Raw genomic sequence first — 144,179 nt, 5'->3', positions numbered from 1 at the left:
AAAACCACACATACACACACACACACACACACACACAAATGTTACCAGAAATAAAAGAGAATAGTTTATAATGTTAAAAGGGCTAATCCATCAGGATACAATTGTAAGCTTATATGCACCTCACAACTGAACAAAAAAATCCAAAAAGCAAAAACTAACAAAATTGTGAGGAAAAATACACAATTTAACAACAAGAGCTGGAGATTTCAATATCCCCCTCACAATAATCGATGAAACAACTAGACAAAAGATCAACAGGGACACTGACAAATTGAACACAATAAAACAATGAGACCTAACGAACATGCATAGATTACTCTTCACTCACCAGTAGTAATATACGTAACATTCTCAAGAGCACATGGAACGTTCTCCAGGACGGACCATATGATAACCCATAAAACAAACCTCGATACATTTAAGAGGATTAACATCGATCGAGTATATTCTTTGACCACAATGGAATTAAATTAGGAGTGAAATGGAACTCAATTCAATTCAGAGTTTCTATAAGAGAGGACTGTATTGTATGGGGAATGGTACATGTCACAAAGGAAAAGCAATTCAGTCAAGGCTGGGGATGGAAGAAACTCAGTGGAAGAGGTATGGCATATACAGCAGGGTCTCCTAAACTGTGACCCGTTCATGGGCTTCAAGAGTGTTAACATGCTAAAGTTTCACATGGAACTACAGAGGGTCCACAAATTTAGGGAGATTTTTCAGAGGGACCTATTATCCCTAAAAAGGTTAAAAATCTCCAATGTGCTTCCATAGGTCATGATAAGTGCAAAGAACAGAAGGGCCCCTAGAGAGGGAGGGGGATGGAATACTAAGCTGGATAAGGAATCAGAACCAGAGTGGGGAGCAGAGGGAGTTTGTGCTGAACGGTGGGGTGTAAATCACGGGATTGGAGGCAGTCGGGAAGGGAGGATACAGCACAGGAAGATTTTGGAGTGAAAAAAGTCCTCAAGCCAGTGAACTGTATGACCACTGAACAAAGATTCATATGAGTCTTCACCGTGTGCTTTGGAAAACACTACCGTCTACAGTTTCCAGTGGCCATCACTCAGTATCAGCAGTGGGTCCCCAGTCAAGGAAAAGGCCCTGCCCAACAACCCAGCTATTATCTAAAATGTCCCTTTTTATCTTGACATATAGAAGGTGAAGAAAGGTTTAGAATATTTATAAAATGTCAGTAATAGTATCTGAAGCACACAAATGAAGACATGGAAATTATTTCCAGCCCTTTCATCTCTGAGCCAAATTTATTTTTTAAACATTCAAATATATAAAACTTGGAAGTCAGTTAACGTCTTGGAGTCATGAAATCTGTAGGACTGTGCAGGCCCTCCATGTAAACATGTGTCCAACAAATCACCGAGCCCAATTTTCCAACCGTTCGATCCAAGAAAAGGCTTACAGCAGCTTGCAGTCAGTGGTTCCCTGAAGGGTGCTGGGCTTCGGGGAGAGAGAGGCATTGCCAAGCCATCTCCCCAAACTATGCCACGACATTTTAATATCATTCATGATGTTCTGGATCTTGGGAAGCACTTAATTTTATTTATCGATCTTCGGCCTTATAGATTCTACCTTGGTATTTAGCTTGGTAAATAGGCAGGACCAGCTACATAATTTGCAGGACCCAGTACAAAGTGAAAATGCAGGACCCTTGTGAAACAATTACTAAGAATTTCAAGATGGTGGCCCTGGAGTGTTCATTCAAGTGTGGCGCCTATGTGACTGCCCACCCAGATCATATATGCCTACCAACTCTGGCAGTGTGTAAACGACAGGAAAGTAATTCCTCTAGGTCAGATTTTCTTATATTGTTACTTATATCTTTTGTGATTTCATTTTATACTAATACTTCCATTTGCCTGGAGTTTGGTATGTGGTCTGAAGTACAGACGACAGCTGATCCTTGAACGGTGTGGGGTTGGGGGCACTGATCCCCTACATGGTTGAAAATCCATGTATAACTTTTGACTTCCCCCAAAACTTAACTACTACTAGCTTACTGTTGACTGGAAGCCTTACTGATAACATAAAGTCAATCGACGAACACATGTTCTGTATGTTATTATATATCTAATAGGTAATATTCTTAAAATTAAAAAAAGAAAACGTTATTAATAAAATCATAAGGAAGAGAAAACACATTTACAGTACAGTACTGTATCTGTGGAAAGGAATCCAGGTGTAAGTGAACCCATGCAGTTCAAACCCATGTTGTTCAAGGACCAACTGTACATTGTATTTTCTGCAGTGGCTAGGCAAGTGTCCCGACATCTCTTCCTACAGACGTGAAATGCCACCATTACTATCTTCTAAATTCTGCTCTCACTATTCTTTTCGTCTCGTCTGTCCATTGTGGTACAGGCTCCGTGCGGGTTTTATTGTACTCCTGTAAATCATTTTGAAGTTTGGCAAGGTACGTATGTGCCCCGTCATTCACTGGCTCCCGAATTATCTGGTTTTCCGTTCTCCCTGCCAAACTTTAAAATCACTTTGTCAGGTTAAAAAAAAAAAAAAAAATCCTTCCTGTTTTAACAGGAATTTCATCGACTTGACCAATTAATCGAATAAGGGCCCGCATCTTTACGACTGCCTCAGGCTCATTTTCCTTTCAAAGAATAGCAATTCTGCAAAACTGCCTCAAGCGATAATCTATTTAGTGTTAAGTGTAAAAACAGAAATAAAGAAATAAAAAAAATTCACAGGAACCCAGACAGCTCATTAAGGCCAGTCTTCGTGGAGAGTGAAAGGTGATCTGAGCGTTGGAAGGGGCTTCCAAACCCAGAGAGATTTAGTGACTAGTTGTACATCAGATCTGTCCTGCCATGGGGTGGCTCCCTTCCTAGTTAATTACACGCCTCATCATGTACCATCCCATTCATTTTGGTTTCCACTTACGCATAGCTTCTGATTCCCCAGTTCCTGCTCAGTTTCCACTTCCTCTTACTCACAGCTGCTCATTGGCCTTTGCTACCCTGTGGCTCAGAATTTAATAGCACAGCTTCATATCAATACCTTTTAAAAAATTTTTTTAATGTGTATTTATTTTTTGAGAGGGAGAGAGACACAGAACGTGAGTGGGGGAAGAGGAGAGAGAGAGGGAAACGCAGAATCGGAAGCAGGCTCCGGGCTGTCGGCACAGGGCCCGGCACGGGGCTCGAACCCATGAACCGTGAGATCATGACCTGAGCCAAAGGTGGACGCTTAACCGACTGAGCCACACAGGAGCCCCGTATCAATGCCTTTTTTAAAGCGACCTTCTACTATGGCAAGTGATACCAATCTTCCATTATGACAGTGTGAAGTCAAGTGTCCTTTGAAATTCACATGTTTAAGTTATAAAAGCAACGGGCTTCTTTTTTCTTCTTCCAGAAACCCTGCAACGTAGGCATTATTATTATCATCCTAACGCCGAGAACGTAAGCAAAGGTGAAGGAGTAACGCTAACAGCTGGTATCTGCTCGAAGGTCTGTCTGGCTTCACAGCTGCAATCTTTCCCATGTACTCTGCCGCTCTAGAAGAAATCTAGGGTATTTCTTTAGATGTTGTGGTTTTTGACACGGTGATGATGAGCAGGACGCATAATGCTGCTTAATATTATGACGATGCATACCTCTGCTGTCACCAGCGCCGTGACTGGTCTCCTCCCTCCTGCTTCCCTTAATGCTGCTTGTATAACTCCCAGTATTCGAGCAGGGCGGAGAAGGGGTGGAGAGCGGGGAGAGGAGGGGTGGAGTTCTGCAGTTCTGATCGTTCTGAGAGGAGACAGGCATCATTAACTCTACCTGGTTTGATAGATTTTTCCCTGTGTTCCACTTATCCTGCTGAAGGCATCAGTAAAACAAAGTATCACACAGACACAGTTAAAGAAAAAGAAAAGAAAAAAGAAAACCACACAGAGAAAAACATAAATGACTGAAGCCTGGAAATCACTGGCTGGTCTAGGAGAGATCCATGGAACGAGAATTGAGAAATGTTTGGACCCTTCCCGGACGTTACCCCCAACAAGCTACGCAACTCCATACGCATCATTTACGCTTTTCTGTGGCCCTTTTTTTCCCCTCACCATCCAGCAAACTTGGGCTAATGCTACTGCCGGTTCCACCTCCCAGTGAAGACGATCTGACCAGGGAGCAATGACGGACCCGCTTCAGAAAGCCCAGCACGCGTGTGAGGGCCGGAGGGACGGGCTGGGGCGCGTTGGTGGCGGCACGAGAATGGTCGTCCTCCTGCTCCACACCTAAGGGGCTCCTAAGGATGCGGCTTGCAGCTGGTCTGACGGATGCCCGCCCTCTATAAGCAGGAAAGTTGTCCTCCCCAGAATATTTTTTGTAAGAACTGTGCAGGGCCGTATGACAGCCTTTACAAATTAATTAATGTAACTCTCCCTGGGGAAGCGGATGTGGGAGAAGGTCACGATGAAAACGCACCACTGGCCACTGCACCATGCTAGACACAGCATGTCCACAAGGTCAGCCATGTGGCCCCCGCCCTCAGGAAGGTCCTAACTCAGTAAAGAAGGTGAAGTGCATGGGGTGCCTCAGTAAAGAAGGTAAAGTCAGTCGGTTGGGCGACCGACTTCGGCTCAGGTCATGATCTCACAGTTTGTGAGTTCGAGCCCTGCGTGGGGCTCTGTGCTGACAGCGCAGAGCCTGGAGCCTGCTTCGGATTCTGTGTCTCCCCCCTCTCTCTAACCCTCCCCTGCTCACACTCGGTGTCTGTCTCTTAATAATAAATAAACATAAAAAAATTTTTTTAAACGTTTATTTATTTTTGAGACAGAGAGAGACAGAGCATGAATGGGGGAGGGTCAGAGAGAGAGGGAGACACAGAATCCGAAACAGGCTCCAGGCTCTGAGCGGTCAGCACAGAGCCCGACGCGGGGCTCGAACTCACGGACTGCGAGATCATGACCTGAGCCGAAGTCGGACGCTTAACCAACTGAGCCATCCAGGCGCCCCTAAAAAAAATTTTTTTTAAAAAGAAGGTAAAGTACATATTTTAGACTATCCTGTCAGAAAAACGGGACGGGACATGGTGAAGGAACGGGTTAAGTGTCATCAGAAGTCAGAAGAGGAAGACAATGGCTCTGGGTGAAGCACATCGTGGGTCAACTAGATCGCGGAGGCGGAACAGGAGGAAAAGTCCTTCTAAGAACAGGGATACCAGAAGCAAAGGTGCCGAAAAAAGGAACCCCTGAGCACCTACGGCAAAGAAGAAAAGTCCGGCGTCACAGGAGCAGAGTGCTGGAGCGACGGAGGAAGGCTGGATCCCGACCGTATGGACTTTGCACACGGGCTGCAAAGTTAACTGATCATCCAGGTGAAGGTGTCTGACTGGGGGGATATCACGTTCAGAGATCTGTTTCAGAGAGATCAGGGTGCCAATCACACGTGGGATGCATGGCGGAGTGAAGGTGTAGGAGTTAATACCAATGTCAGCAAGATGTTTCACGAGGGGATGATGACTAGGTGGAAAGCAAAAGCAATGGCAAGCAGCAAAGGGAAGAGGAAATTCAGGGTCTTGGGGTTTTTTCACTCTTCAAAGTTGATCTTCACGGGTGGATACTCCCCTCCCTATGTCCTGTATGAAGAGAACAGCAACTCTTTCCCAGAAGCCACAGCTTTATGTTGTTTATCCCAGAGAAGGCGTATCTGCATCCCCAGTATTGAATATGCGTCGTCAGAACCCTAAGGCCAAACCTCTATGGAACAAGTTTCATCGTCCAAAACCCCTACTCCTTCACTAATGTGGTCATGTGATTCGCACGACAGCCATTGGGTCTACCCAAGTTTACCAGCCACCACCCTGCAAACCTCCTGAAGGGTGCCTGGCTTTGATTATCTGGGGACAAAAATAACCTCAGCTTGAAGAGAGTTCCCAGTCGCAACTTTCTAAATAACAGACACCAGAATATCCAATACTCTAAATAGATGGCGTCCCCCCCTTCTTTCTCCAAGAGGCAATGGACAAACGTCACAGGGCACCACGGTGCCAAGAGTACATTACGCTTCCCAGATGCACGGACTGACATACTAAGCAAACTATTTATGGAATTTCTTTGGAAGAGTCAAGGAAAACAACAGCCTGGCCCCCCGCCCCCACCAGCACCACCACAGTTAACTGGAGTAGATCTGCTCACAGTGATAGGCTTGAGTGCTAGGGTGTGGTTTGGTCCAGTGCGATTTGGTATGTGTCATGAGCTGTGATTTTTCTTCCCTAGGCTCCAGATTTTTCCTTCTTCCCATGTATCTTAAATAAGTGGCTACGTTACTGTTGCCAAAATGGATACGAGATTCCCTCTGACCTCTTCCCCCTCCCAGTAGCCACAAGGAGCCGTTATTCTGTGCAGGATCCAGGACAAGTATATACAGGTCCTCACCTCCCCCAACATCCCAACACACACATGCGCGCACGCGGGCATGCACACACACGCCAGTGACAGACATTTAATAACTCATAGATGCTGTGGTCTCATGAGAAAAAGAAATACTGTTTAAGTTTAAGTATATAAGAGATACTGATTGCATAAGTAACTAACCACTATCTCCCTTGCCCCCAGCTTGACTCTTTGTAACCCTTTTCCCCCTTATGGCTGCTCTCGAATAAGGGAACGGGCACGAGGTTATGACTTGGTATGATTTTCTTTGGGAACGCATCCTCTAAAGAAAGGTTTGTCTGGATTCTGGGTATCCCAGGATCACTCTACCCTCCACCTGCCAGTCACCCCCTTGGGAAACCAAGCTGTCAGGTGAATGAGAGATAGGACAGGTATCTACTAACAAACAGGCAAAGGGATTTCCCCGGAGGAGTTACTCCCAAGGGCTGCCTCCTTTCCATCACCTGCACCTAACTCCCAAGGGAAGGGAGGCACCTGGAGCATTCTGTATGCCTGGTTGCTTAACTTCTACAGAAACTTTCCTGCAAAGGGCTTAAATTTAGTACACACACACACACACACACACACAAAAAAAAAAAAAAAACACCCCTATACAAACAAGATAATATGACAACAGTGAAAATGAATATAAGGAATGGAAAGAAGAGAAATTTATCATCTCTTCGGGGGCTGTCTTGTTCGACACTCCCCCTGCCAGCATCGTCACTAAACCTACGCTTTATTTTTTTAAGTATGTGAAGTTCCTTTGAACTTTGTTTCATCCAGGAGCCCTGCCCTGCCCTAGAACCCCACACTCCATACCCTTGACATGTAACTTACAAATCGTGTTAACCATAAACGTAGAGTCTATGAAACACTTCAAGAAACAGTGCTCTAATAATCTTTAACTATCTAAAGTTATTCACTATTGAGGGCACTAAACCCTAACCTTCATCCTGCACAAAAGCAGGCCTCCTTTAGACACCAGAATGCTAGAGAGCACAGACTTAGCTCTAAACCACCACTAGAGATGCTGTTGTCTTTAACTTCTTTTAGTTTTTAATGTTTTTTTTTTTTTTATTTGAGGGACAGAAAGAGAGAGAGAGAGTGTGTGTACGAGCAGGGGAGGGGTGGAGGGGGAGAGAGAGAGAGAGAGAGAGAGAGAGAGAGAGAGAGAGAGAGAGAGAATCCCAAGCAGGCTTCATGTTGTCAGTGCAGAGCCTGGTGTGGGACTTGAACTCAACAACCTGTGAGATCATGGCCTGAGCTGAAATCAAGAGTCGGATGCTTAACTGACTGAGCCACCCAGGTGCTCCTGTTGTCTTTGCTTCTAACCCATCCAACTAGTGATTATCATCCTGTACAAAGAGAATCCATTTTTATGCATAGAGACATGTAAAGAATGCAGTATCTGATATATTCGCACAAAGAAAGCCAGACTCAAAATCAAACCTAAATAGGACAATCAGAGTCAAAAGACCAGTTTCAGAAACACATTCTCTCTTTCCACAGTTCTACAAAAACATATGTGATGGACCTTTTCCATCAACCTGTTATTCCCTACCTCATGGAGTATTGTGAAAGTAGCCGCTTGTCTCTATTAATAAAACCCACAAGATGCACATGTATAATATAAAAACTTTTAACTACAGAGAAATTTGGTAAATATAAGAAGTTTAAAGTACAGGGAAATTTGGTAAATATAAATAATTCTTTCACCATCATGGAAGCTTGAAAATCACATCCCTTACAGACACAAAGTTGGGAAAATTTTCCAGTAGGAGTATTTTTTTTTTTAATTAAAAAAAATTTTTTAAGTTTATTTATTTATTTTAAGAAAGAGAGTGTAAGCAGGGAAGGGACAGAGAGAGGGAGAGAGAGAGAATCCCAAGCAGGCTCCATGCTGTCAGCACAGAGTCCGACAGGGGCCTCGAACTCATAAACCATGAGATCATGGCCTGAGCTGAAACCAAGAGTCAGACACTCAACCAACTGAGCCACCCAGGCATCCCGTCCAGCAGGAGTATTTTTAAAATTATGTCTGTGACCTCCTGAGAGACGGCCAATGAGCTGCACAACACAGGGGAATAAGTGTATTCTTCTAACCTTCATATGTAACCTCCAGGGTCTTCTAGCACAAGGAAGTGGGGCTAACTGCATGAGTGACTGTGTGAATTTATACTTCTATTTGTTCCAGTGCTGGTCTTCGAACTGTCAATACTGGGGTTCCCGGGTGGCTCAGTCGGTTGAGCACCCAACTCCCGGTTTTGGCTCAGGTCACGATCTCGCAGTTTTGCAGGTTCGAGCCCCACATCAGGCTCCGCGCTAACAGTGCGGAGCCTGCTTGGGAGTCTCTCTCTCTGCCCCTCCCCCACTTGCACGTCCTCTCTCAAAATGAATAAACTTAAAATTTAAAATAAAGTAAGATTTACAGATGATTTTCCAACAGAAAGAAAGAAGTCAGAAGACAACGCACTACTGTGGCACAGATTACCTTACGGCAGTTGACCAATCCCAGGAAACAAAATGCCATGTCCCAGTTACCAATCCCAGGGGAAAAATCCCAACATTTCTGCCCCCTGCATCTTGGTATCAGAGTCTCCAAGGAGCTCGATGCTGCCAAGCCCTGGACGGAACGGTGCTTTGTTTCCACAGAGTACACACAGTAGGATCAGCTTCAATAGGAGGCATCAGTGCCCCGAGGCCGGCAGGTCTCTCCCAGCAGGTGACACGGGACACTTTGCCAACACACGTCCCTCTCATGCCACAGTGGATGGAGCTCTGTCCCCTCCCGGAGGAGGAGAGATATACACACTGGGGCTGGCTGGGTGCCATGAGATATATGTGCCTTAGGCAGAGTGAACAAGCACCCCTCGAGCATAAAACAGGGAAAAATAGCCCCACACAAGGCACTAAGCCCAGCACAGGCTCTGTGGGCCATTTATCTCTTGGTAAGGGAGAGTTCCGAGCTCCAGGCCCACTCTTACAGTTGAGTGGGGACTGATGCATGCACGCACAAGACTGCCTTTCCCGACAAATATCAAGCTTTGAATGCTGAAAGAAAATAACTCTCAACCCAAATGACCACCCTCTGGAAATACTCTTCCCCCAAAATGCAAAGATGAGATAAAGAATATTGAAATAATCTGTCATCAATGGGACTATTTTAAAAGGAATACTGAAGGAAGTTCTTGGGGGGGGGGGGGGGCGTGTGGAAAGGAACTAATCCCAGAGGAAAGCCCAGAACACAGCAAGGAATGAAGGCCAACAGAGTGTGTATGTGGGTAAATCTAAATGAATATTTTCTGTACAGTGCAACAATAACAATGCCTTATGGAGTTTTAAATATGTGTAAATTAAAATACATGAAAATACCATAAAAGAGGAGGAACCTTGTGAAGAAAGCACATAAAGAACCAATTTCTTTACACACTTATAAATCAAGAAAAGACACTTTTGTCATTGAGAATAAACACTAAAGGAAGGATGAGTGTGCATTTGTGTGCATGTGTATATATAATTAACAATTAATAAAGGAGAAAAAATGGAGTACAAAATGCTGATATGACCACAAAAAGAAAACAAAGGAAAAACAACAAATCCACAATCAAAATGGGAGATTTAAATGCACGTCTCTCAGTAACTGATAGAACAGATTTAAAAAAAAATGTTAAAATATGGAGAATTTCAACAAACTTGACCGATTGATATATGTAAAACACTGAGTTCAACAACCACAGGATACATATTTTTCCAAGTTCTCCCAGAGCATTATAAAATTAACCTGCATGCTATCTGCTAACCCATAAAGGAAATTCTAATGAACTCCAAACATCTGAAGCCAAGCAAAATATGCTGAGTTCAATGGAATCACATTAGAAATCACTGTACAAGACACAGAATAACACCTCAAATGCTTGGAAACTAAGCAATACTCTTATAAATAACTAATGTTATTTAGTCAAGAAGAAATAGGAAAGGAAATTAGGAAATATGTGTAATACAAGATTGTGAGGGTATGGCACATCAAAAATTTAGGCTATTGCTAGAATGGTCCTTGCTGGGAATCATAGCTGTAAAGACATATATCAGAAGAGAAAAAGGCTAAAAACCACTGACTTATGTAACCATCTCAAAAACATAGGGATAGGGGCACCTAGCTGGCTCAGTCAATACAGCATGCAACTCTTGATCTTGGGGTCATGGATTCAAGTCTCATATTGGTCATGGAGCCTACCAAAAAAAAAAAAAAAAAAAAGGACAAAAAAAGCACATTAAAACCAAGAAAGGTAGAAAGAAAAAAATATATATATATATATGACTAGAAGAGGAAAACTGATGAAACATATAACAAATGTAATATAATCAAGAAAGTCTAATGTAATACTGGACCTCAAAAGGGAGGTATCACTATGGATCCTACATATAATCACAGAACAGTAAGAGAATATTTTCCAACAATTTTGTGCATATGCATTTGAAATATCAGACAAGTTACACTCTTATAAAAATGCAATTTACAAACTGGCATAAGAAGAAATAGAAAATCTAAGTAATCCTGTATCTATTAAAAAAAATTGAATCCATAATTTGAAACATCTCCACAAAGAAAACTCCAGTCTCAGAGAGCTTCACTGTCAAGATCCACTGAACATTTAAGGAAGAAATTAACTCTGTTAAACAAAACTTCTAGGGACTAGAACAAAAAAGGGAACACTTCCCAACTGATTTTATGAGGCCACTGTAATTGTATTACCAAAAAACTTGGCAGGGAAACTACAAGTAAGGAAATCATAGTCGGAGATCTCTCATGAGCAAAGTTGCAAAAGTTCTAAACAAAAGGGTAGCAAGTCAAAATCAGCAATACAAAAATAACACATCACAGCAAAGTTGGACTCATTCCAACTCCTAAATGAGCCAGTTTAACATTTCAAAGTTAATCCATGGAGTTTACAACAAAGCATTTGATCATCTGAAAAGATACAGAAAAACCATGTGATAAGTCTCAATATCCAATCATGTAAAATGCAATAAACTAGAAATAGAACCTAATTTTCTCAGTCTGCCTAAAGGTATCTATAAGACAATCTACATCAAACATAATACTGAGTAACAAAATACTAAAAGCTTTTCCCTTCATATTAGGAACAAAACAATGATGTCCCCTCTCACCATTTCTATTGAACATTGTACTAAAGGTCCTAGCCACCACAACAAAATAAAATAAATATTATTGACAGACAGCAAGACTATGTGTATAAGAAATTCAAAAGAACCTACAGATATATCATTAAAACCAGTAAGCAAACTGAGATTACTTAGATCATCAAAGTCACTAGTTACAAATTCAATATAACAAAACACACTGTATTTCTATTTATTAGCAATGAAAATGAGAAAATTAAATGGTATGGTACCATAACAGCACCAAAAAATATCAAATGCCTGTAAATGAACCAAATAGAAAATGTAAAAAGCTACTCAGAAAATTACAAAAAATTATTACAAATTATTACAAAAATTAAAGGCACTGTAAGTAGTAAAATAAAGGGATATACTATGCTCATGGATTTAAATGTTCAGTATTCTATACGGAATATGTATATTCTGTCCAGACTGAGCTAGAGATTCAATATTTGATATACCAGCAGGTGTGTGTGTATACTGAACAAGGTGATTCTAATGTTAAAGGCCAGGACAGCCTTTTTTTTTTTTTAAGTTTATTTATTTACTTTGAAAGAGAGAGGGTGTGAGCTGGGGAGGGGCAGAGAGAGAGAGATGAAGAGAGAGAGAGAATCCCAAGCAGGCTGCACGCCGCCAAATGTGGAGCCCGATGCAGGGCTCCAACTCACTAACCGCAAGATCAAGACCTGAGCTGAAATCTAGAGTCGGATGCTTAACCGACTGAGCCACCCAGACACCCCAAGGCCAGGACAGTCTTGAAGAACAGGAACAGGGTTAGAGGGTTCACACCAGATGTCAATGTGTGCAATACGTAGAAGAGTATGGTCCTGGTGCAAAGCTGAACAATATAATGGGTGAAAGAAACACATAAACATACATATCACACACACAAAGAGAAGGAGAGAAACACTCGAGTTACGACAACAGTAACACTCCACAGCAATGGAGAAAGGCTGACCTTCTCATTAAACAGGTGCTGGGTCAACTGGATATCAATATGAAAAAATGCACCATTAACCTCCATCTCATACCATGCATAAAAATATATTCAAGAGGGATCTTAGGTCTAAATAGGAAGAGTAAAAGAATAACTGCTTTAGATTCCTTAAACCAGATGCAAAAACACTAATTCCAAAGCAAAACAATGACAAGTGGGATTCCATGAAAGTTAAGAATTTCTGCTCATTGATAAATACGCACCTGGAGAATGGGAGAAGGTATCTGTAGGCAGATATCCCATGAAACATATGTCCAGAGCGCATATTTTTTTGAAAACCTTCAAGTCAATAAGAAACACCTAAACCACCTCCAAAAATGGCCAAAAGATTTAAATAGGTTCTTTGCAAAGCAGGGTATTTAAATGGCCAATGTTCACATGAAAAGGCCCTCCATTCACTCCCCTTCAGGGAAAATCAAATTGTGTCACAGTAAGCAATCACAACATACCACTGGAGTAGTGACATTTGAATTTTTTTGTATTAAGTTTGTTTATTTTGAGAGAGACAGAGACAGTGCTAGTGGGGAGGGGCAGAGAGAGGGGGAGAGAGAGAATCTCAAGCAGTTTCCGCACTGTTAACGCAGAGCCCGACGTGGGGCTTGAACCCGTGAAATCATGAGATCGTGACCTGAGCTGAAACCAAGAGTCGGATGTTCAACCGACTGAGCCACCCAGGTGCCCCAGTAGCGACATTTCAAAGACTGGCATTAGAACAAAACGGAAGTATAAATCCCCACAGTCACGTGGGAACACTCTTTTGCATTATCTTCTAGCGATGAAAACGTGCAACTCCTCTAATCTAGCAATTCTCCTCCTAGGATAAACATGTGTTTTTGTGCCCTCCCCCCCCCCCAAAAAAAATGTATAAAAAAGTTTCTGGCAATCACAGTTAAAAAACTGAAAGTGTTCGTCCACTGCAAAAGAGATGTGCCGTGAGTTGCAATCTATTCACACAAGAGGCAAACAGCATTAAAAACAAATGAACTACAACCACGTGTAACAAAAAGGAAGATTCCTACAAACAGAACGGAGGCAGGAGCAGCAGACATTCAACACTTGTGGTACGATTTTGTTCATATGAACTTCAAAGCTAGGCCAAGCCTATCAATGGTGACAGAAGTCGGGACAGTGGTTTGGTCGCCCCTGGAGAGGAGACGGTGGTAGTGACTGCAAATGAAGGTGACGAGGTTGGACGAGAGGAGAGCAGGGTCAACGGACGCAGAACAGCTCATCCCCGGTGACACCAGAGAGACCCTTCACGCAGGCACACCTCACTCTACTTCTCTGCACCACTGACTTTCTCAATCCCATGAGACTTCAGCTGCAAATGAGTTGTGGACCTTTGCACCAGTCTTTTTTTTTTTTTTTTTAATGTTTATTTATTTTTGAGAGAATGTTGAGCAGGGGAGGGGCAGAGAGAGGGAGACACAGAATCCGAAGCAGGCCCCAGGCTCTGAGCTGTCAGCACAGGGCCCGAGGCGGGGGTCCAACCCACGAACCGCGAGATCATGACCTAAGCTAAACGTCGGATGCCTAACTGACTGAGCCACCCAGGTGCCTGAGAGCGCAAGTCTCGACCTCTGACTGGAAGCCACCTCTTGCTAGAAATGGAAACCTGGAAAGATGGTTTCTCTCCATGCATGAAGGTGAGGACACAGTGAACCACAGACCACTGTTAGTAGACAGAAGATTTTCAATCCAGCTGCGTGAAGGTTCTATGCTTCTGTGGGCCTCAGTGTCCTTATCTTTGAAAGCAGAAGTCTGGATAGGGATGGGTCTAGTTTGGGATGTGGTCTGGATTCAGTGTGGCTGCAGTAAATTAACGTTTTCTTCACCGATATACCCCCAAACCTGTCCCGTATCTCACTTCCTTTCCCTTGAATAAGCAACTCAGGCGGAACCGGTAGTCTCTTCCAGGTTTTCCACAACAGGCTCATTTTTAGATATTTAAAGCCCAACCCAAACTAATATGACAACACCTATCATGCAGCTACATCAAAACATCTCCCCCTGTGTAATGGGGAGGATTATGCTTCCCCAAAGAGAGACGTGTTGAGAGCCTAACCCTCAATATTCCAGAATGCGGCATTATTTGGAAATGGGGTTGCTGTAGATGTAATCGGCTAAGATGCACTCATGCTGAGGGAGGGTGGGCCCCTGGTCCAGTGCGCCTGGTGTCCTAAGACACAGGGAGACAACGCCAGGTGGTGGTGGAGGCAGAGACGGAAGGGATGTGTCCACCAGCCAAGGAATGCACACAGTTGTTGGAGACGGCAGAAGCTGAGAGAAAGAATGGAACGGATTCCCCCTAGAGCCTTGGAGAGATCACTGCTCCGCCAACATCTCGACTTCCAACTTCCCGCCTCCAGAACAGCGGGAGAATGGATCTGTGTTGTCTTAAACCTCCCAGTGAGTGGCTCTTTTCAAAGCAGCTCTAGGAAACTAAGGCACCTCCCTGCGGCTCGGGCCTATTCTGCCATTCCTCAGACCAACGACCAACAGCAGGGAAAGGGAGTGAACATTCACCAATGAAAAGCGGTAGCCTTGTGGATGTCTGAGTTTTCATGGCACGCGTTTTCACAGAACACCGCGTTCGTTTCTTTCTTTTTATTTATTTATTTTTGAGAGAGAAAGCACGACTCAGGGAGGTGCAGAGAGAGACTAGGGGGGAGCAGAGGATCTCAAGGGGGCTCCTGCTGACAGCAGACAGCCTGATGCGGGGCCTGAACTCATAACCTGAGCCTAAGTCAGACTCTCAACCGACTGAGCCACCCTGGGGCTCCCAGTGCATTTGTTTCTAATGCATTCCTGCCCTCCTGCCCAGGCAGTCAGGCCCCTGGTTACTGGAAAGAGCACTGTCAGGGACCTGGACCAGAATCACACGGGAACTGATAGATCTTGGGCGGCGGGAGCCAGGAGCCTTCAGGTATTTGGTTCATTCTCCTGGTGGTTCTTTGGCTCCTGAATGAGAAAGTGAGTTTCAAACCACGGATGGGGTCAGAGGGTCCTGACCCTGGGGTATAACGCGCAGGGGGACATCTCATTAGATGACCCAGATGAGGGACTGGTTGGTGTTTTATTTTTTAATGGGATGGGATTCCTACTGGCAGCCTTGACTGGGGGACCCCAAGAAGCCCGGGGGAGAAGGGGAGAAGGCCTGTGAGCCACAGGCAGCTTTGGTGGTGAAAAGAGTTATTTTGCAAGAGGAATCTAGAGAATCAGAATCCTGGCAGGGATCTAACGGCAGATTAAGTTGGAGAACTTTACTTTTAGGTGAAAGAAAGGAGCAGGGAGGCCTGTTTTTTTTTTTTTTTTTTTTTTCTGGAACTTGCCAAATATGCTCAGGGTGGGGGTAAGGTGGCTTCAGTTTAACTCAAAACACATTTCCTGAGTGCCTATTAAGCTCAAGACTCTACACTGAGGCTTAGCTACCAAAGGATGATACCGAGGGATGAGCAGATACAGCCCCTGACCCTGAGATGACCCTTTCCATCCCACAGGGGAATGCGAATCGTATTTCTAACTCGGGATGAGAGGCACAGTGAGAGAACCACCATTGCCGAGGTAGGGACAACAGCTCCTGCTCATACTGAGTGCTAAGCCTGTGCCAGGCAGGAGGCTATGCAGTTTATGCCCATTAATTCCTTTTATGCTCACCACAACCCCCTTGTGCTACTGGGATCCTCATTTGACAACAGAGACCAGAGAGGTTAAGTTACCTGCCCAAGGAGCACAGCCCAGCAGGCAACCGGGCGGAGACGTGAGTATCTGTGGTCTGTCTCCTGAGACCGAGTGCTAAATACTGAACTAACTCTCTCAGCGTATTGCTTCCGGCTGGCAGGAGTAGAGGGGTTGGGGTGGTCCCAATGGCAGAGAATGTGCCCTGCGAGGCACTTGCAGGCAAGACTAAGTAATACGGGCCCTCCGAACCGTGCACGAGGGAGGGCCTCCCTCTCCACCTCCATGACCGGGACCCTAAGTGTCACACCCTAAGGCATTTAGACACAGTCTGCCTTAGAAGAAGAAAATAAATGATCAGTTGCCAAAGTCCCTTTTATCTCCGAGACCACGAATCCACGAGGCGTAGAAAGCAAAAGCCACGGGGCCATGAGGGAGTCTCTGGTCCCTCTCCTAAGACAGAGAAAGCTGAGAGGTCAAGAGGGACGTTGTGGAAGCTTCTGTAATGGATGCAGCTGAAGAACACATCATCAAAGCTGCCACTCTCACTCTGACTTCAAGCGACCCAGCCGGTATCAGAAAGTTGTGAGTTTCTGCTACCCCTGAGCATTCTACTTCGGGGCTCACCCTTCCAGGTGAAGCGTTACACTGACCAACTTTTTACGTCAGAGCATTCTGTCGGGTGTGTGGCAAGAACAAAGGTGACGTCACGTGGTTTTAGAAGCACGGGTCCAAGCCGGTGACAGAAATGCATCGGTGAGGGCATTCTGAAGCTAAACACCCAGAAGGAAAGACACAGAAAAAAACAAAACAAAACAAAACAAAAAGACACAGAAAAAGTAACACAGAAGATGTGACTCCCCTTCGGTGCCATTTGGTCTGAGACCGGAGCCCTGGTTTGAGGAGGGGAAGGGAACTGTTAGGTGCTTGTTTTTCCTAGTGGATCAAGGGTCCAGTACCACCATAGGGTTGACATGAGCTCCAACTCTTTATTTAGTAAAACGAAAGCTCCAGGAACATTCTGGCAGCGGGAGGCATGAGTTGGTTCCTCCAAACAGAGCCCTCTGCTATTTAGGGACTCTACAAAACAGAAAAATGTGTATTACCAAATAACTATTTAGAGAAAATATTGAGGAAAAAAAAAAAGATCTAGAGAGAACTGTTTGTTTTAATATGGTCTGTTTACAATGCATTATTACGGGACTGCAGAGAGTGTGTTAAGGGAACAAAAATGCATTTGCATATTTTCGGGGTCAAAATAGCCATGTTCAGACAGCACAGAGCAACCTCTCCTACAGTTATTTTCCTTCTCTCTCTTTTTCTGGCATTTGATAGATTCTAGAAGTTCATCTAACTTGACCTTTGGCTCAACTGCCATTATTGCTATGAAAATATACTCTCAGACGAGGCCTCTTTCTCAAGTTGGGAGACGGTTTCTCTAAGCCAAACGGTTCCCAAACTTTTATCCGCACCAGAAATTCCCAGAGGGTTGGAGAAAGGATATACAGGGTCCCCTCCCTAGATTTTCTGATTTAGGGGGCCTGGGGTGGGGACCCAAGAATTTCCTTCCTTACAGGTTCTCCGCTGATACAGCTGAGGATGGTTCTGGGACCACACCCTGAGACACGCCGGCCCACGTGCGGCCCAGGACTGTGCACCAATGGACACACTGAGATGATCCGGACAGGAGAGAAAGGCCATCTGACCGTCCTCGGGAGACAGGCCTCTTCCTTCCCCTCCCTGACATGGAGCTCAGTGTGATAACAGGATCTAAGACAACCCTCTTGTGCCCACGAAAGGGCAACGAAGACAGCAAGGAAAACAGAACCGAGTTAGAGATGAAGGCACTCTGATTTCTGCTCGTGACCCTGGCATCCCTGCTTCAAGCTGAACCCCGGCCTTACCAGGTACGTGAGTCGGCGAATTCGGTTTTTCGCTAAAGTAGGCTGCGTTATCCATCGTTGGCAAGAAAAGAATCCTGAATCGGCCACCTGTTTTCTGGACGTTTATAGCGCAGGGTCCTTCTGCCTCTTCTGTTCTCCCGTCCCTCACTGCTGCCACGGGAGGGCCTCTGGGACAAAGTCATGCTCCCGAGTCTAGTTTCTTTTCTCAGTAATTCACCCAACTCAGGAACTTCTCCCACACACACTCAGCGCTACCCAACTTTGAACTTCATTTTTCTGGCTGTAAGAATATACGCGTCTGTACACATGTCTGCTTCACTCCCTGGGTTGCCCACACTCTGAAGCACAACACCATGCAAATCTATGCCAAACACAGAACACTGAATATTACCTTATCCTGATGAAGTTGAAAGGCTCCAACCGTGACGCTTTGCATTCTTGAATCAATCTATTTGGTCAAAAACTAATAAAGTTAGCTTTTGAGTATCTCTGGGTTTTCTATAATCGCAGTTTTATGATTGATCCAGAGACCCTCTCATTTTATTATTATTTTTTTTTTATTTTAGGGAGAGAAAGAGCACGTGAGCAGGGGAGAAGGGCAGAGGCAGGGAGAGAGAGAGAGAACCTGAAGCAGGTTGCACCCCCTCTCACGACCCTAGGATCATGACCTGGGCCCAAATTGAGAGTCAGATGCTCAACTGACTGAGCTACCCAGGTGCCCCTGAGACCCTTTTAAGCCAAACTCTATTACTAACAACATCCTGGCACATCCTAGAATTTGGGATGATTACCCTAACAATCATGCCATATGAATAGGTATCCACGAAAGTGTAAGATCCCAAGCACAGTTATGTTATACCCTGGAGGGACTTAATTTAAATGCAGAACTCAACTGATGGCCAGTAAATCATTAAATAGGCATGTCCTTGGTGTCCACAAAATACGTGAAATTCTAAGGACGTGGTGGCATAAAAACTATCGTCCTTATCGTAAGGAAAAAGGCAATTTCATAAGAAAGACAAGACCAAAATACTAACTGGACAATTGGAAAGTAGGGAATAAAGGCGCTACTGTTATTTTTTAACAATGTGCCAAAGCACATATGACCAAAGCAGCACATTCTTCAAATATTCCAGAGGCTGCCATGGTTTACGTTGTAGCCAACCCACCACCATTCATATCTGTGGCAGACACAGTTGGTGGCCTACCCCATTCACACCTCACCCGTCACCAGAACCCCCCCGCTTGGTTTTGGAAGGCAATGTGTTGCTATCTAGGCTGTGGATCGCGACGGGTCTGATTCACATGTGACACGCCTACCCCTTGCTTTCCCAGAACTCTTACAGATGGGATGGCAGAATGACCAAGTTCCAACCAGTGACACTAGGGCCAGAGTTGGTTGTCCTGATAAATGAGGAACACGCCAGCACAGCTCCTGGCTCGTGTGTTTTCCTCCAGCCTTGAACATAGAAAAGATGCCTGAAGACACACACCAGCCATCCTGTGACCCTGGGGCAGCCGTCACTGAGAGAAGGACCGAGAGATTTGCAGCCAATGCCAGTCCTGACATCATGGAAAAGCTGAAGGCCTGAAACTTCTTAACATGTGAGAAAAAATGAATCTGTTTGCTTTAAACACCATTAAGTGGATTTTTAGATTACTTGAAGCTGAACACAATATTGTAAGTGATGTAACTGCAGAGTCTTATTTTTTTATTCGGGGGCACCTGGCTGGCTCAGTCGGTTAAGCATCCCACTTCAGCTCAGGTCATGATCTCAAGGTTTGTGGGTTTGAGCCCCGCATTGGGCTCTGTGCTCACAACTCGGGAGCCTGGATTCTGCTTCAGATTCTGTGCCTCCCTCTCTCTCTGCCCCTTCCCCTCTTTTTCTCTCTCTCTCGAAAATAAAATAAAAAAAACATTAAAAAAAATAATTGTCTATTCATCAGGCAGATCCAGGAAACATTCCCCAAACTTCAGTCCACATCTCTTCATGCTGTTGCCAGAATGTATATCCTCCCTCAACGTAAGGGCTGAGGGCACAGCCCTTAAAGCAATTTTACAAGAAAACTTTGAGAGATGTTTTAACCCCCGGCAATTTTATGACAATGAGCGGCAGGACTAAATGGAACACCACTCCTTAGGTTAAACTATCTGTTCATTTGAGTCTATCTCATATGTGTTATAACCAAAACCAAATGCGGCTTAAAGCCATAATAGGAAGATCTATGAGTGTAATTACTAATTACCTTCTTAGCTTTCCTTCAGTTTTCAAGAAAAATATTTAATTAGCTTAAAACCATCTGTAAGCGCTGCTGAGTTAAAATTCGGACTCTGGTTTATTTTCATTCTCTCTCACAGCAAACGTTGAAAATCATTTTGGGGTTAACGTCCAGGAGAACCTGTGTTTTAAGCTTTCGCCGGAGATTCTAAAATTTCACCAGACGAAGCCAGTTTGATGTTCTATAGAATTTGTCACACAGTTGTGTCCTAACCTCGTGCAGACACTGAACGTAGTTAGATATTTTGGAAAATGTGAAACGGATTTCACGGATATCACACCCCACACTCCCGTCAGAGCTATCATCAGGGAATCATGTTTCAAATAACAAAACACAGTAAAAAAAAAAAAAAAAATCAGGGTTCTAAAGACAAAGAATAACCTTCAATAATTTCTGGAAGCAGTAGGGTCATATGGAAGCCTTCAAACAACCAGAAAAAATAGCGGGGTGTTCATCTGATCACAAGGCACAGGATGACAGGGCGCAAAATTAAAAGAAGAAACTTTGGGGCGCCTGGGTGGCGCAGTCGGTTAAGCCGCCGACTTCAGCCAGGTCACGATCTCGCGGTCCGTGAGTTCGAGCCCCGCGTCAGGCTCTGGGCTGATGGCTCAGAGCCTGGAGCCTGTTTCCGATTCTGTGTCTCCCTCTCTCTCTGCCCCTCCCCCGTTCATGCTCTGTCTCTCTTTGTCCCAAAAATAAATAAACGTTGAAAAAAAATTTTTTTAAAAAATAAAAAAAATAAAATAAATAAAAGAAGAAACTTTGGAAGAAATTAATAAACATGACTGCATTATGAAAATATTTAAATTTCTGTGTAGCGAAAATTAAGAATGAATAAGAAACTAGGAAAACAGCATGTAACAAATCATTAGATGAAAACAACAACAACAACAACCCCACGATATGGTATTATAATCGAGGAAAGAACCAGGCAAGGCCACGAGTGTGAATTGTAGCCGAGAAGAAGAAATACAAGTTATCAACCAGCATCTGCTTCATAAATGCCAAACACCGGGGTAAAGGAGCCAACAAGGAGCTCCACCATGCACAGCAGATGGAAACGATTAAGGTATAAGAGGTTTAGATAACACCAGCTGATGCATGGAAGGGTTGAATCACTGTAGTGCACACCTGAAACGAATACAACCCTGAACCAATTGCAATTAAGATTAAAAACAAACAAACAAAAAATTTAAGGTATAAAAATCTTATTTAAATTACATAGTTAACTACTGGAAGAACTAAGAAAAATAATACAGCAGTCCCCACCGACCCATGGGGAATCTGTCCCCAAGTCCCCCCCCACCCCGGGGACGCCGGAAACCGCGGAGAGCATCGAACCCAACACGTACTACGTGTCTTCCCATCGGGACATACCTGTGATGAACTTGAACTTACACATCAGGCGCAGCAAGAGATTATCAACAGCGATAATGAAATACAACACTGGGGCGCTTGGGTGGCTCAGTCCTGTTAAGCAACTGACTCTGGGTCTCGGCTCAGGTCATGATCTCGCGGTTTGTGAGATCGAGCCCCCCTCCCCTCCCCCACCTCCAGCAGTGGGCTCCCTGCTGACAACGTGGAGCCTGCTTGGGATTCTCTTTCTCTCTCTCTCTCTCCTCTCTCTCTCCTCTCTCTCTCTCTCTCCCTGCCCCACCCCCCCCCCACATGTGCATGCACGCGGCTGCACTCTGCTCTCTCTCTCTCAAATAAATAAATAAGCTTAAAAAAACAAAACCCTTAGAACAATTGGCTGTTAAAAAAAAAAAGAAAAGAAAGAAAAAAGTTGTGTGAATGCGGCCTCTCTCTCAAAACACCTCATTGGCCTGTACTCACCTTCCTCTGGTGACGGTGCAGGATGACGTCCCCTCGTCTCCTCTCGGGGCCGAGATGACGTCAGGTAAACGACGAGGCGTCTCGACGGAACGTTAGGCCCCTATTGACCGTCTGCAGATTCGTCAGAAGGAGGATCCGCGGCTTCCGGTTGGCAGTGACCCGAACCCATGGAAGGGAAAGTGCGAACAGCGAATCTGCAGATAAGGGTGAATTCGTGTATAATACACTGTGCTTGGGGCGGGGGGCGTCGCAGGACAGGAGAGAAAGACAGGATGAGTGACAATGAATGATCGCTGTCCTCAACAGGAGCCAAAAGCTACTCTCTAAAGAAAGAAATATGTAATGTAAAAGTATGGTTCTAAAAACAAGCGGTGGAAAAACAACAGAGAAATGGATTCGAATGATCAGAAGGAAAACAAACACAAACCCATGCAAAAAAAAAAAAACCAAAAAAAAAAAAAAACCTTAAAAAGCAAGAATAGAAAACAAAACAAAAAGCAAGAAAAGATTTTAAAAGAGAAGCAAGCTCCCCCCCCCCCCCCCCCCCATAGGAGTTCTCTAAGAATAAGGAAAAATGCATTCAGTAAAAGATTTTAATTTACCTCCCTCGGTTAGGGACATATGAAGTGGACAAAAAAAAAAAGAAAAAAATTACTAAGGATATGGATCACATAACGGTAACAATAGACAGCTAAGACAGGCCTAATTGCCAAATGTCCAATTCCATCATGTGGAAACAGGAAATGGATATTTGGAAAGACTCGCAAAAACCGACCACAAAATAGCCCACATTGAAATCCTCATCGAATTCCAAAATGTATGGAAGAAGTACTTAGGCCCTCAGACCTCAGTGCAATGAGAGGAAAGTCAGCACAATTAAAATACTACCAAACCACGTGTTTTCGTCGGGGTTTCCCCAAAAGCAGAATCTGAGAGGAAGACTGACTGCACATAGTTTATTTGGGAGACAGGACAAAAGGAAGCAAGGGGGCAAAGGAAGACAAGATTAGCATGTGAAAAGAGGGAAATAGGAGATCTCAGATTTGCTGAGGACCCTCTAGGAAATCATGAAGAATGTACCTCCGAGTTTTCCCATCCAGGGAAGATAAGCTGGGTGTTTATCACTGACTCCTGTCCCTCATCTCTTGCAGGCAGCTCCAGAGAATATTCTCTCTGGCATTGCCAGCTGTCCTACATGCCCCGGGCCGCTAAAGAAGTTCCTTTAGGCAGAGAAGGGGAAAGCTGTGGCTGGCTTCCCAGATGGAAAGCTCCCGATATGCACACCTGTCCCCCAAGTAAACACAGAGGGAGGCAGAGGGGCGATCTACTGGACACAGCAGAAGGGGACTCCCCATGAGTCCTGCCTTTGTATAACTCCCTCCCCTCGAGTACTGGTGGAACCCGAGTAGACTCCAACCAACACAACACCACAAGGGGATGGGAAGCCACTCTCACGCTGAGGTTTGGTTAGGTTACGTTTTATGAAAAAAGAGGAAGGGGGTTGCAGGTATAATTAAAGTCCCAGGTTAGTTGGTTTTGATTTAGTCCAAAGGGACATTATCTTGGGTGGGTCTGACTTAGTAAGGTGAACATGTTTTTTAAGTTGCTTTCTTTATTTTGAGAGAGATAGATTGAGCACAAGCAAGGGGAGGGGCAGAGAGAGAGAGAGAGAGAGAGAGAGAGAGAGAGAGAATCCTAAGTAGGGTCCACACCAGCAGCACAAAGCCAGACCGCAGGAAACTGTGAGATCACTACCTGAGCCGAAATCAAGAGTCAAATGCTTAACTGACTGAGCCACCCAGGTGCCCCCAGGAAGGTGAAAAATCCTTAAAAGGGTAGCTGCCCCATCCCAAAGGCAGAGAGAAGTCCCTGGCTGACCTTGAAGAAGCAAAAGCAAAGTTGTAAAGTGTCTGGAAGGTGAGCTCTCTGCCAGCTGACACGGTGACTGTGGCCTTGTCAGACCTCAACAGGGATCAAGGTCTGAACTCCTGAGCCACAAAGGCTGTGATGTAACAGTACCTGTTGCTTTAGGTCACTAAGTTTGTGGCGATTTATCATACAGCACAGAAAACTAATATGGGATGTGTGGTATCTGCAGCATCTTTTTCATTAGAGAATAAGTCCTAACACCTGACCCTCAGGTCTAGGAGTCACCAAAAGTGGGAGTGCAGATCACAGATGTTAACAGCAGTGAAAACAGTGGGGCCCCTGGGTGGCTCAGTCGGTTGAGCGTCCGACTTCGGCTCAGGTTATGATCTCGTGGTTCATGAGTTCAAACCCCACATCAGGCGCTGTGCTCACAGCTCAGAGCCTGGAGCCTGCTTCAAATTCTGTGTCTTCTTCTCTCGCTCTCTGTCCCTCCCCCACTCGTGCTCGCTCTCTCGCTCTCTCTCAAAAATGAATAAACATTAAAGAATTAAAAAACAAAAAATCTGAATGGAAAAATACCATAAACAAACTCAGAAGACATACAATCTAGCAAGATTACGACACGTACCCCGTGTCCCAGCAATCCAACTCGCTTACATATGAAACGACGTATGAAATGATGCAGTCAATTCACACTGACATTCCATTCAATGAATGTTTGTTAACAGCCTACTATGTGTCAGTCCTGTTCTTATTGCCGAAGATAAAGCAGGTAACAAAATCCTTCCTCTACTCAAGGAAGGAAGTAATTTTGTCTTGAAGGAAGGAAATAACTCTGGGTAAAGGAAAACCATAAAAAAATTAAAAAGACCAAGGGGCGCCTGGGTGGCTCAGTTGGTTAAGCGGCCAACTTCAGCTCAGGTCATGATCTCACAGTCCGCAGGTTCAAGCCCTGCGTCAGGCTCTGTGCTGACAGCTCAGAGCCTGGAGCCTGCCTCGGAGCTTGCCTGTGTCTCCCTCTCTCTCTGCCCCTCCCCTGCTCACACTTTCTCTCTCACTCTCTCTCTCTCTCAAAAATGAATAAATGTTAAAAAAAATTAAATAAAAATAAGAGACCAATAAATTCTGGTTCATACATACCTTGGTATACTATAATGTTATTTTAGAAAGTTGGGGCACCTGGGTGTCTCAGTCAGTTAAGCAGCCAACTTCAGCTCAGGTCATGATCTCACAGTCCATGAGTTCGAGCCCCGCATCGGGCTCTGTGCTGACAGCTCAGAGCCTGGAGCCCGCTTCGGATTCTGTGTTTCCCTCTCTCTCTGCTTCTCTGCTGCTTGCACTCTGTCTCTGTCTCTCTCTCAAAAATGAATAAAAAACATTAAAAAAAATTTGAAAGTGAGGCAGCACTTTCTGTATTGATATAAAAGATAGAGCAAGGAAAACAAACAAGATGTAAAAGCATATGCCTAGTAATTGCTGTTTTTGTAAAAAAAAAAAAAAAAAAAAAACACACACACACACACACAGGACACACAGAAGCTAGTCTCTGGGTGTCCGGGAAATCAGGGTGGGAAGGAGACATATTCTGCTACATATCCTTTTATACCTTTGGAATTATTTTCCATGATATGTATTAAATATAAAATAATGCGTGAGACTTATTACCAAACACATAAACAAATAGAAATGGCTGGGTGTATATGCCCCAACTAGTGTTACATCCGAGTATACTATTATACTAAATAATAGCGAATTTTAAAACTATAAAGAAAAGGGAACGTAAGTCTACAAGTATAGAAAGTGCTCTGTGTTTCTTCTTAAATTTGTGCTTGCAAAATTCCCGTTCAACTCCTAGCCACGTGTTTGGGTTGATTCTCTGATCTTCCTTAGGTCAATGTATTTTCAGGATCCATGTGATGAAGTGCAGTCATAGCCCACACAAGGCCACTTCATCGTCACCATGGGGCTCCAGCAGAGCTCAGCGTCCTAGGCTCTTTATTTTTCCCCTGCGTCTCAAAATGACCAGAGTAGACTTGGGGGCCACCTGGGCTCCTCCACTATTTCCAAAACCTACTGGATTACCTTCTTCCCCGTAGACCAGCCCCTTCCCTAGCTCTCTAATAAGTTTTTAGCAACGTCATTAGGACTCTGTCTATTTCTAGTGAGTCCTTAATAATCATCAGGTAAATCGCTCTTATGGACTGAATGTGTCTCCCCCAAAATTCACACGGCGAAACCATACCCCAATGTCATCGTATCAGGAGATGGGGCTTTGGGGGAGGTAGTTAGGGTTAGATGAGGTCATGAGGGTGGGGCCCACACAACAGGAGTAGTGTCCTTATAAGAAGAGACCCCAGGGAGACCTGGGTGGCTCAGTCAGTTAAGCATCCCACTTGGGCTCAGGTCATGATCTTGTGGTCTGTGAGTTCGAGCCCCGCATCAGGCTCTGGGCTGACAGCTCGGAGCCTGGAGCCTGCTTGGGATTCTGTGTCTCCCTCTCTCTCTGCCCCTCCCCCACCCGCACTCTGTCTCTCTCTCTCTCTCTCTCTCTCTCTCTCTCTCTGAAAAATGAATAAACATTAAAAAAATGCTCCCTGTTTCCCCCACAAGAGGACCCAAGACAAAAGGTCATGTGACAAGAGGTCACGTGATCACATTGGAAGACGGCAGGTGCCTACCGGCCAAGAGCATTTTCAGAACGAAACCTACCTTGCCAGCACCTTCCTCTTCTCAGGCTCCAGAAGTATGAGAAACAGATTTCTGTTGTTCAATCCACCCTGTCTGTGGTATTGTGTTAAGGTACCCTGAGCTCACAGATACAAACATTTTCACTAATTTCACCACGTAACTGTCCAGAGGGGCCAGGCCATTTTGAAACACTGGAGAAAGAGTGTCGTGATGGTCACACAGCAGTGTAAGTGAATTTAATGCCACTGAACTATACCCTTAAAAGTGGTAAAAATGGTAACTTTTGTTATTTATTTTTGTGTCACAAAAAAGAAAAAAGGCATCAAACTCATTTTCTCATTTTAAACGCAGTTACCCCACCCCCGACTTGCCCAAAAGACAAATATGTCTACAGCCTCCCTGTGGAAAAGGATACTATAGGAAAGATGCTCATCACATAGTTATTTAATGTTTGAAAATAGAACTTTGACAAAAAAAAAATGTAGGCATGGGGGTTGCAGGGTAAATGAACCGTCACACTGTAAGTTAATAACCCCCAGGAATCCTGGAGGCTATTTTAAAACATGGTATTAAGAGCCCTGGAAGAATCTGTGATGAAGATGAAAAAATACTAGACCCTTGGAAAACAAAATTCCCAACTCGTCAGCTCCCAAAGGCAACGATGCTCCATCAGCCCCAGGCTTTGGAAACATAAGGAGAGAGAGAGAGAAAGGCAATGTCTGGACATGGAGAGTTTGCAGTAGAAATTGGAGGAGCAGGCAGGACATAAAGAGCGTCCGAGAGAAAATTCACCTCCTGGAGCCTTACGGCACCCTATGCCCCTAGCTTGCCAGGGTCCACTTGAAATGAACTAGCCAAAGGCTGGATACCTTGACCTTTCAAGTGACTTACTGAATCAGGTGTTTCTATGTTTAATATGGATGCTTTCCTGTTCTTTATGGCACACACGTGCCCTGGGATGTCAGAGACCCTAGCCCCTGATGAAAATATCTATCCCGCAATGCGTCCTTCTCTGTATCATTGCTTCCGAGAGGTAGATTGGAGGAGTATGCAGTTCAGAGGGCAGATGGAGGGCCACACTTGCCCTGCAGTCCCCCGAGGGCTGGGTGGCTACCGTGCAATCTGTACTGGGGACATTTGGAGTACAAGTCGCTGTTGGCGCTGTGATCTCTGGCAGGACATCGGCTTCTCTGGACCGCAGCGTCCCAGCTCTGAAATGTGGATGATACTGAATGGTGCCCCGCCCCTGTTGTGTGGTTAGGAGGATTCCGTGAGCCGATGTCCTTAGGAAGAGAATATCCTGAACTACCCATCTGTGTGCCTCCCTTTCTCCCACACTGCCCCCCTCCCCCTGCCCCGCCGTGGTCAGCCACCAAGGGAAACCGCACTGTTACAAAAATGAGGACCAGACACCGTCAATGTTTGCAATATTGGTTTCCAGGCCAGGTGGCTTCAGGAAGCCTTGCTTGGGGTAGGGGAGGTCGGTAGGAAAGAGGAGGGTTGTGTCAACAGGGAACAGCTTTGTACAACGCACACGTGGGCAAGGCATGGGAGATACTGGTAGACAAGACCATCCTAAGCTGGTCCGGCATCCAGGCGAAGTTGGATCCCTGTTATCGAGTCTGGCGGGTGAGGGCAGGTGCGATGAACTTCCCATTCCTTACCACCTCCCTACCAGTTCTGAGGCTGGGAATTCCAGAAGCATGCTCCCGACAGGTCCTGCAGACGGAGGAAGCAGGAAGCCCCACTCTGAAGCGGAGAGGCGGGGCTGGTGAGTGCAGGCTTTAAGTGACACCCAGTCGACACAAACTTCACGGCTGGTTGGTTCCTTCCTTCCACCTCGCTTGTGCAAGGTTCGCAGACTGTTACACCCCTTCTCATTAATCATAGAGCTGAAGTGCTACTAACTTCAGCAATCTGAAACGATGTCCGGGGGGCGCCTGGGTGGCTCAGTCCGTTAAGCACCTGACTCTGGATCTCCGCTCAGGTTATGGTCTCACGGTTTGTGAGTTCGAGCCCTGCATCAGGCTCTGTGCTGACAGTGCAAGCCCCTGCTTGGGATTCTCTCTCTCTCCCTCTCTCTCTCTCTGCCCCTCCCCCCATTTGTGCTGTCTCTGTCTCTCTCAAAATAAATAAAGTTTTGGGGCGCCTGGGTGGCTCAGTCGGTTAAGCGTCCGACTTCACCTCAGGTCATGATCTCACAGTTCATGGGTTCGAGCCCCATGTCAGGTTCTGTGCTGACAGCTCGGAGCCTGGAGCCTGCTTCAGATTCTGTGTCTCCCTCTCTCTCTGCCCCTCTGCTGCTCATGCTCTGTCTCTCTCTGTCTCAAAAATAAATAAAACCATTAAAAAAATTTTTTTAAATAAGTAAATAAATAATAAAAAATAATAAAAGACATCCAACGATGCTTTGTGTCATCCAGACAAACCTACTATTGATTCTGACTCAGAGCCTTCACCAGCTGATTAGCCACCTTGAGGGCAGTTGAATAGCAATAATTTGCTCTGACATGTCACAATACTCATGCTAAAGTATTTTAGTCCAATAATACTAATAATAAAGCCACTGCTTAGACGGAATGGCTGGATGAAAGGACAAAATAGTCATTAAAAAGCTATCATCCATTAAATGCTCCCCACATGGTAAGTATTACGCAACCCATCTACCGTATCTTATTTAATAACTGCAACAACCCTGAACTGTGAACTGTGTGGGTTTATCTCCATTTTACAACTGAAGAAACTGAGGCATGGAGAGGAAGTAACAACCCCCAAGGTCACCTAATCAACTGGAACTAGAGCCATGATTCAAATCTAGGCATGCTTGACATGATTCAAGGCAAGAAAGGCATTTTTGCATCTAAAACCGAGCAGCTTGGATTTAGATCCCCGACCGCCTCATCTACAGAGGAAACGCATTTTTCCACCCTAAGTAGAAAAATGTGCAGAAATCTCCAGTATCTCAGGTATGAGAGGTTGAGGACAATTGAAAGGGTGATTCAGAAATGCAGACTTTGGGGGACACCTGGATGGCTCAGTCAGTTAAGCGTCCGACTCTTGGTTCCGGCTCCGGTCAGGATCTCAGGGTTTCATGGGCTTGAGCCCCGCATCGGGCTCCGTGCTGGCGGCATAGAGCCTGCTTGGGATTCTCTCTCTCTCCTCTCTCTCTGCCCCCCCCCCCACCCTTGGCACTGTCTCTGTCTCTCTCAAGTAAAATTTTAAAGGGATTAAAAAAAAAAAGAAATGCAGACTTTGGGAGTTTAAAGGTCTCCCATTTTACAGGAAGCTGGAGAAATGGGAGGGAAATACCAACGATGCAGAAGAAACTGGCAAAGCTTCAGGACCAGCCAGGTAAATGAGTGTATTTTCAACATGTTTTGTTTCCAACTGCCTCTGGCAATTGAATGCCTGTCACGGCGTGATGACTGGGGGACACGCTTTTGTCCCCTGTCCACTGAGGATGGAGACGAAGACTAGTTGTTCATTATGTGCCCCATGGGACAACTACGAGAAAAGAAAACAAACCAAGAAATCCAGAAGAAATGATTGCATGCATTCAATCAAAAGGTAAGTGGCATCTACCACAGTCATGTGATGCCAGAATTTCCCACCTACACGGCAGTGTATTAAATGCATGGACAGGTCTAAACACCCAGCAAGTGGAAGGACATAGGACGGACACTCCCCCTGAGCCTGAGTGGGGCAAGGATCGTGGGAGAGATGATCCTTGAGTAATCCTTGAAGAATGCGCAGGGGTGAACAGGTGAGGGGGGAGGGCCCATGAATGAAACATACTACAGGATGCAGGAAGAAGATGACGGCCATAATATAGACTGGCCCAGAAACTGACACGCCCTGGGTTCAAATCTAGAAAGTGTAAGCTATGGGGCTGGAGAGGGTGGGTTGGGGACCTGGTCGTGGAAAGATCTCATACTTATGTGCCATTTCTGCAAGCCTACATTTCTTAGAAACAAAAAGAGCCTGCCCTAGGGGTTGAGGGAAATTAGGTGTTTATGATTAATACCCACTTGAGGCTCCCTCTCTCCATGGACTTAGAAGTCCACAGAAGGAGCATCAGGAAAGGACATACCTTTAGAGCTGTCTGCTGTGCTGATGCCCAGAGAAAACTCAGTGAGACCATAAGTTGTTCAGAGGGTATCTGTCAGGGTTCAATGACTTCCTGCCAAGAAAGCCCATGGCACTCTTTAACGCACTAGAGTGTTTCTGTGCAGGGATTATAAATCATGGAGGCCGGGGTGGGGGGGGGGGCATTTCTCTCCAACTCACCCACCATGGTGCCCAGCCCTGTGCAAGCCTGCAATTGGGCACAGCCATGCTGATGGTAATGACCAAGCTGAGTGGACAGTGAGTAAATCAATTCGCATTAAAATCTGAGGTTTCTTTCTTGTTTTTAATCCTCTGCTAACTGCCCTGCAGGAACAGATGTTGTTATTCTGAGCCTGGCATATTATAGGAATGACTTAACAGCGTCCTTGCCAGCTCATTGTGTTTGGGGTTTGAAGGCTTTGCACTGTTTCCTTTTCTTCTTTTGATTAAAACGTTGTGCCAAAAACCATATAGAAATCAGAGACCGCGAGCCCTCCAAGACACTGCCTTTGCAGGAGCACAGAAGTTTCTCTGAAGAGCAGTGCCTGCTCTCTCTCTGCCTTCCCCCTCTCCCCCTTCCTTAGAACTGGCTCCTACCTTGTTCTCCTCTGGTGCAACTTGGTGTTGCTGTGCCTAACTGGCAATGACAAGGGTCACATAAGTGGGGAGGGGGGGCTGGACTGCTACACCACAGCAGCCTGGAAGTATGGGGCCCAGGTACGCTTCTCAGCAGAGAGCTTCTGTTTATGTAGGAAACACCAAGGACTCTCAGGCTCTGTATAACCCCAGCCATTTTCTAGCAACATGCAGCCCTCTCAGGCCACCTTGGGCATTCCCAGTTTTAACACAGATGCAAGCAGTGTATTTCTGCACCGAAAGAAAAAAGGAAATCAACCACGCTGGCATAATATATAATTGGGCACGGACAGCTCGGCTGGGAGGGTGACATTAGGGAATGGTGGAGACTGGGCTGAACCATAGTGAGTTTCTCGTCTGAAGTGGGCAACCGCCATCCCGCATTAGCCAGGTTTTGCTTGGTGGGACTTGCATGTCGATGGTGCATTAACATACTTTCCCATTGTTTTTGGAGAGAAGCCAACATTTTGTATTTTTAGGGGAAATGTGCTGGATTTAAGTGCTGAGTTTTTTGTTTTTCTGTTTTTTGTTTTGTTTTGTTTTTTGTTTTTGTTTTACTGGGAAGAAACAGACAAGATGGCTATGGGTTGGAGTCGGCCTCCGGGTCTCTGATGTTTTTTGCAGATGAGAAAACTGGGGTCTGAAGAGATGGATGGACCTTGCAGTTCCAGAATGAGCAGGAAGCAAGCAAGAACAGAACAAGCACCCTGGTTAGGGTCCTGCCCCTCAGTCCTGTCTTTTCACAGCCACTACTGTTGAGTGACTATTCCTACACATATTATATATCCTACCCTATAGTATAGCCCCTTCACGTATATATCTTTTGTATTGTCTATTGTTCCTAAAATGGTGTTGGGTACATAGTACATGTTCACAGCTAATGCTTAGATGGCAGAGGGATGGAGGGATAAATGGGTGAGTGGATGGATAGATTGGTGAAAGAATAAAGGAAGAAAGGAAATAGCAGTTTCTTAATCATGAGTATCACTCAGCCAGGGGAAATGGATTGACACAGGAATGGGGAACCCTTGGGGCACCTGAGTGGCTCAGTCAGTTAAGTGTCCAACCCTTGATCTTGGCTCAGGTCATGATATCACAGTTCGTGGGTTCAAGCTCTGCCTTGGGCTCTGTGCTGATGGCACAGAGCCTGCTTGGGATTCTGTCTCTCCTTCTCTCTGCCCCTCACCTGCTTGTGTTCTCTCTCTCTCTCAAAATAAATAAACAAACTTTAATTTTTTTTAAAAAATGGAATTGGGATGGGGCGCCTGGGTGGCTCGGTCAGTTAAGCGTCCGACTTCGGCTCAGGTCATGATCTCACGGTCCGTGAGTTTGAGCCCCACGTCGGGCTCTTTGCTGACAGCTCAGAGCCTGGAGCCTGTTTCAGATTCTGGGTCTCCCCCTCTCTCTGCCCCTCCCCTGTTCATGCTCTGTCTCTCTCTGTCTCAAAAATAAATAAACATTAAAAAAATAAAAAAATTAAATTTAATTTAATTTAAAAAAGGAATTGGGAAACCTTAAATTCTGGGTTATTTTTATCAGCTTACTATCAGCTTCATTCAACCAAATTAAGTGATATTCATAGAGTTTCGTCAGAATCCGTATCTGTCCTGACCCCTTCCCCCACCCCAACCATGAAATGACTGTGATTCATTAGTGTATAAGATGATGTACACAGTATGTTTACTGTAACCATGTTCGAGGGAAAACACTAGAAACAAAGTGAATACAGCTCAATAGAAGAACGTATATACCGTATTACATCTACACAGTAGATAAAAATACACAACCAATGAAAATAAGATACTAGAGTGATCCCGTTGACTTGGAGGGAGTTCCATAAGGCATAACTGAGTGAAAGAAAATCAAGACACCTGGGGCTCCTGGGTGGCTCAGCCGGTTAAGCCTCTGACTTTGGCTCAGTCATGATCTCGTGGTTCATGAGTTCGAGCCCCACATCGGGCTCTGTGCTGACAGCTCAGAGCCTGGAGCCTGTTTCCGATTCTGTGTCTCCCTCTCTCTCTGCCCCTCCCCCGTTCATGCTCTGTCTCTCTCTGTCTCAAAAATAAATAAAGGTTAAAAAAAATATTATTTAAAGAAAGAAAGTCAAGATGCAGAAAAGTATGTATACTGGTATACCAATTTTTTATTTTATTTATTTATTTATTTACATTTATTTATTTTTGAGAGACAGAGTGAGACAAAGTGAGATTGGGGAAGGGACAGAGAGAGAGAGAGGGAGACACAGAATCTGAAGCAGGCTCCAGGCTCCGAGCTGTCAGCACAGAGCCCGACGTGGGGCTCAAACCCACAAACTGTGAGATCATGACCTGAGCTGGAGTCAGATGCTCAACCGACTGAGCCACCCAGGCACCCCACCAATTTTTAAAAATCCAACCCCCTAATATACGTATGTGTTTATTTGTGTGTGTGTGTGTGTGTGTGTATAATCTGTTTTGAATTATATGTGTACAGAGAAAATATGAAAGGTATGCATTAATTTGTTAAAATAGATTACTTTGTTGTGAGAGGCTAACAAAGGCAAGAGGGTGCAAAAAAGTAAAAGCAAAAAAAAAAAAAAATTCTTTTCCAGCCACTGAAGAAGAAAAGGGACCAGAAAAATGAGATCCGTTACAAAGTATAATGAAATTTAGATTGTTTTTGTCATACATCTGAACAGAGTCCTGTACACTCTGACCCAGCTTTGTATTTTCAGGTAATCAACCTAGTCATTCTTTTTATGTTAAAGATGCAGCGAGAGGGGCGCCTGGGTGGCTCAGTCGGTTAAGCGTCCTACTTCAGCTCAGGTCACGATCTCGCGGTCTGTGAGTTCGAGCCCCGCGTCGGGCTCTGGGCTGATGGCTCAGAGCCTGGAGCCTGCTTGCGATTCTGTGTCTCCCTCTCTCTCTGACCCTCCCTCGTTCATGCTCTGTCTCTCTCTGTCTCAAAAATAAATAAAAACGTTAAAAAAAAAAAAAAGATGCAGCGAGAAAGTCACATAGATAATGGGCCATGCTAATAGGACTTTATTTTATGGACGTGCCACTGTTTTCAAACATCAGTGCTCTACTGTGTCCCAGAGATGCAAAATATGCTAGTTGCTTGAAAAAGAAGATACTTCACTTAATGCTTGTTTATTCACTCTATAGGATTACGAGTTCCATCCATATTGTCATGTCAGTGCCCTTGGCTGGGCTTACACTCTGTTTTACCCTTAGCCATCCCCTCTTGCCCCTACCGGCCTGGTTCAGAGCCCCACCCCTATCCTGACTCATCTTCCTCCACCCTGCAGTGCCTTTACACCTTTACTCTGCCTGCTCATTTGTTCCCGTTTCCTGACTCAAAACCCTTGTGCCTCTGAAACATCCCTGACCTCATCAATTTGTGAGAACTGAGGTCTCATGTTATTTACTTGCCTAAATCACAGTGCTTGTGTCCCGCAGCTGTGTGGCTGGCAGGGAACCCCATCTTTGTGGTGAGGTAGCCTCCCTGAATATTGTCTGATTGGCTTAAATTGGAGGTTCCCACAGCTCACAGCTTCCTTCTTGGATTTGATTAATGTGCTAGAATGGCTCACAGAACTCAGGAAACCCATTAACTCACTAGATCACCAGTTTATGATGAAAGGAATACCCAGATGGAAGAGAGGCAGGGGAAAGGTGTAGGGAAAAGGTGAGGAACTTCCATGCTCTCTCGACTGTGCCAGTTTCCCCAGATCTCCATGTGTTCACCAGCCTGGAAATTTTCCATCCCCCATCCTTTTGGGTTTATTCAAGAGACTTCATTACATGGGCATGACTGATTAAATCATTGGCCAGGGGTTGAAAGTTCTGACTTTCTCATCACTGGTTCCCCTGACAACCAGCCCCCATCCTTAGGTGACCTGGGGACTGTCCAAAAGTCATCTCATTAACATAACAAAAGACACCTTTATCACTCATCACTTGGGAAATTCCAAGGATTTTAGGAGCTCTGTGGCAGGGATTGGGACAAAGACCCAATAGAGATGTGTTTTTCTAAATCCCAATAACACACCTTCATTTTCCATCTTTAACATAAAATAGAATGATACAGGATATTACATTAAAAGAAAAGTATGGCCTGGTCGAAGCGCGCACAGTACTAGTCATAGGTGCGAAACAAAAACAAAAACAAACGCAAACAAACAAAAAAAAACGATAAATAAAAAAACCTAAGTATGCTTTGTAATTGATTTCATTTTGCTAGTATCAGGATGGCCAAGGAGGGGAGTGTGTAGCATCAGTTGTAGATTTTTCCAGAACTGGCAATATCCTCTTGCTGCTAAGTCTCCACTTAGACCCCCATTGCCTTAGGGTTAGTTCCCTTTCAGAGGCTCAGGTGGATTGTTTTCCCCCCTGCAGTTTTGGCTTGTTCTGGGCCCTCTTCAGTCTGCCAAATGTCTTTCAGTGGGATTAGTGTCTTTCTAAATTCCTAGAGGGAATCCCCAAGCCTTCTGCAGATGAGTCAAGGTGGCCCCACTCCCAGCTTGGTTGGGATCAGAAGGATGATGGGGAGCCTGGAAGACGTATAAAAGGAGATGACTTCCCTCCCCAGGGATGTCTATATCCTAGTTCCCAGCCAGCTAAAATACCCATTTACCCATCTCCACCCAAATCAGAATCCTCAAGCATATGAAGAAGTCCTGCAAAGTAAATATTCCACTTAGAAGGCCCATATTTGGGGAAGATTCTCACATAATCTGTAGAGACCTAGTGAAGTGAGGTGGGCAAAATGAGGGAAAACAAGGCTCTAGCTGTGAAAATTCTCTGTATTATCAGTACAAAGAGCAAGCTTTCATGTGGTTTATACACCTTTGTGAGATCATAGATGTTGCCCCATGAAATTGCAGGCTCAAACACTTGGTCTATTGAGTAATTCACACACTTGTGCCTTTTACCCCAAATCTTATGATCCTATTGTTCACCGAAGGCCCTGAAATCATCTTAAATTACACTGGAACATAAACACTTAACAAAGTTAAAACTGGGCAATATTGGAGTCCCAAGAGTTATTAATATGTCTAAAGAAGAACACCATATAATGAAAATAAAGTAAGAAGAACATAAATAAGGAATATTTCTAGAGTATCAGGCACAGCTGAGCAGGGAGAGTCATACAAAACATCACACACCAGCCTGTAAAGATCACTTTCTCTGGATCTAACCTACTTTCTCTGGAAACTCTACTCTTTGGAGCATCTTTTGAACCTTATGGCCTAAAATTCTCAGAGTTTGAACAGTGTGTTAACGAATAACCAGCAAAGTCCCTGAGAAGTTGCCTGCATGATCATTCACTGATTAAATTGGGAAAAGCCAAAAATGTACCTAACCACAAAGATTCAAAATCCCAAACGCCATACTCCTCAACCACCAAGAGAAGGAAACAAGACCGAGAAGCAAATGTAATTCTTTGTTATGCAACCTTGGCCAAAGTATCTATTTTATAAACTGTTAACCTTCAGATAAGAGAATTATGAGCAATAAAGAAGCCTGGGGAATCCCCGAGGAAGTCATTTGCTAGGCACCTCTCCGAAAATTGTAAATGTAGCCAAGGCACAAGATGAGAGGGAGTTGTGTAGATGTAAGCAAAGCTTGCAATGTTGTTGTCTTTTTTAATGTTTATTGATTTATTTTGAGAGAAAGAGAGACAGAACACAAGCAGAGGAGGGGCAGAGAGAAAGAGAGAGAGCATCCCAAGCAGGTTCCTCACTGTCAGCACAGAGCCCGATGAAGGACTCAAACTCACAAACTGTGAGATCATAACCTGAGCCAAAACCAAGAGTCAGAGGCTTAACCGACTGAGCCATCCAGGCGCCCAAAGCTCGGGATGTTTTCCTGAGACTGGGATGCTTCTCTGACTGTGACCATGAGAATTCTTGGCCAAGATGGGGGTGCCCAGGGGAGTCCCTGGGCTAGGGGGTGGGGGAGGGCACTTGGACTTGGGGCTTTGATGGATTCGTTGTGCCAGACCTCCCAACTCCTGGAAACGTAGTACCGCCTTTACGGAAGCAGTAGGTTTCCCCATGCCTTTCTCCACCACCATCATGGGCAAATCATACAGGGGATGGACTTCACCATCTCTAATTGCTGCCCTACTCTGCAGCTAGAGACAATATGTGGCTTTGGCCTGCAGGCTATGGTCTGTGGATCCTTGAACTATAGATGGGATAAATGTCCAGGCACTTAGCTTGGCACTGAAGACCACCCACTCTCATATCCTAATCAGCTTTCATAGTCTGACAGACCACCATTCTTTTCAACAAATAGTGCTCAAGCCCCTGTTCCATTGCGGGCACTGTGCTAAGCAGTGGGGATGTGCCGAGAACAAGTCACAGTCCCTGTACTCGGTGGGGAAGCCCCTGTCCTCGGGGGCTTACTGTTTCTTGCTGGATCAAATATTAAACACACCTTGTATGATACTATAATGGTGGAAACGTTCGTCTAAACCCACAGAATGTACAAGGCCAAGAGTGAACCCTGATATAAACTATGGACTCCGGATGGTGATGTGTCAATGTAGTCCAGCGGGTGGAAGAAATATACCCATCTGATGGGGCATGATGTTGGTAATGGGGAGGGGACGCATGTGTGGGGCCTTGAGGGTATATGAGAAATCTCTGGACTTTCTGCTCAGTTTTGCTGTGAACCTGAAACTCCTCTAAACATTATTTAAAATTTATTTACTTATTTTTAAGTTTATTTATTTATTTTGAGAGAGAGAGAGAGAGAGCGCGCACGCACAATTGGGGTAGGGGCAGAGAGAGAGGGAGAGAGAGATTCCCAAGCAGGCTCTGCACTTTCAGTGTGCAGAGCCCAACATGGGGCTCAGTCCCACAAACCATGAGATCATGACCTGAGCCGAAATTGAGAGTTGAATGCTCAACCGACTGAGCCACCCAGGAGTCCTTAAAAATTATTTAAAAATTGAAAAATCAAGATTATCAACTGCTCACTCATTTCACTGATAATAAATGCTATGAAGAAGACTCACACCAGGCTATTTCTTATTATTATCGGTCTACCTGCTTGAAGTACAATCTCCTTTCCTATTTGTTTATTATTCAGTCCTTAACCCCTTTTTTGAAACTCAGCAAAGTTTCCATTTCCTACCCCAAAACTTCCTCAGTTAATTGAGGCTGGGGACAGCAGCAAACTGGAACACATCCCCATGGGCTCACTATCCCGACCTCGAGCATTCCCCCCTCTTGAACTTTAAGAGTACTTACTGGATGTACTGTCCACGAGGTCTATAGTATGAACTAACATCTTTGATGCCAAGACCCTCACGCTCTTTGCAAATGAATTGTAAGAGGTGGTTCCTTCCACACTGCATCTGTTCCTCAGCCCCTGATAGAAAAGGGGGAGAAATATAACAGGAACATCGAGCAGGAGTTTGACTGTTCAAAAGCAACAAATAAATAAATCGTCGACCAAAACTGACGTCATAAATACAGATGGAGTGTAAGTGAATTTTAAAAGTGGATCAAAGGAGACACAGCCATCTAGACCAGGAGCCAGCAGGCAGTCAAGAAAAAAGACTGTGTGGGCCACACGTGGGTCTCTGTCACATCTCCTTCCTCTTCTCCATTTTCTTAAAAAAAAAAAAAAGTAAAAACTGGGGCACCTGGGTGGCTCAGTTGGTTAAGCGTCCGACTTCAGCTCAGGTCATGATCTCGCAGTTCGTGGGTTCGGGCTCTGCTTTGGGCTCTGTGCTGACAGCTCGGAGGCTGGAGCCTGCTTCGGATTCTGTGTCTCCTCTCTCTCTACCCTTCTGCCTCTCGCGATTTGTCTCCCTCTTTCTCTCAAAAATAAATAAACATTAAAAAAAAATTTGTTCATGTAAAAACCATTCTGAGACTAGAGAAAGCAGGCCATGGGAGCCAGAAGAAAGCTGTCAGTTATCCCCATCTGTTTAACCCGAGAGGGCTCCGGGAAGGATGCGGTGGTATTTTGAGCTCTTGAGTGAGAGCCGAGACTTGGCCTGCCCGTGAGGTAGCAGGGGAGCAGAATGACCTCATGGAAAGGAGCCGGGCTGAGAATCACAGTCCTGGCTCTACCACTATCTGTGTGGCTTTGGCCAACTCGCCCCTGTGCCTCCAGTTAACTTCTGTGAGTTATCGCCATGAAAAATGAGCAGAAAAGCAACCCATGGCGAGAATAAGATGAGATCATATCAGAGCGCTTTGGAAACTGACAAGCATCCCAGTAAGACCTTGATAAAATGAGTAAAAGCCAGAAGTGTAAGCTAAACTTGAAAATTCCAAATTCGAAATGTCACATCACTTAGCTAGCGAGAGAGGAGGCAAAACCTGAGAGTCAAATATGATTCTTTATTTTACAGCTTTGGCGCAAACAGCTATTTTATAAGCTGTGAGCCTGCAGAAGATAATAGAGTTGTGAGCAACCAAGACAGCCAGGAATCCCTGCAGAGGATACACAGAGACCATCGGTATGACACCAGAGGTATGCGGAGAAGCTCTAACCCCACAGAAATCCTTCCCTTGGCAGTCTGCATAAAGGATGCCCTGCATCCTAGACTTGTTCTCTGCTCCTCCAGCCCCCAAGGCAGGGATGCTGTCACAGGTGTGGTCTGGGAGGGCAATCTGCCGTACTGCACACAGGGAAGAAGTAAAGAAAGAAAAATGGAGCCTAGACCCAGACCAACTTCTGGCTTACAATCCTTGGCTTCTAATTAGCAGGTCCTGAAATAGCCCCTCTCCTCTGTCACAGAAACAAAGAATTGCCAAAGCCCCCCTTATCCCCCCAAAACTTAATAATGGGAAGATTGGAACAGTCTGTCAGTAGAATCTGAAAAAGCTATCTACTAAGAAGGCTGATGGAGTGGATTCAGACAGACAGCTGGTGATGTACCCATTCACGTTTGCTTCATGACACACAATGAATGCCATCAGTCCAAAGGGCGGTGAGGAAGTCCTTCTGACCTTCCTTCTATTGGTAGTCTTACTTGGAGGATGGGTTGAATTGTGTCCCTCAACCCCAAAAAGAACACATTGAAGTCTCAACCTCCAGGTACCTCAGAATGTGACCTTACTTGGAAACAGAGTCTTTACAGAGGTAACCAAATTCACATGAAGTCATTAGGATGGGCTCTCATCCAATATGACTGGTGTCCATATAAAAGGAGAAATTTGGATACAGGCAGACACGCAGAACAAGGAAGACAAAGTGAAGAGACAGGGGAATGTCATGTGAAGACTAAGTAATGAAGTGATGTAGCTCCTAGCCAAAGGTTGCTGGCAAATCTACCAAAAGCTGAGAGAGAGGCCTGGAACAGAGCCTCCCCTGCAGCCCTTGGAAGAGGCCAACCCTACCCACACCTTGACTTCTGGTCTCCAGAGCCGCGAGACCATAAATATCTGTTGTTCAAGCCACCCAGTCTGTGGTACTTTGGAAGACAACCCAAGGAAACAAATACACTCAGGTACTCAAGGCTCGTGATAATGGTGGCTCTCTTTGTTGTGTGAGGAACACCTTTCTGAGGCAAAAAGTACCCCTCCTCCAATGTCATCCACATACAGCAAGAGGAATTCTGAGAGCATACAACCTGAGCCAATCTGGCTACTGTACAATTTCCAAGTTCTTCTTGGTGAATACCAGCAAGATGCAATGGCTAGGAGCCTGCGAGGCTCCAGGTCTGCCTCCCACCCCCAGTTCCTGATATATGTTACAGTGAAAGCAAAAGTCTCAACTCAAATCCTAGCACACATGAAAACATGTATGAAGGAGCAAAAGTACCAACAGATAGACCACTGAGTGAACTCCCCGCCCTCTGGGACTCAAGGCAAATATTATGATTCTAGAAGCAGAATTCAGCTAAAGACCTTGTCTGATCAGGTGATGGAATCTTCCATCAAGGATGGACTCAGATCCAAACCAAATCCGGGTCTTGGAGGAACCACTGAAAAACTGCCTCAAGGCATACAAAACCTGACGTGGAAAATAAACCCATCAAAGCAACTGAGGAAGTTACTAATGCATCACCTCCTGAAGAGATGTTCACCCAGACAGTTTTATTATCAAGTCAGTTGAAACTTTCAAGGACCAGATAATCCCCCTGCATATAAACTGTTCCTGAATAGTAAAAAAATAAATAAATAATAAAAATTTAAATGTTCACTGCAAGTAAGGGTCATCTTGATATGAAATGCTCACAAAGATAGCCCCCACCAAAAAAGAACTATAAACCAAACCCATTATGAACACAGATCTCAAGACACCAAATAAAGGAGCAGCCAATTGAATTGAATCATATATTAAAAGGTCATCCAACATAATCAACTAGGGTTATCAAGGAATGCAGGAGTGTTTTAATATTAGGAATCCAATGAGCAAAATACATCAAAGATAGATGTGTAATCATTTGAGCAGAAAGTAAAGAAACACCTATGAAAATGCAGCACATATTCGGAATAAAAACTCAGAGAAAAGCACAGACAAGAAATGATCTCCTCGACATGGCAAAGATAATTTCTCTTCAGTAAGTCGGAACTTAAGAGTCGAACACTGGACACTTTCCTATCAGAATCAGAAGAAAGGCAGGAATGTTTGCTCTCACCATTATTATTTATCTTATGGAAATCTGGCCAATTAGATGAGATACAAGATGGAAATTGATTATAACCATTGCAACGATGCAAAGTTCTTAGTAGAAATATGATTATAGGGGCGCCTGGGTGGCGCAGTCGGTTAAGCATCCGACTTCAGCCAGGTCACGATCTCGCGGTCCGGGAGTTCGAGCCCCGCGTCAGGCTCTGGGCTGATGGCTCGGAGCCTGGAGCCTGTTTCTGATTCTGTGTCTCCCTCTCTCTCTGCCCCTCCCCCGTTCATGCTCTGTCTCTCTCTGTCCCAAAAATAAATAAAAACGTTGAAAAAAAATTAAAAAAAAAAAAAAGAAATATGATTATATACTTAGGAAATACAACAAATAACTACTTAGCTGTTAAAATGTGAAAGCTTAATAAAGTGCCCAGATGATACACATTGATACAAAAATCTGTAGATTGCCCATATACTAGCCACATGTACTTACATAACATAATGAAAAGGTTTATATTCCCAATAACAAAAAAATGCAAAATATTTTGTAAAAGCCCAGAAAGATTCTATATGAAGAAAACTAGTAGATATTACCCAAATCTATGTAAACGGTGGCTTTACAACCCTTCCTACAGACACCTCCCACTTCCTGCAAGTGTCACAAGAGAAGGGGCCGTGTCTGTTTGGGGTCTTAATTAGACCCTTAATGGATAAAACAGCACATGTACATATTCATCAGCTGTTCCTAAGTTATGCATTCTGAACAAACAATGCCAAAATCTCAGAGGCCACAACAAAGGTTTGTTTCCCACGCATATGACATGTTCTTGACAGTTTGTGGTACACCACGCTGACTTTGTTCAGGGACTCGGACAAAGAAGTGGCCCCTATTTGGATGAGCTTTTCTTACAGTAGAGAAGGAAACAATGTGGATTAAGCAGCAACGTTCAAAGCATGGCACTCAGATATAGCATGTATCACTGGTGGTCACATGCCATTAGCCATAGCAAGTCAAGTGGCACTGATGGACCTCTTTGGGGTGGGAAAGAATAATCCTCTCGCAGGAAGGGGCACGCATAATTTTAAATGATTTTCAATAAATACATATTAGGTGTTCAATGGAGATCTATGGAAGGCATCTTCAGTGGATATACCCTGAGTAATTAAATAAAGGGGGGTGCCTGGGTGGCTCAGTCGGTTAAGCATCTGACTTCAGCTCAGGTCATGATCTCACACTCCGTGAGTTCGAGCCCTGCGTCGGGCTCTGTGCTGACAGCTCAGAGCCCGGAGCCTGCTTCAGATTCTGTGTCTCCCCCTCTCTCTGCCCCTCCCCTGCTCATGCTCTGTCTCTCTGTGTCACAAAAATAAATAAAAACATTAAAAATATTTTTAAAAAAATAAAGGAAGGAAGGAAGAAGAAAAATGTAAAAACTCACATAATAACAATCATCAAGATTGAACTAGTGTTAGAATATGGTCAGGGGCGCCTGGGAGGCTCAGTCCATTAAGTGTCTGACTCTTGATTTCAGCTCAGATCATGATCTTGTGGTTCACAAGATCAAGCCCCACGTTGGGCTCAGTGCTGACAGCATGGAGCCTGCTTGGGATTCTCTCTCCCCGTCTCTTTGCCTCTCCCTGCTCATGTGCTCGCTCTCTCTCTCTCTCTCTCTCTTACAAAATAAATAAATAAACATTAAAAAAAATATATGGTCTGAATTTTCCCTAACCTAACACCAATCAAAGCAGACTTAGTAAAATTAAGCCATGCTTTGCTCTGGAACATACCTGTCCCTTGCAGTATCTTAGAGAACACAGCGAAAGAAATGTTGAAAGATATTTCATTGATCCCACTGATGAAATAGAACAAAAGACGGTTGGAACCGCAAGGAGAAAGTGACAAAACCACAGTTACAAGGGGAGTCATTAATATAACATCTCCAGGCTTCATCCTCTAGGTAGACCCAACACACATAGACACACATATGAGGAAAAGCAAAGTAAAAAAGATGTTTTCTACACCTGAAACTAATATTGCACTGTATATTAACTAACTGAAATATAAATAAAAACTTTAAAAAAAGATGTTTTCATATGATTGATTTAATAGACGTACAGCAAGCTTCAGATAGATTCAGAAAATACATATTCCTTTCAAAAGCCTTGTAACATCAACAAAAATGGATTATGTATTAGGCCACACAGAAAATCCTGACAGTTTTCAATAAGCAGAAACAATGCTGACCGTGTTCTCATCTTCTGTAACCACAAGGTAATAAACTCAGAAATTCATAACAGAAGAACACTACAAATGTTCGACTCTTTTAAATAACTCTCAAGACAAAGTAGAGATCAAAACTGCAAGTATAGACTATTTTAAAAATTACAACAGGGGCGCCTGGGTGGCTCAGTAGGTTAAGCATCCGACTTTGGCTCAGGTTATGATCTCCCAGTTTGTGAGTTCAAGCCCCATGTCGGGCTCTGTGCTGACAGCTCAGAGCCTGCAGCCTGCTTCGGATTCTGTGTCTCCCTCTCTCTCTCTGGCCCTCCCCTGCTCACGTTCTCTCTCTCTCTCTCTCTCTCTCTCTCTCTCTCTCTCTCTCCTCTCTCTCAAAAATAAATAAAAACATTAAAAAATTTTCTTAAAACTTATAAGAATAGAATATGTAAAATATAGGAGCTGTGACCAAAGATATAGTAAGGAAAATTAGTAGCAATGAGATTTCATTATTAAGCAGGAAAGACTGAAAGTATGTGAACTAAGTATTCAATTCAATAAGGTGAAAAAGCCCAAGAAAGTAAATCTAAAAAAATGTAGGTGGAAGAGAGAGAAAAATATAAAGTTATTTTTAAAAATTTATTTAGAAAACTAAGAAGCATTTAAACTTATCAATAAAAAAACTTTGTTTCTTTTTTATTTTATTTTATTTTATTTTATTTTATTTTATTTATTTTTTAATTTCAATTCAAGTTAGTTAACATACAGTGTAGTCCTGACAAAAATGAATTCGAAATGGATGAAAGACCTAAACGTGAGACAGGAAACCATCAAAACCCTCCAGCAGAAAACAGGCAGCAACCCCTTTGACCTTGGCCACAACAACCTCTTACTTAAAAGGTCTCTGGAGGCAAGGAAAATAAAAGCAAAAATGAGCTATTGGGACCTCATCAAGATAAAAAGCTTCTGCACAGAGAAGGAAACAATCAACAAAACTAAAAGCAACCAGTGGAATGGGAGAAGATATTTGCAAATGACATTACAGATAAAGGGTTAGTATCCAAAATCTATAAAGAACTTACCAAACTCAACACCCCAAAAAACAAACCAAAAAAAAAAAAAAAAAAGAAACTTGTTTCTTTTTTTGAAATGGTAGAATAGAACCAATGCTGGACAAGCTTAACTGCACAAAAAGAAAATCATTAAAGCCCACTTATTAAATATGCGTATATTACTTCTGTATCAGGAATAATGAGTAGAAGTTTAATTTTTAAAAAAGCAAGAGCAAACACACAAATATGAAGCATGAGGAACATAAAAACCAATGTAACCACACTGTGAAAAAGATTATTTAGAAGTTATAAAGATACTAATATCTTTATGCTACTAAATTTGAAAAGTAATAATTTTCTCAGAAAAAAAATTACCATTAAAAATTTCCCAGCAAGAGGCCAAAAAACTTAAACATACCAATAATGATGGAAGAGGGTGTGCATGTGTTTAACAACTCATCCCCAAGAGGCATCAGGTGCAAATAGTTTTACGGATGAAGTGAACTTTCAAACTTTGTAAGTGTTCAAGGAACAAGTATTCCGTTCCAAAATATTAAAAAATAAAACATGGCGTGCGTCGACATTTACTTAATGGAGCTGGCATAACCATGTCACAAAATCCGCAATTAAAGAAGTTCATTGAATGACACACGCAAAGTGCTCTGCAGCAATGTGGGTGGGTCCTTAACCCAGAGGGCTTAGTTCAAAAAGTAAAAAAAAGAGCATGAGATCTATAACAAAATAAATTAACAATACATCCATCATGGAGGCAAGGCACATTTTCAAAGGACCCAGGCAAATAAAAGCACTTGTAAAATGTTACAATACTTGTTTGTGGGGGAGGGGGACAGTAGGCGCAGGAGAGTAGGGGGAGGGGGATAAACGGTAATAAATAAACAGGTAGACAAATAAATAAATACATGGTGACATCTGCCACAGACCAAAAGTAAGGCACCTGAATAATTCAACCCTCTATACCAGGGATGATCCAAAAGGACAAAGAAAGGAAAAAGGAAAAGGAAAAAACCGAGAAAACTATAGACTGAATCTCCCTTATGAATATGGCTGCAGAATGGGAAACACTGACAAATATAATACATACACAGAGTCAAAGTAGAGTTTGTATAGAAAGTATGGCTGGGGCGCCTGGGTGGCTGTCGGTTGGGTATCTGACTTCGGTTCAGGTCATCTCACAGTTCGTGAGTTCGAGCCCTGCGTTAGGTTCTGTGCTGACAGCTCAGAGCCTGGAGCCTCTTTCGGATTCTGTGTGTGTCTCTCTCTGCCCCTCCCCTGTTCACACTCTGTCTCTGTCTCAAGAATAAATAAACATTAAAAAAAAAAAAGAAAGTATGGCTAAATGTTTAAAATCCAGTAAGATAAAAAGAGAATATAGAGGGTGTCCTTGATAGACCTTGGACCGATAGACAATATCATACAGAATGGTTAAACACCAGAAGGATTTCCATTAAAATCAGACACAACATTAATAAGATATTCAATATCAAATCGGCACACACATGGAAAACTAAAGAGAACCAGCTGAAAATCTATTAGAATTAATAATAAGTAGTATAAAAAATCCAGTTATCAAAGTATGGATAGCATCAACATGTAAGTTCTTTCAAATTTATGGCAACGTTAACTGCAAATTCAATGTTAATTCTTTGAAGAATAGCATTAGAGAGAATTCATTTTGAAGATCATAAAGAATCACAAATGGACAAGATTTGGGCAAAATACAACATAATTGTAATTGTATTTAATTGAATTAAAATATTACAAATTATAAACATGCTAGATGCCAAAACACATTCTAACTCATAACTATGAAAATAATAATAACCTCCAAAACAGGTCAGTGCCAAAGAATAGAAAGTCTAGAAACAGCTAGGTAGATCAGACAGTTTGGTACTGTATTCCTTGACTGTAATATTTCTGATATCAGGATGTGACTCAAGAATTTTCAATCGCTCTGTTTTTAAATGAGAGGTGACTCTCACAGTCCACTTCATCTGAGAATCAAGGAAATAAATTACATGATATTCCAAATCAGCTGAGAAAGAGAAGACAGCAAATTGTTCTGGGACAATAATTTAAAAATTTTTTTTTTTAATGTTTGTTTTTGAGAGAGAGAGAGAGAGAGAGCATGCGCGCACAAGTGGGGGAGGGGCAGAGAGAGAGGGAGACACAAATCCGAAGCAGGCTCCAGGCTCTGAGCTGTCAGCACAGAGCCCAACGAGGGGCTCGAACCCACAAGCTGTGAGATCATGACCTGAGCTGAAGTCAGACGCTTAACCGACTGAGTCACCCAGGCGCCCCTGGGACAATAAATTTTTAAGAAAAAAAAATGTAAAGGTTAAAGTCTTTCCTTATGCCATACATCAAAATAAATTCTATATAGTCTAAAAAATTTTGCAAAAAAAAAGAGAGAGAGGAAATAAGACAAACAGAATGCAAGTATCCTTATTCTCACGAAACTGAATTATCTACCTGAAGAGCCTGGAGTAGATATGAGCCAATTTTTAGCCTCCTAGCAACTGACCACGCCCCCCAATGATAAGAAACTGTCAGTATGTGACACAGGAACAGAGTCCCTCTTTCCTCTGCAGACACCAGATAGCGCCCAGTAATGCTGGGATTGTGAAATCAACTATTGGTATGCCCATAAAGTAAACTATTGCACACCCCTCCAAATCAGGTTTTGTAAACACCTAAATGCCTAAGAAAATGTTCAGAATACCATGTTTGGCTAAAAATGTGGGATGTGATCAAATTTTTAAAATATATACCTGCACATGCAATCACACACACATACACATATGTGCTCCTATCATGTAAAAAATGAAAGGAAAAATCATAAAAACATAAACAGCATTTGTGACTGAATAGCCGGGTTTGGGGTGATTCAAATTGCCTTCAACATTAGTGTCTAAATGTTACCTGAATCTCGTCCTCATCTGCCCACACCTGAATAGATCAGAGAAGTGACTGACCAGCTGGCCAACAATTTAGGGGAGAGCTTGTGCACCAAGACGTGCTTAAATCGAGATAAGAGTTATTAGGTGACTAAATCAGATTCTCTCTCTGAGTAGTCGGAACTGGGAAATGTCACACAAATGGTATTTAGAAAGAATGGCCCCGAGGTAGAAGGGGGCCCGTGTGTGAGTCACAGCAAGCCAAAGCTATAAGAAATGAGAAACCTTGTGTGAGAAGAAGCTAGCAGGTAGAGAAAAATTGACGTTGGTTATCAGTGGTGGGAAGAAAAGCAGACGGAGAGAAAAAGAAACAACATGTAGAGACTAAAGATCCATGAACTTGAGCTGCTTCAGATCCTATAGATGCTTTGGATGTCATACCAGACCTGAGACCCAATACAATCGTGGCTATTGTTCTTAGATGCTTATGAAACATTTTTCTTTTGATCTTTACAGTTATATAAAAAAAAAACCAGTTTACAACATAGGAAAAGAGTACCTTTGTACAAAAAATAAAAGAATCTATACACTCACTAAAAAGACAGGAAACTCTCAAAAGTTAATGTTAACATTGGTTATCTCTAACATTGGTAATGGAATTATAATTTATTTTTTCTTCTTTACACTTTTGGCATTTTTTGAGTTTTCCACCACGAACATATAGTACTTTTATAATCATTTGTAAAACAAATAAACGCTATTTTAAATGGCATGTGTGTGAATATATTCTGTTGACCTCACTGTGATAAAAACCTTCATAAATTTCACCACTAGTTTCCTTGCTGAGCAAAGACCAAGACCTTTGCTGATATGCATCTATTTCCCACATTTTTTACAACGAAATAACCGAGTGTAGTTGTTCTGGGCCAAAGTTTGTATCCAAGGTCAATAGATTTCCCCTGCTGTGACTGAGTGGATCCAACATACTTAGAATGGTCACCCACTGACTCACCCAGTAAGCATTAGTGTTCTGGAACAGGAAATATGTATCCATTTGAGCATGGAAGGCATCTGTTTACAGAGTAATCAGCGTGCCCTAAGAATCTTTGTTAAATAATGTTGTAGAAATAGGGCTTCACATCAGAGTATTCCATGTGATGCTTTACTGCTTTCAGGCTTTGAAAGTCCTTTCCTTCAGAGTTCTTTCTCACTCCCCTCTTCCAAAGAGGAGGCAGAACCCCAAAAGGAAAATCCAAAGGAGACAAACTCAAAGCGCGTACTCCATGTACAAGTAGGGTTCAAACTATTTCTCATGCTCCAAAAACTGGCACCGCCACCCTGCCTAGACCCAATCCCAATACCTCCAGTGTGACCCTGATTTTCATCAAATACTCCTCTCTCTGGGGTGAGATGGCTATAGCAGAAGCTTGTAGACAGTCTTAAACTAAAGTATGTGAGATCTTGGGTAAGACATTGAACCTTTCTGAGCTTCAATCTCATCTTTCAAGTGAGGGGTTTGAACGAGCAGTTAGGGGGTCCCAGAATGTTCCAGTAGCTCAAAGATCTATGAAGAAGAATCTATAAAAAGCAGGGCCTATCAGGGAGGACATAGATGCCATGATGCTTCCCAGAACTCCTGTCTCTGGAAATATTTGAAGCAACCCGGATGACATTCCCCTAAACACAGATACCCTTTCTTCACCACTCAGGGAAGTGGCTCCTTGTGTATCTTCCTCGTCTTTTGTCCGCAGATTTGCTGTGGGAAATACACTGCCTGTGACCTGGGAGTTTGCTACATTCAACCGACCCTCCAAACTCTGAGTTTTGATCTTAACGAAAACTTTTGATATGTGTTTTCAAGACACAGCTAGCAAAATAACTATCTGGTTCTAAAAGTCCTGAACTTTAAAAGGCTTCTCAAGTACCAACTCATGCTCCAAAGATAAATTTGAAAGGAGTGGAGTCGAAATGAATCATAAACATGTGGATTAAATTTCCCACAAGTACCCAACCTTTTGAAAACTGAGAGAAATATGCTTGGGGAGAGAAGAAAAAAAAAAAGGTCTTAATTCTACAAAACTCAAAATCATCTCTAAAAGAATGAGACATTTGCCAAATGCTTGAGTAAAGGGGGTAACGCGTCAATTTAATCTCCTTTGATCTGGTCTGCAGAGTCAGGATAATCCAAATGGCTAGTCGCTGTATTTTGCAGATTCTTGGGAACGGCTGCCATCATGAGGTACAACCTTGGGGTCCCCGACGATGCACGCTGTGAGCCCACCCTGCTGCATGGTGCCCTACCCTTCTCATCAACCCAACTCTCAGCGCTGTCAGGGTCAGATAGAGTCCAGATTTCCAAATCCAAGGTCATTAGTGATGACATAGGAAGGTGACACAGCTTTTCGATTTTAGGAAATGCTCTATATCAATACCATGCACAAAAGAAAGAAAAAAAACCACATCAAGAATCTTAGCACCCATTCTCATCAGGTTCCAGACACCTGAAAATCTGGGCTTTCATTGCAATTAATTTTTTTTCCCTGTAATCATTCCCTGAGACCTTATTCCTCCCTGCCCCCAACACATACACACAAACTATCTTCATAACTTTATTTTTCCCCTACTAGCAAAGTACCCATAAGAACTTCCCAGAGTCTGTCCACATTCCCTTCAAGCACTCACTGCCGAACCCGTCCCCCTGAAATCGGACTCCTGCGCCAAATACTTCTCTGCCATTCTCTTTACCTCTTGGAAACAGTAAACCCTTTGAACCACCGTCTACCCTTCGAACCTCTTTTCTTCCTTGCTTCTGGGACGGGACATTCTCCTGAAACTCCTCTTGTTGTTATTCTGTTTCTGTGCTTGCTGTTTCCCTGCTATCCCATCCATCCCACTTCCGGGGAGAGCCCCTGATGGCCAGCACTGCCTACCCAGGAAATCACACACTGTTTGCCCCAACCTTCAAGGGTCTCTGTCATCTTGCCCCAGCCCATGTCTCCTACCTTACTAATTAGTCTTTCCCTGCTGTGGTTTACTCTCTGTCTAAACTGGACTCCTACTGCTTCCCTTCCATGCCCGGGGAGTTCCTATCACAGTAGGCTTACAGTTAACTCCCATCGGCACTGGGCAAAAGTCCTACCAGTTCACCCGGATCGCCCTTAAATGCCAAGAACTTGATGATCACTATCAGTCTGCACTCTCCCCCAGGAAGAGCTAACACCCACAAACTCCAGCACACTGCATTTGGTATTTTCCCTCGTTTACAGCTCTTATCATATCCCATATCACAGTTATTTGTAACTTGTTTTGTTTTTAGTATATGTGCTGCTGAAGCGAGCACAACTTGTTTTCTTTTTTTAACTCCCTTATCGTAGAGAACGCTCCCAGGAACAAGAACATTGGCCCCTTTTTTTTTTTGTATCCCACCAAGGGCCATGCCTTGTGCTTTGCACACAGTGGGTGTTCCTTGAAAGAAAAGAGTCCCTTCGGAGCATCGTCCTCCTCGTTTGCAAGATTGGCAGGTTTCGTGAAATATGTTTTAAAGTCGCTACCAGGACAAAAGTTTTAAGATTTACTCCAGCCATCCCTGCCACAATTGGAAGCTGGATCCCAAGTGGGAATGCAGATATGAAATGGCGTCACAAGGTAGGAAAAAAAAAAAAAAAGCATTGAGATTTGAGGTCCACTAATAAATATTTCATAAGGATTGCCCCTGTCTTTTCATACTGGCACAATAAAGCAGGCCTCTCTAAAATTAATTGTGCTGTTTTGTTGAATGAACCACACACTCCAAGTGGACAGGGCAAGATAAGGTGAGACGGATCCCATTCCCTGCAAAAGCCACATCTCTAAATAGCCTCAAATCGATTTCCTAAGAATTAACCTATAAAAGTTGTTTTTTAAACCTTCCAGATAGACCCAGTCTATTTTATAAACACTTTCCCAGATTTATGTCTGGCCTATAAAAACGAGGCTGGGCCTTCGGTGGAGGGCAGGGAGAATCATATTTGGCTCCCGTACCTCACAGCTACACTGTAATACTATTTGCTAAGCCAGTGCTGGGGGCTCTTCCTTCTAGGTAAAACTTCCTTATAAGGAGGTCTTTTTTTACACTTCAATAACTAACCGCACTTTGGAGAGCATCCAAGAGGGATTGTCCATATACCTAGCTCTATAGCCAAGAGAGATATAGTGACGTCCCAGTTTATTTACACAAAGCTTTGATAACCAGACTCGACTATTCTTTCTCAGCCCAAGGCTTATAGTGCAGCCAAAAGTCTGTGAGGAGCAGATACACTTGTAAAACATCCAGTTTGTGAGCATTTGGGAAAACTCACCTGTAAACCTGCACACACGTGTCCTGCCTGAGTCATTGGAGTCGTAAGAATAAACTTGGGAACAAAGATGGGGTAGTAAGCGTAAGGACTCCCAATGAAGCCACGGTGACTGCGGTGTTGAGGGAAAGTAAGCCTGTCCCCTGCCCCGGGTCCCTGTGAGGATCCTAACAGAGGACATGTTAGGGGTGGGAAGACAGAGGAAACGTAATTGATAGGACAGATGTAATGTAACTGAAGTCCCTTCACTGGAGATTTTTTTGCTTGTATTATGGACTGCCTTGTTCATTTAGAAAGCTCTAATCAGTAACTGTGAACCCTGGGAATACCTGTTTTTTTGAAGTAGCTAAGCAGAGAGAACTTGACCCCCACAGTCAGCAAAAAACAGGGTCAAAACCAAAGCTCTATGTCCAGATCCAGATGGTGCAACCTTTTCCTCCTGCCCCCTAATCCTGGAATAGGCAGAAGAAAATAAGATAATTCAAGATTGTACTGAAATACAAGACCTCAGGAGGCCAGAAGTTAGTAGAAAATACTGGAAGGGAGAGACAAGACTTAGGCAGCAACAGAGGTGCACCCAGCCTCCTATTCCCCATGGCCCCTTCCCCACAAATGTCCTCACTGTCTTATTCAAGTGTTGAGACCATAGCTAACCCTGATTTTTCACTTGTTCTCACCCACGAGGAACAATCACATCATGCCCACCTCCCTACGGGTCACAGTCCCCTCCACGTATCTAAGCCAAAGGACCCATTATCCCTGGAGCTTCCCCCTATATTTTGGTATTTTCTCCAGTCTCATCCAATCCACCAACCTTCTTAACGTTATCTTTAGAACTCCCGATTTCTAGTCAAAAACTCTCCTGTGTCCTCAATCTCTTCTCTGAAAGCCCTTGTCTCTTCCTCACCCAGTTGAAACCTTGGTCTCCACCAAGACTATATTGATATTTCAAAGACCAAAAAAATCTTTTTCAAGACCAAAAAAAAAAAAAAAAAAAAAAAAGACTAGGAATCTTCCTTTATCCCCTTGTCAATTTCAAAGTACTTTTCCTGTTTCAAAATTCCAAATATTTTATGGAAAGTCATGGCAAGTCTCCTACCATTCTTGTCCTGCTATTGCTCTGGTTCTATGTCTCTAATGTAAAGGTTTTGCCCCAAAATACTCATAGGAAGTGTTTGGGCATAATAAGAGGTGTGGGTGATTTTAATTTTCCTCTTTGTAGGGGGATGGGAGGGAGGGGAAAGTGGGTGATGGGCATTGAGGAGGGCACATGTTGGGATGAGCACTGGGTGTTGTATGGAAACCAATTTGACAATAAATATCATATTAAAAAATTTTCCTCTTTGTATTGACCTATTTTACTGAATATGCATTGCTTTTGTGCTCCTTTATTATTTCTTTTTTTTCCAATGTATTTCTTCTATATATAATTTCTTCTTTCTTTTGGTTTTCTCTTTTGCTAACTTTCCGAGTTGAATGATGAATTCATTCATTTCTCAATCTTTCGTGCTTTTCCTTTTATATAAATCTGAATCTCATATGTTTTGGCACATATTGCAATGATTATTATGTGATTCTAATTATTTCAGAATTTCCAATGCACTTTAACCACTCCTTGTAAATGTATTTATTTAGTTTCCAAAGAACAAGGGATTTTTATTTTTAATTTTTCAAAATTGTGCGCTGTGGTCGAGGGATATACTCTGTATGTTATCAATTATGTGGTGTGTGTAGTCAGTAAACATAAGGGTCTTGTGCACTTTTAAAAAAATGGGGAAGGTTGTGTCCAGGAATATGTATTTTGACATGAAGTCATCTTTGTTAATCATGACTTAAACATTAAGTCATCTTTGTTCATCATGTTTTTCATATCTGGTATAGCCTTCCTAATATTTTGTCTTCTTTTTCATTAGTGTCTGATACAGATATTTAACATCTTTTACTATAATTGTGAACTTGTTACTTTTTCTTTGTAGTTTCGTCATTTTTTTCCCCTTATATATTTGAGTCTAGATCATCAGACTAGGATTGCTGCATCTTGTGGATTTTTTCACATATCATTCAGTATACTCTTCTTTATCTGCATCAATGCATTTTGCCTTACAATTAATTTTGTCTAAGAATATCACTAACCAAATTTCCTTTTGTTCAGTGTTGTACTGGTACCTGTTTTTTTCTCCTCTTAATCTTCAATCTCTTTTCTCCTCTCCTGACTTCTATTAAATGGATTAAGCATTTTTCATTTTCCTTTTCCCCTTTAGTAGCTTGAAAATTACACCTTATATTTCATTCTTTTAGATACTTAAAACACATACTTGACATTAAAAAGGCAGTCAAAATCTGTATCTTCCAGGTCATGAAACAGTCCAATTCTGATCTCCCTCCTCCCATCTGCCATCTTATTGTTTAGTATTTTAATTTCTCTTTGTTTTTAACCCTCTCTTCCAACGTTTTTATTTATTTATGGGACAGACAGAGACAGAGCATGAACGGGGGAGGGGCAGAGAGAGAGGGAGACACAGAATCAGAAACAGGCTCCAGGCTCCGAGCCATCAGCCCAGAGCCTGACGCGGGGCTCGAACTCACGGACCGTGAGATCGTGACCTGGCTGAAGTCGGACGCTTAACCGACTGCGCCACCCAGGCGCCCCTAACCCTCTCTTCCAAATTAGTCTCTCGTTTATAAATGAATGTTTATCTGGAGTAATAAAAATGTTCACCAATTTCTTTCATTCCATTGTAACTCCAATCCCTCTCCAATCTTCTGTGTTCAATTTTCTGCTTACTGATAAACACATTCTGGTGGTTATTTCAGGCAATGGTCAATAAGGGTTCTTTTGAAAATGTTTTCATTTGGCCCTCACTCTTTTTAAAAATTTTTTTTTATTTTTCAATGTTTATTTATTTTTGAGAGAGAGAGAGAGAGAGAGAGAGAGAGAGAGAGAGAGAGAAGCAGAGTGTGAACAGGGAAGGAGCAGAGAGATAGGGAGACACAGAATCTGAAGTGGGCTCCAGGCTTCAAGCTGTCAGCACAGAGCCTGACATGGGGCTCAAACTCACAAACCACAAGATCATGACTTGAGCCAAAGTCGGACACTTAACCAACTGAGCCACCCCGGTGCCCCTGGCCCTCACTCTTGAATGATACTTTTAGCTGGGTATAGAATTCTACGATGGTGGTTCTTTCCATTAGTGGACTGTAGGTAAAATTACGCTGCATTCTGACATATATTGTTACTTATGAAAAGTCTGCTGTCAGTGTCATAGTTGTTCCCTTGAGAATATTCTTTCATTCTCTGACTATATTTAGAATTTTTCCCTTCCCAGTGTTTTACAGTTTTACCCCAATGTATCTACATATAAATTACTTTTTAATCCTGCTTGGGACTCTATATATTATTTTAATCTGAAGATTTATGTTTGGTTTTGTTTTTCAAATCTGGAAAAGTCTCTGCCATTGTTTTGTTTGTTTGTTTGTTTGTTTGTTTGTTTGTTTGTTTTAAATACCACCTCTCCTCTCCACTATTTTTTTCCCTTTGGAACACCTATTAAACACATGCCAGGCCATCTCATTCCAAGTGTTAACTTCTTTTTTATAATTTTTATCTCATCCTATCTCTGTGCCCCATTGAGACCTCAGATGGTCTTCTAAATTTTTTTTTAATGTTTATTTGTTTTTGAGAAAGAGATAGAGTGCTAGTGGGGAGGGGCAGAGAGAAAGGGAGACACATAACCCAAAGCAGGCTCCAGGCTCTGAGCTGTCAGCACAGGACCCAATGTGGGGCTCAAACCCATGAACTATGAGACCTTGACCTGAGCCAAAGTTGGACGCTTAACAGACTGAGCCACCCAGGCACCCCTGTCTTCTAAATCTAACTGATCCATTATGTTTTGGGGTTTTTTTAAGTCACTATATTCTTCACTTCTTTTTTTTTTTTTAATGTTTATTTATTTTTGAGACAGAGAGAGACAGAGCATGAATGGGGAAAGTCAGAGAGAGAGACACACAGAATCCGAAGCAGACTCCAGGCTCTGAGCTGTTGGCACAGAGCCCAACGTGGGGCTCGAACTCACAGACTGTGAGATCATGACCTGAGCTGAAGTCAGATGCTTAACCGACTGAGCCACCCAGGCGCCCCTGTTCTTCACTTCCTAAAGTGAATCAGTTGTTTTTCAAACCTGAGTGATTTGAAGAATGCCTTCGTTTGCTTTATACTCACTCCTTTCCTTTTAATAATTTTAAACATATTTATTTTATAGTCTCTTTCAACTTTCCCTATCTTTTCCAAATACTGTCATATTATGTCTCCTGTTTCTGTATTTGCTTCCTCAAAAAAATATTTGAATGCCTGCTAGGTGCCAGGCATTGTTCTTAGGACTTGAAATGCATCAGTGGGGGCGCCTGGGTGGCGCAGTCGGTTAAGCGTCCGACTTCAGCCAGGTCACGATCTCACGGTCCGTGAGTTCGAGCCCCGCGTCGGGCTCTGGGCTGATGGCTCAGAGCCTGGAGCCTGTTTCAGATTCTGTGTCTCCCTCTCTCTCTGCCCCTCCCCCATTCATGCTGTCTCTCTCTGTCCCAAAAATAAATAAACGTTGAAAAAAAAATTTTTTTTTAAATAAAAGAAATGCATCAGTGAACAGAACCAACAAAATGTCCTGTCTTCATCAGACTCACAGTCTAGTGAAAGAGAGGCAATATATAAGCTATGTGAAATATAGAGTATGTGAGATGATGATAAAGTGAGGGAGAAAATAAAGCAGGGAAGGTGAGGACAGGAATGGAGGCTATAATTTAAATGGGGCTCTCATGGACGAGAACTGGATAAGGAGGGGAACAAGAAAACAAGCCCTACAGTTGTCAGAGAGGACACTCCTGGAAGAGGGGACTATGAGTGTAAAAGCCCTAAGACAAGACTATTCCTTGCCTGTTGGAGTAAAAATTATGATACCAGTGTTTCTGGAGGATAGAGAGCCAGATGGACAGTAGAAGGTGAGGTCAGAAGAAGGCCAAACCTGACATCAGAGCCCCTGGAAAGACCTTGGCTTTTAACTTATGTGATACTGGAAGCCATGTGAGGGATTTGGTCAGAGGAGTGACATAATCTGATCTGTAATGTTAAATGATAACTCTGGCTGCTTTGTTGTGGATAGACTGAAACAGGTCAGAATCAGGAAGACTAATAGGAGTTACTGCACTAATCCGGTTGAGAAATGATCATGGCTCAGACCAGGATAGCGTCTATGGGGAGTAAGAAGGAGTCATATTATGCATACATTTTAAAGATAGGGGCACCTGGGTGGCTCAGTTGGTTAAGCATCTGACTTCAGTTCAGGTCATGATCTGGTGGTTTGTGAGTTCAAGCCCCGTGTCAGGCTCTGTGCTGACAGCTCAGAGCCTGGAGCCTGCTTCCGATTCTGTCTGCCTCTCTCTCTCTCTCTCTCTCTGCCCCTCCTTCTCTCATGCTCTGTCTCTCTTTCTCAGAAATAGATAAACATCCAACTCTTGGTTTCAGCTCAGGTCATGATCCCAGGGTCATGGGATCGAGTCCCACATTGGGCTCCATGCTGAGGTGGAGCCTGCTTGAGATTCTCTCTCTCCCTCTGCCCCTCTCTTCTACTTGCACTCATGCTGTCTCTCTGTCTCTCTCTTTCTCAAATAAAGAAAAAGAAAAAAGAGCCAACAGATATTTGCTGAAAAATCAGATGTGGGTTGTGAGAAACACAGGCACGATTCTCTACCTATTAATAAATCATTCAAAGATGACTCCAAGGTTTTGGCCTGAGATGTTGAAAGGACGGAGTTACCAATTACAGAGGCAGGAAAGCCTCTAAGAGGACAAGGTTTGGGGGAAGATAGGGAGTTTGTTTTGGATGCACTGTATTCATTATCCATTGCAGCATAAAAAGTTGGCCCCAAATTTAGCAGCAGGAACAACAAACCCTTATTATGTCTCAGGGTCTGAGGGTAGGGAATATGACCTCAGCTTACATGGCTGGTTCTGCCTTGGGATGGCTCACCAAATTGCATTAAGCTTCGACCAGGGCTGGACACATGACTGGGGCTGGTTCACATGCCTGTGATGTTCGTGCTGGCTATCGTTCATGAGGCCTCAGTGCCTCACTACATGAGCTACCTGAGTGTCAACACCTGGCAGGTGGCTTCCTCCAGAGCAAGAGACCCAAGAGAGATTGTGGGACAGCAAGAAGCAAGAAGAACCCAAAGAAAAGCCATGGTGTCTTTACAACCAAAAGTGAAATAATGTCTCTCCTGCCATCCTCCATTGATCCCACTAACTAGCCCCCAGTGTGGCATGGGGGGGGCTGCTCAGGTTACAAATGCCAGGAGCCCAGATCTTCTGGGCCATCCTGGGGGCTAGGTGCCACACACATCACACTCGAAGTTCTTCTCTGATGCCTCAGGGCAGCTCTCTTGAAGGTCATCTGGACTTGAGGACCATCTGGAGTTAAGAGGAGAGAGAGGTTCAAGCTGGTGACCTAAATGTGGAAGTCAGCGCATAACGGGAGTATTTAAATAATACTGTATGATATCACCTACACAGTGGGTGGGATTTATCATTTTCTTAAGTATATATAGACGCTCCCTCATAGTGTACCATTCTTCATCACCCCCCTGTGGACACTGTGCCACTAATTGTGTGAAACCAACCTGATGGAGCAGTACTGGGTGTGCTTATGCTGTAACCCTGGAGGTTCCATTCCTTCTAGAAGAGTTTTTCTGTTAATTTCTTGGCTTATTCTTCTCACACCAAGTAATCTTCTATCGCTTACATTTATATGGTGGTACAAGCTTGGGGTTTGACCTCCAGGTGCAACTGCCTTGCTGCTTCCCCAGAGAGCAGCCAGAGAGGTTTTTATAAAGGAGGGGCCCCTAGAGGCTCCAGGCTCTCCACAGGAAGATCTACTCCAGCTGCCCTTCAGCGGGTCCCACCCATCCCTCCTGTCCCTGCACGGGGAGTCGGTACTGTATGTGGGGCTCACAGTACCTCGCCACTTCTACTTGATGTTCTGGCCTAGATCTATCTCTTCATTTCTGTCATCTTGTGACTTCCTCCTCTTTCTTCTAACTTGATTAGGGCTTACAAAATATCTTTTATAATCATGCATGCAGAATTTTTATGCATTTGTGACACAAAAGGGATCCCTTGTCCAAGTCAGGTAGATCCACCAATTTGTTGGCAACACCTTCCACGCACTGCTTTTCTATTAGGAAAAGAATAATAATACATCTAAAACTTGTTTGTAGGAGGCTTGATAAGACACTTTGGGGCACCTGGGTGGCTCAGTCAGTTAAGCATCTGACCCTTGATTTCAGCTCAGGTCATGATCTTGTGGTTTGTGGAATCGAGCCCGACATCAGGCTCTGCACTGACAGCTCAGAGCCTGCTTGGGATTCTCTGTTCCTCTCCCTCTGTCTCTGCCCCACCCCTGCCCTCGCACCCTCTCTCTTTCTCAAAAAATAAATAAACTTAATAAAACCCACTTTCTATTTCTATCTATTAAAATTCTACTACCCTATCTTCCCCCATGTAATTCCCAGACACTATCCTAAATGCTTCTCACCCTGAAAAGTGGCGCTTGGGTGGCTCAGTTGGTTGAGTGCCAGACTTTGGCTCAGGTCATGATCTCACAGTTTGTGGGTTCGAGCCCCACGTCAGGCTCTGTGCTGACACATCAGAGCCTGGAGCCTGATTCAGATTCTGTGTCTCCCTCTCTCCTCTGACCCTTCTTGGCTTATTCTCTCTCTCTCTCTCTCAAAAATAAATAAACATTAAAAAAATTTTAAAGTCCCATTTCAAAATTTATCTCCTCCTAATCCCTTCCTTTCGTTAATCTAGAAATCATAGTGATTCTCTCTTCTGAAGTCATTAGAAAAAGAAGAAGAAAAGCCTAGAAAAGATATTTTAGCCCTTCTGTAGAACAGACCTTTTTGCTTTTTCTATTCAAGTCACACGTGTTGAAATTTCTTCCATAAACTGTGCTTACCCAAAACTCTACCTTTTTTTACATAGCTATAAATGGTAAGAACCAAAGTTTCTTCTATCAGAGCTTTGAAGACAAAACACAATGAAGAATAGTTTAATCTTTTATCCAGCTGAAAAAACTTTCTTCTTGAGGATCATTAGGGGGCAAATGATCTTTTATATTCAAATCATTAAAAAAAATTGTAAATCTATTTGGGTAATTGGCATTGACTTAGGTAATGGGGTAAAAGCTCAAAGTCCATTTACAAATGGCAGTAACTAAACATGAGACCTGATACATACCTATGAGCTTACCTCCCGAGCCAGCCAATAATTACTTTTCAATAAAACCATCTTTTTTAAAAACGAACCTCCAAAAAGGAGGCTCTGTCATCTCTGCAGAAGTTTGGGGGTATGGGCAACCTCCCTCTGTGGCCCTGATGCAGCCAGCAGCAGCCATGAAGGAGGGTCCCAGAGTTCAAAGCTGTAACTTGAGGCCCTCCAGGCTGCAAACACGAGCAGAATCAAGCTCCCACCCAACACGACCCCATTCCACTCCAGTGGCCTCACTACCACAATCTGCCCTAGAGTGCATTCTGGTCTGCCTCCCCGTTGAAGTTGATAACTGCAGGAAGTCCAAGGCTCTCCAGGGTTTCTTCATCTCTTATTGCATCTCCACTCTGGACATCCTTGAGCCCAACCCCATCTCTCACACTTCCCCACCTTCTTACACTCACCCAACTCTAGCAAATTCTCTACGTTCTGAACCTTCTGAACATTCCCATCCCCTTCTTGCTGTAACTAAAACCTGGCTCACCCCCGAGGACACAGCCTTCCTTGTGGCCCTCCAAAGTGTTAGTTAAGCACAATCTCCTTCACACGGTTCATGCCACTGGACCTGAAGGTGGGGTTATGTCCTTCCTGCTCTCCCAGGCTTTTCTCAAGCCATTTTCCCTCTCTCCTCACTAACACCCAACTGAAAAGTTCATGCCTACAGATTTTACCACTGGGAAAGTCGTCATGCCTCAGTCTTCCACAGACTTCTAAAACTCCTGGTTATTGCACCATCTAGGTGGGTGGTCCTTCCAAAACCTTGGTCTCTCATACCTTTGTTCTCCTTGCCTCCACTTGTATTGTCCGCTGCCTTTTCTCAGCCACCCACTTTGTGGCTGTATACCTGGTTATTACCTACAACTGCCCCCACCCTCCACAATCCTAAGTGCTTCTACCTGATGACTCCCTCATGACTGCCATCTGCTTCTCAGTTCATTTTTTGGAATTTTCCCCAAATCCAAGAATCCTGAGACTCCACCAGGACCTCAGTCCATTCATCCAGTGAACTCTCTTCTGTCCCTCACGCTACTTGTGCCCTTACTTCCCCTTTTACCTGGCTTAGATCCTACAGTCCACCATTACAATCACACACTTGCATATTCCCTCAAGTCCTTTTCTTCTTTTCTCTTTGCTAATTGCCCTCTTCGCCTTCTCTGAGCGTTAACCTGTGCATTTGAACATGGCTGGAGGAAAACATCCCATCATGATGACCAGAGTCACCTTCAATTAATGGTCACCTGTTTCAAGTGGGTGCTTGGTGTTGTTCAGCCATCCACCATACTTCCCTAAACCAGTCGTGCTCCCGTGCGCCCTAGGGACTCTTTCACATCATCACTTCTGTCTTCAAATCCTAAACATCTCCCTCCATTCTCTGCTAGTGCCCTTGCTTCTAATTTGTCTGACAAAAGAAACAAGAACCAAATAAAAAAAATCCTTCTGTACACTCTTACCACCCCATTTACCAAGCTACTTATATCTGTACCCATTTAAACCTCCTTCCCTCGCCTACTTCCTGTTCATTGCGGACTAATTGTCTGTACTCCTGAATATATCCAATCTTGATACTGGATCCCACAACTTCTCACCTACTCAAAGCTGTAGCTTCAACAATTCTGCCATCTCTCCCCATCATTAATTTTCCCTCTCTACTGCATTGCCTCCATTAGAATATAAAATGCTATATTATCTTCCATTTTAAAAAAAAAGAATCCCTCCCTTGACCCTACATTCACCATCACCAACACTTATGCTTTCCATAAAGGTAAATTCTTTTTAAGTTTATTTATGAGAGAGAGACCAAGAGAGAGACAGAGAGAGACAGAGAGAATATGAGTGAGCACGAGAGAATAGGGGAGGGGCAGAGAGAGAAGGAGAGAGACAATCCCAAGCAGGCTCCTCACTGTCAGCTCAGAGCCTGTTGCAGGGCTTGATTTCATGAACCCTGAGACCATGACCTGAGCCAAAATCAAGAGTCAGATGCTCAACTAACTGAGTCACCCAGGCACCCCACCCATAAAGGTAAATTCTCGAAGGAATCGGAGATACTGAGTAAGGGCAATCCCTCACCCAGGCCCTATTGCCCCTGCTATAACCTGGCTTTCTTTCCATTTACTCCCCAAAACACCCATATGACAGTCACTATGGGCCCACATTACCAAACATCATGGCCAGTTCCCAGTGGCTGTCATGCTGGCCACAGATTCCCCAACCCCATCCCCAAACACTCTCTTCACTTAACTTCATGGAATCCACTCTCCCTGGTTCTCCTCCTACCCTTCTGCCATGCATGTTTCATCTCCTTCACTTGTACTGCTGCTTCTCCCCAGCCTAAATGCTGGAGGACCCAAGGGTCTGTCTTAGAACCTTTCTCTTCTCCAGCTCTGTTTGTTCACTAGATGATTTAATCCCAAACAGGGCTTTATATACCATCATGTTTGACAACTTCCTGAACTCTAGATTCATCTCTCTGAACATCTACTCGCTATCTCTACTAGGATGCCCCCAAATCATCTCGAACTCAACACATCTTAAATCAAATTCTTATTTCTATGCCAACAATAACTTTTTCTCCCCATTTCAACAAATGGCAAATCTATCCTGTCAGCTACAGAAGCCAAAAGCCTAAGCATCATCCTTCAACCTCTTCTTGCTCTTTCGGCCCATATCCTACTACCTCCACAATCCCATTCACTCTTCCTTGAAGACATGTCCTGAATATGACCATCTCTCCCTTCCCCTTGTATCACTCCAGCTCTGGTCCAGGCTGGCATTAATTCCCTGAGCAATGTTGCCACCCCCACCCCTCCACCCCCCGTTTCCAACCTCGCCTCCTCTGTCTACCGTGCAACAGAGCTGTTGGAAGAATCCTTTCAATGGCTCTCTAGTTTCCTTACAGGGAAAACCCCACAATTTCTTGGATCCCATTTTTTGTCTCTCTGTCTCTCACTCTCTCAGCTGGCTTCCATCACTTGGACCTCCTGTCGTTCCTGGAACATGAGCAGCATTCTCCCTTTCTGGACTCTGCCCGGAAAGTGGATATATGTGCATGGCTCACTGCCTCAATTTCTTCATGCCCACAGTCAAATGTCACTTTATCAGGCCTCACCTGATCGCCCATATAAAGCAGCAGCAAACCCATAGCCCTTGTTATGGGTTGAATGGTGTCTCCCCAAAATAGGTTAAGTCCTAACCCCCAGTGAATGTGACCTTGTTTGGAAATAGGGTCTTGGCAGATGATTGAGGTAAGATGAGGTCACTGGAGTGGGTGCTAATCCAATATGCAATATGACTGATGTCCTTCAAAAGAGGGGAAATTTGGGGCACCTGGGTGGCTCAGTCGGTTGAGCGTCCAACTTTAGCTCAGGTCATGATCTTGCAGTTTGCAAGTTCGAGCCCCGCATCAGGCTCTGTGCTAACAGCTCAGAGCCTAGAGCCTGCTTCAGATTCTGTGTCTCCCTCTCTCTGCCCCCCACCCCCACTCACACTGTCTCTCTCTCTGTCTCTCTCAAAACTAAATGAACATTTAAAAAAAGATACTATAGAATGGAAAAAAGGAGAAAGAGAAAGAAAGAAAGAAAGAAAGAAAGAAAGAAAGAAAGAAAGAAAGAAAGAAAGAAAGAAAGAAAGAAAGAAAATTTTAATTCAGAGACACAGGGAGCGCACCACATAGAGATTGGAATTACATTGCCACAAGTCATGGAAAGAACAGACACTGGGAAAAACAGATCCTTCCCTAGCACTGTTAAAGCAACAGAGGCACTGTCAACCCCTTGATCTTGGACTTCTGGCCTCCAGAACTGTGACAATAGATTTCTGTTGTTCAAGCCACTTAGTCTGTGGTCCTTTGTTACAGCAGTCCAAAGGAAACTAATGCAATCACCCCAGATTTCCTTCTTTCTCTAGACCACACAACCATCTGATCTGTATTGTATCATATGTGTTTATTGACTGCCTTCATCAAGAACTATTTCCTTATAGAAGACAGGAAGAACTATATTCTCTGAGATAAAGATATAGATATAGATATATAGATATAGATGTAGATATAGATATAGATATAGATATTCGCAGAGCTTCAAAAGTTGCCGGCTATGTTCCCAGAGCCTCAAAAATTGCCTACTGCTAGGACATGCTCAATAAATATTTGTTGAATGAATAAATAAGGGAATGAATAAGTTCCTTAATCAAACTTTAGCTGTCTCTATGAGGAGCTCAGCCAAGCACTGTGACTTCACTGTGAATAAGACAAAGGAAATGTGTTTGGAGACAGACACACATTCTCTCTTACACTTCATATCCACCCCAGACTCAATCTTTTTCTAAAGTCCTTAATAATTAACCTGAGGATTCTTCCCCCACCCCAACAGTCATGCTTCAATTATCTTTCCTTCCAGACTAGACCAATCATTTCCTTATCGTATGAAAGAGAATGAGACCTGAGAATTCTCTTATTTTTTATTCTACATTATGTTCCAGGGCATTCGTGAGCCAATTAATCTCAATGAACTTCCTTGTCATTGCTCTTAAATCTTTAACTGGCCACTCCCCCAACCAAACTGCTACTCTCCCCATGCATATTGTGTGTGTTTAAAGTGTTTTTCTCAGTGCTTCTCCCCTCTTCATAAAAGTTTAGCTTTGCCTGCAAATTCTCCAGCCCCTTAGTTTCTTAAATCCCCACAAGATTACTGGATTAAGATTCAAAGATGAGAATCTGGTAAAAAGAAATACTCTGATATAAACTTGATGAAGAAAAACAGAAAGATTGCCAGTCTTTTCCCATAACTGTTTCTTCTCAACTGTACTGCAAGTTTGCAACTTGGTTCATACCATCCAAAATCTCTGGGAAAATCAAATCCTAAACCTAAAAGGACTCAGAGAGTGTCAAACTTTTGGGACCCCTGGCTGGTTCAGTCAGAAGAGCATGAGACTCTTGATCGTAGGGTTGTGAGTTCGAGCCCTCACGTTGAGGGGTGGAGATTACTTTTAAAAAAATAAAATCTTAAAAAAAGAGTCTCAAACTTTAAAGTCAACACAATGAATGTCAACTACCATACCCCTGTTGTACCAGCAGCTACTTGGTGAGTCATACGTTTACCAGTTTTCTTTTCTTTTCCTGGATGAGAAATCAACACAAAGGGACACAGCTAAGTCAAGCTGCCCAGATGTAAGAACGACCATGGCTGAGGAATAAGAACATTCTGGGGCACCTGGATTCTTGGAGGGAGTGTGGTGGTTTCTAGAAGAAAACCAGTCCCTAGCCCTGAAGAGTAAATTTCCCTCTCTCTTCATGCCTTAAGCTTCAATCCTATCTTTCTGGCTGATTAATGTTCCCTTTAGGAGGAAACACAACTACCAAACAAGGCAATAAAAAATTGCATTCAATAGTAGCATTATTTATAATAACCAAAAAGTGGAAGCAACTCAAATGTCCATCAAGAGATTAATGGATAAGGAAAATGTGCTATATACACACAACAGAACAGTACCTGCCTTAAAAAGGAAGGAAATCCTGGGGCACCTGGGTGGCTCAGTCAGTTAAGTGTCTGACTGAGGTCATGATACATGGTTCATGGGTTCAAATCACACATTGGGCTCAGTGCAGAGCCCACTTTGGATCCTCTGTTCCCTTTTCTCCCTGCATCTCCCCCACTTGTGCTCTCTCTCTCCCTCCCTCCCTCTCAAAAGTAAACATTAAAATTTTTTTTTAAAAAGGGGGGGGGAGGAAATCCTGACACCTGCTCCAACATAGATGAACCTTGAGGACGTTATGCTGAGTAAAAATAAGGCATTCACCCAAAGTCACAAAAGGACAAACATTGCTTGATTCCATTCATATGAGGATGACTCTATCTAAAATAGTCACATTCATAGAGACAGAAGATTGAATGGTGGTTCCAAGGGCTTCGTATGGGGGCAGAGGGGAAGGGGGAGTTATTGTTTAATGGGGACAGAGTTTCAGTTTTGCAGGATGAAAAGATCTCTGGAGGTAGATGGCAGTAATGGCTGCACGAAAAGAATGTAGAATGTGGGGTGTCTGGGTGGCTCAGTCGGTTAAGTGTCCGACTTCGGCTCAGATCATGATCTTGTGGATTGTGAGTTCGAGCCCCACATGAGGCTCTGTGCTGACAGCTGGGAGCCTGGAGCCTGTGTCAGATTCTGTGTCTCCCTCTCTCTCTGCCCCTCCCCCACTCATGCTCTGTCTCTGTGTCTCTCTCAAAAATAAATAAACATTAAAATAAATAAATAAATAAATGGTAACAATGGTAAATTTTATATTAGATGTATTTTGTCACAGTTAAAAACAATTTTTTTAAGTTGGGTTTAGGAAAAAAACAACAATCAGTTCAGATCAGGAAGCGCAGAAAAGATACCATGAATCTATGAATGAGCTTACATTTTGGCATCTCAAGCACCAAAGCAAGAGTGTGGAAGACTTTTCATAGTAGAAGTTGGCAGTTTCCCCTCTGAACTAGATTCCCTTCCAAACCTCCAAGGCATCCAGGGGCTCCCTACATGAGCTCTCACATCTATCGAAGGAGTAATGCCTCCATTTGGTCTAAGAGAGAATATGAATCAGGCCTAAATGGAAAATTCTGTGGCCTCTATAAGCCACAATAGAGCCCTTGCTTGGTCCCCTGATTTCCCTCCTGCCTGGCCCTACTATGCAGACTCTTCTGAATTGTCCCAGGTGATCCCTTCCAAGAACTCCAAGGTCTAGCAAAGGCTAAATGTGGCCCTGCTTAGACAACCAAAAGGAAAGCATAAATGGCAGATCTCTTTTTGGTAGAGAGCATGGTTATCCATGCTCCAGTCTACAGGGGGAAGGGCAGCCTGTCCTCTGGAGAGAACAGTTAAGGGGTTCTTGTGGCATGAAGGCCAGAGTTGCATGCATGAAGAGCCTCACTGTTTACCTATCAAATCTCAAAAGGCATTGCTATTGTGCTTTAGGTTTATTGGCTTTTCTTGCTTTTCTTCTTGCTTCTTCTTGAGGGCAGTAGCTGAAATGAGAAGAGTGTTCACCTGATGATGATGATGATGATGATGTAGCTGATGATGATAGCGAGCATTTATTGACCACTTACTATATGCCACGATTCTGCTAAGTGTTTTACATACATTGCCTCATTTACACCCCATAATAATATTAAGAGGTTAGCTGCTATTATTAGCCCTACTTTATAGATGAGAAAATAGGAAAGTTAAATAATTTGCCCACGATCATACAGCTGGTAAGGAATGGATTTTTAGCCAGTTTAGTATGGTTGAAAATTTTTCTGAGCTAGACTTCCTAAGCCAGAAGGACAGTTTCCCTAGAGCTAGTGAGCCCTTTCCAACAATATCATGACCACCTCCTTATATAAGGTTGCACTGCTAACCAACACAGTAGAGATGACTGATTAAAGATGGCTGTGGAATCATGTGCCCTGGGTTCAAGCCCTGGCTCCGTCACTGAGTACCCTGTTTGTCTCTCAGGGATCCCATTCCCTCATCCATAAAATGAAGATTTAAATAAAAATTCATGATAATGATCGAACGTGACAACATATGGAAAGTGCTTGGCATATGTTGAATGATGATTACATGTTAATCGTTAACTTTACTCTTAGTGGGGCCTGCACATACGAGGAATGGCACCATAGACTCTGGCCAAGAGAAGCTCAAACAGGCAAGCTTCCAGGACCCTGCAGGTAGATTAAATCAAGACTCTGGTCACCGAAACACCTCAGTACTCCAGAGAGGTGGGCATCATTATTTACTAGGTTCTGGTGATATAACTTATAACATCTCAAAATGGGAAACCAGTTGGATTATCTCTATTACATGAGAAGGCAGTCAAACAGCCCCACAGTTCTGCACAACGCCAGGGGCACCATTCTTAGAATAGAGCATGCCCTGTAGTCATCTACGTGGACCACATCTGCTGGACAAATCTTTGCTCACTTTCTTCTGTGGCCCATTTGTCCCCAAAGGCTGATTGCCTTGGGGAAATCAAGACGGACCAGAAACTAGGTTTTGGGTCCCAGCCCCACAACGGACTGTCTAAACTTCACCTAGTTCTTTAACTTCCCTGGGCCTTGAATTATTAATCTTTACAAGAGAGATAATCATAATTGTCACATACAAGTAATGGAAGGATTAAGTGAAATGACTATGTAATACGACTCATAAGAGTCTGGTAATAGCATTAGTAATTCCATATGAGTCGAAATTTTTGTTGTTATTCCACTTAAAAATAATTTTTTTTTTTTAGTTTTTATTTTAGAGAGACAGAGAGAGCATGAGTTGGGGGAGAGGGACAGAGAAAGAGACAGAGAATCTCAACCAGGCTCCACACTCAACACAGAGCCTGACGAAGGGTTTGGTCCCATGACCCTGGGATCATGACCTGAGACGAAATCAAGAGTCAGATGCCCAACCAACTGAGCCACCCAGGCACCCCTGTTATTGTACCTTTTGATGCAAGATCCATTAGCCAGAAGGATTCTAACTAAATGATGCTCAACTCAAAACAGGTCTTGTAAACTGTCCATCCTAACCTTAGGAAAAGTTATTCTTGTAAGAGCCCATCTTTCTCAACCCAAAGCTACCTCTTAATTATAATTAAATAATGAATAAAATAAAATCACAAAATAGATTATGCATTTATTAAAATTCTAATAATAAATAAAACTATAAATAAATAAACCTTACTTATCAGTGAAGCCATCCAGAGTGTTTCCTGCAACCAGGGTCCTCCACATATCAAACATACAGTCGCATTCTCTTCCTATTAAGCACAGAGGCAAGGTCCTTGGTAACCTTGCAGAAATTAAATCACCTCTACCCCCAGTGTCCCCACTGCCTTCTGAGCTCCCATTAACCCTGGCTCAGAAGTTGGGTTTATAAATAAAGGTGCTATTAAGCAGCACTGTCTGCCCACACCTGTAGGAGCAAGGGTCTCCCATGAAAGGGGGCAGCCAGGACATGCACTCTGCCCAATGGCCCAGTCTGCTTGATTGGCCAGGTCCCTGGTCTGCTCCTGCAGCTCCATTGGTGTCCCTAACTCTCCCTTCAAATGCAAAACACAGCTTCATCTTTTCTGGTCACAAGCTTAGTTCCGTGATTAAAGGAGCACGTACAGCACCAAACACATGTGTTCAGATAATGTGACCAGATTCCAAAGCCACCCCCTCTTCCTCCCCGATCCTATCCCAGTGCCCCTGCAGGTGACACTCCCAGCTGATGTTTCCCGGACTTGTGGGCTTAGGTTTTCTCAGAGATAAAAGAGTCCCTTGTTGCTTTCAGAATTGCATTTGAATTGCTTTCTGGATGAATATAAAACTTTACATAGAACTTTTCCTGATGCACAGATTTAAAAAAATTTTTTTTTGTTTAACATTTATTCATTTTTGAGAGACAGAGAGAGACAGAGCATGAGTGGGGGAGGGGCAGGGAGAGAGGGGGACACAGATTGTGAAGCAGGCTCCAGGCTCCCAGCTGTCAGCACAGAGCCCGAGGTGGGGCTCGAACCACGAACTGTGAGATCATGACCTGAACCTAAGTCAGACCCTCAACCCCCTGAGCCACCCAGGTGCCCCCAGATTTTAAAACCCACATGGAGGGGAAGGGGTGCCTGTGTGGCTATTCAGTTAGTTAAGCATCTGACTCTTGATTTCAGCTGGGGTCATGATCTCACAGTCCATGAGATCGAGCCCCACCTCAGGCTCTGCACTCATAATGCAGAGCCTGCTTGGGATTCTCTCTCTCTCTCTCTCTCTCTCTCTCTCTCTCTGCCCCTCCCCTGTTCACACACATGTGCATGTTCTCTCTCTCAAAATACATAAACTTTGAAAAAAGTCACATTGAGGGGTTAAACCTGCCTACCCATATATAAACACCTTATTTTAACATTTAAACATACATAATAAAACTTAATTTTTCTAATGAAAAGAATACGTTAATGGAAAGTGGGGTGGTGGTGTTACTGCTGCTAGTGATTAACTTTCTGCCTTTTCTTCACAAGATCCTCATATCTCTATTCTTCATCCATAAGTAAAGGAAAACGAATACGTGTTCATCAGGGGAATAGTGACATACCCAAAGAGGTTGACTTTAGAAAGTATTTAAGTACATGGACATGGTACTGTCCTAGAATCTCTGTCACCAAAATAGAATCTAGATATGGGCTGTAACTGTCACTCCTTGACTTCTGGTTTGTAATTTTAGCACTTATCAGGGTCCGGTATTCTCTCTGGCAAGGTCTTGTAACTGGGGTACAGTGCCACCAAGTGGTGGTCAATGCCATGCTCCCATTAAAAATCCACCTAATCTGTGCCTGGGATTCATGGGCCACCTACTCAACAAATACAGTATATGAGCCAAGGTTGTCTACTTTTGAATAGCAAAAATATGAGTCTTTATCAAAATAGTTTAAGATTATAAACATTTTTTCAAGATACTATAAAGCAATTTCAGAAAGAAAGAAATATGTGTGGCAATGACCATCATTTGGTAATAATGCACACAATTACTGAGCATCTGTTGGGTTTAAAGGAAAGGTCCCAAAGACAAGCAAGACCACAGTCCCTGAACTTCAGTAATTAATTAGACATGTACACAAATGACTGACTCATTAGTCAACAAACATTGGCAAGCTCCTACTATATGAGGGCTATAAGATAAGTACTTACAAGATGCTGTGAGAACAGAGAAAGGTAAGATTGATTCGAGCCATGAGATTCAAAGGATTCCCCAAGAAGACAGAAATTTGTGCATGGCTTTGAGAAACGAGTAATCTTTTGAAAACCAGAAGGGGCAGTGAAGGGCACTGTAGACAGAAGAATTAATACCAGTGAGACACAGAAGTAGAAAGTATTTGCGGAGAAGGGAAACCTGGAAAGGGAAGCTGGAGAGGGCAGGTGGAGGGAGCTGAACGCACGTTGAGAAACACGAATCATCCACCATATGCAATCGGGAAGACTTTGAGGAAGAGGGATGAGATGAACCCTCGTGGCTGTACGTCAGCAAGAATCATCTGCTAACAGTTGGACAGAGAGACGGGTTCCTGTCTGTCTGCGTAGGGAACACGAAAGAGGAACACATTCGACTTTCACACTAGGACCCCAAACTTTCACAGGGTCTTAGTTTTCTGGGTGCTGTGAGATGCGTGGGGATCCTGGAAAGGAAAGCTAGGAAGAGAGGAAGGCCCAGAGGGAAGGAAGGAAGGAGAGGAGTTTGAGGTCACCGGTTAACATCCATTAGCCATTGGTTCCACAGAGCCCGGCAATCATTTGAGCTCAAAGCTGCCCCCGGTTGGACTCCTCAGAATCGATTTCTGCAAGATGCCGAACGCTGAACACACATATAGCATATTTTGAACTGCTTCTTTAAAGGGATTTGAAGACTGGCTTCAGGAACCAGCATTGCAAAAATAGCAATGGATATGGCATCGTAGGGCTGAAATCTTTTTTTTTTTTTTAATTGCAGAAAAGCATCGTTCTCGTTGACAGTATCTGTAAATGCATTTGCTTCCCGGCAGACACCCGTGACAGACAAACAGGGTGTTCTCCCTCGATAGAGGCTGGAGGCCCGACACAGTGAGGCTTGAGTCTCTGTCGGGCAAAGGCACCAGACGGTACCTGGTACATCTGCTCCCTCGCCCCAGGATTCCCACGCACCCCAATGCCTGCAATCAGAGACTCCGTCACCAGCCAGAAAAGTCAACAGTGTTTCCTGGGAGTCCAGCACTGGGGCAGCCAGGGGCAGGTTGTTTTAGGTAACAGAAAAGTCTTGAAACCAGAGGACGCTCCTCCCATCTCCTGTGCGACCCACTGAAACCCAGCAGGGCCCATCCAGCCTGGGAAGCACCCCACCTTTGTCCTGCATCGACTTCCTGCAAGAGCTACACAGAATCCTTTGCTAAAGAAAACCGGGCTCCGTGAACTCGGCTGAAGGCACCCTGGGGTGGGGGGGGGAGGAAAGATGGGTGCCCGCCTCTCAGGGGGCTCATGAGCCGGTCCCTGGATGGACATCCGGGGAGAGACGGCTGTTGGGAGTCAGATAAGCTGCCTGAGCTGTGTGAGCTCTCTGCCTCGGTTTCCCCATCTGTTAAACCGAGGGCACGAATGTGGTGGCTCACGGAGCTGTAAGGACTGGACAGGAAAGCTGCCACAGGAGATACTGGTGAGCCCCTCCTCCACAGAGGGGCATGGGGTTCACTGGGGCTTCATTACATTTAAATGACGTCATCGTGCAGGTGGACAGGGGTGTGGTTGGCCACACCTACAGCTTTGCTGCCCTCTGAGTTGTAGGCACTGAAGAAGCCACCAGGCTGGGGTGAGTGCTTGACACACATAATGGACCTTTTCAGAAACTATGCCCATGGCTTTGCATGCAAGGTGGAAGGTGGTGACGATGTATGGATGGGGTCGGTCATTTATAGTAAAATCCCAGATTCTGCTGCCCTTATCTACTTTTGCAGCTCAAGATCCCTGCAGAGTGTGGGGTGCAAGGCTTTTATCCATCACCCCCCCACCACCACCACCCTGGTAAGTACATCCGGGGGTCACCAAGTGATGTGCCCAAGTCCAGTCAGCTGACACCTGCTGGGTCGTCTTCTTCCCCTCCCAGCAGGGGATGGGGGACCCCATCTCCACCTGCTGTATCACACCCAGGCAAGCTTCCTCATCAGGACACTGGTCACACGGGGCAAACAAGTGGCCAGTGCTTTCCCCAGAGCCCACACGGCGCAGGAACTGCCCCAAATCCCCTGCAGAAGAGGGCAGACTGCCTCTAATGGCAGGTTAAATAGGACTCGACATCCTTTGACCCTCCTCCTGACCGGGGGTGGGTCTGCCTCCTCTCCCCTTGAATGTGAGCTGGACCGTGACTACTTGGCCCAAGAGAATACGTGAACGTGATGTCATTGCGGCCTGTAACAGGACTAGCGGTTTCTGTCACGCTCTCCTTGGGGCCCTGAGCCGCCATGCTGAAGCATGAGCACCCGGCTGAGAGACCATACGGAGAAAGAGGCGGGCTTGGCTGACCCAAACCATCCAGCTGTCCCCTGCCAACATGCCAGGGATGTGAATGACGCCATCTTGGACCAGAGCGTCAGATCAACATCCTCAGGCAGTCCAGGAGACCCACATAAACCCTGAGAACGAACTGAATGGTGGTCGTGGGAAGCCACTACGTTTGGGGTAGACTGTCGGGTGGCCACCGATGATCAAACCACCTTCTCTCTCCCTGCTCCATCGCTCTGTGCCACACCGACAGCGAAGCAACGTTGTGTCCTGACCTAAGACTGTACTTTAGGTAGCCAAGGTGTGTTTCACAACCAACCTTCATCAGAAACTCACACTTCGCCCCCCCCATCACCCCCATCCGTGGGGAGAGTGGGCTAGGAAACCCCGTTCTCAGAATTACCCCATTCCTCCAACCACCAAGGGTCCAGGCAACTAAGAGTGTGCCTGACCCCTGGATTCCTTCGGGATCAGTTTTCTTTCTCACCAAAGGCTCCTCAGACTCTCACACAAAGGCTTGGATGGGTGTGGCCTGCAAGACAGCAGATCACAGGGCTCGGGGTTAAGCTGAAACCCTCTTCTGTCCAGTGGCGAATCGGGAGACGTCCTCGCAATGCCCAAGGCTTTCTCTGGATCCAGGGAGGCACCGTTTCCCCACCGCGTCTCTTGTAAGAAAAATGAGGCGCCTCTTAGACCTGTTTTCCCCGCAAGACGGGCCTGGATTTCAAGGACTTTAAAGGGTGCTGTTAGCACAATCCAGGCCGAGGATTTTCAATAGGTTTTGGCACGTCAGCAGAACACGTTGGAATATTGTCAACACAGATTCTGGAGCCGCTCAGGGCTGTGCACGGGGGCGGCCTCAGGTCAGATAAGATCTGTCTGGCATGCATTCTGCCTGGGGAGAAGCATGGAGTCCTCTTAATTCAATTCCTGTCCATTTCAAGATACATAGGGGATCTGGGAAAACCAGGTCTGGGGCAGTCGCTTAGAGTTAGTGGTGTGGAAAGTGACAACTGTTTCTCAACACCCAGTCCGTGTGGGGATTCGGGGTCCAAACACTTACCGGATTAGAACCCGCTGGCGTTCCTTACGTGGGCCTTGGAAAGACGTTATGCTTTGGTGTCGCGTCAGTGTGTGTGCTCAAGGGGAGGGCCTCAACACACAGTGACACGCCCCTGTCTGTAGGATAACGGGGACCCAGAAGCAGACAGACTCAGGAGCTCGTTCCAGGGCCCCGCGAATCGCCCGGTGGGTGATGTCTTTTTACATGACTTCCAGTCGCCCGTTTCAACAGTGAGGCAAGGTAGCCACTGCTTCCCTCCCTTGCAGGGGAGAAAACAGGAACCCCTAGAGATGGTGATCGAAGTGATACGTGGCAGGGACGGAATGCAAATGTGGCTTTTCTGAAGCCAGATCGGTGCTCCTGATGTCGTCTACCTGTAGCGAACCTCTCTCGCTCTGGCCCACCCAGACGTCATGCCTTTTTCTTTTTTTTTTTTTTTTTTCAAGTTTATTTATTTATTTGGGGGGCGGGGCAGAGAGAGAGAGAGGAAGACAGAGAAGATCCCAAGCAGGCTCCGCGCTGTAGGCGCGGAGCCCGACCCCGGGCTCGAACTCACAAACTGTGAGATCACGACCTGAGCAGAAATCAAGAGCCGGCTCAGAGCCTGGAGCCTGTTTCCGAGTCTGTGTCTCCCTCTCTCTCTGCCCCTCCCCCGTTCATGCTCTGTCTCTCTCTGTGCCAAAAATAAATAAACGTTGAAAAAAAAAATTTAAAAAAAAAAAAAAAAAAGAAATCAAGAGCCGGACGCCCAACCGACTGAGCCGCCCAGGTGCCCCTAGGCCTTCTTCTCTTAGTGCAGAACTGAACCTCGTTTTCCTCTGGGGAGTCATTCCTTCCCCCTCGTGATGCAGTCTTGGTACGAATGTCAATCAAAATCTCCCCCTCCCCCCCCAACCCTAACCTCCGGGCAAGGATTCCCGGATATTGAAGACGCTGGAACAGGTCTACACCAGCGGTGGCCCTCTGCACTTTCACAAGCCTGGCAGGACCCTCTCCTCCCCGAGCTACTCCACATCCAATCAACAGGTTATCTTTGTTTAAATCGGCTGCTGGGGTAACCCAAGAATTCAGACACAGAGCCCCAGCCCCTTCCAGTTGGAGCTGGCTCAGTGGGTTAAGCGTCCAACTTCGGCTCAGGTCACGATCTCACCGTCCATGGGTTCGAGCCCTGCCTCAGGCTCTGTGCTGATGGCTCAGAGCCTGGAGCCTGCTTTGGATTCTGTGTCTCCCTCTCTCTCCGTCCCTCCCAACTAGCACTGTCTCTCTCAAAAATGAATAAACATTAAAAAAAATTTTTTTTAAGTCCCTTTCAGCATATGCTACTTTACTTTCTAATTCCTTCAGTTCCAATGTGAACATTAGGTAACATGAAATACTACGTGTCTTTCACTGATGATTATGTAACAGGATGTCAGATGGGATATTTCCTGTTGTCTCAGAATTAACAGCCAGGCCCCAAAACTGGAGTCAAAGAGGTAAGAAGTATCATACATTCTAAAAAGAACCAAAAACAAGCAGAAACCTCCCTCAGAGCTTGTTGTGGGGATAACTGGCTACATCGAACTTTTATTTTCTTTCTTTTATTTATTTATTTATTTTTTGGTGTTTATTTATCTTTGACAGAGAGAGAGAGAGAGAAAGCAGGGGAGGGGCAGAGAGAAAGGGAGACAGAATCCAGAGCAGGCTCCAGGCTCTGAGCTGTCAGCACAGAGCCCGACGCAGGGCTCGAACTCACAAACCGTGAGATCGTGACCTGAGCCGAAGTCGGACACTTAACTGACTGAGCCACCCAGGCGCCCTTACCATGGCTTTTCGTTTCTGTATTCTGATGCTCTGTCGTCTTGGCGATTTGCTGGCCATGGAGGGACTCGGTTCCCAGCAAACACCATGCTCCTGAGATGAACGCTGAAATGCAAACCAACCAGTCCAGAGGCCACGCTTCCAACTGCTTTTCCTTTTAGACTCTCACACTCAGGGCCACTATTCACCTTGCCTTGATCACCCCAGGGCCAGGCACCAGACAGCCAGGATGGCCTCTGTGCCCCAGAGGCAGCCGAAACTATTCAAACGGCTAATCCTGAGCCTGCCCACCCTGCCTCACCTATTCCTTCCTGCAGAAGCCACAACAAAGACTAGTGGCCGCAGCTCCCCCGCGCCCCCCCCCGGGGCCCCCACCTCCAGTGCCGACTCCAGCCTGGCTCCCCATGTGGCCCCGTATGCCATGTCTCCTGTTTCCAGGGAATCTGTGAGTATAACAATTGTCTTACTTTGTGACAGTCATTTCGGGGTCTACATGCCTCACCACGCCTGATGAAAACAAATCTTGGGTACCCTTAAAACACCAGCCTTGCTCCCCAGAGACTCTCCACCCCCAACCCCCTTTAAAAAGAAAAGGAAAGATTAAGGGTATAAGTGACATCAGCCTCATGAGAAACAAGGAAGGGGAGACAATACAGGACCATGTCCTATAGTAATGACAGGGACCCGCAGGATGCTGATCGGCCATTCCATTCTCCAACTGGGGATCCTCATTCTTTTTTTTTTTTTTTATTTTTTTCAATGTTTATTTTTGAGAGACAGAGCATGAGCAGGCGAGGGGCAGAGACCGAGGGAGACACAGAATCCGAAACAGGCTCCAGGCTCCGAGCTGTCAGCAGCACAGAGCTCAACGCGGGGCTCGAACCCATGAACCGCGAGATCATGACCTGAGCCGACGTCAGACGCTTAACTGACCGGGCCACCCAGGTGCCCCTGGGGATCCCCATCCTTAACAGACTTACCAAGCGGCGCGTGTATCTGTCTGGATAGGAGAACACTGACCTGGGGGCAAACGGAGGAGAGAGATCACTGAGCAGGACTTAGCCCACCACTGGGCATGGACAAGACACGTGTTTCCCATGGGTCCAGAGGACACTGAAATGCAGCTGGGTTTGGGCCATCTTTCTGGTACCCCACCAAGAAGGCTGCCTGCCCGGCGAGCCAACTTTAATAATGGAGCTGACGAAAAATGGACATCAGTCCAGAGCCAGAGCGCCTGTGTCAGGGAAACGGCAGTAGGGGAGGCCCCACAGGACGTTCCAAAGACTTCAAGCAACACCCCCAAGACAGCCAGCGTCTGGACATCTGCTGCACCACACAGAGCTCATAACTGGCTGGCTAGCGTCAACCAGAGAGAGAAACAGCAGCAGTCGCTTAGAGCGCACTGTAGATGGGCCCAGCTGAGGGAAATGGGGGTACTGGGCAGAGGGGGCTGGGAGGGGTTTCACGACCGGGGGTGGCAGGAAAGGAGCTTCTGGGAGCTTTCTAGTGCTGCTGCTTCTTTGTTTGTTTGTTTTTAACATATTTATTATCGAATCCTTTTTTAAAAAATGTTTATTTATTTTTGAGAGAGACAGAGCATGAGCAGGGGAGGGGCAGAGAGAGGGAGGTGCAGAATCCAAAGCAGGCTCCAGGCTCTGAGCTGTCAGCACAGAGACCGACATAGGGCTTGAACCCACAAACCCCGAGATCATGACCTGAGCCGAAGTCAGATGCTTAGCTGACTGAGCCACCCAGGTGCCCCTCTATTCCTTGATCTGATTCACAGTGTGTTAGTGAAAACTCAGCGAACACATGATTTGTATGCATTTTTATGTGTATTTTTTTCCATTTAAGTATCTATTTTTTAAAGTTTATTTCTTTATTTTGAAAGAGAGAGAGCACACAAGCAGGGGAGAGGCAGAGAGAGAGGGAGTGAGAGAATACCAAGCAGGCTCCGTGCTGTCAGTATAGAGCCTGACGCAAGGCTCGAACTCACCATGAAATCGTGACCTGAGCCGAGATCAAGAGTCAGATGCTTAACCAACTGAGCCACCCAGGCTTTAAAACAAAACAAAACGGGTGCCTGGGTGGCTCAGTCGGTTGAGCGTCCGACTTCGGCTCAGGTCATGATCTCTTGGTTTGTGAGTTCGAGCTCCACGTCAGGCTCTGTGCTGACAGCTCAGAGCCTGGAGCCTGCTTTGGATTCTGTGTCTCCTTCTCTCTCTTCCCATCCCCCGCTTGTACTCTCTTTCTGTCTCTCAAAAATAAGTAAATAAATGTAAAAACAACAACAACAACAAACAAACAAAAACCCACAAAACACGGGACACCCAGAATATCCACTCTGCCCAAGCACGAGCCCTCCAACGACTCACTTCCTCACCCAAGTCCTGTTGACTCTCCAGGCCCCTGGTCTCTCTCCTTCAACCTTAGTATCTCCAATAGTGCCCTCAGAGGCAAAATAAAGGTATCATTTCCCCCAATCCTTCTGGGTGGTTCCTTCTCCAGCTCTGGGGTTGTTGCTTCACATACCTGAGCTGCTGAGCCCCCCACCTGAGACTCAGAGAGACCCACTGCTGGACAGTCACAAGCTCACCTCCTTTATTTCTCCCCTCATGATCCCTGTCCTCTGCTACCTGATTTCCAATATGTGAAAACCATTGCTTTCTACATTTTGCTTTGAATTTCCATTGTTGCTGTAGGAGGGTAAACCTGGCACTCATTACTCCATCATGGTCAAAGCCAAAGTCCCTGGATTTATGGTTAACCAAGCCATATCGAAGTCACCAGCACTTTTCAGTGAATCAACTTTATCAAATTCTTTGTCAAAGCTTCTCAGTATGGTTTTCATAACATCAACCACCTTTCTTGTTCATGTTTCATTATTTCACGTGATAAGTACTGGTGACATAACCAAGTGGGAGAATAAATGATTGACTTTCTGATAGGAGCAGAAGCGTGCGGGTGGTAACTTAGCTCACCAGCCTTCTGGTGCTGTCACTGTGCTGCTGCTGTCACTGTGGCTTCCAGAGAGGGTGAGGAGTATTTGTGGATCCCAGGAATCTCCTGTAGTTAAATCATTTCTGTGCGTGTTCTGTTTGAGTCACCTGGGGGAACACCCACGAGATGTCGAGTTTTATATTCAGGAGAGATGTCTGGGCTGGAGACATTTATTTGGGTCCTCATGAGCATACAGGAGATAGTCGAAGCTAAATGTGGGAGCAACAGAGACAATGGAGAGGGTGGGGAGTGAGGAAAAAGGAGGATAAAGGTAAAGTCCGTAGAGCATTGACGTATAAGAGACAGACCAAAAAAGAGACGCTAGAAGCAGAAGAATCACTACAAATGGCCCCCAAGTCTGAGTTACAGCAACTGAGAGGGTGGGCAAGCCATGAGGCAGTCAATGACAGGTCAGTGTTAATCAGCTTCTCTGATAAAATGAGCAAGCCTTGGAAACATGTTGGCTTCACAACTTCCAGTGAACACAAAGGGCCTGTAATGAAGGCAGGCAGCTTCCAACCTCTGAACGAATGTGTTGAGTGTTTGAGCAAACACCTGCTCTATGTTGGGCAAAGACCATCTCCACTTTTCATTTTGGACAGGCATAAAGTGCTCACTCTAAGAATGAACAAAGAAAAATCACTACCTATAATGAAAATATCTAGCAATTCAAAAGAAGAGAATGGATAAGAGCATGTGTTATTTCAGGAAATAAGGGGAAATTTCAGGGAAGCCTCTAATGTGTCATCTCAGTGAGATTCAAGAGCACACTGCACGTACAAACCTAGAGGAATGGGACACCTGGGTGGCTCAGCTGGTTAAGCGTCCGACCTCGGCTCAGGTCATGATCTCACGGTTCATGAGTTCGAGCCCCACGTCAGTCTCTGTGCTGACAGCTCGGAACCTGGAGCCTGCTTCTGATTCTGTCTCCCTATCTCTCTGCCCCTCCCACACTCACGCTCTGTCTCTCTCTCCCTGTCAAAAATAAATAAACATTAAAAAAAATTTTAAACTAGAGGAGAAACAGAAAAAAAAAATCTCAACTCAGGAAAAAATGCCCAATGATAAAAGATATAAACATCAAATTTTAAAACACAATGCAGATTATAAGCAACATGGTACATGCTGAAGAAAACTAATCAGGGAATTAAAACCGGCTTAAGAAATCCTTCCAGGATTTAAAGGAAAGGATAAAGAGAAGCTCTAGTACTAAGGAAAAAAAGGATAAATACTTGAAAAGAACAGAAATTACCATAATTTGAAGATTCCATAATTGTCTTCCCAGAAAATCTAAAAGCAACAGCTAAAGAATGCTTCAGCTAATAAGATGATTCAGTAAGTTAGCTATTAACAACGTGGTTTAAAAAACAAAAAAATTGGAAAAGATGGAAAAGTAAAACCTAGTAAGTTAAATTGACAGTAAACATAAAAAATGTAACACCATTGCTTATTAAGTAAGCGCTTACTAAAACTATATAGTGTTTATTACTCAGCAAATTAGCAAAATATTAAATAATTCACCAGTTATTGCCAACGACAGAGGGAAATCAGCCTACTCACAGATCGGCGGTGGGAAGATATATCTACACAGACTGCAGGCAATTAGGCAACATTTTGTGTGTTTTAGAATTTTGCATATCTTTTGATCCAGCAACCCCACTTCCAGGAATTTATCGTAAGGAAATAATCATGACAGTGGTACAAATATATAGCTACAATGACTGCCATGATGGCATCATGGCACTGGTAATAATGGTGAGTTACTGGAAACAACCTAAATTTCTGACAATAGGGCATCGATTCGACAGGTTATGGTTTATCTATATAATGGAATAATGTTTACCCATTAAGCTACTATGGCAGAAAAAAAAAAAAGAATCGAAGAAGTGTATAATAAGGTATGTAAAAATGACTTCTAAAAATGACTTCTTAAATGATTCCATCACCTACCTATCCTCCTGGAATTGTATACACCGAAATGTTAAAGTCAAGGTGGTGCCACGGTGACTTCATTTTTTAACTTCCCTCTTGTGTTTCCTAAACATTCCAAAATTAATATTAAGTAACCTTTGTTTTCATTTTTTTTTAAAAGCTACTTTAATGCTTTTCCCTGAAGTCTGTCTCATAGTTGCATTTTTCCATTGGGATGGCAGGTGTGACAGAATTTTGAACACAAGCTAAGGATCTCACTCACCTCTAATTTGAAAGATTTTATACGTGTTTGAGTTTTACGTATGAAGTCATAACGAGATCCAAAGAGACTCAAAGACGAGAGCATGAAAATATACATCGCTGTGCAGATTTGAACTCACAGACTGAGGAGCACAAAAATATACGACTGTAGACAAGAGGTTATTAGGGTAGGGGAGAAAAGACTTCAAACCTTGCTGAAATGTTTCTTCTGTTTAAATATTGGTTCAGTAAGTAAGCTGCTACGTAAGTTCCCTGAGCAGGGGAAGTTTGCTATATGTTTATTAGCAGCTGAAAATATCCACAGAGCTTGGCCGAATATAGGCCTGGGAAAGACGCTCCGTTCTCTGCATTTTCCCTGTGTTCTCTATTCACCCTGGCCCGCCCTCACCCTATTTCTTCTGGAATCCACACAAGCTAGATTATCTTATCTTGCACACATAGCTGCTGGGTATAGGAGGAGGTTGGCATTTAGAGCCCATGTGTTTGGTCCAGCTAGTCTGAATTACACTGGCTGTCGAGAGAGGCGTGTGCTTAACTGAGCCTTTCACGCTCCTCATTAGAGGTGACACGTATTTTGCTAGAGGACCTGGATTTTCTTTATGCAGTGCAGCCTCTGCCCGTGTCTTGAATATCTGGGGCGCAGCAGCACCCCCCGTCAGTCGGTCTGTCTCAGCAAGGGCTGCAGGATGTGAGGCATCATTCTAGCAAGCCACCAAAGGGCCCATTGGAAAAGATCTTACAAAGCATAGAGCACGTTCTCAGAGTGCTACGTCTTTTTTACCTCGGCTTGTTTACTCTGGGTCTGCGTAGGTACTAACCAGATGCTTCCACTTGAAGAGTTTATTTACCTTGTGAGCAGAACTTTAAGATGACCCCAGACGGGCCATCTGAAATCATTCAAGCACATGGTGCTGGAGGGAGAGCCCGTATCTAGCTTGGGCTTCATGTTGGGAGCCCGGAATTTGGGGTCTGAAATCTGTTACGCTACAGTGTGATTGCACAGACAGAAGGCATGTGGTAAAAAACAAATCAAGACGCCCCTGGGTCTTAGAGGTCGAGAAGAGGGCAAATAGTCTTCCCCTCATTAACTTTTCATCCCATCTGGACAGCATCATCTCGATTGGTTTTCGTGTTTCCCATGAGCCTTCTTACGAAAAGTGAATTCAAACGGCCGGTGAACATACCCGTTTGAGTCACAGGCAGGTCTGTATGTGTTGTGCACAAAGTAGAGGAAAGGGACCTTTCCGAGCCAGCAGTCGGCCTGGTCCAGTCCATCAGTGGCCAAAATAGAGTCAAACAGACTCTCCAACACTTGGCTTCTGCAAAAGGGCCCTAATCAGGCCTGCTCCTCATGAGTGCAGACAGACACAGCAGTCAGGCCCCTGGATCCAAGAACAGCTCTTTTCCACCAACGTCAAACACGTTTCACAGCTGACCTGCCAAGAATGTGGATCCTGCTTCAAGATACACAGTCGGACACAGCGCACAGCAGCCAAAAGAGAGAATCGCCATTGAGCCTACATCCTGGTATATCCCCTACAGATGGACAGCGTGTATACGGACTGGCAAGCATCCCAGCCCTTGGCCTCGAACGAAAAGTTCAGGATTACTTCAGAAGTAGATGGGAAAGATAAAGCAACTCTTCCAAATATGCCTTTGTTTTTCCGTGGGGATTTGTGAAGTGCAGTAGAGGAAGATTCTCAGGTCAATCCCTTTATGAGCGGTGTGGCCAAGACAGGTCCCGTGGCAGCCATACATATCTACCATAAAGAGCGCAGAGACACCCAGGCTAGGGGAAATCTCCCTGCAGTTAGCATGGTTAAACTTTTCTCTGACCATCTGTATGGCTTCTAGTTCTGCTTTGTCAAAAGGAAGGGCAGTGTGGCATACGGAAAGAGCACTACGCCAAGAATAAACAAGTTTAGATTTTCTGCGTGCTTGGAAAGTCTGTTTTGTCTTGCTTAAACTCGGGTTTCGTATCCTTAAAACAAGGGGAGAGCGACATGGTCCTGAACCAGAGGTCCCCCATGGATGTGACATCCAATAGTCTTTCCTGCCCCCCAAAGATCCAAGAATACGCACTCCCAACAGATTGCAAAGTGCGGTGCCAAATGGCACGAATCCTCGAGCTGGCGGGCAACCCACTGGGGGTGGCATCACCAGACCCTGTGTGACGATGGTTAGCAGAAAATCATTTAGGAGCTAGGCAGTGGGAAGCACATTCTTCCTGGGTACTGTGTTGCCTCTCCACTCTCAAACTAGAACACCTGTCAAAAAGAGCCTCTGAGGGAAGTGAGGATAAACTCAGTCTTAAGTGTTAGCAGCTTACCATCATCTAGACCTGCTCGAGCCAAGGATCTGCCCCTGGGCTCCAGTGTTCTTTGCTGCAGGAAAGCCTCTAGCTCACTGTTTCCAGGGATATTCCCACTGATTCGCATCTCTGGGCTTTCCCACATTAAGCTTCACCAATCTGGGGTGCCCTACCCACATCCTCCACCGATGAAACAGAAATAAGCATGCTACTCATGCAAAGAAAATCCGGGGCGCTTGGGTGGCTCAGTCGGTTAAACATCCGACTCTTCATTTCAGCTCAAGTCATGATCTCACAGTTCGTGGGTTCAAGCCCCACATTGGGCTCTGTGCTGGCAGTGCAGAGCCTGCTTGGGATTCTCTCTCTCTCCCTCTCTCCCTCTCTCCCTCCCTCTCTCTCTCTCTCTCTCCTTATGCTCCTCCCCTGCTCATGTTCTCTCTCTCTCAAAAGTAAATACTAAAAAAAGAAAAAAGAAAATGCACATCCATGTCAGAAATCAGGGGGAGAAAAGGTACCAAACATACAAGAATAGAAAATGTTAGGCAAAAAGCTAACAGATTTCAAAACCACGATGAAATGGATCATTTAACTTTTTTGCGTTACCCCCAAATGCTGACAATAGAAGATGTAGAAGACCATTATAAACAACTAACCAGAAACATTTTTGGAAAAGGTTCTTAAAAATTTATCTCCAGGGGCCCTGACTGGCTCAGTTGGTGGAACACACAGCTCTTGATCTCAGGGTTGTGAGTTCAAGCCCACGTTGGCTGTAGAGATTACTTAAATAAATAACATTCTTAAAAAATTATCTCCAAAAAGACTTTAGGCCCAGATGGGGTTCTTTGAGTGGATTCTTTAGAACTTTCCAGGGGAGGGGGAGGAAAAAGAATTGTCTAAACCATTCTAGAGAAAGGAAGTAGGAATTACAAATCACTTAGTGATTTAATTCCAGAGACTAGAGAAGAGAAAAGGAAAACAGGAAGGTCCCAACTGACAAGGGTTTACACTCCCAGGAGCGTCTTGTACCCTGACTGGAGGAAATTGCAGGATACTCAGCTGGTACTCTTCAAAACTCTCAAGGTCATTAAAAACAAGAAATGACTGAGAAATTTATCACAGGGGCACCTGGGTGGCTAAATAGGTTGAGTGTGTGACTTCGACTCAAGTCATGATCTCACAGTTAGTAAGTTCGAGCCCTACATCAGGCTCTGGGCTGACAGCTCAGAGCCCACTTTGAATCCTCTGCACCCCCCCCCCCCGCCCCTCTCCCACTAGCACTCTCTCAAAAGTAAATAAACATTTTTAAAAACTTATCACAGAATTATCACAGACCACAGTTTTCATGGGAGACATGAAAACTCACTGTGGTATGCTACCATGGATTAGAAAGAGATCCTGAAAGAGAAAGTTAGAACATTAATGGAAAAAGATTGGAAATCCAAATAACGGCTGAAATGTAGTTAATGGTAAGGTTTCTTAATTTTGACAAATTCACCATGGTAATGCAAGAAACTGGGTGAGAGGCATACGGGAACTCTCTGCGTTTTTACAACTGCTCTGTGAATCCATAATTGTTCCAAAATTATGGGGCGCCTGGGTGGCTCAGTCGGCTAAGCATTGGGACTCTTGATCTCAGCCCAGGTCTTGATCTCAGGGTCGTGAGCTCAAGCCCTGTGTTGGTGTTGGGTGTGGAGCCTCCTTAAAAAATAATAAGAAAAGAAAACAGAAAAAAGAAAAGAAAAGAAAAGAGTTCCCAAATTAAAAGTGTAAAGAAAAGGTTAAAGGGGGAAATGGTGATGCTTATATCCATGGACACGGGAAATTCAGGGCAAGAACTTTTTTTTTTTTTTAACAGGCTGTGGTTCAGGTGTTCGTGAGATCTGCTCACAGAGGTAAGTGGCTCTAAACACCTAGTGAGAGTGACAAGGATAAAAAAACACCATTGGGGCTTCCCCTACTAAAGAACAAAAACTTAGGAACTTCAGACCAAACTCCGTCCCAGTTTAGGAACCTAACACCTATCTACTTTGAATAAGTGGTTTCTTTTTTCCCTTTCTTCCGCCGTCTTTAACACGATATACACTTTCTCCTCTACCGCTAGCCACGCGATCTCACTCATCACAGCCAACTCATTTTTCACCAAATCTTCAACCGCTCAGAAGACAGTCGCTCAATTTCTGCCTGAAACCCGCATCCTGATTCAGCCCGTGCATTCAACTGTCAGGAAAAATTGTGAAAGAACTTTGATTTTGCGAGCGCCCTTTCAGTCAAACACTAAGTGACCCGTTCCGGGTTCTCTGATTCCACAAGAATCTGCACCGTTCATGGCCACTGAGCTGTCTTACCATTCTGTAAGTACAGCAAATGATCCTTGACCGTAGTCACACAAATGACGTTTGGCCGCTAAAAACGCACTTGAGTATTGCCCTACGGAGAGCAGCCAGCACTCCAGCCTCTATTAGGAAATCTGCGCTGATCTGGTGCTCTTACTGGCTTGTCACTTACCACAGGCTCATGGCGTGATGAACAAGGACCTTGAACCGAAGCGTGAAACATCACGCCCCTCATGGCAGGCGCGTGGTTTGATATTTAGCCCCACGGGAATTACAGAGGGCTCACCTGGCCTAACCTTGTTTCTTCTGCAAGCTCTTCTCTGCTGCTTTGCACGTATCTACCTGAAAGAGATAATTCCATATCAAACATGTGATCCCTGTGCATTGTCTCAGCACAGTATATCACAATGCTTCTGCATCACCAGGTGACGGAGAGCATCGCCCCTTCCCTTTCGTGGCTACAGTTTCCTTAGCTCCCATAATGCAGTGCCCTGCTGACTAGAAGGGCCAAAGACTTATTAGAATGGCGACGTAGATATTTCTGATAGTGCTTTTTGAGACACAGCACATTCACATGCACAAAGCTCTAGGGTCCATCAGATATTTAAAAAAATTTTTTTTTAATGTTTATTTATTTTTGAGAAAGAGAGACACACAGCACAAGCAGGGAACGGGCAGAGAGAGAGGGAGACACAGAATCCCAAGCAGGCTCTGGGCTCCGAGCCGTCAGCACAGAGCCCGACGTGGGGCTCGAACTCACGAACTGTGAGATCATGACCTGAGCCAAAGTCGGACACTTAATCGACTGAGCCAACCAGGCGCCCCTAAGGGGTCCATTGGATCTTAACATGACTTTTTCCTATTTTAGAACACCCTCAGAAGTTCCATGTGATGTCCCTTTTGGATTTGGGTCTTCTTCCCCCCCACACCCTGCAACTGTTTGTTTAAGGAAATATATACAGTTCTTTCCAGGCTCCGTCAGCTGCCCAGACGGCAATCACTCACACTGGGATGTGGCCACCCCACCAGGCTCCCAGGTCACTTCTCATCATTGGGGCTCTAACTGCCCTTGAATTATAAGTTGCAGTCCAGCACTGCACCGGTAATAACAGGATGCAGAGCACAGACATTTTTCCATTTGGTGCTTCACCGACTCTCTGGGCAACATTCAGACTCTAAAGGAGCTGCCCTTCACCCTCGGGACTTGGCCGTGATCTCTGGCCCTTTCACTTAAAAAATCAGAGGCAGCATGGTGGGGCAGGTTGGGCGGCATGGATTCAAATGCTGCCTCGTCATTTAATAGCCAAGGACACTCACCTAACCTGTGACCTCGCACCTCCCTGAGCCTCAGTCCCCTCATCCGTAGAATGGGGCTAAGCGTAGGACCAACCTCACACAGTTCTCGGGTATTTGAATGAGTTGATGTATGGAAAGCTCTAAATGAGGGCTGGACACACAGCTAACTCTTTAATGAAAGATTAAACATTCCCATAGGGAACTGCCATACGGTACAATACATCCAACTTTCCCATTTGAGTTGATTTTCTCTTACTAGACAGGCCAACGCAGCAAGGGGAAGTCCCCCATAGACTGTCTCTAAGACACAGGAACTGCTTCCCGGTTGAGTGAAAAAATAAATTGTGTAGCTACGACACCTCCTGACTGAAGCTTACGCTTTTCAACCAGCTGTCTTCAGCCAACACTTATTGGTGAATTCTGTCAGCAGAGCTTATGTCGAGGACGTCCAAACAGAGCCCCAAAGTGACTCACCTAGGCGCCCAGCGTCCACATCTACCTTGAAGTGGCCAATTATGCCTCTGACACTTTGGGGGAAGATTCTTCTTGTGTTTAATAACTGCAAATCTTTGTTTCCCTTGGTTTTTTAATCAGTACTACACATTTCCAACTAGCCTTCCCCCATCTGCCAGAAACACCATATTCTCATTTCAGGACCTCAAGGGGCACCCTGGAGCCAGGGACACTGTGGCTGAACTCCCTGCTGGCACTCCGGGTCACAGCTGTTCCCAGACTAAGTCTGTCCCCCCATCAACCTCTCCGCACCTCTCTAGGTGCCTGTCACCCCTCTCTGCTCAGCCCGTCTCACCAACCACCTGCCTCTAGGATGCTTGCTATGTATGCTATCCTCAGGCCCCAGCCCCCCACCTTCGTCTCTACCAATCCTTTGTCTTCTTTTTTTTAAAGTTTATTTATTTTGAGAGAGAGAGAGAGAGAATGAATGAATGAGCCAGGGAGGGGCAGAGATAGAGGCAGAGAGAGAATCCCAAGAAGGCTCCGTGCTATCAACAGGGAGCCTGATGCGGGGCTTGATCTCATGACTGTGAAATCACGACCTGAGCCTAAACCAGACGTTTAACTGACTGAGCCACCCAGGTGCCCCTATGGATTTTTTTTTTAATGGAGGCTTCATCCCATAGGCATGATCACTTATGAACTCAAACTCCAGCCCCCCTTCCCTCCCCGCATGATGGGGGTGTGGATGGAAGTTCCAAGCTCTGAATCATGGCTTGGTGTTTCTGGCGACCAGCCCTCATTCTGAAGGCATCCAGGAGCCACCAGGAGTCACCGCATTAGAACAAAAGACCCTCCCAGGACATTCCAAGGGGTTTAGAAGCTCTGTGTCAGGAGCCAGGGTCAAAGACCCCGTTTTATAACAAAAGAAGCTCCCAGCACCCCCATTGCTCAGGAAACTTCCAAGGGTTGTAGGAGCTCCGTGTCTGGGGGCAGAGACCAAAAATATATTTCTCATTATGTCACAGAGGGTCAGCAGTTGAGGCAGACTTCAGTGTAAGTGGCAAAAGAGGGAAGCAGCTGGATCCAGGCCACACAGTGAGGATCAACAACCCGGGAGCCCGGGGCCAAGAGGGAAAGGTCAGCCGTTTCAGCACCGAGCCTGGGAGCACAGATCATGTGACCGTCATCGCTCATTAAGGTGGGGATCTCTCCTCCTTTCCATGGGATGCGTTCTGGTTGAGAAACAGGTGATAGATGGCAGGTCTGTGCCTTGGGGTCAAGAGTCTACTTCAGAGGGGGCAGGACTCTGTCTTTACAATCCAGTGAGAAACCCCATCACCCGCGAAATGCTCCTTCTCTCTGTGCACCAAGCGCTTTGGTTACTTTGCTCGGAAATCTTATGATGCTGGGACACGCTGTGTTTTTTCCTTCATCTGGCTAGGATTCTGTGAAGAAACAGACTCCATTTTTGCTTACTTGGCCCCATTGATGGAAAGACAAAATTAATGAAAAGGTGATTGCAGTGGTTTGAGAATTAGACATTAATGCTCCTCACATAAGAAGTCTGGAGGTGGTGACCTGGTAGGGTTACTCGAATGTACCCTTCCAGAGACCTGGGTTCTTTCTACCTTTCTTTTTTTATCAGCCGTAGCATCTTGTCCATGCTGTGACCTCAGGATCACCTAACGGCTGCTGTACCTCCAACCACCGTAACTGTGTTCCAGGCCAAAAGCCCTCTTTCTCTCTCTCTCTTTTTTTAAGAGATTTTTTTTAATGTTTTTATTTATTTTTGAGAGAGAGACATAGTGTGAGCAGGGAAAGGGCAGAAAGAGGGAGACACAGAATCCGAAGCAGGCTCCAGGCTCTGAGCCATCAGCACAGAGCCCGACACGGGGCTTAAACCCACAAGCCATGAGATCACGACCTGAGTTGAAGTCAGATGCTTAACCGACTGAGACACCCACACGACCCCCCCCCTTTTTAATCAGGCAAGCCAAATATTTTCCAGAAGTCTCAGCAAGAGGCTGTTTGTTATTATATAAATATGAACGCATACATAAATATACAACAATATACCCAGTTGTACCTCATTAGCCAGAACTCTGGGTCGGGGCCATTCCTAGACCAGCCGCTAGCCAAGATCACGGGGAGTCGTGAGACCCAGGACAAGGCTCCCGCAGCCACGACTCGGAATCAGTTTGGTCAAACAAGAACTCTGAGCTTTACCTCTAGGGACAGGAGCCTGCCCCTTCCGAGATGGGATTATCTCCAGGGCTTGGCATCCGGCAAGACAGCGAACGCACGCTCGTTAAGCACTGACCACATGTCAGATATTGCTCCTAGGCGGTTACATTCCCATGTGGTCCTTGGAACAACCCTGTGCGGTCAGTGCCATTATTAATCCCGTCTTACAGAGGAAGAAATGGTAACGAAGAGAAACAGAGTGACCTCCCAAGGCTGCACAACCAATGAGCCATAGAACTGAGAACTGAGAACACAGCCCTGGCCAAGGGACCCCAGAGGTCCCAGCACCGCTCTCCTATATGGCAGAGGGGTCCGTAAAGCTCGTGGACTCAATGAACGAATGAATGCATGCGCGCATGCTTGAATCAACAGATGGGCCTTTTCCCAGAAGAAGCCCGAGGCTGCTCGGGGCTCCCAGTGCCGTTTGAAGTCACTTTTCTCCATCCATCTTCTTCACGGGGTCACGACGTTATTACGTGCGCCCAGGATTTATGTCAGTTCTCTGTGCTCCAGCGGGGAGCACCAAAAAAATGTTTCTCGCTGGGCTTCCTGCGTAACAGAAACTACGAGAAACGAGTCCGCAGGAGTGCGGGCGTTATCAGCACAGTGAACTTAAACAGCTCCACGTACATGCGAGCCCCGGGCCAAAGAATGAACAGAATGTAAAGCACGTCCAGGCTTCTGCTGAATCCTTGAAAATTCTGGTAGCGTGTCCGGGGCCCCATTGGAAGAGGAGGGAGGAGAGGGGAGGACGCAGGGTCATCGCAGATCAGAGGACCGGGCTGTCAATGCTGTCCCGGAACAGGGCGAACTGGAAAGCTACGGACGCAGGATGCCAGACTTCCCGAGCACACACGCACGCCGTTGCCAAACGTCTCGATATTTTGTCTACCCGCCTCAAACATCCCGACGGTCAGGGGGCGATTGCATTGTTCTGGTTTCTTATCGAGATCTGGGGCTGCAGCCGACGTAGTTACAGTGCTCCTAAGAACCCCCAGAAAGTAATCAGACTCTGCCTCTCGCTGGGGGCCCCCGGGGCCCATAATTCAGTGTGATAAATAGAAATAAATATTCAGTGAGTTTCTTCTCTTGGAGGGTGGCCGGATTCAGCAAATGCAAAATACACCAGGCCCATCTCGATTTGGATTTCGGATAAAGGGTGAATGCGTGTTTAGTAGAAGCCTGTCCCCAAAACGCGGACACGGAAAGCCACGGCGGAGACAATCTAAATTCTGCTTCGGTGCAAACGACTTTCCACCTGAAAAGGAAAGGATGGATGAACGGGGAGGGGGAGGCTGTGGAGGCTGCCCCGGGGAAAGAAAAAAGCTGCAATTTCCCACGAAAAGAGCAGCGAGCGAGGCGCCAGGTGGGCCACGGGGCCAGGCCACACCGCAGGTGCTCTTGTGCTGGAAACACCTGGAGAGTTTCCACATCTGTCGTCTGCTCCCCTCCCCCGTTCCCCAGCCCCGGCCCCTGGCTCTTTCCGTCTCCCCTGCTCTCCTTCTGGCTCCTCAGAGCCTGCTAGAACAAAGCCTTAAGAACACTCTCTCACCGACGCCTCAGCGGCCCGCAACACCTCGTGTCCAGAGAGCACAACTCAGATCGTGATGTTCACCACGGCCTTGATTCAGTTGTGAGGTTGGCCGGGCCTTCTGCCCACTTCCAAGATGGGGGAGAAAGGCGGGTAGACAGTGGCACGGGGCCCAACCGGGTGTTTAGGTTCCACATCCAGGGCTGAACCCTCCCCGCCTCATTCCTGTTACCTCCCGTCCAGGACACGTCACGCCTTGAATACGTGACCGCACGCGGTGGCCAGCATCCGTACAGGCAAATGACCAGGCACACGAGAAGCCTGGTGGGGCACCAGGCGGTGGAGCGTCTGACTCTTGATTTCTGCCCAGGTCGTGAGCCCAGGGTTGCGGGATCGAGTCCCGCATCGGGCTCTGTGCGGAGCGTAGAGCCTGCTTCAGATCCTCTCTCTCTCCTTCTCCCTCTGCCCCTCTCCCCATTCTCTCTCTCTCTCTCTCTCAAAAAAAAAGATAGGAGTAGTGAGAACACACTGGGGGGTACCTGGGTGCACCTCAGCTGAGCCAGAAAGGAGGCGCCCTGTAGGTGATTTACAAGAACCGCAGTGGGGCAGCGCGAGCTGTCAGAACCACACTGGCTCTGGGCAAAGTTGCTTTCCCCCCAGATAATTTTGACGTCTTGCAATCCAACTAGGGGCAGGAAAACACTCGATTGTTCAGGCCCCACGGTGTCGGCCGGGAAAGGAGGGTGTGCTGGGAAGCATCATTCACCCCAGGGAGCAGAATGCAGAATCCAGCACCGACCGACCCACTTGTGTGTTAAATAGCGATGGAGAACCGGGGCGCCCTCCCTGGTAGGGTCTCCCGGGTAGGAGTGCATCCCCCGGCTTAGAGGAGGAGCGGCTGAGGGTGGCCGGCAGAGCAGGGCAATGCTTTCCCCCTGATGAGGAAGCCCCCGGAAGGAGGAGGCCCACCTTGGGGGCTGAGATTAGCTCTGAGAGCTGAGCTATTCTGGGAGTCTGATAAGGACCGGATTTTCCATTTTCTCAGTGCGAGCAGAAGCCAGGCCCCAGGTTTCAAAGTCATCATAGCTACCCATCGCTTACTGCTCTGTTCCATTTATTTCATCTAGACTTAGTATTCTGTTACTTTCATTCAAAACCCCAGTGGGGGGCAGGGGGGGCGTGCCTGTGTGGCTCAGTAGATTAAGCGTCCCACTTCGGCTCAGGTCACGATCTCATGGTTCGTGGGTTCGAGCCCCGCGTCGGGCTCTGTGCTGACAGCTCGGAGCCTGGAGCCTGCTTCGGATTCTGTGTCTCCCTCTCTCTCTGCCTCTCCCCTGCTCACACTATGTCTGTCTGGCTCTCTCTCTCTCTGAAATAAACATTAAAAATTTTTTTTAAACACAACCCAGTAGGGATGGAGCAGTGTCTTGTCTCTGCCCTCCCCTTATGGGGAGGGCTGGAAACTAACCTTCGCCGGGCATGCCTGGTCTGTCACAGGCCTGTGGCGTGCCAGCGCATCCCCGTGGCGTCCTCTGACATCCTCCTAGAGGGTGCACAGGAGGTCTGAAGCAGGATCCCACCCCCGCCATCCGCAATCCAAGCTCCTTCTGCAGGGCGCACAAGACACAGGCTCCCCCAGGTGCTGGGAAAAGCAGGATGGAGAACAATACATGTCCCACCTGCCCGGTGAACCCTGGAAACAGGAGGAAGTTGGTGGCGGGAACGAGAGAGGAACCAGCCTATAGACCCCGTGGCTTCCTGCAGGCTGCCTGCTTTACAGGTTAGCAGACCGCTGCCAGACATCACTCTATTTCTACCCATTTATTTATTATTATTATTTCCCCAGTTGGGTTCTGTGCACCTGGGTTATCCCTCCAGCCACAGTGGCCTTGTTTTCTGTTTCTGGAATCTGCCAGATAAATTGCTGCTGAGGGACAAGTGGTCTTGCGGTTCCCTCGGCCTTGAACACTCTGCTCCAGATAGTTCGGGACGATTACCTCCAGCCCCCTGAGGATCAGCTCCATTGCGGCCTCCTCTGCGAGCCTTCCAGAAGCATCTATTTCAAGGTAGCAAAACACCCTCAGTCCCTCTCCGTCACATCCCCTACTTTCATCCATGCCATGATTCGCTGATCTGAAGTAATTTATCTTACTGCTTATGGACTGTCTGTCCTCACCCCTCAACTAGGAGGTAACTGTCGTTGGAAGAGGGATCGGTCTGTCTTTCCAGCAACACATGCCCAGCCCCTTGAACGCAGTGTGGCATTGGGATGCCCCAGAAGCAATGGTTAATTCAATGCTGTTTAGTGACCGAGTAACTGAACACAAATACCCAGCTCCAAAAAGACGTAAAGAAATAAAAATAAAGGAGAAAAGGAAAGAGGGAGGGAAGAGGGAGGGAGGGAGGGAGGGAGGGAGGGAGGAAAATTGATTTATTTGTACTGGCATGGAGCCTGTGAACTTGTACTTAAGTCTCTCTGGTGATTCTACTCTGCAGCCAGCACTGAACCTGCTGGGGGCCACAAGGGTACTTAACATCTATCTCTTCGGGGGAAGTGCCATGGTATGTAGTCTTACCCACTGACCCACTGTGGCAGGAAGAAATGAGGCCGGATTGGGATTATATTCATCCCCAGTCGAAATGAGCCACTCACATAAGCGTCCACAGTAAACGAGGTGAGGAAGCAGATCATCTAGCTGCCATTTGGGAAAGCAAAGAGCAGCCCCACACCTTCAAAACATGACAAAGAGACAGGCAAGTGGTGACTGGGGCTGTCCGGAGGGATCTGTGTGCTGTGCAGCACAGAGGGAAACCCCGGGAGGACGGGCCCACGGGCGGAAGTGAAATAAAGGAAAGAAAGAGCCATCGCAACGAATGATAACAACCACAGGCATCGGAGAGGGACAGGAAGGACGCTGTCCCCGTGGGGCGGAGAGCCGACCGCCTGAGCACAAGCCCAGGTGGAAAGTGAGAGTGAGGAGGGCCCCTCTCGCACAGCCCCTTGAACGTGGGAGCCCAAATCCAATCGGGCACTATGTCACGCACCTGCCAGTGCGATTCTGCCTCCCCCACTCCCTCCGGTGCTGGCCGAATGTGACCCGTTGCTCTGGGCTCCGGAGGCCCAGGCTACGGGTGAGTAAGTTCTCTGTTCTGTTTGATGCTGAGACTAGCAGCAGAGAAACTATTAAAAAGACCGAATGTGAGTTGCATATCGAAGGGGCAGCTGGTGACCACGAATGAATCCGATGAGCGGGACGGTGGGTGGTCACTGTGCCACAAGCATGGGCCCCTGGCCGGGCTGGTCAGGGACCAGGACGGTGGCCACCTGCCTCCCTCCCCACCCCTGAGCGTCAGACTAATTACTCACACACAAGCCTTGGGCCCCGGGCTCTGCCTCCAGGGCACCGCAGGCTGAGATACTAGGAAGGAAATGTTCTGGCTGGCCACCCTCCCACGTCACCTCCTGCCTTTCCTGGCACCCGCTACCCCCACGGCCATCAGGCTTCCGGGAGATCAGCATCCCAGTTCGCAGCTTCCACAGACACGCGGGTCCGCTTTACAAGCCCAGCTCTGTGTTTCCTGTTGCCCCTGGATCTTGACTCTCTCCAGCTCCTCTTCCAAAGAGGAAGCTGCATCATCTGTCCTGGCTTCTCTCTTTGTATGAGTTTCCTGTTGCTGCTGTAACAAATTCCTGCAAGCTCAGAGGCTCAAAAAAAAAAAAAAAAAAAAAAAAAAAACAACCAAAATGTGCCACCTTACGGCTGCAGAAGTCAGAAGTCCAAAATGGGTTTATTTCCCTGGAGCAAAATAAAAGTGTCAGCGGGGCCAAGCTGCCTCCGGGGCCCGAAGGGAGAACCTGTTTCCTTGCCTGCTCCAGGTTCTAGAGGGTTCTGAAGTCCTTGGCTAATGCCCCTTCCAGCAATTATAACACCCCAACCTCTGTTTCTGTCATCACATCCTGTTTTCTGGCCCTCCTGCCTCCCTCTTCTTCCATCTTCAAGGACCCTTGCGATTACATCAGGCGGAGCTGAGTAATCCAAAATAAATAGCTCAAAATCTTTCATTTAATCACAGCTGCGAACTCTCTTTAGCCTGGGAAGTAACATATTCACACGTTCCTGGACACGTTCCTGTCACCCACTTTAAACTTAGAGCATTCATGGGGGCGCCTGGGGGGGGGCTCAGTCAGTTAAGTGTCCAACTTCAGCTCAGGTCATGATCTCGCGGTTCGTGAGTTCGAGCCCCGCGTCGGGCTCTGTGCTGACGGCTCGGAGCCTGGAGCCTGCTTCGGATTCCGTGTCTCCCTCTCTCTCTCTGCCCCTCCCCCACGCACGCTCTCTCTCTTTCTCCCTCTCAAAAAAAGAATAAACAGTAAAAAAAATTATTACCCTTAGGGCGTTGTTTTAATTAATTTAAAAAAAGCCCCAATTCTCCCAAATTTTGCTCTTTGCCCATGGGGCAAAGAAAATTCATGGGGCTGCAAATGCACAGCCACCAAGTCAGAAGTCACCCCAGAGCACCCCGTTAATGTGAAGGAGCCTTTTTTAAGCACTTAGGACACAAGAGTAACATTTCAACAGATTAATCGCCGTGTAATTCAAACTCATCTTTTTAGGAAGTGGCTTCAGGAGAGTACTCCCTCCCAGAAAAATAACCGTGTGTTATTTGCTCACATATGACCGGGAACTGGGATTTTGTGATCTCTGCTGTGCGCCCCCCGCCCCCCTTGCTCAACGCAGCTCTCAAGGTCAAGAAACGTCACCTCAGACCTCATATTTCCTTCCTTTGCTGCAATGGATTTGACAAGCAGCCCCTACCTCCTCGTGCATAACCAATGTTTCGCACATCTAAAAGTTATGCCTGGAGTCACAGAGTCTAGGGCTCGAAGCAGCCGTGTGTGGATCATACAGTTCATCTGCCCCATTTCCCAGATGAGCCAGCGCAGGCCCGGAAAGACAGAAGGCCTTCCTCCAAACCAAGCTGCCCTATGAGTCGTCTGCTTTTAGACTCCTCTCTTCAAGGACAAATAGCCCCAATTCTTGTCATATTTTTTGCCCACCCTCCTTGCCTCCATCCGTTGCATTTTTTTTTTTTTTCCCTAAGTTTCCTTGACCTGCTCGCAAAGGCCAAACCGTCCACATGGGCTCACTCCACCGGGTGGAGGCCTGGTCCTGGAGGGCACCGCCCTGCGCACAGCTGTGGACGTCCCTCCCACCCAGGCCACATTCCCTGGCAGGCCTGCGAGGCCGGGAAGCTGTAAGGTGGACGTGTCTCTCCCTCTCCTGCCAGGCAGACGCAGACCAAGGCTGAGTCAGGCGTTTATTTCCCGTGTCTGTGCCCCCCTCCCCGTGGTAAACAACTGCAGAAGCCGGAAGTCTTGGCCCCCGGAAGCGAAGGAGCCGTGGCGCAGGGGCTGTGGTACCTGAGGCCAGGAAGGCTGCGAGGAGATCAGGTGCGTGGGGTCGCGACACAAGAGGCTGCGTGGAGGTCCTGGGGGCCGCTGCTCGTCGGCTGCAAAGAGAAATGGGAAAGCTCCGCATCAGGGTGAGCTCCCTCCTGATTAGTGCCCACACTCCGCCCCGCCGGGCCCATCCAAGGGTTCCCCACCCCCTCTTCACGCCCGTCGCGTGACCCTGCTTAATTTCCTTGCAGGCTGATCTCATTTACCTCGCTGCCCCTCCCCGCTTCTATTCTCGCCACCAGATTCCTCCACGATCATTCACGCTTTTTCATTTTTGTCCACGTTTATCCTCAGGTGTGCTTCCCTCGGGATGCCAAAGTGGCTGCCAGTCGCGGAAAGGGGGGCTTCGTGCTTCCTCATTCGCATCCACGGAAAGCCACGCCCCACGGAAGGACAGGTGTTTGTACCACCTGAGCGCTCTGAACGCAGCCCTGTGGCCCTCGGGTGAGTGAGGAGGCGGGGCTTCCTCGAGGAGCGCTAACCCCAAGGAGGGCCCAGCCCTGGAGCTCCAAACAAATGCAGGGAACATCGCGCTCAGACTGGAAGGGAGGGGAAGAGAAACGGAGGCCAAATGCACAACCGGTGAACCCCCACAGACACCAGCCAACCCCACCTGTCTCTCCCAACTCCCAGTGTACCCCCGGGGCCCAAATTAGCTGGGCAAGCTCCCGGTCAAATTACTAGTCTATGCACACATAGATTGTAACTTTTTTTTAAAGCGATGAATCGATTTTGAGAGGCCTCCAAATGCACTGAAAATGGTATTTTACAAAGACTGCTTGAATGGCCCCATCCATATACACCTACAGGTGTGCACAATCTTCAAAGAACTCTTCCCCAATGTGAACCCTAAATTCATTAGGACAAAGGAGACGAGCAGTCTCGTGTCTGAATGGCTTTTCGCATCATTCAAAAAGGCTTCTTTCAACTTGGAAGCATTAAGCAGAGTTGGTTTTGATTTAGAACTGCTTTACAGGGGGGGAAGAAATTTTGGCCGCATTACTCCACGGCAGGGATGGGTCGAGATATATCTGGACAATGTGCTCGGATGAAACAATTTTTAGACCGCTCATGTGTTGGGAGGAAGGGGGAAAAAATGTGAATTTTATGAAGTTTGAGGGTTTTAAGTTTTCCAGATTCATAGTTTTGTTTTTTAATTTTCCATAACTAATTCGTAGATTTGTTTCTCTCCTGGATTTTGGAGTATTATTACAGAAATAAAAAGTCACTGGTGTTTTCTCTGGCAACAGAAGTGTATAAATATTGACTTGAGGTACAAGATATTTAAAAGGTTTGATGTAATGTACTCTAAAGGATTTTGATTTTTTTTAATTTTTTAATCTTTTTAAAAAACATTTATTTTTACTTATTTATTTTAGAGAGAGAGAGAGAGACCATGAGTGAAGTGGGGGACAGAGAATCTGAAGCGGGCTCAGTGCCGACAGCAGTGAGCCCGATGTGGGGCTGGAACCCACGAACCTGAGATCAGGTTCTGATCTGACCTGAGCTGAAGTCAGACGCTCAACCGACTGAGCCACCCAGGCGCCCCATTTTTTTTTACATATAATTAGAATACTGGGGCTAAAAGGACTTTGTGAACGGGCTCGGCTTTTCATATTGCAGGTGAGGAAACAGAAAGGAAGTGTGGCTCCCTCACACTTAGCCCAAAGCTCTTGCCGTCCTAATATATGCCTTTCTTCCTCTGGAAGGCATTTTCTCTGGCAAATATCATGTTAAGTAAGTAAACCCGTGCTCCTGGGTTAACCTGAACTAAAAGCTCGACATATTTTTTTTTTTTCTCTAATGCACTGGGCACACATTTTACTAGTGACTGCAGAAACACAAAGGATCAATCCGGCAGGAAGTCTGAACTGTGGTCCTCAGTTGAATCAAGGAAACCCCTTCCCCAGTTCTGACATTCAGTGTCCCTCCAACAATCCCACCTTTCCCCTCTACGAGCACTGGTCCCGATGCTTTGCTGGATGCGTATTATTGCCATACTAGCCCTGACGGAAAATCATCGGGGGTCGCGAGATCTGCAGTGAGAACTTTCTCACCCCTCCGGGGTCCTCTGAGGTCACAAGTTCTGAGACACAGAAGTGGGCCTCAAGCAGATGGCCGGGGCCCGGCGTCCAGCAGGTGGTTTGATCAGGGAGGTTGGTGGGGGGGGAGGAGGGAAGGGGACTGGAGGGCAAGCCTTCTGGACGTGTTGAGGCTCACTGTGTGCTGGGAAGGAAGCCAGAGAAGCAGGAGACGGATCCTGTCGGGAGTGGGAGGAAGGTCAGGGCTGTGACTGTGTCTGTGTGTCCGGCCAAGGTGTGGGGCTGGGAGGGGAGGTGAGCTGGAGTGCTCCTGGAGACCAGGGGTGCGCCGTGGGGGAGACGGGCTGGGGGGGGAAGTCTTCAGTGATGGGGCACAGAATAAGGCAGGGGGGTTGAGGATCAAGATTCTTTGGAGGAGGAAGTTTACACCCCAACTGTGTTGGGACAGTAAGGACCTCAGCCAACCGAGGGGAACAGAAACGGGGGTTACAGGAAGCAGAGGCTGAGAAGATGAATTTCTCACCCGTGTTGTGACTCCCCGCGTCCTCTGCCTCGTCTCCCTTTGTTATGGGTTGAATTGTGCCCACTCCCCACAAAAGAGATTTTGGAGTCTTGACCCCCAGTCCCACCGCCGGTGACCTTATCTGGAAAAAGCATTGTTCCAGGTACAACGGGTAGAGATGAGATCCTTCTGGAGTAGCCGGGGCCCTCAATCCAGTAGGACGGGGGTCCTTGGAAGAAGAGGGGCAATGGGACACAGACTCGCACGGAGGACAACAGAGGTAGACACAGACACAGGGGCGCCTGGGTGGCCCAGTTGGTTAAGTGTCTGATTTCGGCTCAGGTCATGATCTCACGGTGAGGTCGAGCCCCACATCGGGCTCTCTGCTGTCGGTGCGGAGCCTGCTTCGGATCCTCTAACCCCCTCTTTCTCTGCCCCTCTCCCACTCGTGCTCGCTCTCTTTCTCTCTCTCTCTCAAAAATAAATAAACATTTTTAAAAAAATGAAAATGCAGACACAGAGGGAAGACAGCCACGTGAAGACATAGGCAGAACATGGAATGATACTGCCCCTCGTCCAGGCAATTCTGGGGCCACCAGAAGCTGGCAGAGACGAGGAACATCCTTCACTTGAGCCTTCAGAGGGAGCACGGCCCTGCCGCCACCTTGAACTTGGACCCTCACCCCCTTCCAGGGCTGCGACACAATACATTTCTGTCGTTTCGAGGCACTGGCTTGTAGTACTGTTACTTAAGCCTTGAAAAACGAACTCATGCTACTTCTAAGATTCTGCGTCTCAGCCGACTAAAGGAGAGAGAAACAAATCAAGATGTGTTCAACCAGTTTTTAAGCGAATTGGCCCAAATCTACCCAGACAGCTGCTGTCCTCTCTTGCTTGGACGCTCGCTTTGCTGTGCCCCCCCAACCCCCCCCCTCAACTGCGATGCCGGACCCACTTCCGCGGGGAGAAAGGATGGGGCTCTCAATGTCAGTTTCCCTAAAGGAGTCTTTCTCCCTAAAATCTTTTCTCTCATCTGCTCTCTCAATCCTTTTATATGCTCCAAGCAATTCAAAGAATCTAAAGCTGCAGCCCAAGTTCTCAGAAATTCCTGATGAAAATCTGCATGTGGTGATCTGTCACCTCTGTTTGAAAGTTTCTATCTGTTCTATCTTGGTGCTTAAACAAGACTTTATTTGAACAAATGCCGTAAGATTTAAAAACAACAGAGACTGGCAAATATGATCAAGGAATGAGAATCTATTTAAAAAAAAAAAACCCACCAAAGAGATGTGAAAAAGAACCAAATAGGATTTCTAGAAGTAAATGTATAATGATTGGGATTAAAAATGGGACGGACGGGCAACGGGGCAAGGCTTGAATGTCACCGGAAGAGAGCTGACGATAATCCAGGGGGTTAAAAAAGGTGGTGTGTATTTCCCTTTTGTGTTTCGGGCTGCGGTGAGCACTCAGGGTCGGCGGTCATGTGGGGACACAGATTCCTCCGTGTGGGGCACAGGTTCCTTCCGTGTTGTTGCTCAGCCAATCCCCAAGGGCATTAACCCTATCTGGCCACAGGCACAGGTGATGGGACAGGTTTTATCCCCCTCAATCCTTTTTGAAGCATTACTTTTGTAAAATACAGAGGAAGAGGAGGAGGAGGAGGAGGAGGAGAGAGTGGAAGGGGGGGAGGGGGAGGAGGAGAAGGAGAAGAAAGAGGAGGGGGAGGGAGAGGAAGGGGAAGAGGAGGAGGAGGGGAAGAAAGGGAAGAAGGAGAAGGAAGAGGAGGGGGAAGAGGGGGGAGGAGGAGGGGGAGGGAGAGGAAGAAGAGAATTATCAGTATCATTATTATAATTATCGTTACCAGAATGCTCAGGGATTGTGACAGGACTGAATTGCTATACATACCTAAATGCTTTTCTGTTTTTTAACCAATCCCGCCGCAAACCAGTGACGGGTGACGGCCCTGCTGTGTTCCACAGGCAGCTCTTGGAGCGACATTACCCCAGCGCCCCAGAGGGAAGAAAGGTATGGAAGGCGCACACCTCCACTCACACCTTGAAGACTTAGTCCCTGGGCCACATCCAACCACAGAACGGGAAACGCCGCACAGCCAAAGAGCCATGCGTCCAACTACAGCCCTATCAACCCAGAAGAAGGAGAGAATGACCCACTGAGTACAGCCAGTCGTCTCCTTCGCAAGTAGATTACAAAGCATCGGGACACAGCACATTGGAGTCTCCGTAAACTGAAGGGTAGAACCAAAGAAATTATCCAGAAGACCCTCCAGAGGCAAGTGGAAACATAAAAGACGGGCCACAGGTCCTGGGAAGGTGCGAGAGAATGGGGAAGAGATACTACATAAAGCAATACAGACCAAGAATTTTCTAGAGCTGCCCACAGATACCAGTGCTCAGATTCATGAATCACAGCGAATCCCACGCTGGGCCCTGCTGTAAAGGCGCTATATGTCAATACGTTGAATCCGCACAGCAACCCTAGATTGCAGGCACCGTTATCATCACCATATCACAGAGGAGGAAATCCGAGGCACAGAGAGGGTAAGTAACTTGCCCGGTGTCACACAGCTGGCACAGAGCAGAGGTGGGTTTCCAGCCTCTTATCACAGTACTATCCTACATTCTCTCTCGAAAAACCTGTAGTGTTTTAATTACAGCCCCAAAGGCAACGCTTTAAAAGATAGACATGCAGAACGTTTTTATTGATGTATCTAATGATTCATTTTAAAACTTCCTCTAGGGGCGCCTGGGTGGCGCAGTCGGTTAAGCGTCCGACTTCAGCCAGGTCACGATCTCGCGGTCCGTGAGTTCGAGCCCCGCGTCAGGCTCTGGGCTGATGGCTTGGAGCCTGGAGCCTGTTTCCAATTCTGTGTCTCCCTCTCTCTCTGCCCCTCCCCCGTTCATGCTCTGTCTCTCTCTGTCCCAAAAAAAAAAAAAAAAAAAAAAAAAAAAACGTTGAAAAAAATAAAACTTCCTCTAGGTCAATAGATGTAAGTAAGACTCCAACCTGAATATGAAATTCCCACTACTTGGAGATACGGTGGACTCGGGGTATACTTCCATAAATCCACTCTCCTGAAGCCCACCCTAAAAGTGATAATAGACAAGAAAAAGGGAGAGAAAAAAAACTTCATTTACAGGGAAACTGAGAAGTGGCTGAGGCCCCACGCCCGACCCTGAAACCCTACAGCAGAGACGTGTTCTCATCCAATTAGAAGAGGGACCGCAGGACCAGGTCACGTTTGCATCGCTGTTCTTGGTGACCAAAGGGAGACACCATTTTCTGTGGCCCAAGGGGTGTGTCGAGACATTTGCTTTGCACACCAAAGAGCCCGAGGCACCTACTGTTTTCTCCCTGCTTCTCAGGGCCTCCCTGCCTCTCTACCCAGTGCCCGGCAGCAGGGAAAGGGCGAGGCTCCCGGTCCAGACTCCCGTACTAAGAAGCTGGGCAACCCCGGGCAAATCGCTCTACCTCTCTGAACCCCTCTGTAAAGAAGAGGCTGGATTTGCGTCAGCAGTTTTCAGACCTTCCCAAGACTCAAGTCTTTTTCTCCTCACGAACTCGGAGAAAGAAAGGGCACACACAGAATGGAAAAGAAAATCAGCCACCAGTAGCTGAGTCAGAGGGGGTGGGGCGAAAGCCAGGCCTTTCTGTCCCTTCCCATAGACTGGCCCCGACAACCCCTCTGACTCCTCAGAGCAGTCTGAATACAGCCTTTCCGGCTGTAATAGCTGATGATTCCCTCAGGAGCCAGACTACTAAATATTGGTCTCTGCTGTAGTCTTCGGAAAAAAGAGGAGGAAGGGAAGGGGGGAGAAGAGGAAGACGGGGAAGGGGGGAGGGGGAGGGGAGGAGGAAGGGAGGAGGGGGAGGAGGAGAAGAAGAAAGGAGGAGGCGGGAAGGAGGGGAGGTGAAGAAGGGGGAAGGAGAGGAAGAGGAGGATGAGGAGGGAGAGGAGGAAAGAGGAGGGGGAGATAGAGGGGGGAAGGGTAGGAGGAAGAGGAAGGGGGAAGGAGAGGAGAAAGAGGGAGGAGGACAGGAGGGGAGGAAGCAGGAGGAATGGGGAGGAGGAGTATGGAGAGGAGGGAGAGGGAGGAAGAGGAGAGGAGGAAGGGGGAGGGGGGAGGAGGGAGAGGAGGAAGGGTAGGAGGAAGTGGGAGTGAGAGGACCCAGAGAAGGAGGGGGAGGAGGAGGCAGAGGAAGGGGAGGGGAGGAGGGGGGAAGGGAAGAGGGAGGGGGAGGAGGGAGAGGCGAGGGAAGAGAGGAGGAGAAGAAAGGAGAAGGAGGGGAGGAGGGAAGGGGGAGGAGGGAAGGGAAGGGGAGAGGGAGGAGGGCAGGGGAGGAGGGAGAGGAGGAGGAGGAGGGAGGAGGGAGGGGAGGGAGCAAGAAACATCAGACGAAGCACTCACACAAGAGCTACAAGTTATTTTCAGGCTTGAGCCCAAACAAAATGTGACAGCCGCCTTTGCTTGGTGAACAATTAACATGAGGTAACTAAACAAGACATTTATTAACAAGAATTATGTAGCCATACCCCCTTTTTGCGCCATCCCATTGAAACGTCTCGCGAGGAAAGCAGCGTTTGGGGGCGGCCCGTCTCACCTGGGGAACAGGCCAAGGCAAAGCCAAGAGCCCCATCCCTGGCTCAGACCCAGCCAACGTGTCGGTGTCTGGTTTCTTCCACCTGGACATTCACCTCGGCCCTCCGTGGAAGCAAATCCGAACACCAGCAAGCTGGAGACGTGGATCGAGAACAAAAAGCCTCTTTTGTCCCGAGGGCAACAAAATAAAAAGGGCTGCTGCCTTTTTTTTTTTTTTTCCCAGCCCCTAAAAAAAGAATTACTCCTGCTAAGCCCCAAAGCTGACATTTTCATGAGAAAACAAATTTGGGCAATTTCATTTACTGCCTGCAAATCCTGAATGACCTGGAACGAGGGCCGAACAGCATTTGCACAGACGGCTCCTCTCCTCGCCCCGGCCCACGCGTGTTAGCTCAGCCTTGCCTTTTCTTCTTCCCAATGGATCCCTGGGGGTGCCTAGAACCTTCTATTTATTTATTTGGGGTAATTTGGAGGGTGAGTATTGTGTCTACGCACTGTTTCTCCTCAATGTCAGTAGCAAAGGAATTCTTTTTTTTTTTTAATGTTTATTTATTTTGAGGGAGAGAGAGAGACAGAGTGCGAATCGGGGAAGGGCAGAGAGAGAGGGAGACACAGAATCTGAAACAGGCTCCAGGCTCTGTGCTGTCAGCACAGAGCCCGACGCGGGGCTCGAACTCACAGACCGCGAGATCATGACCTGAGCCGAAGTCGGACGCTCAACCGACTGAGCCACCCAGGCGCCCAGTAGCAAAGAAATTCTTACACTTAACTTGCACAGAGGACTGTTAAGAGGACAGCACCCCGGTGCAGCAGAGGACCCACCTCGGGGACACCATCCCTTCCCAGAGTGCCTTGCGCCCCTGCTGGAGCCCCCCCCACCTCCCACCGCACCCGGTTACCCTCACCACTTGTCCTTGTCACCTGCTGTTCTCCGCTCCCGTGTCCACGCTCACTGTTCCCACCGTACCGAATCCAGGATCTCACTCATTCTCGGATGCACCATTACTGCAAATGACTCCAAGAAACAAAACCCCCGCCCATGAGGGGCACCTGGGTGGCTCAGTCTGTTAAGTGTCCGACTTCGTTTCAGGTCACGATCTCACAGTTCGTGAGTTCGACCCCCGCAGCGGGCTCTGTGCTGATGGCTCAGAGCCCGGAGCCTGCTTCAGATTCTGTGTCTCCCTCTCTCTCTGTCCCTCTTCTGCTCACACTCTGTCTGTCAAACACAAATAAATGTTAAAAAAAATTATTTTTAAACCAAAAAACCCTGCCCATGAAACGTTGACACTACGTTCTCTGAACATTCAGAACTGCTGGATTATACTTCTCAAAAGAGTTCTGTTAAGGCTTACTTAGATAGAGGACCGAAGTGTTTATTGCTCTCGTACCTGTGTGAAAAGGAAAATAGAAGCTAAATTAACTGAGGGCGGTATTTCTGAAGTCTCGTCACATGGAGACTCGTATTTGGGATCTCTTTTCAGCCCTGAGGCCTGGTGTCCAGCTTCTTGCACAAAATCTCCATCCTCCACGGTTTAAAAATTATTGAAAAAAAAAAAAAAGACTTCTATTCCTTTCTCAATATGGCTCTTAAACTGTCCAGCCGTGTCATCGTAAGCGACAAGGGGATTCTCATGTGGGCAGGCAATGACACTATGTCAGGACTGGCACCAGACCAGAAGTGATCGTGAGATGCCCTCCATACAGAGACTTGGCCCAAATTCAGAAATGGGAGTGTGTGTGTCACAGCAATTGGAAACTGTGGGGTACACGTAGTTTTTCCTGAGTGTTCTCTCTCTACCCTTCACTCGGCCAACCCCTCCTGATCTCCATCCCCAGCTTGAGGGTTTCTCTCTCCAGCCCCCTTCCTCTCATGGTCTACATCGCCCTGCTTCAGACCTTGTGTCTCAGTCTGTGATCACACATCTACAAGTGGGGTCATGGGACACCTGGGTGGCTCAGTCACTGAAGCATCTGACTCTTGATTTCGGCTCAGGTCATGATCTCACGGTTTGAGCTGGAGTTTGAGACCCACGTCTGGCTCTGTGCTGACATCATAGAGCCTGCTTGAGATTCTCTCTCCCTCTCTCTCTCTCTCTCTGCCCCTCCCCTGCTTGCTTGCTTGCTCTCCAAATAAATAAATAAACTTAAAAAAAATTTTATAAAAAAAAAGTTTGGTTATGGTGCCACAGAAGAGGAATAAATAAGGCACTGAAAGAAAGAGTCTGAATTCCCACCTGAATCTGTGTGCAAATGCATGATTCAAGACAGCTGTATCTGGGTATAAGGAATGAACACAACTGTGACTGTGTATTCAGCCAGCATGAAGGTTTGAGTCTCTTTATGCAATACGCAGTCGAGTGGGGGAGACAGCCGATAAGCAAAGGTGGATAGGATAGGATAGGATAGGATAGGATAGGATAGGATAGGACAGGATATATAACAGGCATAACAAGTCATATCACAGAAGGTAAAGTAGGCAGAGGGGAGAGAATCGTAAAAGATCCACTTTAGACGAGGCTTCTCAGGAGGTGATATTTGAATGGATCTCTAAAAGAAGGGAGAGGAAGTCCATGAAATCCCCCAAGGGAAGAGCGTCCCAGGCAGGGAGAGAGAAGGCAAAGGCCTCGAGTTGGAAGGATCTGCGGTGTCCGAAGGACAGCAAAAGGGCTGGTGTGATGGTAGCATCGTGGCAAGAGGAGAGTGGTCAAGAACCACGTGAGCACGGTAGCCAGAGGCTAGATGAGTCGGGTCTTTGCAGCCACTTGACCAGCCCTTTGGACTGGTTAAACTGGCTAGTTGTCCTGATGTGCGCCCAAGAGCCCTTTGATTCAACCGTGCTGATTTCCAGGGGGGACTTGCGGGGGGGGGGATGTCCCAAACACCACCATGAGTGAGCCTCTCCGCTCTCCTTTCATACCTATCCACCCTTTGCTTGAATCCCTACCTACCCAAAGCTCCTTGGGGTAAGTATATCTGCGCTTTGAGGCACCTACTCGCAATGAACATCGAACGAGAGGGACACGTAGGGCAAAGAAAGACTTTTCTTTGCCCCCTTTTCCCGTGCAACCATGCCCCAGGGGACTCGTGGTTCCCCCGGCCTTGGATGAAATTCAAGGAGACGCCATAGACACTCGTTCTCACAGCTGTATGGAAAAGAAGCAAAGAGCATGAGGGTTATAAGAATTGTTGCTGTCATACCTGCAACTGATCTGCTCCACGGGGTCGTTACGGTAAACCTGTGAGAGTGATATTCCGCCTACAAGAGAACCCTTCTTCCCACCCAGACTGGCTTCAAAAGTCTGCAGTGACTTTCCAACACGGGACGCCTGTCCGAGATTCCCACTGCAAAGCCGACAGCAAGGTTGGGGGGAGGGGGGAGGCGCGCAGGGCCGACCCAGGTGCCAGGTGATGAAGGGAAGCCTTCGGAATATTCTACCACGCTCGCATACCGGCTTATGTGTTCTTTCAGTTTTCAGATGATTCTAAACAAACCCAAATTTATACTTCTATATTTAGCAGCCCCCAGTTTGATTCTGATCCTGTCTGGAGACTGCATGGCCTCCTGCCAATGGTTAAATTAGTCTGTGGGACATCTACTGCTCTGAGCTAACCAATGGCCGTGGGATATTTTTAGCAACTGTAATATAACGTTGGTGGAACTGTGCATTTTTATGACTTTGTAAAGTAATCTCTAATAGGGTTGAAAAGCGATGTCCCTTATTAACCCCGTAAAGGCCACGGTCCACGCTTCGATGGGAGCGAGGGAAGCAGACGTGAGTTGTCGTTTCCTGAGAAAGGGCAAGACCAGAGAGCGGGGGCAACCGGATTGGAAGTCTGTCCCACAAAACACTAGACTTGGGCAGTGCTGAGGAGGGTCTCTGCTCCCCCTGAGACACCATTTCCTTTGCCACGTCTGAAAAAGAGATCAGGAAGACATCCTCGAGGATGAGAGCCCTTTCTAAAATAGCCTTGTCTGTGTGCCCTGCACAACGCAGCTTCCCCACCGCCCGCATGGTTCCCCTGCTGGGCTGACCCCCAACACGTTCCGCCCCCCCACCCCGCCTGGCTTCCCTCACACAGTCACTTCTGCCTGGATGCTTCCGCCCATCTCTGCCCTGAAAGCCCAGCTCACCACGACATTCTCTGAGGAGTCTTCTCGAATTCTCCCAGGCAGAACTCGCCAGTCCTCCGTGCCCACTCCGATCCCCAGACAAGGCCTGCAAAGGCAGGTGAAAGAGAAGATTTTGCACACAAAGTCCTAAAAGTGTGTAAGGGCACCTGGGTGGCTCAGCGGGCTGAGTGTCCAACCTTGGCTCAGGTCACGATCTCACGGTTGGTGAGCTCGAGCCCCACGTCGGGCTCCGTGCTGACAGCTGGGAGCCTGGAGCCTGCTTGGGATTCTGTATCTCCCTCTCTCTACCCCTCCCCTGCTCACACTCTGTCTCTGTCTCTCAAAAATGAATAAACATTAAAAAAATTAAAAAAAAAAAAGAATGGGTCCTTAGACCCGGAAGGACTTTCCTGATGTCTTGTTAAATGAGAAGAGCAAGTTGCAGAGGAGAACGTGGGGAAGGGAAACGGGGAATGACTGCTTAATGTGTACAGGGTGTCTTTTGGGGGGCGGGGAGAGGTGATGAAAATGTTTGCAATTATGCAGTGGTGGTGGTCGCATGACACTATGAAGACACTAAAAGCCACAGCGTTGTACCCTTTGGTTACGGGGGTGAAGTTCATGTTCTGTGCATTTTACCCCACTAAGAAACTAACCCACAAATCCTATACACGTGCAGCATTTTGAAAAGTGCTTCTTTCTGAGTTCCTTGTTGGTAAAGAAGGCACTTGGGATCAATGGACTGAACGGAGCCTCCGCGGACTGTGGGGAGTGAGCGCAGGGTTTCTGTGAAAGGAAAAGAAAGGAGAGATTAGGGAGGAACCTGTCGAACAGGAAGCCTTAAGGGAAATTCTAAGAGCTGAGGAACATAAACCCTCCAGCAGGACCTCACAAACCCTCAGTAAAGCACCAAACAGGCTCATAGGCAGCACATAGTTTTCTTGTGGAAACCAGGCTTCAATCAAGATCAAGATGAGACCAAAGCCAAGGGAGCCCATGGAGACACAGAGGGCAAACTTCAATGGGTTACACGTTCTTAGAAGTCTGTTGCTTTGTGCCTCTGCTAAGCGGGGGGCACGCCTGTTCCATGGAGATAGGGTTGGGGGCTTGTCCATCTTTACGGTCCCTGCAGGCACATCGCGAGTACTCAATATGCATCAATGGAATTGAACTGTATTAACACGGATATTTCTACTTGTGATATAATTGGCATCTAGCATTGTGGAAGATTAAGGGGTACGACGGATTGATTTGATACATGTATGTATGTAGTACAACGCGATGACCTCCAGAGTGAACGCTAACACCTGTATCACAACACATAACTATCACTTCTTTTTTTGTGGTGAGAACATTTAAAAGAAATCTTTTTTAATGTTTATTTATTTTTGAGAGGGTGAAAGAGACAGAGCATGAGCAAGGGAGGGGCAGAGAGAGAGAGAGAGAGAGAGAGAGAGAGAGAGAGAGAAGCGGGAGACACAGGGTCTGAAACAGGCTCCAGGTTCTGAGCTGTCAGCACAGAGCCCGACATGGGGCTCAAACCCACAAACTGTGAGATCATGACCTGAGCCGAAGTCGGACACTTAATCGTCTGAGCCACCCAGGCACCCCCGTTTTTTTTTTTTAATTTTTTTTTTTTTTAATGTTTATGTGGTGAGAATGTCCAATGTAGTCTCTTGGCAACTTTTTGACGTATATGGTACAATACTGATGGTGACTATAATCACCATGCTGGGCATTACATTCCCAGAATTTACCCATCTTCTTCCTGCAGGTTTTTACCTCTGACAACACCTCCCAAACCCCCCCCCCCCCGCCGCCACCGCCGCCCACCTGGTAGACATATTCTGCTCTCTGTTTCAAGGAGCTCGGCTTTTTTTATATTCCACATTTGCATTTGCCCTCCTTGGTGTGATTTATCTCACTTGGTAGGACACCTTCAAGGTCACCCCTGTTGCTACAAATGGCAGGATCTCCTTTGGCTGAATGCTATTCTATTCTATTCTGTTCTATTCTATTCTATTCCATTCCATTCCATTCCATTCCATTCCATTCCATTCCATTCCATTCCATTCCCTCTCCTTTATCCATTCATCCACGGACACACACAGGCGGCTTCCATGTATGGGCTATTGTAAATAATGCCGCAATAAACATGGGAGTGCACATACCTTCCCACAATCCTAATTTTATTTCCTTTGGAAATAAAAGTGGGATTTCTGGGTCATATAGTAGGTATGGTTTTAATTTTTTGAGCCATCCCCATACTGTTTTCCATAGGGGCTACACCAATTTACATTCCTCCCAACAGTACACAGCGTTCCCTTTTCTCCACATCCTCACCAAAATTTTTGTCTCTTTGATCCTAGCCATTCTGTCAGGTATGAGGTGATATCCCACTGTGGTTTGGATTTGCATCTCCCTGATGATGAGTGATATTGAGCATATGTCCACGTACATGTTGGTCCTTTGGCTGTGTTCTTTGGGAAAATGTCCATTCATTTCCTCTGCCATTTTTAATTATTTGCTTTCTTCTTTTTGTTTATTTTTTAAGTTTATTTTTTTTATTTTGAGACAAACAGAGACAGAGACAGCGGGAGTAGGGGAAGGGAAGAAAGAGGGGGAGAGAGAGAACCCCAAGCAGGCTCTGTGCTGCCAGTACTGAGCCTAATATAGGACTTGAACTCATGAAACCGCAAGATCACAACCTGAGCTGGAACCAAGAGTTGGAGCCACCCAGGGTGCCCCCGCTTTCTTCTTATTGAGTTAAATGAGTTCTTTATATGTTTTGGATTTTAACCCCTTCCCCGATATGTGGTTTGCAAATATTTTCTACCGTTCTGTAGATTGCCTTTTCATCCTGTCCATTGTTTTCGTTTGCTGTTGCAGAAGCTTTTTAGTTGTTGCCTATGTTTTTGACACCACATCCAAAACTTGGCAATTACTGCCAAGATCAATGTCAAGGAGCTTGTTTTCTTCTAGGAGTTTTTATGGTATCAGGTCTTATGTTTAAGTCTTTAATCCATTTTGAGTTACCTTTTCTGAGTGATGTACGATGCAAGGCTAATTTCACTCTGATGCATGCTGCTGTCCAGTTTTCCCAACACCATTTGGGAAGTCGAAGAGACTATCCTTTCCCCACTGAGGGTTCTTGGCTTTCAATGGATTTTTTTTTTTTACATTTTTCTAATCCAGAGATAAGTCAACAGCCTACTGTATTGACAGAGTTAATGCTCATTCCCTAAACCAAAGGACTTTAAAGCCTCTGTCCAGCGTTCTCTCAACCAGTCTCCTCTGGAGACTTTTCTCTACCCAGCTCTGTCCATGGCAGTGCCATGCACACCTATGCAAACACATATCTCCATCTAGTACTTCAACTTGTGGGAAGGAATTATATTCAGGCCACAAACCAGGGTGTGTAGAAGGGCCGTCACGGTCCCGGTGGCCGGCGCAGAATCGGTTGATCATTTTCCAGGTCAGATGTTCTTTCGATGGTGGTGTTACTTGATCTCACAGCAACCCTAACAGGTACACAGGGCAGGTTTTATTGGCCCCATCGGGTGATCACCCCTATGGGTGATCAGACGAAAGGTCAGGAGGCTAAAGATGCATCAAGCGGTAGGATTCCCACTCAGGATCTAAATCACATGGATAGTTTTTGCATGTTAAGTCAGCCCTTTGGGGAACAAAATCTATCAGTTAAAACCAACGTACTGGTTCATTCCTTCCTCACTGCCCATTTGTTAATAATCATCTTCTTCCCATTTGGCACACTGTTTAGCATAATAGTAAGCGTCGCTGAATGTTTTAGAATTAATAAATGTCACATTTCCTTCCCTTAAAAAAAAAAAAGCATACCATCAGGTGGGAATGATAAACAGGTAAACCATCCAAATGCAGTGTTATAATTATATTAATTCGACGAATATTTGTTGAGCACGTGGTATATGCCAGAAGCTGGTAAGAGATAGAGAAGGGTTATGGTACAGAATTTAAGCACTGTATGAGAGCCTGACCACCTAGAGGTCAAATCCCTGCTCTGCTACTTTAGCTCCGGGACTTGGGCAACTTCTTTAATGTTAAAGAGTTTCAGTTTCCTCCTCTGTAAAAGGGAGACAATAAAATATACTTCACGGGATAGCTGTGAGGATTAAATTAGTTGCTATACGTAAAACTTTCAGCATGGTGCCAGCTCCAATGGTTAATTGCTCAATAAATGTTAGAATCACTGTTATCACTAGTTGGAATCTGTGATGTAAAGGGCAGAGTCTATAACTAGAGAGAAAACTCAGATTTTTAAAATTACAAACTTAAGGGGCGCCTGGGTGGCTCAGTCGGTTAAGCGTCAGACTTCGGCTCAGGTCATCTCACGGTTTGTGAGTTTGAGCCCCACATTGGGCTCTGTGCTGACAGTTCAGAGCCTGGAGCCTGCTTCAGATTCTGTGTCTCCCTCTTCCTCTCTCTCTCTCTGCCCTTGTCCCACTCACTCTCGCTCTCTATCTCAAATAAATTTTAAAAATACCAGAAATAAATGAATAAATAAATAAAATTACAAACTTAAAATCTGTGATTTTAAAAATAATTACAACTAGGGCACCCAAGTGGCTCAGTCAGATAAGTGTCTGACTTCCGCTCAGGTCCTCAACTCACAGTTCGTAGGTTGGAGCCCAGTGTCAGGCTTTGCGCTGACAGCTCGGAGCCTGGAGCCTGCTTCAGATTCTGTGTCTCTCCCTCTCGCTCTGCCCCTCCCCTGCTCATGCTCTGTCTCTCTCTCTCAAAAATAAATAAACATTAAAAAAATTAAAAAACAAAAAATAATGACAACTCACCAACATATACATATGGCCGACTGATTTTTGATAAAGGTGCAAAAGGAATTTGAAGGGGAAGTAAGAATTTTTTCAACAAATGGTGCTGGAAAAACTGGATACATACATATGCCGAAAACAAAAAACAAAAACCGACATCAATCCTTTCCTCACACCATACACAAAATTTAACTCACGATGCACCACAGACCTAAGTGTAAAAGCTGAAATTACAAAACTTCATCCTAAAATAATCCATCATGCCCCTTTGCCGACCCTCTCCTCCCACCCCCTCCAATATCCTTGACAACCAATCATCTGCTTGCTCTGTCACTACGGTTTTGCCTCTTTTTACAAACGCGTGCAAAGTAGAATCAGACAACAGTTAGTTTAGTCTTCTGTGTCTGGCTTCTTTGCTTAGCCATAATGGTTTTGAGATTCATCCATGTTCTTGCATATTCCTCAGGTTTGTTCGTTTTTACTGCCGACTGGTACTCCATGGCGTGGATATAACACAATTTATTAATCTGTTCACATGTGAACACTTGGAGTATTTGTAAAATTTTTTGGCTATTATGAATGCAGCTACTGTAAACATTTGAGTACAGGTTCTTGAATAGACGTACTCTTTTCACCTGGGTGAATGCGTGTTCATCGGGTAGGTGAGTGTTCGTGAGACACCGTTAACCTGTTTTCCAAAGTGGAAAACAATTTGGCATTCCCACCGCCTCTAAGCCAAACTGGGGGGAAGATCAGGATAGGAAGGACCATTGAGCTAGCCTCCAGCCTTCTGAGCAGGTGAACATCTGATGTCAGACCAAACAGAAGAGCCATCTTTATTCCCAAGATAGGACCTCGGGAAGACAGAGGCAGAACTAAAGTACAGAACAAATACTCACTGCCTGAGCCCAAACCAAAGGCAGGGCCTCACGTTGGCCTGGTCTCAAAACATCTTAAAGACAAGCTTGCATTCTTCATTCACGTGCTCCCCCTCTGGCCTCCAGAATTACAAATATTTAGGGAACAAGAAGATGGGGACTATTGTATACACAGACCAAGGGCCCTCCTCCTGAACTGTTTCCACTTCCTATGACTATTTAATTCATATTTGCCTCATTTGTTTGAATTCATAAGGCAGGACTGGCGTTGCAATGAAATCCAATAGTTCTGTAAAATGCTAGAGGAAACACAAACAGCAATGGAGCATTCTGCGAAAACGTCTCCCTGCAGGTCCTTCACTGACCACATCAGCTACAAGGCCACACAGACCAGGAACACGGGGTAATTTATCCACTCGGCAGAGGAAAGAGAGCACTGTGTGTTGGACAGGGCGGAGGGTACGGGAAGGGACATGGGCAGACCTGAAGGTCTAGCTGGCTGTACATGTGGTTGCGGACTGTCAGGCCAGAGCCAGCAGGTGGGGGGGGGGGGGGCGGTGGTCAGAGTTTCGACAGACTCTCACCGTCTGGGATAGGGCTTTTCAAACTATATCCTGCAGAGCTTCATGGCTCCCCGCAGTGGACATGAGCGGATAAGGGGCTCCCGACTACTCTTTCTGGCCCTCCACCAAAGCAACTCTGCTTTTCAGTGTTTTATATATTCAAGTTGGTACAAGATTTCATTGCTTCTTTTTAAGAACAAAACCTTGTTGCTAAAAACAGTTTGGAAATGACTGGTTCAGAGCAAGATCCCCAAAGAACGCCTCTACTGAGACAGAGACATAGCATACATGAGTAATGCAGGCTGAAGAGCATATACGAGGGAGAAGTAGGGACTGTGGCTAACCTACGTCTTCTATAAGGCAGCTGTTACTCAACTCCAAAGAGGCGGACATTTCCACCCATGTCAGGGGCAGAGATGCATGATTGTGTCATACAGATCAGACATGGGCCACAGGAGAGACAGGACTTTCATAGGAGCACCTAAATACCGTCCAAGAGACCTGCCTACAAAGGCAAGAAGACCTTGACCAGAGATGGATGGCTAAGCCTGAATTCCTAAGAGCAGAGGGAGGAAACATAAGTGGCTGCTGGAAGTGAACACATCACATATGCTACAAGAAGCATAGTTGAATATTCCCCGTACAGACCCCAAAGAACCCACAAATGAGCTCCAAGACAATGAGTCAGCTTTGCTCATCTACTAACTTGCTACGGTCAGAAGTATCAACACGAGATTACACACCACCCATCACACCAGACCTTTCTGGCTGCCATCTTTCCTCCCTCCCCCATTCAGACCTGGAGGGTCAGAAACTGCAGCCAGTATTCTGGGGCAGGACAGGAGGAAGAAAAGAGTTTTCCTCTCAGTCCGTACCCAATGCAGACACACACACACACACACACACACACACACACACACACCTTTTCCATCATCAGCATGGCTGGGATGGGAGAGGGGACAGACACTTTAACCTTGAACAAATCCGGAGGTCCTTTTTTCCTCCAACATTGCATTGGGTTAGATAAACTAATCACTAAAATAAAAATGCTTTTGAAGCTAAAAACCACCAGAGGACTTTTTAATTCTTAAGAATGAGCTGGCTGGCTCTGTTGGCCACCCAGGATTTCACCTAAGTGCGGAGGAGCCCATATCCCCAGGAAGCTGAGGGGGAAAGAAGAGAATTGTTAAAGTAGTCGGGGTTTTTTTAATATATAGGGAAAGGAAGGGCATTCTAGACCTTGGGAATCGGAGGCCCAGAGGTACTCAAATGTGAGAGTTTGAAAAACAGCAGGCGGGCTGGGGAGGCCAAAGCAAAGGAAGTGAAATGGGTAGGTGGGGCCACCTTGCAGGGGAGACTGTTTTCCGCGCTCTGAAGCATGGCCTTTATCCTGAAAGAGAGAGGGGAGTTCTCTGATGAGGCAGAGGTACTTTCTAGAAGATGTATCTGGGGACAGTGTGGATGAGATTAGAGGCACTTTGGGGCTCATTACAATAGCCCAAATGAAAGATGAAGGCCTGAATTAGGACCATTGTGGTCAGAGTGCAAGTATGGATTTGAGAACTTCTCAGGGGACACAACTGGCAGGAACCAAGCTCCCTCTGGATGGGAGGAGTGAGGAATGGAAGGCAAGGATAGCCACTTCCCAGAACCTGATCTCTGGTGCCAGTAACGTAGATATGAAATAGCGGAGGAGGGGGAATGGGGAAGGAAAATGAGGAGCTCGTTTTCAGACGTGGTGAATCTGAGGGGCTACTGAGGCAAGACGTTCTTGGGAGGATGTGTGAGAAGCAGCTGGAAATCTGGGGCCTCAGAAGGGCAGAGAGGTCACGGCTGTGAGATGAGCTCTTCTCTCCCCACTCTGGGTCCTCCTCAAGGGGGTACCTTCAGCCTAAGGCCCCCATCCCCACATGGAGAATTCTACCAATTCTTTCTTAGCACATCCTAGAGGGAGAGGGGAAAAACGGATCTCCCTGTAACATTTTCATTACGTTCATTCTAAAGTTATACTCTCCTGATCTCCAAGGACTTCCAGTGCCTGCTGTTGATATCTAACCACATAACTTCACCCTCTGTATATAATGCTGAATTACTTACGCCTCTTCCACGGCTCGCTCCTGACATGGGATGTCAAACAGAAATAGAACATGCATCTCCCGCATCTGGGGGTGAAACCTTACAGAGAATTCTATGGGCTACAATAAATCATCCCTGATGTTCCTGGAAAGGAGCTCTGTGCGCAGACAAGGTAGGGTCACTGCAGATTTATGAGTGCGTCTTGGAGTCCGCAGGCTCTACAAGGTGAGGGCCAGCGCCCGTAGATAGTGGGAGGTCCGGCAGAAAAGCTACATGAGGACAGCTGGTCCCATGGCGGGGACATCTGGGCACCTGGAGAGCCACATAACAGAGGTTTCCATTTTCTGGATTTTTTTTTTTTTTTTTTTTTTACTGCTCCAGTCACTGCCAGAAGAAACACTCGAGGTTTGTTGAAATCTGGGTGTGTTTTCTGACAGTGATTCAAGTCTGATACCAAGAACACTGGGGCAAATGTTGTGCTGTTGCAAATAAAATGTCTCCCAGCCACTCAGCATGCCCAGAGGTTGGCCTTAGATGGACTATGTATGAATGAAGATTGGTTCCCCTCTGTCTCTCCTTGTCCACTTTTCCTAACTGGCTTTCTGTCTCTCATACGCTCTCTCTCCCCATTTTCCTATAAAAACCCCTTTCTTTGGGGTGCCTGGGTGGCTGAGTCAGTTAAGCATCCGACTTTGGCTCAGGTCATGATCTCACGGTTTGTGAGTTTGAGCCCCGCATCAGGCTCTGTGCTGACAGTTCAGAGCCTGGAGCCTGCTTTGGATTCTGTGTCTCCCTCTCCCTCTGCCCCTCCCTTACTTGTGTGCACACGTGCTCACTCTCTCTCTCTCAAAAATAAACATTAAAAACATTTCTTGGGCACAGACTGGGATACATTACTTTACATCTAAGACCTTCATTTTCTCACCTGCAGAATGAAGGTATAAGGTCCGCTGCTCCTCAAACTTGAATGTGCAAATTATTCCTCTGAGGTCGTTGACAAAACACAAATTCTGATTTGGCATCAGAATCCTGTAGTGGGGTCCAAGATTCTGCTTTTCCAACATAGTCACGGGTAATTTCAATGCTGTTGATGCATGAAGCTCACTTTGAGTACGAAGAGAAATCATGATGGTCAGAAGTCCTCACCTGCAGGACCATCTCTAATTATGCTCATATTCCACTGGAAAAGGCTGCCCACAGAACCCTGCTAGAGTTCTGAGGATGTATCCAGCCTTAACTCAGGAAAGGTGAATGTGGTTAAAAAAAAAAAAACGCATTCAAAAGAAGCCCATCGAAGCCCATCAAATATTTGCCTTCAGTGGAATACGTGATCTCTAAGTATGCTTACAAGTCAATGTTCTAGAACATCTATGGTTCTCTTCCACAGGGAGCATATCTTAAAAGCTGTCCACACACGAAAGACTCTAATGGACTCATTGGTGTTGATGATGGATCATGGAGGAAAAACTTACAGAAATAAGAAGAGAAATCATAGAGACAAGGGTCAACAAAGAAGGACCAAAAAATTATCAATGGTTAACAAAAGTTGGTTCATAGAGAGGCTAATAAGAGAACTTTAGAAAGAGTGTTTAAGGGGAAAATAGAAGAGAAAGTGCAAATAAACACAAAAGAAAAAAAAGAGAAATAACTAAGACATAGAAGATGTTCTAATAACTTTAAAGTAATATTATGAACAGACACTAACAAGTTTTGAAACTCAAAAGCAATTGATGAATTGTTTAAAAAGCACAAAATGCATAAATTTTAATATGAAAGACTGGAAAATTTATTTAGACCAATAATGATTAAGAAATTGAGAAAATAATAAAAAGCCTTCTCCTGCCTCACACCCACACACAAAAGCCAGGCCCAGAAGGATTGACAAGTGAGTGTAGCAAACCTTCAAGTAATAAATAATCCTCATGTCATGTAAGTTGCCACCCACAAAAAAAATTTTTTAAAGAGGATCAAAAAATATAATCGAACCAAAACCGAACAGACACAAAACAAGGAAAGAAAAATATAGGCCAATTTCACATATGAACAGAGATGAAAACCCTAAATTAAATATAGACAGAATCCAACATATATATTTTTAAGTTTATTTATTTATTTATTTTGAGGGGGGAGACAGAGCTAGCAGGGGAGTGGCAGAGAGAGAGAGAGAGAGAGAGAGAGAGAGAGAGAGAGAGAATCCCAAGCAGGCTCCACTTGGGGCTGACATGGGGCTCGAACTCACAAACTGTGAGATCAGGACCTGAGCTGAAACCAAGAGTCAGATGCTTCACTGACTAAACCACCCATGTGCTTCCCAACATGTATTTTAAAATAATTCATCATGGGGCGCCTGGGTGGCGCAGTCGGTTAAGCGTCCGACTTCAGCCAGGTCACGATCTCGCGGTCTGTGAGTTCGAGCCCCGCGTCGGGCTCTGGGTTGATGGCTCAGAGCCTGGAGCCTGTTTCCGATTCTGTGTCTCCCTCTCTCTGCCCCTCCCCCATTCATGCTCTGTCTCTCTCTGTCCCAAAAATAAATAAATGTTGAAAAAAAAATTTTTTTTTAAATAAAATAAAATAAAATAATTCATCATAATCAATTTATCCCAGTTATTGAAGGATGATTCAACATTACAACATCTATCAATCTAATTCACAAAAATTAACATAGGAAACTCAGATGATTATCTTTTTTTTTTAATTTTTTAATGTTTATTTTTTGACAGAGAGAGAGAGAGTGGGGGGGGGAGGGGCAGAGAGAGAGAGGGAGACACAGAATCCGAAGCAGGCTCCAGGATCCGAGCTGTCAGCACAGAGCCTGACATGGGGCTCAAACCCACAAGCTGTGAGATCATGACCCAAGCCGAAGTCAGACGCCCAACTGATTGAGCCACCGAGGCACCCCTCGGATGATTATCTTAATAGATAATGGAAAAGCAGTTCATATGTGTCACACATTCTCATTAAAAGCTTTCAGAAAACAGGGATATCGAGAGACTCTCAAATTGATAGTTTACCTCTCAAAAACCTATAGCAAACAAAATACATAATGGAGACTCTTTAGAAGGTAGAGAAAAAACTACTGTTGACATGGTTTGAAAGATTTTATCTAACTCAGTAAGATAAAAAAAGAAGCAGAAGATTGAAAAAAGAAGGAGTTGCTATTTTTGAAGAGGCTATGCTCGTTTACGTAGAAAGGTCAAAGTAATTAAACTAATAAATGTTTATTGAACGGATGAGTAAATGAATGAATGAATGAATGTGATGGTTCAGCAGGATTCCCAGACACAAGATCAACACATCAACACAACAGCATTCAAGAAACGCTTCTGGGGGCGCCTGGGTGGCTCAGTCAGTTAAGTGTCTGATTTCGGCTCAGGTCGTGATCTCATGGCTCATGTGTTTGAATCCCACATCAGGCACTGAGCTGTCAGCAGGGAGCCGCTTGGGATCCTCTGTCTTCTTCTCTCTGCCTCTCCCCCGTGCTCGCTTGCTCTCTCTCCCTCTCTCTCTCTCAAAAACAAATAAACGTTAAAAAAAAAAACAAGAAGAAAAAACACTTCTGGAATGGCAATTTGAGAAGCCCCACACACATAACCTCTCTGTCTTAGTCTGTTTGGGCTGCTCTAACAAGAGACTACTGACTGGGTAGTTTTTGAACAAAAGTTTATTGCTCACGGTTCTGGAGGCACCAATCCCAACCATGAGGGCTCCACCTAATCACCTCCAAAGGCCCCATTTCCTAATCCCATCACCTTTGGAAGTTAGGATTCAACATATGGACTTGGGTGAGGGGAGGAACGCATTCAAACCAGAGCACTCTCCCCAGTGAAATAACCATAACTGGCAAAAATTATAAAAACAACCACCTGAAGTCTCTGAAAATTGTCCTAAAGGCACTGGGCAAATGGCGAAACACTAATTCGAGAAAATCTAAATGTCAGTAAGACAGTGAGAGCCTGTGTATTTGAGCCACAACCCACTCCTTACATGGCCAACCCCTCCAGCTCAGTGTAAAAGAAGTTCCACTCTGGGCAGATGTGGCCAAGAAGACAGGGCTCCCACCTCCCCAGCTCTCATTCTGAGGGTTCAGATTCCCCGTGGGAGGAACAGGTGGAAGCAATTCCCATCCCTCCCCATAGCTCCTTGTCTCAGAAGCTCCATTGCAGGAGGAAGAAACTTACTCCATGCAGCCCATACTCATAGGGTGGAAACTCTACCCCAGACATGGCAGGCCAAGAATACTTGGCCCACATCACCCTCACCCTGGCTCACTGCAGGCTGGAGGCTCAGTAGTTGGAGAGGCAAACCAAGAAAACCAGAGATTACCACCCCTACCCAGATCTGTGCTCATGGAGCAGGGACACCACCCCAAGGGAAGTAGACCCTTGTCTGCAGCCCCAACCCCAGACAAGTAGTGCAGAGGCTTTGCCCAGTGGGGGAGGCAAGCTCCATATATCTCCCCCAAAAGACTGACTTTATCTGCGAGGAAGGGTGGAGAAGTTCAAGCCAAAAGGCATTTTCAAAAATAGCAAAGATTTTGTTGGAAAGCAATTAATCAGAGAAGACTAGTGGGTCCAGGATAATAATATGCAAAAGGTAGGTCAGCTAGAAGTTTAGTAAAGAGAACCAGGGAAGAAAGGCAGAGGGCTAAGTAAGAGCTATCATGGGACTGAAACAAGCCTCAAAGGCTGGCCTCAGAAACTCACCTCTACAAAGAACTTGACTTTGATTGGATCAAACGGCAGAGTGACATATGTCCAAAAGCATGGTTGAGAACAACGACACAATCAGCTAGCAATTAGTGGTATAAAGCTGTGTGTTACCCCCCAACAGAGACACACCAGTCAGGAGCTCCAGAGATAGTAGAGAAAGACAGAGAACCGGGCTAAAACCACTGTCATCTCTGGGGTGAAAATGTCTAAGAGCGTGCTGAGGAACAACACCAAAGGTTTGACACTCGGTGGGGAAACAGACTTCGCTAAACTAGTCTGATCACATCACTAAACAAACCAGCAAGCAAGCTAAACAACAACATCACAAACAGACAAAATCGACTTTAAAACAACAATGAATGTTACTAGGAAAAAAATGGGACATATTATAATAATAAAAAGGTCAACCAAGAGGAAGAGGTCACCATTATAAACATATAATGCACTTCACAAAGTCTCAGAATAAATGAAGCAAAAAATGACAAAATGAAAAGGAAAAACAGACAATTCAGCAGTAACTGTTGGATACTTTGATATCCTTCTTTTGACAAAGGGAAGGAAAAAGGAGTAGAAGATCTATAAGGAAACAGAAGATTTAAACAACATTATAAACCAAATGAACCTAACAGACATCTATAGAGAGGTATTCAGCAAGCAGATTATATTCTTGAATGCACATGGAACATTCTCCAGGACAGACCATCTGGTATGCCATAAAAGAAGTTTCATTAAACTTAAAAAAACTGAAAGCACATAAAGCATATTCTCTGACTATAATGGGATGAAATTAGAAATGAGTAACAACAGAAGGAAACTCCAAAAATTCACAAACACTTGGAAAATAACACACTCTTAAATAACTAATGGGTCAAAGAAAACATCATAAGGAAAATTAGAAAATACTTTAAGATGTGGGGGGCGCCTGGGTGGCTCAGTCGGTTAAACGTCCGGCTTCGGCTCAGGTCATGATCTCGTGGTTTGTGAGTTCGAGCCCAGCGTCAGGCTCTGGGCTGTCAGCTCGGAGCCTGGAGCCTGCTTCATATTCTGTGTCTCCGCCCACCCCCCCCCCCTTGCCCCACTCACACTCGCTCTCCCAAATAAATTTTAAAAATACCATTAATAAATAAATAAATAAATAAATAAAATTACAAACTTACTATGAGGATGAAGTTAAATTGCATGGCATTGCAGTAGAACAGATGAGTTACCTCATTAAATCATTCTCTACAACCTAGGAATAGAAATTTGAAAAGAGATGTCTATGGGGCGTCTGAGTGGCTCAGTGGGTTGAGCATCTGACTTTGGTTCAGGTCATGATCTCACGGTTTGTGGGTCCAAGCCCCGCATCGGGCTCTGTGCTGACAGCTCAGAGCCTGGAGCCTGCTTCGGATTCTGTATCTCTCTCTTTCTCTGCCTCTTCCCTGCTCACGTGCCCTCTCTCTCTCTCTCTCTCTCTTCCTCTCTCTGAAAAATAAACATTAAAAAATTTTTAAACAAAGAGAAAGAAACAGAAAAGGAAGATCAAACTACACCTGAAGCAAGCAGAAAGAAGGACACAATAAGTGTTAGAACAGAAACAAGTAGAAGAGTGTAGAAAAGCAATCGAGGAAATAAATCAATGAAACCAAAAATTGGCCCTCAGGAAGTTCAGTAAAATTGACACACTGTTAGCTAAGCTGACTAAGCGGAAAGGAGAAAAGACTTGACTTACTTAAGTCAGAAATAAAAGGAGCAAGATCATTAATGACATTACCAAAATAAGAAAGATTCTAAGTGAATACCGTGAATAGCCATATGCGAACAAATTAGATAATTTGAATGAAACAGGCAAATTCTTAGAAAGATATAAGCGTTGAACACTGACACAAGAAGAAATGGTACATATCGATAAGGCTAGACAAATAAAGGATTGAATCAGTAACCAAAACGCCAGCAGAGGAAAGTTCAGGAAAGCTCAGGAATAATAGAATGAACATAAAGTGGGAGTAGGCTGAATTTACTGATATGGGGCCCAAGAAGCAAAGACTGTGGACTCAGGGTTGTGGCTCGAGGGGTTGGAAATGGTTTTCACAGTTTGGTGGGTGGGTGGGTGGGTTGGCTGGTTGGCTAAAACATGAAGGTGAGATGTCAGAGCTCTTCTGTTATACTGCAGAGAAAGGGACCAAAAGGTCTGGAGTATGAGAATAGATTTGTCACAGAAGACCTGCTCACCTACCTGAGGATGGCCCCGAGGACACCCCTTTCACCGTAACTATAAAAAAAAAAAAAAAAAAAAACAGAGGAAAGCCCCAGAATCCTTGAATAGTTCTTCTCTGCAAGTGAGAAATGACAGTGGGATCTGTTGTTTCTGCACAGAGATCCTTAATTACAAGAGGGATAATGGGATCTTGGATTGGCAGGGGCCAAAGGATAGCCCTGAACTGCCAAAGACAAGATGGGTGTAATCAACATCGTGGACAGTGGAGTCAAATATGGAACCAGAACAGTCCAATTCACAGAGATCTATGGTACTGGCTACTGGATCCTGGTGTCCCTAGAAGAGAAACAGATGGGTAGTCTACTAAATTCTTACTCGATCTGGATAAGCAGACAAGTTCTAGGTCAAATGAACAGAAGTCTAACTTGAATCATCAGAACAAAGAATCATGGCTTCTTAATCAGTTCCCGGAGTTAAGCCAGTTTACAGAACCAGAACCCCTTGAATGAAGGGAAGGTCACATTCCTTTGAGGAAGGAAGGACCCTGGCACACTGCCAAAAATTTATAGAGTTAATCTTTCTCCTAGCCTTCCCCCCTGCCCAAAGGTGCCTACAGCCTTTTATCAGGGCGACTGTGCACTGAGGGCAGGGAAATAAGGCTCTGGGGATATTACTGGGCACTGGTTCTGAATGACATTGATTCCAAGAGACGCAAAATGTCACTGTAATTCACCAGTCAGAGTAGACTTATGGAAGTCAGGTGATCAATGGAGTTTTCACTCAGGTACAGCTAACGGTGGGTGCGGTGCCTCTCTGAACCCATCCTGGGGTTGTTTCACCCAGTTCTGGAAGGTAAAGCCAGAAATCCCCACCCCATCCCTGACTGATTTATTTGGTCTGTAGAGAAAAGAGACAGATCTTAGAAAATGGCAGCAGATTACTGTAAACTTCAGCACATGGTGACTAATCACACCTGCTCTTAGCAATGTGGCTTCATTGCTGGAGCAAATCAACATATCCCCTGGTCCCTGGCATGCAGCCACTGATCTCACAAATGCTTTTTTCCCCACGTCTGTCACTAAGAATCACCCAAAGTGGCTTCCTTTCAGCAGCATACATTCACTGTCCTTCGCTGATAGGTTCAGGGATATATCGACTCTCTGGCCTTATGTCCTGATGTAGTTTTCAGAGATGGTAATCACCTTTCCTTCCTACGAGAGATCGCATTGGTTCATTACCTTGATGTTCATGTGCTGATTTGACCCAGTGAGCAGAATTAGCAACTACTTTCAACTTACTTGTAAGATATTTGTGTGTCAGAGGGTGGGAAACAAATCCAACAGAAAGTCAGGAAGTTGCTACCTTGGTGAAACATCTAGAGGCCCAACAGTGTAGGGCATGTTGAGTTATCCTTTCTAAGGTGAAGGATGAGTTGTTACATCTGGCCTCTCCCACAACCAAAAAAGAAGCACAGTGCCTACCTGGGGCTCTGGGTTTTGAAGGCAACATGTTCTTCATTTGAGGGTCTACTCCATTCTGTTTACCAAATGACCCAAAAAGCTGATACTTTTGAGAGGGGCCCAGAATAAGAGAAGGCTCTGTGACAGGTCTAGGCGTCTGTGCAAGTGGGTGTGCCTGCTGGGCCATATGATCCAGCAGACTGAATGGTGCTTCAAGTAGCAATGGCAAAAATAGGGTTGCTGCTTGGAGGTGAATCATGGCATGGGCCCTAAGGATTTTGAAGAAAAGCCCTGCCACCCTCCGTGGCTAACTATTATCCTCTTTAGACACAGCTTGTGGCCTGCTGCTGGGCCTTGGTAAAGACTGAACGCTAACCACAGGCCACTAAGTTACCATGCAACCTAAAATGCCCATCATGAGCTGGGTGTTGTCTGATCCCCAAGCCATAAAGCTGCGTGTGCATGGCAGCACAGTCCATCATCAAATAGAAGCGGTGTGAGTAAGCTAAATGAAGATGTGGCCCAATGGCCACGGTCCCCATTCCCACTACACGACCTTCTCTAGAGAGTACCTATAGCCTTATTGGCAGGTGGGGGAGGGCAGATCCCTATGATCAGTTGACTAAGAAAGAGAAAACTCTGGCATGGGTTACAGATAGTGTTCCATGATATACAGGCACCATTCAAAAGTAGACATCTGGAGCACCACTTTCCGGGACATCCCTGAAAGATGGTGGCAAAGGCAAGTCCTCCCAGTGGTCAGAACTCCAGGCAATGTATCAGGTTGTTCATTTTTCTTGGAAGGAGAAATGGCCACAGGTAGGAGTCTATACAGAATCACAAGCTGTGACCAATGGTTCGGCTGGATGGCTAGGGACTTGGAAGGAACATGATTAGAAAGTTGGTGATAAGGATGTCTGAGGAAGAGGTATGTAGATAGACTTTTCTAAATGGATAAGTAGATAAGTAAGTAAATGCATGCATGCATAAACTGTATCTCACGTGACTCCTCACCAAGAAGTGGCTTCGGCAAAAGGATTTTGATAACCGGGTGGATAACGTGATCTGTTCCATGGATAGCAGTTATTCTCTTTCTTCAGCTACTTTCCTTATTGCCCAATGGACTCATTAGCAAAGTGGCCGTAGTGACAGAAGTGGAGGTAATGCATGTGCTCAGCAAAAGGGACTTCTATTCACCAAGGCCAACATGGCTCCCGTCATTGCTGGGTGCCCAATCTGCCAATAGCAGAGACCAAACCTGACTCCCTGATATGGCATCTTTCCCTGGGGTGATTCATTCAGCAGGTTGATTACACTGGACCACTTCCATCATGGAAGGGGAAGCATTTTGCTCACTGTAATAGACACTTAACTATGGGATACACACGTGCCTTCACACAATGCTTCTGTCAAACCCACCATCTGTGGACTTACAGGAGGCCTTACCCACCATCATGCCATTCTGCACAGCATTGCTTCTGATCAAGGAACTCATTTCACAGCAAATGAAGTGCAACAATGGGCTCATGCTCATGGAATTTACCGATCTTTCCAAACTACTCTTTGTCCTGAAGCTGCTGGCTTGACATAATGGAGGATTCGCCTTTTGAAGACTCAGTTATGACACTAGTTAGGTGGTAATCTTTTGCAGGGCCGAGGCAAGGTTCTCAGGAGTCTGTATATGCCCCAAATCCACATCTAATACAGGGTGCTGTTTCTCTCATAGCCAAGATCCATGGGTCCAGGAATCAAGAGGTGGAAATGGACATGGGGGCACTCACACTTACCCCTACTTATATGCTAGCAAAAGTTTTATTTCCTGTTCCCCTGATCTAGAGGTCTTAGTTCCAAAGAAGGAATGCCTCCACCAGGAAATACAACAGTGGTTCCACTGACCAGGAAGTTAAGACTACCACGTGGTCACTTTGAGATCCTCGTGCCTCTGAATCAACAGGTAGGGACGGAGTTACTCTCCTGGCTGCGGTGACTGATCCCGTCTACCCAGGAGAAATGATTTAAACGATCGACCATGGATATGAAGGAGAACATAAAGGAAGCAAGACCATGAGGGGAGCAAGGGATGGAAAAAAGATGGTAAGATCAATGGACTGAGGGTCCCATGGGGTCAAGGTGCTGGCCCCCAGGCTTTGCTCCCACCCATGACTTCACTGTTGCCATCATTCATACAGTAGATTCCCCTTATTTCCATTCTATAGAGAAAGATATAGACGAGTATTCAAATAAATAAGGAAGATGATGTCACAGAGTGATGAATGCAACCAAATAAATAAAGCAGGGTAAGGGCATAGATAGTCATGGCAGGGAGGTGGGGCTATTGCAAACTTGCTGGTCGTGGAAAACCATTCCGTGCCCCATATCTCCCCTCTGTAGTAAGCCCCAATCCCATGTCTGTGTCTTATCCACCACTCCTGCCAGATAGCTTTGCCTCCTGTTCACTGGGAAGCATTACATAGCAATAAACCCCTTTACTTTTCCCTCGTCTGCCTGCGAATGTTTTCTCTCTCTAGTCTGCCCACATGTCCTCCAGGCTCCATGAATGGGAGACCTCTCTCCCCATAGAGCACAACCTCACCGATCTTGTCCCTTACCTATCATTTGATCTTCTCCTGAGCATCCAGGTTCCTTCCCTCTTGCGTTCAAACAACAACAGGTCTTCCCATGTAGGAAAGAATGTTCTCTTGAACTCTGGTGCTTTGCTTGGGAATACCCAAAATGAGACCTCAACCCTGAGTGTCCTCTCCAATGAAATACCAACAGCCCGTAGTATGGACTGGTTGCCTCCACCCAAAATTCATATGTTGAAATCCTAATCCCCAATGTGCTGGCAGTTGGAGGCAGGCCTTTGGGAGGTAACTAGGGTTAGATCAGGCCACGAGGCTTGGGCCTTCATGGTGGGATTAGTGAAAGAGACACAATCTCTCTCTGCCCTGTGCCAACACAGCTAGAAGGCAGCTGCCGACAAGCCAGGAAGTGGGCTCTCACCAGGAACCAGATCTACCTGCACCTTGATCTGGAACCTTCCAGCCTCCAGAACTATGAGAAATAGAGTTGTTTAAGCCCCCCAGTCTAGGATGTTTTTGTTAAAGTGACCCACCCTGACCAAGACAGTCCATGAACCTCTCCCCTCCTCCACAACCAGCTTTTCCCTGCCTCTCCCGTTCTTCCTTCTGTTACTGGTCTGTATACCTAAGTGCATTTTCTCTTCTGCCTTTCCTTCTCCTGCAACTGTCTAGTTCCAGGACTTACTGCGTTTCCCATCACAACATCTCTCAAATCTGTTCTCCCAATTCTAGCCTTACTGGCACCATCTTGGTCCAGGTCCTTATCATCCTCGGACTAAAAATCTCTCACAGCCTCCTAACTGGCCCCCGGCCCCAGACTCCACTTCCTCTGTGGCATCCTGCATAAAGTAATCTCCCTAAGCACTTACTTGGATCCTTTCCTGCTCAAAATTGTTTGTGCCTCACCCGTGAAAGGGACAAGTCTTTGCAAACATGCCCTCAACCTATCTTCTTAGATGTGTTTCCCATCACACCCCCCAAGAACCCTTCTGTTACTGTCTGGCCTGCTCTCCACCCACCCCCACACACTTCGTGCATGCCGACTGCTGTCTGCCTTGTGACATCGGACTCTGTCGCTGGGCCCGTGACTATCCAAGCCCGTAGGTACCGCCTCCTGCCTCATACTGACTTTCGAACTTGCAGGATCTGAATGCAACACTTCCTTGTGTGCAGGGTCTGAGCACGTGACGTCAACCTTTTAGAGCAGAGACACCCTTGCATCCTTCTCTGTAATATCAGGAATGGGGCTCGGTGATTGCTTGCTCCCAAGAGGGATCCTGTAATTGCCCCAAATCAAACAGGGATAAGTAAGCCAAAACCATTTTACTCCTAGCACCCCTTGCCTCACGTTCACTAGCTGTGTTTTTAACTATAATTAAGACACGGCGTTCGATGAGTTTCAGGTGTAGAGCGTAATGATTCAACAATCCCATATGTTGTGCAGTGCTCCCCAGGATAAGTGCCCCGACCACCTGTCACCAAACAACATTATTACAATCCAACTGACCCCTATTCCTTACGCTATTCGCCTGCATAACCTCTTCAGTTCACAACCGGAAGTCTGTAGCTCTAAGCCCCTTTACAACTGCTTCACCCATCCCCCCCAGCTCCCCTCGGCAACCACGCGGACTTGTTTTTCATTCTAGAAGGGGGAGGCAGTCGTTCAACAAAATGAGTAAATAGAATGCACAGAATGTTGGCTGGTAAGTGTTAGGGAAGCGGGGAGGCAGTGCGGGGGTGGGGGGGGGGGAAGGTGCTGCAGTCTTTTAAAGAGAAGTGGGGTGAAGGTGACAAGGGTGTAGATGGGGAGGAAGACGGGGAGTGGGTGGCTCTGCAGGCATGGGGATCACACCAGGGCAGGCAGGTGACCCAGGAGCGAAGGGGAGAGCACTCCAGGACTGCTCGTGAACAGCCAGGAGGTCCGTGTGACAGGTGGGAAAGGAGGGATGGTTGGAGACCTCTGCAGACACCCCTGGGAAGGGCAGCCATCAGGGCCTGAGAGGGGACACACTGGAGGTCTTGGAGCCAAGGAGTGGGGGACATGCCCTGCAGAGAGTAAGCTGTGGGCGGGCATGAGCGGGAGGCTGGCAGGAGGCTTGGCAATGACCACAGACAAGCTGATGGTGGCTGACATCATCATGGGAGCAGCGGAGGTGGTAAGAAGTGAGAAGTGATGGGATTCAGGGTCTGGCTGGAAGGCAGGGCCAGTGTCTTTGTTGGTGCATGTGGACCACGAGAGAAAGAGAGGGATGAAGGGCAACTCAAAGTTTTAGCAGAATAAACGGAGGCACGGAGCCATGCTTCACCAAAATAAGAAAGTCTGCTGGAGAAACATGTATGGGAGGAGATAAGAAGCTCAGGTTTAAATGACAGGAGATACCTCGCAGGCTTCCAAGTGGAAATGTTGTATAAGAAGTCAGGTAGATGAGGGGTGCCTGGGGGGCTCAGCCGGTGAAGCGTCCGACTTCCGCTCAGGTCATGATCTCACGGTTTGTGAGTTCGAGCCCCGCGTCGGGCTCTGTGCTGACAGCTCAGAGCCTGGAGCTTGCTTCCGATTCTGTGTCTCCCCCCTCTCTGCACCGCTCCCCCCCCCCATGCTCATGCTCTGTCTCTCTCTCTCAATAATAAATAAACATTCAAAAAATTAAAAAAAAAGAAAAAGAAAAAGACTCCAGTCTTCAGATTGCCTGCTATTTGCATGACTGTGAGCAAATTATTCCTTCTCCCAGAGCCTCTGCACAAATGCAAAAAGGAGGGAGTGAACCAGATGCACTTTAACTCCCCCTCTCTGTCAGAAACAAAAATCCTAACCTTTCCTGAGAACTGTTTTGGTTTTTGGCTATATGGCTCCCCCAAGTGGTCATTGGGGTGAACGCAGCTCGCAGGTCAGGTCGCGATTCCTGAGCCTACGCATGTACTGATCATTCACCTACGGGTCGGACAGCGTGGATACCATTTTAGATGCATTATCTCATTAAATCCTCACCAGAACATTACGAGGCAATTACTGTGTTTATCCCCATGTCACAGGGGAGGAAACTGGGACACCGGGTTCAAGACTGCAGCAGAAAGAGTTGATGCAGGGTTCACCCCCCGGGCAGTCTTAAATGTGCAGTCTAACTCCCGACCATTGTACCCATCGGGATACGTCACTGTCCAGGGGTAAGAATGGATGAACAGCCAAGACCGGAAGAGCTTTCTCAGTGTTGGCACGTCACTGGGAGAGGTTATGAATGTCCGTCCACCTGCATGTGGAGAAAGTTGAAGAACCCGCCCACCCTGGCTCCCCACCTCGGGTCAGAAAGGATTTCAGCAGCCGGCGGAGGCCCCTATGGAACCCAGAGCCTCGCCCCCACGTTGTCAGCCACCTAACACAGTCCTCTTATATCCAGCAGAACTGGAAAGAGTATTAGAAAGTGCATTGAAATTACCTTACTCTGGTTTGCTTGCTTCTGGGTGGTTCCGGAACATGCTTTTGATTTGAGGTTCAATTAAGTGACCAAGATCGAGCAACCAGAAAATGGCTGGGCCTGGGGAAACCCAGGTCTTCTGGACCCACATCCCATTCTTTGTCTTCTCTCACATACAGTTGTTTAAAGATCGGTTTCTTTATTTTAGTGAAATTCACTCCTGTGGATGCACACTTCTCTGAGTTTTGACAAGGCACAGTCGTGCCTTCCAAATTTCAACTCCTTTCCCCGATGCACCTGCTCTCCAGAGTCCACAGGGAGCTAGCTGCCTCTCGTGTTGTCTGGAGTCTTGGCTGTCGTCGGAGGGAGACGGGAAGAGCTGGAGAATGAGCCCTGCACCTTGGCCAGTAGCCTTCCAGGTGGTTGCAATATTTTGAAAAGAACGACCGATTTGCTCGTTAGCTGGGCTTAGGGTATAATGAGGCGAGATGCTGCCCCCCCCCCCCCCCGCCCCCGGCCCCGAAGCAGGTGGCATATTGATCCTGGCAGGGCCCCCAGGGACGGGCTCAGACGCTGGCCCTGCAGGTTGCGTGGGGCTGTGGCAGCTCTGGGGCCTTCAGGAGGGGGTGCCAGGTGAATTTCACTCTACACCCCCGGCCTCTAGGCCACAGATTTCTCTTCCCGTTTTAAGAGGAGCACTGGGTTTCCGTGTGCACATTCTCCACCTCGAAGGTCCCGCCCCTTGGACTTTGACTTGCCCATGACGTGCACAGCATGCTTTTGCTAACTCGGGGACGCTCGTTCCTGTGTTCCATTCAGCCAAGCATTGGGTGAACCCCACTGCCGCCTGCTTCATCATCTCAGTGTCTCCCCGCCCACAGTCCTGGGAAAGAACAAATGATGGGTCCGCTCATCGGTTTATACCAGGCCCTGTTGTGGGCTAGCCTAGGGTTGCGTTGACCTTGCCCGATCCAAGAAGCCGTAACTCAGCGGGAGACAGTGGAAGGCGGGGCCGCGGTCACCTCTGCTGCTGTCTGAACGCAGGGCACCCGGACTGCTAGTCTAGCCCAGGCAGAACCGCCAAGGCACTCTCCCTACTCCTTCTGTGTTCCTGTTCTCTCGTATCTTTTTTCAAATTTGTTGTGAAATATCTTACACAGACAAGCACATATAAGAGATACATGTGCGGTTGAAAGAACAGAGCAAACGCCAACGACCCCACCATAATCCGGCTTGAGGAATTGATCGTTCATATCATCTGAGAGGTATTGGCCCGTCTCTGACGGTGTCTCCCAACCTCTTCAACCAGAGAAAATCAGTATCCTGTGTTTTGAATCGATCATTCTTTTGGTTTGCCTAAGAGGTCTCCCGCCTCTGGATGTATTCTTAAAATAGGGTTTCCTCTGTTTTGTCTGGTTTTGAGCTTTATATAAGTGGATTCACAGCTGATATGACCTTCTGTGATCTGCTTCATAGAGTTAAAGTTACACTTTATCAACATCCTCACTTTCAAGTCTTTATAATAACTCTTTTATCATACACAGATGTATCGTAAAAGATTACACACAGCTGTAGCAATCTGTATCTATGGATGCCTAGTTATACATCGGCTACTGGTGGGCATTTGAGTGTTTCTGGGTTCTGTAACTACAGGCAATATAGACATTCTTACATGTTTTTCCTGCTGCACGCTGGAATGCTTCTCTAGAATGCAAGCTTAGGGGGGCACGGCTAGATTGCAAGTTAACATCACACTCGAATGATTAGATTATGGTGAATCCCCCCCCCCGTAATATTTACATCCATTTGTACTCCCAAAAATAGTGTATGCGAATTCTCAGAGGACTTCATACCCACCAACGCTTGGTTTTGTCCCTCTTTTTCAAAGCTTCTAAGCCTACTGAATGTGAAAACGTTGTCTCACTGTGGTTTTAATCTACCATGCCCCAACACCAAGAAGGTCAAGCTTCTTTTCGTATGTGGACAGTCTCCTGCTAAAACACCTGCTGATGTCTTTCCCCATTTTTTTATCGGGTCGGTTGTATTTTTCTGATTGAGTCATGGGACTTTTTTATATACTGTGGATGCCCCGAGTCATGAAGATACTATCTTTCATGGTTTTCGAAAGCCTTAAAATTCCACAGTCTGTTGATATTATAGATCCATCTAGAACTGATGTTTGTGTACAAACGTAAAACTAGGGCTCTCATTTCACTTTTTCTTTTTCATCTTAAAGACCTATTGCCCTAGAGCCACAATGTCACCTTTCTCCCCAGGGGTTGCCCACACTGTGAAAGTCAAATTTTAGGTATATGCATGAGTGGGGTCTCTAGTCAGTTCGTCAAGAAATGATATGCAGAATGACCCCCTCTTACTCTATTCTCTGGAAGATGGTGGCACGGTTTTGAATTCTCTGTTCCATAAATGTTTGGGGAAACCACCGCTAAAACCAGGCATCCAGTATGGTGTGGTTTTAAGGATTTTCAAACTGTGTTTCACTGACTTTAATGGATACACAACAAACCATGACTGGTCCAGGTACAGCCAAAGCTTCCTACTCAGTCCTAATGTAATTTCCACCTTTTCCTTCTTTATACGGTAATCTTGCCAAGGACTTACCCCTTCATTGCCCTTTTCGAAGACATAAATTTTGTCTTTCCTGATCCTCTCTACCACATTCTGTCTTTGGGTCCTCGCACATTCGTTTCTGCTCCTAATTCTGTTTTCCTTGGATTTACTCTGCTTTAAGCAAACAAAAGTCAGCATAAATATAAAAGATCTGAACAATAAAGTAAGCAATCTTGATCTGATACATCTAGAGAATTCCACATTCGATACAGAAAATAGATGTATACCATATATATATATATATATATATATATATATATATACACACACACACACATGTATATGTGTATATATATATACATATATACACATATACATATGTGTGTGTGTATATATATATAGATACATATACACACACACACACACACACACACACACACACACATGGAGAGAGAGAGAGAGGGAGAGAAAAGTGTGACATTAAAATGCAAACCACTTACTGGCTCTAAAAAAATATCCAATTTCAAATAAATGCCACATATGTTACCATCTCTAACTGCAGTGTCAATGAGTGACAAGTTAATAACGAAAAGATATTTGGAAATTTTTAAAATATGATGTAAAAGAACTCTTTGAGCAAAATAAGAAATCATCATGAAAATTGTAAAGAAAACCTAAAACAGAGTAATCATGAAACCTCTCTGTACTAAAATGTATGGGACTCATCAGTGGTGGTTCTTAGAGGGAAGTGCACAGCCTAACATGCTTACATTAAAAAGAATAAAGTCTCAAAATTCTTGGGTCTGACGTCCATGTGGAAAAGTGAGAGAAATAACATTATAAACCTAGAAGAAGTACAAGGTAAGAGGTAACCAAAATAAGAGCAGAAACAAATAGCAAAGAAAGCCAAAAAGCGATTTTCAAAATAATTAACTCAGTGGGGCACCTGGGTGGCTCAGTCGGTTAAGCGTCTGGCTTCAGCTCAGGTCATGATCTCGCGGTTTGTGAGTTTGAGCCCTGCATCGGGCTCTGTGCTGATGGCTCGGAGCCTGGAGCCTGCTCGGGATTCCGTGTCTCCCTCTCTCTCTGCCCCTCCCCTGCTCACGCTCTGTCTCTCTCTCTCTCTCAAAAATAAATAAACATTAAAAAAATTTTTTAAACAAAACAATAATTAACTCAGCAGACAAACCTCTGGAAAGACTTATCAAAAAAAAAAAAAAAAGACGAGAAGAGCATCATGAAGGCAAAGAGGGAGTCAATAAAGCAGAGGTTAAAAAGGGAAAGGACAGTGTTAGTAATCAGATGCCAACCAACGTAGCAATATAGATAACATAGGAAAATCAACTTCCAGGAAGTGACACAAAAAAGAATTCTTCCAAGTATGTAAATCATCCTCTGAAGAAACTGACACCGTGATTAAAAATCTTCTCACAAAGAAAACATCAAGCCAAGACAGGTTTACCGGCAAAGTTCTGAAAAGCTTTCAAGGAATAAAAATTGGGGCAATCTCTTCCAGGCAAAAGAAAAGAAACTCCAATTCATTCTACAAGGCAAATGTAACCTGATATAAAAAAAAAAAAGAAAAAATGAGTCTTACGAGAAAGGAAAATTATAGGATCATATCACTCAGGATTATGGATCTGAGAATCTTAAACACCACCAAGCTGTGTTTATCCTAGTAACTAATGAATGGTTTACAGGATGGCTGAATATTAGGGAAACGTAAGCACAATCCCCACGTGAAAAGATTAATTAGGAGGATTGCTAAGCGTGTCTACTGCAACATCCTCTCAGAGACAGAAGCCATGGGTACTTTCTTAGTGATAGGACCTGCCTGCTTCTGTCTACAGTGCCTAAGCTTTGGATACTCACCATTGACTGTGCGGTCAACTGAGTCTATATTAGCTTCTCTGTTTTTAGCAAATATGCCACAGATATATAAATCCAATTTTTCGCATGGCTCTGGGAAAACATCATCGAGGCTCGAGAGAATGAAACGCTATGTTCCACAAGTGTGAAAAGACTGGGATTGAAAGGCTTTTTTAACAGAAGACTACCGACGCTGTAGGACAGGTATGAGGACTCTTCTCACTGGGCCATAAGGATGACTAGACTGACTTCAGATAACTCACAACCAAGGAAGGAAAGAGATAACCATAACTGAACATGATTAATGCTACACAGAGATATCACGAGAGAGAGAGAGAGAGAGAGAGAGAGAGAAGTGAAGCTCAGAGGACAGAATTGGGAAGGCTTCTGAGAGGGTGTATGATTTAATTCAGGTCTTTAATTCAGAGCAGGTAGGCGCTTTCAAAAGCAGGAAAAAAAAAAGAGTTCTGGACAGAAGGAACCAGCTTAGACAACAAGAAAGTACTGAAAAGCACAGGAGGTTTGGTGAACCATGAAAGTTTGTGAATGGCACAACCGATCTCTAAGGCAATCTGTCACCCAAGCCAGAAAACAACATTCGTCCAGGCCCCCTCCCTGACCTCCTTCTTTACCGCACACATCTGATGAGGAGCCCATGGAGCTAATTCCACCCCCTACATTATCTCTTAAATCCTCTCCACCTCCAATTCCACTATTTTACCTTCCCCCACTTTTGCCTAGAATATTGTTTCTTAATCGGCCTTCAAACCTCCCCATTTCCAGCCTACATAGTCACTGAAATGATTTTCCAAAAGCACAGTCTGAGAGAGATGGACTCAGAATCCGAAGCAGGCTCCAAGCTCTGAGCTGTCAGCACAGTGCCTGACGTGGGGCTCGAACTCATGAACCGTGAGATCATGACCTTGCCTAAAATCCCCTATGGTTCTCCAGCATGTAAGAGAAAAAGTTCATCCTTGGCATGTGCAATTTCATGTACGATTATGACCCTGCCCATCTTTTCACACTCGTGCCCTACTCCTGACTTTTCCAGACTCCTCACTGGCTCTGAGATAGTGGGCAGATTACTAGCCACAGTGAGTCCGTTTCTTAATCTTTAACACGGAGATAATAGTTTCTACCCACGTGTTGAGGATTAAATAAAGCTATACATGGAAACACACATAAGCCCAGCCTTCGTCCTGCATATCCCCAGGACTTGTTAAAGAATTTTAAACAGAAGAATGACACAATTCAATCAGCACTTTACAAAGCCTGGGGCACCTGGGGGTGCCTAGTCAGTTAAGCGTCCGACTTCGGCTCAGGTCATGATCTCACAGTTCGTGAGTTCGAGCCATGTGTCGTGATCTGTGCTGACAGCTCAGAGCCCGGAGCCAGCTTCAGATTCTGTGTCTCCCTCGCTCTGACCCTCCCCTGTTCATGCTCTGTCTCTCCTTGTCTCAAAAATAAATTTAAAAAAAAGTTAAAAAAAATTTTTTTAAATAAATAGACATCAAAAAAATTTTAAAAATATGGGCACCTGCGTGGCTCAGTCGATTAAGTGACCAACTCTTGGTTTCTGCTCAAGTCATGATCTCGTGGGTCGTGAGTTCAAAGCCCAGCATCAGACTCCGCACTGCCAGAGCCTCTCTCTCTCTCTCTCTCTCTGCCCCTCCCCGGCTCTCGCTCTCTCTCAAATATAAATAAACATTTAAAAAAGAAAAGGAAAAAAAAAAAAAGAGAGGTGAAGGGCAGTCATGGGGATAGATTGAAGGGGAACAAGCCCAGAGGTGAGGAAGACCGACTAGGAGGCAGAAACCCACAGTGAGAAATGAATGTGTCACATTGTCAATCAGAGTAGAGAGAAACAAAAGAAACTAGAGAAAATTACGGGATCCAACCAAAAGCACCTGGCTCCTACCCAGAAGAAGAAGGTGAAGAGAAAGACGTCCCCAGAAGGCAAGTCTCACATATTCAAGGCAAGCCTTGACATATTCGGGAACAGAAGCTGATTCTACCCAGTGCTTATGCTTTCTCTGCCCTCGGTTGAAACAACCCTCCACGCTTTGGAATTGGGTTGACCTTATAGAAACGGGCAGATGTGTTGGGACCCAGTCTTGCAAACAAAGAAATGAAGCTGCGAAATACCACCTGGGATCAAAAGCGAGCAGGAAGCGTGATGCTTCTAACCACACGCCGAAGGCATTTTTTCCAAAGAAATAAAAAATGTTCTCATCCATGGCTCCACGGACTGGACTCAATGTAGAGTTCGTAAGATAGGAAGGAATCATGTGCATGTAACAAATCTTGGCTTAAAACATTTTTTTAGCCATGTTGTTGAATAGGAAATACATGGTTTCTCCAGAAGACTCTCAACAAAGCATCAAGAGACAGAGATGGTCTGCCTCTGCCCAGGCACTGCCTTACAAAAGCTACCAAGTTCTTGAAGACTGGTACCCGGCGTGTGGGACTATCTACCTCACAGACTTGCATTCGCATTGAATCTGTGCAGAAAAGCTAGGAAAAACCAGAAGTCCTGTTTTTCAGTGCTTCAGCAAATCAAAGGCTGATAGAAATCTGATTCCTTACACATTATCCTTACTCAGTTGTGACTTCACACTATGCTCTACAGATTGATAATTTCAGATGGCAGAGTCACATTTTACATCGAAGAAGTAGAATACACTTTGGCAGACCCTCAGGAAAAGAACAAAACAAAAATAAAAACGCTAACGCAGACGTTGCGTTACCTTGTAATGATTTCAAGGTTTGAGACGAGAATTCTTGGATATTCGTTTATCGGAAAGATTTCCTGGATACTCGTTTATCTGAAAGAAATACATCAATTTAGTCCGTAGCAAATTCCCAGAAGACACATGGAGGCTGGTGGTTCAGACTAACGGTATTCCTTACGCACGCAGTCTCACACCAGCTTTCCATCACACGCGCGTGTCTTAAGAGTGCACCCTAAGAAGTGAGTGCTCGTGCTATTGGATTTTCCCTCAGCCGACTTCATGAGGCATTTTAAGGAGTTGACAAGTTCAAGACCAACAGTTCTTAGGTTCTCCATCCCTCACACCCCGAGTAATTGGTACAGATGCCATGCATGTGACTGGTGCATCCAGCCCTGGTTGAAAGCTGGAGACAGAAGTCACCTCTGGACCTCCGAGACAAGGCGGCCAGTGTTCCAGGACGCTTCCAAGCCCTTCTGGGTCCCGTTTCTATCCTCCCGCAGCTAAGACACATGGAGGGAACCAGTAAGCGAAAAGGCACTTTAATACTAACTAAAAGCCATCACAATTTCCTCTCCTGCCAAATCCCCATTACCAGCGACTGCCACACGATGTCATCATGCTGATAGGGATATGAAGGCCTCTGTCCTGAATCCCGGGGGTGCTACACCTGACGCCGCCTTTGTATTGGCCACTAAGCCCCACTGAGCACCCCGCTCCAGAACCTCTGAGGTCAACTCATCCCCAAGACAAAGAAGCTGGCCTTGGTCAGGTTTATGAACAGAGTTACCCCAGCTGGAGTTCCCTCTCCCTCTCAACTCCGGCATGCTTCTTGGGTGACAGTTTTTTGTTTTCTTAATTAATGTAGCATTTCCTACAGTACATGTCACAGACGTGGATTTGAATCTCAGCTCCCCTCCCTGCTGCTACCGGAGCCACAAGTTTGCTTCTCTCAGCCTTGTTTTTGCTTTCGTTTTCCTCTCTTCTATCTGAGACACTACAAACTGACTTTGGAAGGCTAGAGTCAGGATCAAAGGAGATGAACACATATAGGAGAGGCAGGTTGCTCACAGTCTATTTCCCATGACATTGTCTTGCACGGCTAGGGTCTGGAAGCTCCGCGGGGTATCTTTCCCCTGGCAGCAAAGGCGTAGCTGGGGAGGCTATCTACGGCCGTTCCCTGGAGAACGTTTGATACTCACCTACCACAGCTGGTTCCAGAACGATACCTCCTGCATCTCAGATCAGGTTAGGAAACAGGCACGGGGGAAGAGTGAGGTGCTGAATCTGCATATGATCAATGAGTCAGGATTTGGCCAATAGCCGAGAGGTGCTAATGTAACAGATACATTCAGCGCTGGAGCTTTGAAGTTCTTCCCTCCCCCACTTTCCAGGCTCCCACGGCTTTCTGCTCAGCAACATCTATCCTCCCGCCCATAAACCTCTCAGGTCTGACCTCCACAGGCCTTTGGCCCACAAACCTCCTCCCCACCCTTCTCTCTAAAGTAGGGTTGACCGCAATCTGAGCTGGTATCCAGTGCTCACCCAGCAGCGACGGCACCAGTGTGAGGCAGGCTGGGTTCTTACGAGCTGTGTACCTCCACCGTGACACAGGTTGAAGAACGGTACCCTTTTCCTTTAGCATCGAGAAAGCCAGGGCAGGTGAGGGCAACCAACAGAGGAGCAAACTGGAAAAAGAGACTGCATCACACCCACTCAACAGGTGCTTCACGAATACCTCTGTGGTTTCAAGAAGAGTGAGCAGAGAGAGAGAGAGAGAGAGAGAGAGAGCAACCACAAGAAGGGAGGAGGGGGAAAAAAAAAAAAAGGAGCCATAAACACTTCCAGAAGAAGGGAGTTTGTCCCAATGTGAAATGCACAGATAATTTAATGGAATTTACTTGATTTTTCCCCTCTCAGGGTCTGACTTCAGAAAATCAAATTACAAAGTCATCATCACAGCCTAGATTTATTACAACTGACCTGCAGGCAAAGGGTAGAACTATTACATAAACACTTCGATTCCATGTATATATCTTAAATAGAGGAGGAATTCAAACAAGAATACAGGATAAAATATTCCAAAGCTCCAAGAAGCAATTATGTTACTGAGCTCCATTTTTACAGACAAATAAGGCAATATCCCTGCACATTAGCTTTTTGATAATTTTTATACATTTTTTTTCTATGGTACAAGAGAAAAATAACCAGAGCTCACAATGTACAGTCCTTACACTATTTTCACAGTTTGTGAACACTATACACCCTTTTGTTTTAATAAAGATACATTGTAATAAACTCCTTGCCCTTAAGTTTATAGTTTATAATAATCTATGATTAATACACTAAAATTGCCTTTTTATGTGGTTGTCCACACAACAGAACGGTCAGATTAGCTCCTGGACAGTCAGAATTGCTTTGATCTCCATGTGTCTAATGGCAAAGTGACCCTACGCTGAGCCAGACGGGAAGTTGACAGCAGAGAAACAGATTCCTCTTGAGTCGCCGGGGGCAACGGAGGATGATGGCTTGGTGCGGTCGAAGGAAGACGTGCAACGACGCCTCCGTTCAGAACACTGGGAAGTCTAAGGTTTGGGGAGCCAGGGAGGGGGGAGAAAAACAAGGAGACTGGGCAGGCGGACCAAAGTGAGAAATCATTTCTGAATTCTGAAAATGGACAGGGACGTAACCTTAAACAGCACCGTCTCCCCTCTATCGTTCTATACCGTTTGCGACGGCCACCCTGGGAGGAGACACGTCGACACCTGCCACCGCCTGGTTCCTGGATGGCACTGTGTGCCTCTCGGCCCACGGCCGTTTCCTACCCAGTGTGCCTGAGCCACTCCCAAGGGCTGCTTAACTGTTACACGGAACCCAACGCTCGGTGCCGGGGAGGCCTGAGCAAAACCTAGGGAAGACCCGGCTAAGGGGTAAGTGAGGCAGCATAGCAAAAGAGAGCAGATTCTAGGGGTGGTTTTGGGCTTTGGGGTTTTGTGGGTTTTTGGTTGTTGTTGTTGTCTTTTTTTTTTTTTTTTTTTTTTTTTTTTTGTAGAATTCCAATTCCAAGAAACGACAGTGACCTGTGCCAGAGACTCTCATGGGTGACGAGCTTCTCTAAAGACTGCCATTTCAGACCCTCATCTGGTCAAATGTGTCTCTAGAAGATGCTTCCTCATCACCTACCACATCAGTGGGGCCCCACGCTCCTCAGCCTTTTACACGTTAGAGTGCAGGAGGGATTTGGGGCTAAATATCCCGGATGATTAAAAATGGTTTTGATATGGAGGGGTGGGGGGTAAAAGGCAAAATATTGGACTGAGCAAAAGTCAGTTAGCGGCAACAGACCACATGGGCAGGGGGAGGGATCCAGAAACCGAAGATGTGGGCCAGTGCGGGCAGACGACTGAGGTTTGGTCTCGTGCTGCCTATAAGCAATCTCTACGTCATCAGTCAAGGCACATCGCTTCTATAGCTACTTCTCCCTGTGAGTGAGTTATGATGGCTAAAGTATCAGGCTTGGGACCCAGGGGAAATAAAGGGTGCTGTAAGTTGTTCCAGATCGGATGCTAGAATTGGAAACACCCGTAAACTTGGCCCTCAGCACGTTTTTCTTCTTTCAGTCCTGGTGGTTTGTGGCAGACGGAACATCAAGTTGGCAGGACACCGAACTTTGAGAAAGAAAATTCTTAGGGGCAGCACCTTCTGTGACAAGTGGCAGACTCCTGAGTCTTCCCGATGAAGAGAAGGACTAGTCAAGGAGAAAAGAACACGTTCTGTCCTGTCTCCGTATTTCAGGGTTCACCTCTTTGAAAGCAACACGGTTTTTGGTAAAGAGAAACTCGTTCTAATTTAACGTGGTATTTCAAACAGGAAATTTGGCTGAGCACATCGATCCCCGAACATCGACCGTGACGGTGAAGCAACAGAGTATCAAATCAGTAAATCTATTGCACTTGGTGAAGAGAGAAAATTAAAATTCCTCCTTTGTCTCCCAGCTCCAGAAGGCAATGCGTCTCGTTGGCTGTGCAAACCCTTCTCGCTCAAGCCCGAGTCTCTGTGTTCAGACGTCGTACATCCATCACCGTGCGCTCCCAGTTTCTGGAAGTCTGACAAAACACCATTCCAGTGGCTGCGTCTCCAGGTTTTGAGTCTAGAAATGAAGTTAAGATGTGATCTGATCACAGTCAATAAATTGATCGTACTGACTTCCACATGTCACGGACACGTCCGTCACAAAAGAGCGGGGTGAGGTCTCTCTGACCAGCACGAACACTGTGTGATCGATCGGGTATCACGGGGATGCATGTCTAGGTGACAGGAGCATACACACAAGATGGAAACGAACACCAATCTCACTGCACGTGGTGTCTGGGCAAGCAATAAAAACACTGCGATGCGGGATGAAAATTCTTTACGTCTTGCCTCCTCTCAGCCCTTTTTCCTAGAGTCTGACGCAGCGGCGAGATCAGTCGACGTACATGGGGGAGCTGGGAGTGGCTGGCATTTGATCCAGGATTTTACAAACGTAGCATGCGACCTCTACGGTACGTTCTTCATACATCAAAATAAAGGGATGTTTCTGCAAGAAAAAAGAAAAGATGATCAAAGTTCGTAGGGGAGCCCGCACTGAGCTTTTCCCAATTTCGATACGGCACGGGACGGAAGGCTCCCACCCCATAATGGCTGTGAAATACGGTCACGCTCATTCCGAGAGACCGGTTAGTGGGTGTGGGCAAGCCCGATCTGGAAGAGCCATCCTGGCGGTGAGGTCAGGAGGCTTCTCTGCACACCGGGGAGGATTTGCTAGGCAGACAGCAGGAGAGCTGCTCCTCGGCCCCAAACACAGCTGGAGGCCCTGCCACCATCTGAGAGCCAGGAAGAGCCACATGAGTATGGGTTGCCACTCCCCGTGGGACACAGGCATAAGCTTCAACCTCCCATATCCCCCATGTGCAGAAGGATCTTAGAGAAGAGGCTGTTTCAGTGCTCCAGACCCTGCTCTGAAAGAGGCTCGACAGAATCCCATCCTGTGAACTTCTGCCCCCGTCCCCTCCGAAGCCACCAGCCCCGTATCTGCGTCACAAGCCCACCCTTTCACACGCTATTTCTACCAGTGTCTTTCTTTCATGGCTTCTCTAAGTACGTGGGCTGGATATCTTCGGAGTCCCTGCTGGCACAGACCAGAAGTTTGACCTAACACCCTGGACAGCTAGGCAAGGGCGTCTTTGCTTCAACCACATTATTGATTAGGTCACAGCATTTTGTTCACTGCCAGGACCAGAGCCATTCCAGCACTGCTTAAAACAACCAAGTCCCAGGGATGGGTGAGCTTTTGAAGAAATGGGAATTTGCTGTATGATGTAAATTTGCATTGAGAGAGTTTAATA

General features: G+C 45.8%; 1 protein-coding gene across 3 annotated transcripts in view; it reads right to left on the bottom strand.

Annotated features, from left to right (window-relative positions):
- Nucleotides 1–140,662: 140,662 nt before the first annotated feature.
- MAP2K4 (mitogen-activated protein kinase kinase 4) overlaps nucleotides 140,663–144,179 on the bottom strand; it is a 139,753-nt gene continuing 136,236 nt past the window's right edge. For all 3 annotated transcript variants that reach the window (XM_086686051.1, XM_086686052.1, XM_086686053.1), the window contains one exon: nucleotides 140,663–143,371. In XM_086686051.1, coding sequence (XP_086542177.1) covers nucleotides 143,258–143,371 — 114 coding nt within the window. In that variant the 3' untranslated portion in view covers nucleotides 140,663–143,257. The remainder of the gene's footprint in view (nucleotides 143,372–144,179) is intronic.

Source organism: Puma concolor, chromosome E1 (genome assembly GCF_028749965.1).
Source record: "Puma concolor isolate L17-30 chromosome E1, mPumCon1.1.hap2, whole genome shotgun sequence".
Taxonomy (NCBI): domain Eukaryota; kingdom Metazoa; phylum Chordata; class Mammalia; order Carnivora; family Felidae; genus Puma; species Puma concolor.
Note: the sequence above shows the minus strand (reverse complement) of the source record. Positions and strands in the feature narration are given on the sequence as shown.